Raw genomic sequence first — 144,179 nt, 5'->3', positions numbered from 1 at the left:
AACATGTAGCAGAAACTATAGGCACAGGTCCCCAAACATTAGCAAAAACCAACTCAAAAGGATTTGATAATCGAGTAATAGAAGGTGGAAAAGAATTCTGATGAAGTTTGCCATATTGACAGGTTTCACAAAACTCTGTTTTATTTAATGTATTATCCTTTACATTAAATACTGAAGCAAGACATTTTAGAGTAGAACAGTGAGGATGACCAAGCCTCCTGTGCCAGAGATCACCAATGTAACTAGGCTGGCTTTTATTTTCAACTATACCAGATTTATTACAAGAAACTAATTCACTTGCTGAACAACTAGGGGTAGTCACTAGATTGTGAGAGGATGCTAAAGAGGTGGTTGATGCTTGTGACAGATAAGATTGAGATGAATTAGATGACCTGGACACATCTTGCTGACTTACACCATTTCCAGTGGAAACATCAAGCTGGTATAAGCCATTATGCTCGAAGCCCTTAAGAAGAACCATCTGTGAAGCCTTGTCCTTAATAACACAAGTATCGGTAGAAAATTCAACCAAAACGTTGTTGTCCCTTGTTATTTTGGATATACTAACCAGATTTTTTGTCACATGTGGAACACAAAGAATATTTTTGAGATGTAAGGATCTGTTAACACAAAAAGAAGGGAGAGTAGTCAAACCTGATGAGAAATATTCAAACATTGGCCACTGCCAACTTGCAGAGATTCTGATCCAATGTATTGTTTTTTGAGAGAAAGATTTTAGAGATAGGAGTTATGTGATAAGTTGCTCCAGAGTCAATAAACCAGTTAGGATCTGCTACTGTGAGAGGTGGTGCTATTGGATTGGACTATTTTGCACTAGAGAATTGTGTCAGTTGACTTTCCCCTGAACTACTCGAGTGATGTTGCATGTTATTCTAAGATGGTGATTGGGCGTTTGGTACAACATTCTGAGGAGTCATTTGAGGGTACATAGCTATAGGTGAATTGTTGGAAGGTTGGTTGGAATAGTAATTGAAGTATCCAGGTTGAGTATTGGCAAGGTAGGCTTGAGTAGGACCTAAATTTTGAGTAGGTTGTGATGATGAATTATACTCATAACCAAAGAAGGCCTGTGATTTTGATTACTTTGAAAAGAGGTATCAAAGCGATGGTAGCATTGAGCGCCATATGGCCACTTTTCCCCCACAATTGGCAAAACAACCATGGTTTGTAAAAATTCCTTCCTCTTCCTCTACTTCGACCAAAATTCGGAGTATAAGTTTGAAAGTTTGGGGCAAGCTGATAGGAGTTCCTCGGCTCACTCTGGTTCTGATTCTGTAAGGAAGACTGTGTAAACTGATTTTGTTACTGCTCTGAGGTATTTGCAACTAACATGACTGGTTGAGGTTGTGAGTTAATAGATTGTTTATTTGCAATGAAGGCAGCAGCTTCATGAAATCCTATATAGGCTGAGTGTTGTTTCTCCAACCTCATTTCATGCTTATGCAACAGGAACTATGCTTCTTGTAGTGATACTTAATTACTTCTAGCAGTTAAGGTTGCCACCATGGCACCATACTCTGGTCTAAGTCCATCAAGCAAATATAACAGCAGTTCTTCATCAGTCACCGTCACACCACTTGTGGTTAAAGATCTAGCAATCTCTTTCATTTTTAACACATATTCGTTGATACTGGAATTTTCTTTTCTTGTGGTTTGTAATTGATTTCTTAAATGCAGAATCCTAGCCTTAGAATCTGTTAGAAAATGCATCTCTAGAGTGTGCCAGATTTCACATGTGGTTTCTCAATTAGCTACATGCCTAAACATTGTTTCAGAGATGGAGGACATCAACCAACTGAACACAAATTGATCAATTTTTTTTTTTCCATAAGATATATTTTGAATTTACTATCTTCGTTGGTTCATCAGTTTCAAAAGGGTAAAAGGAGGAGGACAAAGTTTTTCACCTAACACAAATCCTTCTAGTTCGAATGCTTTCAAGGCTGGAAGGACTTGTGATTTCCAATAGCCATAGTTTTTCTCGCCTAGTTTCACCGTGACAGTAGGTAAAGCATTGTTGAGTGCTGAGGATGAAAGTGAGTTCATTGTTTTTCCTTATGTGTTGAAGGCTAAAAATTGAGGAGTTTTTGGATCCGCCATTGACGTCTGTCAAAAAAGCTCTGATACCATACCAAACAACTCAAGAACAAAGTAAGAAAGAGAAAATAACAAACAGAAAAAACAGAGTAAGCTGAAACTTTTCTGGAGTTAAAAATGAGAAACTATTTTATTATTTGTTATTTAGAAAACAAAACTCTTTACACTTTATAGGAAAGTTTGTTACAATCCTTGTCAACTTTAAATCTCAATCGTTCATTAGAATAGCAAACAAACACAAAACTTTCTATTTGAACCCTTCGATTCAGTAGGAACTTTTTTCTGTTACAGCTCACACTTCTTGAGTTGACAAAGATAAGCTCACATGAAACTGTTACAGCTCACACTTCTTGAGTTGACGAAGAGGAGGCTCAAGTGAAACATGTTTTCTGTTACAACTCATCTTTATTGATCAGGATTAGCAAATAAAGTATCCTCAATAGAACAAAACTTGAAGACTTTAAGTAAGGGAGTAGCAATAGGTTTGGCACCAGAAAGGCCTGTATCTGTAAGAATATCCAAAACTTACTTCCTCTGATATATGTTAGTACCATATGAGGACCGAGCAATCTCAAGACCAAGGAAATACTTGGCATATCCATTATCTTTAATGGTAAATTGATCATGAAGGAACTTCTTAACAACAAGAATGTCAGTTTCAGAAGAACTAGTAATAATGACATCGAACAACAACCTTATTTGGAAAATTCCTTCAAGCACTCAACTACAGAGCTTTGATGCCTCTTCTTTTATTGGCAATGAACTTTGTGGACCTCTATTTTATAATTTTACTGTTAATGTTCCAAAACCTTAGAAATAAAATAGAGATGGTAGTGAGCATGAAGTGGACTGGTTCTATGTGAGCATGTCATTCGGATTTGTGGTGCGATTTTGGAGTTTCATAGGTCCTCTGCTTTTCAACAAAAGATGGAGGTTTATATATTGTCGTTTTTTGGGTTGCCTTGGGGAAAAATTTGGTAGTGTTATAAGGATATGTTGCTAGATCTTTTTTACGTTTGGTGATATGTCGTCTAGTGTACTTTTATTACCTCATGAAATTATTATAAGAAGTGGACTTTGTTTTTTGTATGCATTTTGAAGATAAAAATTGTTGTGAAAGTGCTGCAAATACAGGTTGTTGAACATTTAATAATTATGGTGTCTCTAGCAAAAGTAAAATCTAATAATTAGCAGATTTTATAAATGTGAAAGCCTTTGGTTGCAACTTCTGTGTAGGCTCATAGCAGATTTTTATTGATAAAGTGGGCTTGGGTAGAACTTACTCCCAAAAGCTAACGTAAGGGAGGAGGAAGCCCAATCATTTATATACACCATAACAGCCCTAATATATACACCATAACAGCCCACTATTTAGACGATGCGGGACAAATTTTACTTCTAAAACCCTGACACTTGAGGTGCAACACACCTGTCCTATCATACCATGACAAAGTGGGGGGACTTTGGTAAAACTCACTCCCAAAAGCTAGCTCAAGCGAGGAAGGAGCCCAACCACTTATATATATCATAATAGTTTACTGTTGGGGCAATGTAGGGCAAATTCAACTTCTAACATTAATAAAACATTAATGAAATCGCTTTTTATATAGTTGGCCCTTAGCCTTTTAACAAGATTGACACAAGCCTTAGGGTGAGGCAGGAAATCTCTGTTAGTGCCCTGTCTCTCCATTTTTATCATTTATTTCCTATTTGCATTAATTAATGAAAGATATATTTGTTCATCTTTCAAGCCAATTTTCATAGCAAAAAAGATCCATACTATCTTCTTAAATAAACTACGATAAATACACTTGAAATGAAAAAAGAAACGGACTTTATTTTTACTTTAAAATGTTAGGTAAATTACAAGTAAATATTTTTGTCTTTCTAGAACTTTGATGATTAGTCTAAATTATTGCAGATTTTTTTGCTTTTTGTTCATGCTATTTGTCGAATTTGAATCAGATAAAATGGTAGAACCAATAAGGTCAAATGGTCCTATCTTGATTCAGTTAAAAAGGAAGAAACTGGTTTTGCCATCATATCTAACTCAACATTGTGATAACTAGGTGAACAAATTGGTTGCTTCATCGACATATTTTCATGCGAGAGATTAGCCTTTCTTACCTATAAACTATCTTCAATTGGTCTTAGCTTTTACTTGCAACTCACAGAACTTAATGACTTGTTCCAAGACACTGCCATAGATAAGTTGCTTTCGTTGCTTGGGGTAATTTTTTATGCGGGGCTTTTGCATTGAAGGAATCAGCCTCCTTTTCGACATTTTCTTCACGCTGGTGAAAAGCCTAACAGAGACAAATTTTGTGGGGGCAAATTCTCGGAGTATTTGCTTTTCCCATTTTTCTCAGTGTTTTCAGTCAACAAATTCCCTCGTCCCATAGGAGAATAGCTTCTTATATCAGTTTTGAGCTACAATTTCCTAAGAGAGCTGAAAATAATTTATCAGAGTTTGAAATTTTGAAGACAAGGACTCCAGAAAAGAAAAAGTGAAACACCAAGAATATCATACATATTAATAACTCTGAGTAAACTGTTTTGGTTTTTCTGCAATAATCAGAGCTTATGAAACCAATAATCTCATCAGTTCCATAGATATTCTTGAATATCATGAATCGTAAGGGCCATTCAAGTAGATGCATGTGAAGTTATAGGTCATTAATATTCTGAATTCAATACTTATTCTTGATCATAATTTTTCAAATTATTTGAACAACAAACCTCTCGATTTTAGCTTCTAAATGATGAACTTAATTTATGGGGGTAGATTTTTTTTCTTTCTTTCCATTTTTCCTATATGATAAAAACAACGAAGATGGAAATTAAAAGCTTTAATCTTGTTCTCTTTAGCTGACTTGCTTATTGGGATTATAAGAGTGTTCTCTATTAGTAGACCGAGATCCATTACGACCCAAAAAACTGCGAAAAAGAAATAAGATCCGAACTCTTTTACAAAGTCATTTTGTCATTCTCACAAGATTGTTGGTTTTTAATGCAAATAATAACTTACTAATATTTAAAGTCAGTCTTGGTTGGAAACCACCTTTTGAACTTGAAAGTTTAAGGAACTGTTTGGTAGATTAATTAAAAAATGTTATTCTGAAAACCTATTTTAAGTTGGGTTGAGTTGAATTGAGTTGGATTAAGTCAAATTGGATCAGATTCTGAAAATGTGTTTAGTAAATTATCAAAAAAGTATATTCAAAGTTTGATAAAATGTTTAATAGTTGTTGGATATATTTTTGGAAAAATATTTTAGATTTTTTTTAACCCCCTACATTTTTTTAATTTAGCTGAATACTCTCACAATTAAAGTTTAAAAATTAACTAAAGCAACCCAGCCACCCAAGAGGATAGCCAACCGTTGGCCACACCGTCAGACGGCAACCGGCAATTTCTGGAATGGTGCATGATCGGTTGGATTTGGCCATCGTTAACAGCCAAAATTTGGCCGTCATCAACAGCTAAATTTGGCTAGAATCTGGCCATAGATCCAGTCGTTTCCAGCCAGATCGGCTCACAATCGCCACATTTGGTCGGTCGTGTGTCATTTTGGCCATGACGACTCGTGGTGGCTGCTGACGGCAGCAGCGATGGTGGTCTTGGGTGGATTAATTTTCAGATCGAAAAGGTGATTATGTTTAGTTGAGTAGAGTTGGATAAAATAGGATAATCTGAAAACAAGTCCCATCCACTTTTTATTTTTAGACTTGGATTAATTTTTTCAATGCATTGACTCAATAAGTAAACAAATACATATTTTGTTTTTTTAACTAAACAGGACAACAGAATAATAATCTAGAATAGTGTAACAAATGGGGGCTAACACGCTGGTCTTGTTATCTAGGACCTCAATATCCATTACGCTGAATTCACAAAAGTTGGGAATTCATGTTTGGCTTAATTTTGATATTACGGTTCTTAATTGACTTTGGGAAAAATTACAATTTAGGGTTGATAATCCAAATTCTAAAGTTTTGGAATTAAATTTTAAATTGTCGAATTGAACCCAACAATTTCCCGTCCAAATCCACACGAGCTACCAATCAATCGCAAAAAACTCATTATCTCCCTTGCATAAGCCGAGAAGTGTCCATGGTTTTTCTAAACTTTTCTTTGGCATTCTAGATTCCTTGAAGTTCATTGATGATTATGTTGCTTGAATGTGTTGTGTGTTGATTGATTTGTTGTTGTTGGGCCATTAGAAGACCTTTTCCGGCCATTAGAGATGAGGAATAGCTGATTTTTGGCTACTGGTGTCGCAAAAACATGATCTAGAATTTCCAGATTGAAGGGGTGTAATTGTCATATTTCAAACATTTAGGGGCTAAAAAAAAGTTTATGGGGCCATTGGAATTATTGCCAAAACAGGTCAAAATTGGGTCAAACCGCATAAAATGGTCAAAACAGGTCAAACCGACCCAATATCAGTACAAGTCAAGTCAATTGGATCAATAGGGTCAACCGATTCAAACATGGTCAAACCAAGCAAAACTAGGTCAAATAGACCTAGACCCGGGTCAGCTAACCCGTAGACATGACTGGATGCTCCAATTGGACCCCACGCACACGTGGTGGCACGTGAGGAGCCTGTAGGGCTGTTTTTTGAGCTATAAATTTTTCAGGATTTTTCTAATATTAACTTAGAATTATTGGAGCAATTTCATAATTTTTGGATTATGGAAAAATATTAAATATGTTATTTATATGCAATGGTTGGTTTTTTTTTAATATTTTTAATGATGAATATTGCTAGGAAAATTCTGGAAAATTTGTAAAAATTATTTCACCATTAAATACGTTATTACACTATTGGTTGAATATTGCGGCATGTTACACTCTCCTTGTACTATGTTTTATATCTTATACTCTCAACATTGTCATGTGGTTAACTATGTACATAGTTGGAGTATAAACCTTAGGGAAAAAAGTTATTGTTCACTAGATTAAAATGTAACAGGATTAAATTAAGATTGTCCCAGATAATTGGGTATTATATCATGTGAAATCTTAATTATGACAACTAAAATGTAACAGTTATTGAATTAAGTTTGTCAGAAATAATTAAGTGTGTATCTCATGAAATCTTAATATTTATGACAATATTATTTAGTATCATTAGAACAAATTTAGTGAATTGTCAGAATGTTTAATTGCCAAAGTGATGCGTTCATTGAAGCTTGCAAAATTATTCATTTGGTAAATGATACATTCTTCAGTTTTGATGCATATAATTTCTTGCCCAAAGGTGGTTATTATTTGTGCTAAAAATTAATGGTTGCATAAGGTTAATTTTTGGAAATATACTGGTCTTGAAAAATTCAGTACACTTAAAAGTGATTGATTTTTCATTGACATTTATTCTCCTATTAAGTGGAGGATAAACAGTGGCCTAAAAAGTTTTATCTACCCAAAAGGGGGATAGTCTTTTGAATGTCATATGTTCTCATTAGTTATTTTCATAACCTTATGCATAAAGGGCCCTGATAGCATGTCATTTTTTCTGCTAAAGTGGAGTTAATGATGATGCACCAGGAATCCCTATAATTAGTATGAAATTATTAAACTTCTTTATATAATGACATTGGATTAACATTTAATCATAATTAACAATTTAACTTTCATTTGTTCATAATTACAAATATAACCCTATGAATCTAATTCAATGATAACAATATAAATGTCTTTATTATCCTTGTTAGGTGCTAGCCAACCTTGGATAATCAATTCTCTTTGCCTATTTTTCCATTCTCCTTAGTTTTTTATGTGTGGCCTCTTATGCTCACTGTGGCTTAGCCGTGGGCCCAATACCGTAGTCTATTTTGATATGTTTCGTTACAACTCTTTGTGATCGAAACTCCCACTGACTATGGTAGGCATTTAGCAATGCTCCATAACCCCTAAGTCACAATGAAGTATACTCCAAGGAACCATTTTATAATTATATGCGCCGTGTAGTTAAGTCATTCCGTTGTCTAATCCCAATTAAGAATAGATTCACAGTATGTCAAAATCCTAATCTTAATCTTATATCAAATTGACAATTAATACATTTCGAACGTGTCATCGTGAAATAACTTTTCAATTAATATTTTATATACCCTGATCGGAGATTTCCATTTCGTAAATTGACATCGGTCTAGGAAGTTGATATCAAACTATATCAACTCAACAAATCTCGTCTTGACTATCACCTGTCTCCACACACAAATAACACATGGCTAGATCGGCTTCTTACCCATGACATGACTAGTCTCATGTTTATACACCATATGAATCACATGTATCTATGTAGAATTCAACCTTGACATCTCAGGTCTAAGGATCAATGATACACTAATATGATCTTAAGATGTATCATTGATTACATTCTAAATGTCCATGTGATTCATCGTGAATGGTCATATTCGATAAACAGTCTATAACCGTTTATCCATACTAATGCCTTAATGACATAATTCTTATAATCACCTACACTAATACCATCACATGATATTCAATTGAGACATTTAGCATACCTACAATGCAATGTTATTGCCCAATTAACATTACTTACATAGGGAATGCTTCGATGATTTGGTCTTCTAAAGATATGTATCATCCGGACATTTCACATGCATTATAAATAATATAAATGAAGTAGTACACATACATCTGAAATCGTAATTTTTTCTTCCGTTCTTAAAATAATATTTACAAGATATAATGCTTTGAAACCGACAACATGATTGTTTCTTAGGAGATATATTAACATATTCCAATAATAAAGTATCCTTGTAGAAAGGTAACATCAACTATCATCGCCACTCTAAAAGTGATCAGAAGCACATTCTTCTTGGTAAAACTGAATTGCATTGATTACTGTGTTATGAATAATGCGCATATTTTGCATATGATAAGCTCCTAGAATAGAAGCGAATGGACTGGGCATTAATGCTACACAGAAAAATCCTTCATCAAATTCAATGTGCACAAACCTGCTTTGTACTACGTAGTCTGCTCCTTGGAAATGATAGGTCAATGGTAGAAAATCTCTAAAATCTTGTCTGTGCATATAACAAAGATTGAACTTTATACTGCTAGTGGGAGGTACTACTACTCTCACAAGATTATAAGAATCATAGTGTAGACTAAATGCTGTTGTCACCAATTCAAAAACATTGAGCCCACTCGTGGCACTTGTGGTGAGTGTGGTAAATGGATTTCCTGAATCTATGAAAAAACCGTAACTAAGTGTAGCGTCGAAGGAACCTGGCGGTAAATATAAGCGATACCTTCCAACACTTATATCTATAAGATCAAGATAATAAAAACTTCTGCCTACTAAACTTTGAAAGGGCGTTGTTGGAATGTTTCCTTCAGGTAATTGAACATCATCCCCAAACCTGAGTATATGAGGATGAACATCGAATGGATAATTTTGATCATAAGGAACAATACAATAAGAGAAAACACCACCAATTGTTTCATGCAATTGGCTCACTAGTGAGGTAGGATGTAAGTCTAATCCCAAGATCCCGGAAATCCTATTAGATGGTTTATTACCGAATTTGAAATTTACATTGTCATTCGAGCAGCCAAAGAGAACAATAAATTCTTCGTCATCAAAGTCTCTATTTATAAAATGAAATGATTCCGAGGAGAGATAACCTTTTGTTGGCCCAGAAGAAGTTAGAGCATCACCATATGTTTGACTATAGACGCAATCGCCATTAACACATCGGAAAATGCTGGATGGTTCATTGTAGTTACAAAGAGGGTGATCACAATTAACTCTATGGTAAGAAGAGGAAGCTTGTGAATTGTATCTGGGATAATTTTGTAGGAAACAATTTATGCAAGGTTCACATTGTGTCCAAGTTAAGTGACTGCCAGTGTCCACCATTAAATACACAGGATGCACTGGGTTTCCAATCATCATATACGCAATATATATTGCTTGACGGTCTAGAGCAGTCAAAAGCTTGTCATCACTGAATGTTGCATTTTGAGTAAAACGTAATTTCGTTAGTTTAGCTTTGGCCAGGGTGATATTAACCCTTCTTTCAACTCTTTCGTGGTGAGTAAGGTTAGGTTGATATAAAGGGGACGCACTAGAGTCGATTGGGATGAGCTTAATGCTGAATCCTGAAGATTTTGAAGCTGCAAAACTAAATCTAGAAAATATAACTAGACTAGGAAATACTAAAGCTATTCGTAAGTACTGAGTTGCTTCCATTCTGGATGTTTAAGGAATTAATAGTCCTACCCAAGTATTTATAGTATTGGTCACAACCACCTTATAACTAACTTAAATTAAAAAAAAAAAAAAAAAAAAAACCAATTCCATCTAATTAGTATAAAACAGAAATTAACTGATAAATAATTGATGTTAAACATTGATACAACCCATGTTAACAAATGATGTCTAACAATGTTACGTTGCTAACAATGCCTACTTTAAAGATAAAGGGCATGAAACTTTAATCAAATTGATTAAATTTAACAGCTTAAAATCAAGTGATAGATAAAATAACTACTTATAACAATTCATTTACAACTATTGGATTGAAATAGATCACTATATATAGATATATAAATTCTCGTTGGGGAAGCATTTAACACATTTCATTTTCTTACATTTTGGTAACCATTAAGATTAAGAGTTTTATTTGATACATTTTATTCATCTATTTAATTTGAGGATTCTAATTATATTTTTATAATATTTTGGCTAAATAAGAGAAGTGAGAAGACCCTTAGAGGATTTTAATACTACCTTGGGTTAAGTTTAAAGTTTTGAATGGAAAATCCCTAAATATTTTTAGAAAATATACTTTCTTTTCCAAGCATGTTTGATTTAAAGCTTTTTCATTCCATTGAAGTTTTATTAAAGACCTTGCTGAGCTAAATTTTATTTTACTGGCTCGAACACCTTCCAATATCAATGAATCTTTATTTGTTTCATATTGATATGATTTAAAAATTTAGTATTTTATTCGAATAAACGTCAATAAGTTAAAGTGAGTAAGATTAATTCTATTAATAGCCACTAAAGGTTAATAATAATATTAATGAAGTCAGTTTGTGAAATTTTAATTGACTTGGGAATAACGTTGTTATAGAAATGTTAGAAGTTTTATACTTAAAAGATTATTTTCCCATAATCAATATATTTTTAAGAATAATGAATCCAATATATTTTCCCTTGGACCACGTTAAAGCCTGCCAGCACTTAAGATTGTTAAAAATTCAAGCACTTTCTAAGTTGATTTTTCCTTGGGACAATTGAAGAATTACGAAAAAAATAAAGAAAATTGAAAGAATTTTGAGAGAGAAAAAAAACTAGAGCCACGTTAACAGGTCTGAGCGGGATTGCAAATACTGTAGGGTAAAACACATCATTTTACATAAGTAAAGTAAGGTCCAACATCTTCTGAAACTTAATACATTGGTCCTTTACAATTACAAGAAAGTCCAATAGCTTCTGAAACTTAACACATTGATCATTCATCAAATTATGTGCACTGATTTTCTAGAAGATTCATCAACTGCACACACCTCCAACTACTATAAACCTCCAACTGTTATTAAACTTTCAACCAAAAAAAAAAAAAAAATCACTGCCTATTTCCATAAAATAGTTAAGCGGGGAAAAATAATGTAACTTTCAACTTGTCTCCTAACATCTTAAACATGTTTCCAGGCAGTGCTTTGGTCAAACCATCTACTATTTGATATTCAATCGCTCCATACTGAACACTCAACTTTTTTTCTACAGCCATCCCTGACATAATGCACATCAATATCAATATGCTTAGTCCTGGCATGAAAAACAAGATTTGAGGAGAATGCTTCTGCACTCATATTGTCACACCACAAAACATAAGTATTATTAACTTCAATCCCAAGTTCTTTAAACAAATGCTGAATCCACACAATCTCAGTTGCAACTTGACTGTGAGATCTATATTTTGCTTCTATGGAAGATAAAGACACTAGTTTTTGCTTCTTTGAACTCCATTGAACCAGATTCTCACCAAGAAAACATTGTGGCCACTAGTAGATTTCCTATCACTTATATCACTAGCCCAACTTGCCTTAGCATAACCTTCAATGATAAAATGCTAACTTCTTTTAGACAGAAGACCATGTTGTAAGGTGCCCTTAACATACTTTAAAATTCTTTTGCAAGCAATCCAATTAGCTACAGTAGGAGCTTGAAGAAATTGACATTGCAAAAGCCAAAACAGGCCTAGATAAAGTGAGATATTGTAGACCTCCAATAATGCTTTTGTATAATGTTGGTTGATCAAAATCTCACTGTACACTACTCCAAGATTAGTACCAATTGCCATAGGTGTAATGCAAGGTTTAGACTCTACCATTTTGACCTTTTATAGCAACTCTTGTGCATATTTATTTATTCAAGTCTTTTATTTGGATAATGGAAGTGAAGAAAATGTAGTTTTTGGAGATGGAAGGGAAAATTCACTCATCAAGCTCCCTAAGTTGAAAGTACTAAGACTAGATGGACTTGTAAGCATCATTAGTTTCCGCCCAGAAAATTTCCATTCAAGTTGGCCAGCTTTGGAAGATTTCACAATAGATAAGTTCTTGAATTTGAGTATATCTTTCTTTACTGAAGTTGTATCTAAAATACAAGATCTATGAGGTACTTTTTTTTTTTTTAATGTTTTAGCAAGATTTTCTTGAAGCCGTTTATAGATGATGAAAATCTATAGTTACGGGATGGACTTATCCTATGAGATTGAGGTCACTGACAATCTGTTGAACTTGCACACACAAAGAAACAGGCACGAAGCTTACATAGAACACCGGTATGGTGTCTACCATAGGTATTCTGACGTTTAAGTCAACAAGGCTGAAAGAGGCTTTTTAGTGAGGGCTAAGGGGAAGAAAGGTTATCAGAATCCAATCGGAGATTAGAATACAGTGAAGGTGCTAGTTCTTAGGAGCAAGAGCTTTAGAAGCTAGTAAATGGTATTAAATAATGCATCCTTAATCAGAGGTCAGGCCTATGCTTATATATTGAACGTATGATCTTTGAATCCTAGTAAAACTCTAGGTTCATAATGACAGAGTTTAAGTAAATAAGAAAGTCTGGATTTACTTGCCTTTGTAAGAGTAAGAGTCCTAAATCGTATAAGATTCAGGATCTTAGAGGAATTAGGATGTAGATGAAATAGGAAGTAGATGAATTAGGATACCAATAGAGCTCTAGACCCATTGATCTTGGGTTGATGGGTCTGGGCCTAAATGGAATACTGGTGAGGCCTAATTTGGATGATCCAACCTATGAGAAGTTTTAGTTAGTGCAATGGGTAGGCCCATGGCATGGATCTTAGAGTAGGCCTAATTGGAATTGGGTCGTGGTGTTGGGCCACGTAGTAGATGTTTTGTGTTTGGATCTCTTAAGGCCCAATACGATTTTTGGCTCGCATAGTTTGTCTCGCATTCTCTAAGTTAAGGAGTACTTAGCTTGGAGAGTATTTCAGACTAAGTGAGGGTAGATTAGGCCGAATGACAGTGTCCCAAGTCGAGAGAGAATACTTTAGCCAAGTAAAGGTGTACTAAGCCGAAAGAGGGTGCAAGATGTATCTTATGTGCTCACTTGGTTAACCGAGTCGAGTGGGAACTTGATATACCCCATACAGTTTATATACCCCAGTCGGAGATTTCCTTTTCGTATATTGACATTTGTCTGGGAACTTGATATTAACCTATATCAACTCAACGGATCCCGTCTTGACTATCACTTGGCTTCACACATAAATAAACCATGGCTAGATCGGCTTTTAACACATGACATGACTAGTCTCATGTTTATACATCATATGAATCACATGCATCTATGTGAAATTCAACTTCGACATCTTAGGTCTAAGGATCAATGATACACTAATACGATCCTATGATTTATCATTGACCACATTCTAAATGTCCATGTGATTTATCGTAAATTGTCATATTTGATAAAAGTCTACTAACTATTTATCCTTGCTAATGCACTAGTTACATAACTCTTATAATCACCCACACAATACTATCACATGATATTCAATAGAGACATTTAGCATGCCTATTATGCAATGTTATTGCCCAATTAACATTACTTACGTAGGGAATGCTTCGATGATTTGATCTTCTAAAGATCTGTATCATCTAGACATCTCTCATGCATTATAAATAATATAAATGAAGCAGTAAACATACATCTGAAATCAAAACTCTTTCTTTCATTCTTAAAATAATATTTACAAGATATAATGTTTTGAAACCAACAACACGATTGATTCATAGGACATACATTAACATATTCCCATATATAGAGTATCAATATAGAAAGGTAACAGCAACCATCATCGCCACTCTAAAAGTGATCAAAAGCACATTCTTCTTGGTAAAACTGAATTGCATTGATTACTTTGTTATGAATAATGCTCATATTTTGCATATGATAAGCTCCTAGAATAGAAGCGAATGGATCAGACATTAATGCTACACAGAAAAATCCTCCATTACATTGAATGTGCACAAACTTGCTATGTTCTACGTAGTTTGCCCTTCGGAAATGATAAGTCAATGGTAGAAAATCTCTAAAATCTTGTCTGTGCATATAACAAAGTTTGAATGGTATACTTCTTATGCGAGGCACTCTCACGAGATTATAAGAATCATAGTGTAGACTAAATGCTGTTGTCACTAGTTCAAAAATACTAAGCCCCCTCATAGCACTTATGGTGAGTGTGGTAAATGGATTTCCTAAATCTATGATGAAACCGTCACCAAGTGTGGCGTCGAAGGAACTTGGTGGTAAATAAAAACGATAATTTCCAACGCTTATATCTATAAATCAAGATAATAAAGACTTCTGCCTACAAAACTTACAAAAGGCATTGTTGGAATGTTTCCTTCAGGTAATTGAACATCATCCCCAAACCTGAGTATATAAGGATGAACATCGAATGGATAATTTTGATCATAAGGAACAATACAATAAGAGAAAACACCACCAATGGTTTCATGCAATGGGCTCACAAGTGAGGTAGGATCTAAGTCTAATCCCAAGATCCCGGAAATCCTATTGGATGGTTGATTACCGAAGTAGAAATTTATGTTGTCATTCGAGCAGCTGAAGAGAAGAGTAAATTCTTCGACTTCAAAGTTGCTATTTATAAAATGGAATGATTCCGAGGAGAGATAACCTTTTGTTGGCCCAAATGGACTTGGAGCATCACCATATGTTTGACTGTAGATGCAATCACCATTAACACATCGAAAAACGCTGGATGGTTCATTGTAGTTACAAAGGGGGTGATCACAATTAATTCTATGGTAAGAAGAGGAAGCTTGTGAATTGTATATGGCATAATTTTGTTGGAAACAATATATGCAAGGTTTACATTGTGTCCAACTTAAGCCACTACTAGTGTCCACCACTAAATACATAGAATACACTGGGTGTCCAATCATCATATACGCAATATAGAATATATATTGACGGTCTAGTGCAGTCAAAAGCTTGTCATCACCGAATGTTGCATTTTGAGTAAAATGCAATTTTGTTAGTTTAGCTTTGGCCAGGGTGATATTAACCCTTCTTTCAACTCTTTCGTGGTGAGTAAGGTTAGGTTGATATAAAGGGGACTCACGAGAGTCTATTGGGATGAGCATAATGTTGACTCCTTTTGATTTTGAAGCTCCAAAACTAAGTCTAGAAAATATAATTAGACTGAGAGTGCTACAGCTATTCGTAAGTACCGAGTTGCTTCCATTTCGGATGCTTAAGGAATTAATAGTCCCACCCAAGTACTTACAGTATTGGTCACAACAACCTTATAACTAACTTAAAAAAAGAAAAAAAATCTTTCTAATTAATTCCATCTAATTAGTATAAAACATAAATTAACTAATAGATGATATAGAATAAGCTAATATTAGAATTTTGCTAAAAAGGAAAAAAAGATTTAATAATTGATGTTAAACATTGATACAACCCATGTTAACAAATGATGTCTAAAAATGTTACGATGCTAACAATGTCTACTTTAAAGATAAAGGGCATGAATCTTTAATCAAATTGATTAAATTTAATAGCTTAAAATCAAGTGATAAAGTGATACATAAAATAACTACTTATAACAATTCATTTACAAATGTTAGATTGAAATAAATTATATAGGATATCCTAACTCGGCCAAATTGATTGAGCCGAGTGGAGATAGTTTATTGGGAAGTATCCTAACTTGGCCAACTTGAGGGAGCCAAGTGGGGTCTCAGGAAACTTATGGAAGTGTAACTGTGTTTGTTTAGGCATAGCCGAGTGAGTATTTCACCTCAACTGGAGACGTAGGCCGAGCCAAGAAAGAATGGACGGAAGGGATGAGTATGAGCACACCAGGACTTACATCTTGATGCCTGATGGAGAGTCTTTAGGGCCTCAAGGAGTTAATATAGCCCAACATGTTGGCTAGGAGGTGCAAGGTTGAGCAGAGTCAAGTGGAGCTACGTCTAGTAAGAGTGGGGATGGACCAAGTGATAACTTGAATGAAGAGCCTTCAACTGGTAGAGGTTAGGGGGATGAACCAAGCTGGTCAGGTGGAGGCATTTCTACAGCCGATTATCGGTCTAGACTCATGCCGAACGACAAATGGAGATTGAGGTATGAATACAAGATACTAGAGTCGGCTCGCATTTGGATACCGAAGGTTCATGAGAGGATCCACTAGGATGTTCCTGGCTAGGTGGGTATGTATAAGCAACCCTTCTTTGAAGGGTTGAGGTTGTCGATTCCTTAGTTGGTCCTAGAAGTTTTGCATCATTTTATAATAGCACCCTCCCAACTGATGTTGAATGGATGGAGATTGCTTATGGCCTTAGAGATTCTGAGTACGAGGCACCATGTGGAGTATGGGCTGCATGACCTCCTTTACTCATATCCCATGAAAGAGCATGATAAGGAGAAAGAACGGTACCAAATTACCTTGACACATGACCAAATACATTTGGTTACAAACCTTATGTGACAAAAAGTGGAAAGATGCCTTTTTCTTCCTTAAAGGTGAAGATGTACTTGGGCCGAGTGGACCGGGGGACATTCCATTCTACTGGAAGGCCATGAGTGAGTGTTTTATCTTCTTGTCCTTAATACTTTGTTGACTGAATCTCATCTATTTGTCTCGTGCAAATGTCACTTACAATCGAGCCGGATAGAGCAGCGACCATCTTGACGACAATACCATAAAGATCCTAGCCATCCCCAAGAACAAGCACGATTGGAAAGTGTTGCTTAATGAGCTGAGTCTGAGAGTGAGTCATTTGTGGGCGAACGTGAAGGAGATCAGGCAAGGTAGCCCATTGATAAGCATATTTTACACTATGATTTTGCATTGAATTTTGATAGAATTTAGGATACTTTTCATACAATTTGGGCCATAATTGATACCTAATTCTATTAATTTGTCTTTGTAGGCCTAAACGATGATTTTTAGCATAAATGACAGTTTTGAGCGTAAATTGTGTAACTTGAGCTTGAAAACTCTGAATTACCTGAATTTAGAAGCTTTGGAAAGCTAAGAAGAAGAGCTACAATGTTCATGTTTTGGGTTTTTCCTAATTCTGACTGGACAAAGGTGAAAACTTGGCTTGAAGTCGTGAAAAGTACGCTGGGAACTGAAGAAAAATGTCTTTGGACGTGCTTCAGTATTTCGACCATAACTTGAGCTGTAGACCTCAGATTGTTCTGATTCTTGAACTAACAGAAATATAATTGAAAGGGCTACAATTAATATGTTTAACACGTTTCCATATTCGAACTCTATCATGCTCAAATTGGGCCTGGACATTCTCACCGCGGCAAGGAAAAAGCTTCGCCGCGGCGACAACTGCAGCAGCTGTAAAAAATAAAACGACGCGTTTTGGCTTGCTAGGGCTTTGTCCTTAAGTGAGAGTTTTATAAATTAGATTGAAAATGAAAGAAAAAGAGGCTTGGTTCGTGATTTGGGAGGCAGCTCATGGAAGGAGAAGATTATTGAAGATTTGGGCTTCAAATTAGAGAAGATTTCTCCATCTTTTGCTTGCTTTTCAATGATGAATCTTGATTCAGTTTGTTTTTGTTGTTTTATTTCGTTTTTGAGTATGAACTGAGTTGTTTAGCTAGGGTTTGATGTAATCTTGATACAATGATTCAAATTTATATGGATTGAATTACTTTGAGTTTTAATTTCATGATTGAGTGTTTATCTCTTTGCTTAATGTCTTTTGGATGCTTGATCACCATTCAAATGTGTGTTGTTCACAATGAGACTGAGAAGTGATTTGTGATTGTGCCTCTTGGGATAAATACCATAGATTAGCAAACGCTAGAGATAGGTTTAGCGATCTATGAAATCTAGATAGAATTCCACAAAGCTTAAAATCCTTTGAACTATTAATCTTCATTTTGTTGGGTGCGGAAGCTTAATAGGGATAAGTAGGGAAATGTAGCATGAGAATGTATGTTTTACAACTTAGGGAATTCGATTTTCAATCAAGGAATTAGAACTTGGGTAATAGATTCTATGATTTGGGTTAGCGTATTTAGGTGAATTCAACACCCTAGCATTTGTTTTAGCATTGTTTAATTATTTAAGTTGTTGGATTTTGCATGTGTATTTAGTTGTTAATCTTTCATCAATCCAATTTATTGTTGCTTCAATTAGGACTTAAACTAGAAAAATCGGTAATTAGTAACACTATCCTCGTGGGAACGATACTCACTCATCACTTTATTACTTTTTGCGACTAGTATACTTGCTATTTTTGCATGTTGTAAGAAACACGCATCACCCATTCCCTCAACTAAAGCGAATGTGGCATGTGTTGCTGACTCGATACTCCAACCATTTGTTGTATACTGAGTTACATCTACGTCCTCTAACACCCAGAGAATTGTCACTTGTAGAGAGGTTAATGAAAAGTGGTTTCAAGCTTTCGAGTTTGAGTGAGGCCATCGCAAAGCGCCAGGCAAAGAGGAAGAGACTGGTCATTGAGGAGCTTGTTATTCCAGAACTGACTCGAGTGGAGGAAGAGGCTGCTGTTACTCCACCGACTCGATTGATCTCGAGTGAAGCAAGGTAGTCTCAGTCAGTCCAAATTGATGAGGAGACCAAGACGTTGACCATCACCCTCCCCGCATAAGCCTCTATCTATTCTAATGCCGCCTTGATGAGGAGCACACAACTACAGGGTTTTCCTCTTCCTTGTTTTATGGAACATGATCTTTGTGGGCCTTCACTTTCTCCAAATTGTACTACCATTGTTCCAATACTTGATTATGAAAATGGTGATGGTAATGAGCATGAAATGAACTGGTCCTATGTAAGCATGGCACTTGGATTTGTGGTAGACTTCTGGAGTTTATAGGTCCTTTCCTTATCAACAGAAAATGGAGGTATGCTTATTTTAAATTCTTGGATCGCTTTAGGGACAAATGTAATAGTGTTGTAAAAAAATGTTGCCAGAGGTTTATTTTATTTTTATTTTAAGAGCTGTGTTGCCATGTGTACTTAAACAAAGTAACGCAAGCTTTATAGAGTAAAGCTATTTTGGTAAAGTAGATTCTTATTATTGAGTAAAGTAAAATGTTGCTGTATATATGCAAAGAACTGTAGCTACGTACTTGATAACTAAACAAAACTAATCTAACCAACTAACTGCTTTACAACCTAGCAACTAATTAGTGTAACCAGCTGAGGTGAATAAAACAATAAAATAATTTATTTGTATTTTATTTTGTACATCCCCCCCTCAAGTTGGAACTTGATGGAAATCCAGCAAGCCTAGCTTGGAAGTAAATTGATGAAACAAAAGACCATATTAGGATTTGGTGAAAATGTTGGCAACTTGCAGCTTAGAAGAAATATGTTGAGGATGAACAAAACCAGCCTTAAATTGATTGCGAACCAAATGAAAGTCAATTTTGAGATGTTATGCTCATGAAAGACAAGGTTGGCAATGATATGGAGAGTAGCCTGATTGTCACACTAGAGAGGAATAGGAAGGTGAAGAGGAACATGAAAGTCCTGAAGAACGTAGGAAATCCATTGCAATTCACAACTAGTAGAGGCAAGATTGCAATACTCAGCTTCAATGGAGGATCTAGAGATAGTAGTCTGTTTCTTGGTTTTCCAAGAGATTAGAGAAGAGCCAAATAGACATAATAGCCAGTTAACGACTTCTTGGTAGTTGGACAAGAAGCCCAATCTGCATGACAAAATGCTTCCAAAAGAAAAGAGCTATGGGCAGGGAAAAACAAGCCTTTGGAAGGACAACCCTTCAAGTAATGTAGAACATGAATATCAGCTTCCCAATGATGAGTACAGGGACGTTGAACATATTTACTAAGTAGCTGAACTGCATAAGCAAGATCAAGTCAAATGAAATCAAGATAAAAAAGTCTATCAACCAATCTGCGATATTGATCAAGATTAGCAAATAAAGTATCCTTAATAGAATAAAACTTGAAGCCTTTAGGTAAAGGAGTAGTAGCAGGTTTGGTACTAGAAAGGCCTGCATCTGTAAGAATATCCAAAACGTACTTCCTCTGATATATGGAAGTACCTTGTGAGGACCGAGCAATCTCAAGACCAAGGAAATACTTGGCATATCCAAGATCTTTAATGCTAAATTGATCATAAAGGAACATCTTAACAGCAAGAATGTCAGTTTTAGAAGAACCAGTAATGATGACATCGAACAACAACCTGATTGGGAAAATTCCTTCAAGCACTCAACTATAGAGCTTTGATGCCTCTTCTTTTATTGGCAATGAACTTTGTGGACCTCCACTTCAGAATTATACTGTGAATATTCCAAAACCTGAGAAAAAAATAGAGATGGTAGTGAGCATGAAGTGGACTGGTTCTATGTGAGCATGGTACTCGGATTTGTGGTGGGATTTTGCAGTTTCATAGGTTCTCTGCTTTTCAACAAAAGATGGAGGTGTATATATTGTCGTTTTTTGGGTTGCCTTAGGGAAAAATTTGGTAGTGTTATAAGGATATGTTGCTAGATCTTTTTTATGTTTGGGGATATGTCGTCTAGTGTACTTTAATCACCACATAAAAGTATTATAAGAAGTGGACTTTGTTTTTTGTATGCATTTTGAAGATAAAATTTGTTGTGAAAGTGCTGCAAATACAGGTTGTTGAACACTTAATAATTATGGTGTCTCTAGCAAAAGTAAAATCTAATAATTGGCAGATTTTATAAACGTGAAAGCCTTTGGTTGCAACTTCTGTGTAGGCTCATAGCAGATTTTTATTGATAAAGTGGGCTTGGGTAGAACTTACTCCCAAAAGCTAACTTAAGGGAGGAGGAAGCCCAACCATTTATATACACCATAACAGCCCTAATATATACACCATAATAACCCACTATTTGGATGATGTGGGACACATTTTACTTCTAACACCCTGACACTTGAGGTGCAATACGCCTGTCCTATCATACCATGACAAAGTGGGGGGACTTGGGTAAAACTCACTCCCAAAAGGTAACTCAAGCGAGGAAGGAGCCCAGCCACTTATATACATCATAATAGTCTACTATTAGGGCGATGTGGGACAAATTCAACTTCTAACATTAATAAAACATTAATGAAATCACTTTTTATGTAGTTGGCCCTTAGCCCTTTACCAAGATTGACACAAGCCTCAGGGTGATGCAGGAAATCTCTGTTAGTGCCCTGTCTCTCCATTTTTATCATTTATTTCTTATTTGCATTAATTAATGAAAGATATATTTGTTCATCTTTCAAGCCAATTTTCACAACAAAAAAGATCCATACTATCTTCTTAAATAAACTACAGTAAATACACTTGAAATGAAAAAAGAAACGGACTTTATTTTTACTTTAAAATGTTAGGTAAATTACAAGTAAATATTTTTGTCTTTCCAAAACTTTGATGATGAGTCTAAATTAAAGCAGATTTGTTTTGCTTTTTGTTCATGCAATCTGTCGAATTTGAGTCAGATAAAATGGTAGAACCAGTAAGGTCAAATTGTCCTATCTTGAGTCAGGTAAAAAGGAAGAAATTGGTTGTTCCATCATATCTAAGTCAACATTTGGTAACCAGGTGAACAATTTGGTTGCTTCATCGACATATTTTCATGCGAGAGATTAGCCTTTCTTACCTATAAACTATCTTCAATTAGTCTTAGCTTTTACTTGCAACTAACAGAACTTAATGACTTGTTCCAAGACTCTGCCATAGGTAAGTTGCTTTTGTTGCTTCGTATCAAATGACTCAAGAACAGAGTAAGAAAGAGAAAATAACAAACAGGAAAAACAGAGTAAGCTAGAACTTTTCTGGAGTTAAAAATGAGAAAATATTTTATTATTCGTTATTCAAAAAACACAACTCTTTACACTTTACAGGAAAGTTTGTTACAATCTTTGTCAACTTTAAATCTTAATCGTTCATTAAAATAACAAACAAACACAAAACTTTCTATTTGAACCCTTTGATTCAGAAGGAACTTTTTTCTGTTATAGCTGACACTTCCTGAGTTGACAAAGATAGGCTCACATGAAACTGTTATAGCTCACACTTCCTGAGTTGACGAAGAGGAGGCTCACATGAAACATGTTTTCGGTTATAGCTCATCTTTCTTGAGTTGATGAAGAAGAAGCTAACGTGCACTTCCTGAGTTGATGAAGAAAAAGCTCACGTGAAAGAAAGCTCACGTGAGACATGTTGCTGAGATGAAAAACAAGTGAAAATGACACAGAAGAATGTCGTTTCTTGCTTGATTCTTTTGAGGCTTGCATGCATGTCAACATCATCCCTCAAGCCAAAGAAAGAACTCAAGAGAAATTTTTTTTTCCAATAAATAAAAAAAACCGACGATATTACAGACTTCACAATTGGTGACTTCATGTCAGCTCAAACTCATTAGCAAGATTTTCGTCCCTCAGCAAGATTTTCGTCCCTCATGAGAAAAATTGTTTGTGACAGCTCAACCTTATCAGCAAGATTTCATCCCTCAGATACAAAAAAAGTTTCAGTTTCAGTTTCATTTCTTCCACTATTTATTTCATCTTTAGTGCTTCTTGTAATTTTTTATTCGAACTTGGGATTTGATGCTTGTTCTTGAGACACAAATCGTTCCTCAAGTAGAGATTCAGAGGGAGAAGCAAAAATATAGAGTTGATCACGTAGAAACTAAAAACGAGAGCTAGACAACGGTTTGGTGAGAATATCAGCAACTTGAAAGGAAGAGGCCACAAATTGGATAACCAGGTGCTTGGACTAAACCATCACCCGAACAAAATGCACATCAATTTCGATCTGTTTTGTGCAGGCATGGAAACTAGGGTTGGAAGCAAGGGCACCGACACTGGTATTATCGCACCAGAGAATTAGAATACCTGGGATAAATATGTGAAACTCCTAAAATAAGTTCTGGAGCCAAGCAATCTTGGTGGAGGCTTGAGCCAAGGTGCGGTATTCAACTTCAGTAGATGATAAGGTGACAACCAGTTGTTTTTTGGAGCTCCATTGAACCAGATTAAAGCCAAGAAAAATGCAATAGCCACTTGTGGACTTGCGATCAGAGAGGCTACTGGCCCAATCAGAATCTGCATAACCTTCAAGTTGCAGAGTAGAACCTTGGCGAAAGGTGAGGCCATGATGTAGAGTGCCTTGTATATAATGTAGTACATGCTTACTTGCTTGCCAATGGTTGATGGTGGGAGCTTTAAGAAACTAGCTCAGTTTATTTACAACAAAAGATAGATCAGGACGAGTCATAGTGAGATATTGTAGTGCACCGATGAGGCTCTGATAGGTGGTGGGTTGTTGAAAAGATAGACTATCATAAAACCGTAATTTGGATCCAAGAACCATGGGCGCTGAACAGGGATTACAGTGTTGCATACCAAACTTGAGAAGAATCTCCTGAGCATACTTGCTCTGGTTTAGTTGTAATCCATGAGCAATTTGATTCACGAAAATTCCTAAGAAGTAATGAACAGACCCAAGAATTTTAAGACCAAAAGTGGCGTCCAGATCAGCAACAACTTGTTGAATGAAAGATTTGTCATTTCCAGTGAGTAAGATATCGTCAACATACAGTAGAATGTAGACAATAATTGAGTCCTAAGAGTAGTAGAAGAGGCTGGAATCAGAGGAGGAGTTCTTGAAATGTTTCTGTAACAGGGCAAATTTAAGTCTGTCAAACCAAGCCCGTGGTGCCTGCTTTAAACCGTAGAGGGCCTTGTGAAGCTTGCAGACATGATGAGGTTTGGATGTGTCAAGAAAACCTTTCGGTTGAGGCATGAAGACAGACTCAGAAAGCTCACCATTTAAAAACGCGTTATTCACGTCGATCTGCTGTATATCCCAGGTGTGGGGTACTGCCAATGAAAGAACTACTCGGATTGTAGAAGCCTTGATCACAGGAGAGAAAGTTTCCAAATAATCGAGACCAGGTGTCTGATGAAACCCCTTAGTGACGAGTCTGGCCTTGTATCGTTGAAGGCTACCATCGACATTTAATTTAACCTTAAAAACCCACTTGTTATCCACAAAAGTCATATCATTTGTGTAGGGAACTAAGGACCAGGTTTGATTACATTGAAGGGCCTCGTATTCCTCTGTCATGGATTTCAACCATAAGGGATTATTTAACGCTGATGTAACAGATGCAGGTTCTGTGTGCAAAGAAGGAGCGGCAGAACTGAGGAAAGCAGTTTTTTGAGTAGCTGTCTTGCTTTTAGTGAGCATGGAGTGACAATTTTGTGTCAAGGAAGAAGGTGGCAGTGCACGAGAGGAAAAAGCATGAGTTTGGTAGGACTGAAGATCAACTTCTAGCCTAATGGAGGGATATACTGATAAGTGAAATGTATTAGAGGGATCAACAGAGGGGGATAAGTTGATAGGAAGTCGCCAAGGATGTGTCAAAAAAAGTTCACTAGTTGCTTCAGATCCTAAATTAGAAGCATCAAGAAAATTAGTAGAAAAAGGAAAAACTGCCTCATTGAATTTAACACTCTGTACAGTATACACCTGCTACTAGAATTGAGACTAAATACCCCTTATGATGTGAACTGTAGCCTAGAAAAATACATTGTTCAGTGTGAAATGCAAATTTGTGCTTCTAATACGATCTGATAAAGGGAAAACACTAGCAGCCAAGTTCGAAGGTTGTTATAAGCTGGTGTCTTTTGAAATAAAAGATAATAGGGAACTGATTTTATATCACAGAGGAAGGTAGGCGATTAATCAAGTATATTGCTGTGTGAAATGCAAACCACCAGAAGCGAAGAGGAAGAGAAGCTTGTGCTAGCAAAGTCAGTCCCTTTTCTGTTACATGGCGATGTTTACGTTCAATCTTGCCATTTGTTGATGTGTGTGGCGGACAAGGGTGACGAAATGGATACCTTGTTGAACAAAAAACTGAGCCAAAGGTCTGAACTCGCCTCCCCATCAGATTGAAACACCTTTTTTTACTATTAAAATTGTTCGACACAAGCGATTAAATTGCTGAACAATAGTGGTAACTTCAGATTTTAGTTTAGAGGATATATCCATGAGTATCTAGTGTAGTCATCAACAAACAAGAGATAGTACGGAAACCTATAGAGAAACTATAGGCGCAGGTCCCCAAACATTAGCAAAAACCAACTCAAAAGGATTGATGATCGAGTAATAGAAGGTGGAAAAGGATTCTGATGAAGTTTTCCATATTGACAGGCTTCACAAAACTCTGTTTTATTTACTTCAATACTGGAACAACATTTTAGAGCAGAAAAGTGAGGATGACCAAGCCTCTATGCCAGAGATCACCTAACTAGCTGACTTTTATTTTCAACTATACCAGATTTATTACAGGAAACTAATTCACTTGCTGAACAACCAGGGTAGCCACCGATTGTGAGAGGATGCTGAAGAGGTGTTGATGCTGTTAGATAGGATTGAGATGAATTAGATGACCTGGACACATCTTGCTGACTTACACATTTCCAATGGGAACATCAAGCTGGTATAAGCCATTATGCTCGAAGCCCTTAAGAAGAACCACCTATGAAGCCTTGTCCTTAATAACACAAGTATTGGCAGAAATTCCAACAAACATTGTTGTCCCTTGTTATTTTGATATACTAACCAGATTTTTGTCACATGTGGAACACAAAGAATATTTTGAGATGTAAGGATCTGTCAACACAAAAAGAAAGGAGAGTAGTAAATCTAATGAGAAATATTCAACATTGGCCACTGCCAACTTGCAGAGATTCGATCCAGTGCACTGATTTTTGAGAGAAAGATTTTGGAGATCAGGAGTTATGTGATGAGTTACTCGGAGTCAATAAACCAGTTAGGATCTGCTACTGTGAGAGGTGTTGCTATTGATTGGACTGTTTTGCTCTAAGAATTGTGTCAATTGACTTTCCCTGAACTACCAGAGTGATGTTTCATGTTATTCTGAGATGGTGATTGGTGTTTGGTACAACATTCTGAGGAGTCATTGAGGGTACATAGCTTAGGTGAATTGGTGAATTGGTGAAAGGTTGGTTGGAGTAGTAATTGAAGTATCCCGTTGACTATTGGCAAGGGCGCTTGAGCAGGCCTTAATTTTGAGTAAGTTGTGATGATAATTATACTCATAACCAAAGGAAGGCCTGTGATTTTGATTACCTTGAAAGAGGTATCAAAGCGATGGTAGCATTGAAGCGCCATATGGCCACTTTTCCCCACAATTGGTAAACAACCGTGGTTTGTAAAATTTCCTTCGTTTTCCTACTTGACCAAAATTTGGAGTATAAGTTTGAAAGTTTGGGGCAAGCTGAAAGGAGTTCCTCGGCTCACTCTGGTTCTGATTCTGTAGGAAACTGTGTAAACTGATTTTGTTACTACTCTGAGTATTTGCAACTGACATGACTTGTTGAGGTTTTGAGTTAACAGATTGTTTATTTGCAATGAAGGCAGCGCTTCATGAAATCCTATATGCTAAGTGTTGTTTCTCCAACCTCATTTCATGCTTATCAATAGGAACTGTGCTTCTATAGTGATACTTCATTACTTCTAGCAGTTAAGGTTGCTACCATGGCATCATACTTCGGTCCAAGTCCATCAAGCAAATTAACAGTAGTTCTTCATCAGTCACCATCACATCACTTGTGGTTAAAGATCCGCAATCTCTTTCATTTTTAACAACATATTCGTTGATACTGGAATTTCTTTTCTTGTGGTTTGTAATTGATTTCTTAATGCAGAATCCTAGCCTTAGAATCTGTTAGAAAATGCATCTCTAGAGTGTGCCAGATTTCACATGTGGTTTCATAATTAGCTACATGCCTAAACATTGTTTCAGAGATAGAAGACATCAACCAACTGAACATAAATTGATCAATTTTTTTCCATAAGATATATTCTGAATTTACTATCTTCGTTGGTTCATCAGTTTCGAAAGGGTAAAAGGAGGAGGACAAGTTTTTCACCTCACACAAATCCTTCTAGTTCGAATGCTTTCAAGGTTGGAAGGACTTGTGATTTCCAATAGCCATAGTTTTTTCGCCTAGTTTCACTGTGACAGTAGGTAAAGCATTGTTGAGTGCCAAGATGAAAGTGAGTTCATTATTTTTCCTTCTGTGTTGAAGGCTGAAAATTGAGGAGTTTTTGATCCGCCATTGACGTCCGTCAAAAAAGCTCTGATACCATATTAAACAACTCAAGAACAAAGAAAGAGAAATAACAAATAGAAAAACAGAGTAAGTTGAAACTTTTCTGGAGTTAAAAATGAAACTATTTTATTATTTTACCGATTACACTTTATAGGAAAGTTTGTTACAATCCTTGTCAACTTTAAATCTCAATCGTTCATTAGAATACAAACAAAACACAAACTTTCTATTTGACCCTTCGATTCAGCAGGAACTTTTTCTGTTACAACTCACACTTCTGAGTTGACAAAGATAAGCTCACATGAAATATATAGCTCAACTTCCTGATTAACAAAGAGGAGGCTCAAATGAAACATGTTTTCTGTTACAACTCATCTTTTTGATCAGGATTAGCAAATAAAGTATCCTCAATAGAACAAAACTTGAAGCCTTTACGTAAGGAGTAGTAGCAGGTTTGGCACCAAAAGGCCTGTATCTGTAAGTATATCCAAAACGTACTTCCCTGGCATATCCAAGATCTTTAATGGTAAATTGATCATGAAGGAACTTCTAACAGCAGAATGTCGTTTCAGAAGAACCAGTAATGATGACATCGACAACAACCTGATTGGGAAAATTCCTTCAAGCACTCAACTACAGAGCTTTGATGCCTCTTCTTTTATTGGCAATGAACTTTGTGGACCTCCACTTCAGAATTATACTGTGATGTTCCAAAACCTGAGAAAAAAAATAGAGATGGTGTGAGCATGAAGTGGACTGTTTCTATGTGAGCATGGCACTCGGATTGGTGGTGCGATTTGGAGTTTCATAGGTCCTCTGCTTTTCACAAAAGATGGAGGTGTATATATTGTCGTTTTTTGGGTTGCCTTTGGAAAAATTTGGTAGTGTTATAAGGATATGTTGCTAGATCTTTTTTACGTTTGGGATAGTCGTCTAGTGTACTTTAATCACCACATGAAAGTATTATAAGAAGTGGACTTTTTTTTTGTATGCATTTTGAAGATAAAAATGTTTGTGAAAGTGCTGCAAATACAGTTGTTGAACATTTAATAATTATGGTGTCTCTAGCAAAGTAAAATCTAATAATTGGCAGATTTTATAAACGTGAAGGCCTTTGGTTGCAACTTCTTGTAGGCTCATAGCAGATTTTATTGAGAAGTGGGCTTGGGTAGAACTTACTCTCAAAAGCTAACTTAGGGAGGAGGAAGCCCAACCAGTTATATACACCATAACAGCCCTATATATACACCATAACAACCCACTATTTGGACGATGGGACAAATTTACTTCTAACACCCTGACACTTAGGTGCAATACTGCTGCCTATCATACCATGACAAGTGGGGGGACTTGGGTAAAACTCACTCCCAAAAGGTAGCTCAAGCGAGGAAGGAGCCCAGCCACTTATATACATTATAATAGTCTACTATTGGGCGATGTGGGACAAATTCAACTTCTATTAATAAACATTAATGAAATCGCTTTTTATATAGTTGGCCCTTAGCCCTGCCCTTTACCAAGATTGACACAAGCCTCAGGTGAGGCAGGAAATCTCTGTAGTGCCCTGTCTCTCCATTTTTATCATTTATTTCTATTTGCATTAATTAAATGAAAGATTATTTTGTTCATCTTTCAAGCCAATTTTCACAACAAAAAGATCCATACTATCTTCTTAAATAAACTACGATAAATACCACTTGAAATGAAGAATTCCAAGCGACGGCTGACGCGGAAAGCCTCAAAATCCAAACTGGCGGTTGCATGGTGGATGAATACAATGCTCTCCTAATAAATGGTACCTGGCCCTTGTACTTCTTCCGTACCTAAGTCCGAGGTCTACTCGCTCATACCTCTTAGATTCGTGAGCCTTCCTTCTAGCACTCTTATGCTCTTCTGTCCTGATTTCATACTTGTAACAACTAGACCCCGATAGGACTACCATTTCTAGCTGTGAAATATAAACCAATTATATGCCAGTTTACTTATCTAAAACAGCTTTTGAAACTTAAGGCATGGGAGTGCATTGAATCTAGCTTTCGATTAAAGTCAATTTTACTATGGCAGTCAAACCAACTCTCATGCGAGCTCCCGGCGGTTTCATTCATCTGACCGTAGACTAGAGCCCTTTTGATTCCGCAATATTTGTTCATTAATTACGCCAGATTTTTCATTCCATGTAAAGATCATTCCTTCACGAGTACGTTCCCGACTCCCGCCAAATACGGATACACCCCCATGAGCTTTGCAATGTTGTTGATCAATTCCATAATGAGTACTGTTTTACCCACCCCAGCTCTCCCAAACAGTCCGAAGTAGCCGCAAAATATAAGTAATTAGGAGGGGGAAGGTGGGGTTTAGGGAACAATTAGGAGAGCATGATCCTAAGTCGGTAGTAATCTTCTTTTGCATTCAATCAAACCAATTTTTCCAAAGAGGATGAGGCCCCAGCGTGGGGGAAGAAGAGAGGGAATGCGGGCTTCTTTCACTCACTTGAGTTTTGTTTTGGAGAGAGCATTGTGGACAGCAAAAGGCATAAGGGGAGTCGGAATGGAATGAATAAAGTAGTCTCCCCCCCTTTCTCCGATTGATAAAGGGTATGGGGCAACAATGGTATAAAAAGAGGCAGGCTTTGAGCACCCATATTTCGACTTTCTACCCCGAGTTGTGATTCTAGGGATTCCATACTTTAAAGGAGAGGATATCTACGCCACTTGAAAGGACATATCGGATGGAGGGCAAGGTAGGAATGAGATAATGCCAGATGAGGAATCTATGAAAGGGATTGAAATACCCGATGAAGATTCCCCGATTAACCCAGAGATGGCGCCTAGGATCTACTTCTCTCATCTGCTTGAAGCCTCTCACTCCTTATAGGTACCGACCTTAAGATTAAGATTGAATCTTGGAGAGCACTGCTCTGCCTTCCTAACTTTAATCGAATCCGCGGATATTGATCGGTGCCTAGAGAGGACCTTATTAGGTTCACTCTCTGGATCGAGGAGGGGTGAAAGGCATGGAATAAGGGAATTCAAGTCAATGATCAGCTACTTTCCCCGAGGTTATCCCACCCAGGCGGTAGCATTGAACTACATCCAAGGACCCCTATATGTCGATGTCGAAATAAGGCTTCATCGAAGCATAACCGTACATTTTGTACCAGCCAAGTCCCGGATGAAAATAAGTAGAGTCGAAATGCCCGCCCGCCCCAGGTGATTAACAGATATCCATCTTCAGTCGAATCAAGGGACAGAGAATCTCTTATTATGAGAGATAGGTCGCCAAGGGAGCACAAAGAAATATCTATCCGGAGGGGACTTTATTTTTACTTTAAAATGTTAGGTAAATTACAAGTAAATATTTTTGTCTTTCCAAACTTTGATGATGAGTATAAATTAACGCAGATTTTTTTGCTTTTTGTTCATCTATTTGTCGAATTTGAGTCAGATAAAGGTGTAACCCAGTAGGTCAAATGGTCCTATCTTGATTCAGGTAAAAAGAAGGAAATTGTTTTGCCATCATATCTAACTCAACATTGTGATAACCAGGTGAACAAATTGTTGCTTTCAGCACATATTTTCATGCGAGAGATTAGCCTTTCTTACCTATAAACTATCTTCAATGGTCTTAGCTTTTACTTGCAACTAACAGAACTTAATGACTGTTAGAGTCATGAAAGTGACTCTATTTTGGTGATAAAATACCCCATTTGTGATTAAATTGAAGTATATTGAGACAATTAAGAATTTATGATTTATTCACGAAAATCGCTTCTAATATTTTTTCTTATGAATCTAATGTTTTGGAATGATTTTGGAAAAATGAGGTTGATATTAGGTTGTGGTTTATGGATCCAGGGTGATTTTGTCTCATTTATGCTGTTTGAGGGGTAAAATGTCTGTTTTAGGGGCTGATTTGTCACTTTTCAATGTACAGGGACTAAACTGAAATTTTGCAATATGCACTATAAAAGAAAGTGCAGATCGCGTGAACAGGAGGCGGCCATCCATAGCGTTTTCCGGCGACCCTTCGTCTTCCCCCGCGGCACCCTTCGTCTTCCACCTCCGCGACTCTTCGGCTTCCTCGACCACAGATCACCATCATCGCTTCTACCCACCGTGAGCCACCCCCACGCCGCGACGCTCATCTTCCACCGCGTCATTTCGTCTTCCCGGTGAGATTTCGCCGTTTTCCGGCGACGGTTCAGCTCCCCAAGGGTAGATCTCCCTCCCATAGCCGATCTATCATTTCCAAGCTTCAGCCACCGCGAAAACCGCCGAATCGCGCGGTTTTGCCGTCGCGCCTCTTCATCTTCCAGGCCAGATCTTGCTCATTTTCGGCGCTTCTCACCTCCCCAGGACTTGATCTGAACTCCCCATCACCAGAGCTTTCCATTGGTACCTTCGGATCCCATTTCCGCCACCGTTTTCCGGAGACCCTCGGAAAATTAACGTTTTCCAGTGAACCGCGGCTGTTCGTATTCGGGCTGTCCGTTGGTCGTTTTCCGCCCCTTTTTCGCACCATATCGCTGTCGGTTACCTCCTCTCCGCCATGGTCAGCTCCGTTTCCACCGTTTCGGCCTCCGCATCACCACCATGAGCGGCTAAGCTCCCGGTTGTCTGTACGCATAGGCGAGATCGGGATTGACTCTACGACTCTCCTCATCAGCTCTCGACTAGTTGGATGAGCCCGATTATGGACATTGGTGTGATTGTGCTTCGGATTATATTTGTTTTCGTTTCATGATTGATTTCGATACTTTAATATGATTTGGCTAACTTGTGATGTATTGTTGTCCATTGTGATTTAATGTTTTCATAGAACTTGCTGATGAAACGTTGGTTTGGAATAATTAAATGATGAATATTGCTTACATTACTTCGCATCGATTGTAATTGAGTTGGTTTGGATTTAATTTAATTTCTACTATTGTTGCGTTTATTGTGAAGTTGGTTGATTGGATATTACGTGTTGACAGATTGTATTTGTTGATCGCGTACCAACTAGTGGTATTGCCTTGTACCGTTTATCGACTTCAGATGTAGTCTTTAGCCAATCGAACTTGAGTGATCGGGTGAGACACGGATAGATTATACCTAGAGTGTCGGGAAACCATTTCATTGATTTACCTTGCCTGTAGGTTTAGGGATCGTAGAGGGTGGAGGAGAATTGTGAGTCGGTCTCTTGTCGAACCAAAACCGTAACGCAACTTTATTATAAAGTTTTTATTAGTTTTAATTGCACTATTTCATTATTTGCATTTAGTCATTTAGTTTCATTAATCCATTGCCATTTCATTTCCGCTACTTAAATACATTAGTTGTTAGTCTTGCTCCCTGTGGATTCGATCCTGCTTACCGCTACTACGGTTTTAGGTTTAATTTTTAGACTGTGACGATCGGTCTAACAAAATTTTGGCGCCGTTGCCGGGGAGCAACGTGCTTTTGACTTTGTGTGTTTGGGTAGTTATTAGTTTTTATTCTAGGTTTATTTTAGTTTTTGTTGTTTTTGTTTTTTGTTTGTGTTATTTTCTTTCTTGTGATTATTGTTTGGTGAATTGTTTATATTTTGTCCCGTTTAGTTTGTCTCTTTGCTTTTAGCCAATATTTTCTTTTTAGGTTGTTTGCGTAATTTCATTTTTACTTTGTTTTATTTTATTTTCATTGGAATAGTTTCATTTGGTTTGTTTTGTTTTGTAGGAAAATGCAATTGGAAAAACGCTTCAGCGTGTCGTGAGCATTGAAGATCCTGCACGTGCCGATTGTGAAATTCTCTTAACTTTTGATTTTCTTTTATTCCTAGATTTAATTTTTTGTCCTTATTATAATTTTTTTAGTGCATTGATAAATTTAGTTTTGATTAAACATTTTGTTGTGGGAAATTTCATTGAGTATAGTTCGTTAGATTTTAGATTTGTTTTAGTTTGTTTCGTGTGCTTAGTAATTTTTTTCTTAGGTTTTGCATTTAGTTAATTTTCTTTGACATTGTTGCTGCGTTGCTTGTTGACCTTTTGTGTGTTTGGTTGGTGAATGCAAACTAGAAGGTCTTTGTAACGAAGAGTTATTACCTTTGAATCTTGAAATTGAACGCACTTGTAAGAAGAATAGAAAACAGCACGTAGGATGGCTGACCAGGATGAACCCGCATATGTGCCCCTTAGCCAACATTTTGCACCCACCACCTACACTTCAGCCTCATGTATCCATATCCCCATGTTCCGACACAGCACTATGAGATCAAAACTAGTGTCATCCAATTGTTGCCAAATTATTATGGGAATTTAAATGAGACCATACAAACACTTAGATGAATTTTTAGAGTTTGCTCCACAGTTAGACTTCAACATGTGAATGAAGATGTCGTGCGCTTAATTTTGTTCCCATTTCTCACTTAAGGATCGAGCCAAACAGTGGCTCAATTCTTTGGCAGCAGTCCATTACCTCTTGGACCCAAATGCAACAAGGATTCCTAAAAAAGTATTATCCATTGGTAAAACCAACAGCATACGACAGCCATTACTAGTTTCGCTCAACTTGATGGCGAGGATTTTATGAAGTCGGGAACGTTTGAAGGAAATGCTTAGGAAGTGTCCCCATCTGCGTCCCTAGGTGGCAATTAGTTCGTAGTTTCTATGACGGACTAACCGAGGCATAGGAATATAGTAGACGCCTCTTGTGGAGGAACATTTATGCACAAGGACGAAATGAGTTTGGAAACTCTTCGAGACCTAAGTGAAAATCAATGCACCACATTTCTGCGTCTAGAATGCTATCTCAGAGCAGCCATCCAGAAGGGTGGCGTATATGAGGTGTCACGTAGATGACATTAGTTCTAGTTAGAGGTGTGGCCCCACGATTTGCCCAGTTTGTATCTATACAAGGGCAACCCTCTACACAATCATCTCAGAAGCGAATCAGGATGTTTTTGCCATGCACTCCACTCTTGACCATCCGGTTGAGGAACCTGCCCCTGACCCTTTTGAGAGCAGTGCAAGTTGCACAAGGCTTCAGAGACGGAGCGATCCGTACTCGAACACATACAATCCTGGGTGGCGACCACCCTAATTTTTCATGGAAGCCACAACCACCTCAAATGTCCTAATAACATGCCATACAGGAACAATCTTTCCAATCAGCAAGGCAATATAGGGAGCAACCTTCAATCCAACCACCATCACCACCTAGGTTCTCACCTCCCGTTCAACACCTACTCCAGTGTCTAGTTCACTAGAATCAATGATGGCTCAAATGCTCCAAACATGCAGGAACAAAAGCCGACTAATGCTAGGTTCCAGGATTTAGAGCAGATACCCAACTTCTACATTCCCATTCCCAATCCATTAGTAAGCTAGAGACCCAGATTGGTCAAATAGCCAAGCAGTCAATAGAGGACAAGGCCAATTGCCTAGTCAAGTCATAGGTAACCCTAGTGGTTCTTCTCAGCAGAGAGGTTTTCCGAACAGCTAAGGCCGTGATGACTCTTCGACGGCCGAGAGCTAATTAGGCCTGAGAGGGAAGTAAAAGTCCAGGGTAGAAAAGAGGAAAGTCTAGGTAAGACCAAGCCAAAGAGAGTGAGAGTGAGCCTCTTGTTGAGTTAAGTGTTCAGAGACCGGGTAAGGAAAAAGTTGGGGAGAATGAACCATCCCCTGCTCGTACATACCGAGAGCACCCTTCCTCATTGCTTAAGCCCCCAATGTCCCACTACTAGGAAAAGCGCTAGGATGGATGAAATATTGAGTTGTTTAAGCAGGTGCAGATTAACATTCCCTCTTAGATGCAATTAGCAAGTAACTGCTTATGCCAAATTCCTCAAAGACTTGTGCACGCAAAAGAGGAAAATGAAATCTCACACACACCTAAGACTGTACATTTACCGGAAAATGTAAGTGCGGTTGTCTCAAACCGCATTCCCCCGAAGTTAAAGGATCTTGGAGCTCCTATTATTTCTTGTGTGATAGGTAATGTCACGATTGATAGAGCACTCTTAGACTTAGGGGCGAGCGTGAATTTATACCTACTCCGTGTATGAACAGTTTAACTTAGGTGAGCTCAAGTCGACTGAAGTCATACTACGTTAGCTGACCGATCGGTCAAAATGCCTAGGCTAATTGAGGACGTGTTAGTTAGGTTGAGAACTATATTTTCCGGTGATTTTCTTGTCTTAGACATGGAGTATACGAGCAGTGAAGTATCCACCGATTATTTTAGGGAGACCTTTTCTAGCACGCAAATGCTTGCATTAACTGTAGATCTGAGAGATGGAAGTGTCTTTGGGAATAGGAAATTGAGACTTAATGTGTTTAATGCTGGTTAGGACCAATGCGTAGGACGATAACGAGTGTTTCATGGTTGATGCTATTGACAGTCTAGTGGAGGCTCACGCCCACAGATGTTATGTGATGTGCAATTTACACTCTTATGAATCCATTTGTTGAGGAGATATCTGAGTGTAGTGTCTGAGATTCAGAGGTTAGTGCGTATATAGCTAGGTCCCCCACTCTAGAGCGTCGACCTGGACATCAAGTATAAACCTTACCACCTTTGTCTAAGACGACACACACCGAGGTCCATGGAGTCTCCACCAGTCTTAGAGTTGAAAGCCTTGCCTGATACTCTAAGTTGTTTTCCTAGGACCCAACAAGACCTTACCCTGATCATTGCCGCCAACTTAGATAGTGAGCAAGAAAGAGATTATGGCGGTCTTGATAGCACATAAGAAGCAATCGGTTGGTCGGTACCCGATTTGCGAGGGATTAGCCCTTCTTGTGTGCAGCATCGCATATTTTGTGAGGAGAATGCTAAACCGGTGCATGAAGCTCAAAGAAGGTTAACCTGAACATGAGAGAGGTATTGAAGAAAGAGGTGATCAAATGGCTTGATGCGGGTATCATTTACCCTATATCCGACAGCCAATGGGTAGTCCACCCATGTTGTACCTAAGAAGAGTGGCCTCACTGTTTTGAAATGAAAAAGGTGAGCGAATTCCTACCCGTACTCCCACAGGATGGAGTTTGCATTGACTATAGAAGCTCAACCTAGCCACTAGGAAAGATCATTTCCCGCTTCCATTTATTGACCAAATCCTGAAAAACCACAGGGCAAGCTTTCTATTGTTTCTGGATGGCTATTCCGGATATAACCAATACCAGTTGCCCCCGAACCCAGGAAAAGACCACGTTCACTGTCCTTTTGGCACGTTTGCCTTTCGTCGCATGCCCTTCGGTTGTGCATGCACCGGCAACGTTTCAGGGTGCATGTTATCGATATTTCTGACATGGTGGGTCAATTCCTTGAAGTCTTCAGGGATGATTTTTCTGTGTTTGGTACATCTTTTGATGATTGTCTCGAAAAACTTGAGTTGGTGTTAAAACGTTGCAAAGACAAATCTTGTTCTTAGTTGGGAAAAGAGCCATTTCATGGTTCAAGAGGGAATTGTCTTAGTCATGTATTTCCAAGGAGGGGATATCAGTGGATAGCAAGGTAGAGTGATTTCTCAACTACCCCCCCGCTTCGTCGGTCAAACAAATAGTTCTTTCCTAGCCATGCAGGATTTTATAGGCGTTTCATCCAGAATTTTAGCAAGATCTCCAAGCCTTTGTGTGATTTGCTTGCTAAAGTGTGCCATTTGTTTTTGATGACTCTTGTATGATGTGCCTTTACCATTTTGAAGGAAGCATTGACCACAGCCCCCATTATGCAATCCCTGATTGAACCTACCTTTTGAAGTGATGTGTGACGCGTCGGACTATGCCTTTGTGCAGTCCGGGCCAACGGGGAATAAAAAGCCCGTTGTGATCTCTATGCAAGCAAGACCCTCTCCGATGCTCAATGTAATTACACACCACGAGAAGAGATTGCTTGCGGTAGTGTTTTCCCTTGATAAGTTCCGGTCTATCTTCTTCGGTCTAGGATAGTTTTCTTTACAGACCACGTTGCAGTTAGTATTTGTTAGCCAGAAAGACACTAAGCCTAGACTAATTCATGGATTTTGTTGTTGCAAGGTTTGATCTAGAAATCAAGATAAAAAGGGTATATAATGTGGTCGCCGACCACTTGTCTAGACTCTTTACAGAGTTTGTCCCGGTCAATGTTTGAATGAATCTTTCCCGGATGAGCAATTGTTTGCGATATCCCAATCCAAAGCACCTTGGTATGCTCATATAGTCAATTACTTGGTCGTAGGACAATTACCATTAGGGTGCCAAAACTCAGAAAGATCATTTCTTTGCAACCATCAAGCATTATTTTTGGGAAGACCCGGACCTTTTCAGGGTTCAGACCAGATAGTTAGAGATGTGTTCCCGACCATGAGTTTAGTAGTGTACTTGCATTTTGTCATTCTTATGCTTTGGTGGTCATATAGTGGCAAGAGGACCGCTTTAAAGGTCCTCCAGTGTGGTTTCTATTGCCCTCTCTTTTTCGTGATGCATTCATTTATTGTCTGCTTGTACTTCATGTCAAAAGTAGGGAATATTGGTAGACGAGATATGATGCCCCTGAATCCTATTTTGATTGTGGAAGTGTTTGATGTGTGGGGTATTGATTTCATGGGTCCATTTCCCTCATCTTTTGGCTTTGAATATATCTTGCTTGCAGTTGATTATGTGTCTAAATGGGTAGAAGCCATTGCCACTAGGACCAATGATCATAAGGTGGTCTTTAACTTTGTTCAATCGCACATCTTTAGCCATTTCGGTCATCCCGCGCATCATCAGTGATGTGGCTCACATTTCACAATAGGCACTTTGCTCATTATTGAAAAAGTACTCATCACCCTCGAGTTGCCACACTTATCACCCTCAAACTAGTGGACAAGTGGAACGTGCTAATAGGGAAATTAAGACTATCCTAGAGAAAATGGTACGGCCCGATCGTAAGGATTGGTCAATGCGTCTGAATGATGCACTTTGGACCTATCGAACCGCATATCGTACCCCTATTGGCATGTCGCCTTATCGTTTAGTTTTTGGGAAGCATGCCTTTACCTTAGAACTTGAACATAGAGCATATTGGGCCACAAGGAAATTCAATTTTGATATGACCACGGCCGGTGACCATAGGAACACCCAACTTTCGGAGTTAGATGAGCTAGACAACAAGCTTATGAGAACTCTCGCATCTCTAAAGAGAAACTAAAGCTTTTCACGATAAACACATTGTTGAAGTCATTCTCTCCTAATCAAAAAGTGTGCTCTTTAACTCTAAGCTTCGTCTCTTTCCGGGGAAGCTTCGGTCACGATGGGATGGCCCTTTTATTGTTCTTAATGTTTTCCCTCACGGAGCTGTTGAAATCCGAAACCCAAAAACAGGACAAGTTTTTAAGGTGAATGGCCAAAGACTTAAACCTTATGTCGATGGCATTAATGATGGAGAGTGTATTGAGGAGTGTTCTTTATTAGAACCACATTAGCCATGTCCGTGCACTAAGTCTGGCTGAAGACTTTAAACTTAGCGCTTGTGGAGGCAACCCACCTTTGTAAATATGTTTTTATTGCTTTTATGTTTTGTTTGTTTTTGTCTTCGCAGGATTGTCATGTTGGAAACTCATTAACTAGTCCAAGGCTACGCCTATGCATGCTCCACAAACTCTGTTGATGACAGCCCCACCATTGTTCCTCAGGTTGTATCTCTCCACCTTACATGCTATTATGTTTAGATTTCTTGTTTCTCAATATGTTGGAGGATTTAATGTCATTGATCATATTGCCATTTGAGATCTTTTGAGTGCTAAGTTGGGGAGGATATTTGTAGTTTGGGTCATTGAGGACAATGACATTTGAGTTGGGGAGTGTTGATTTGATTTTATTTTTTGTGAAGTGTTTTTGATAAGACTTTTGTGGAGATGGTGATTTTTGTGAAGTGTTTGATGATGCTTTTGTGGGAGTGTGCTTGATTTTATATTTTGTGAAGTGTTTTGATGAGACTTTTGTGGAGATGGTGATATTTTGTGAAGTGTTATTGATAATGCTTTTGTGGAGGTGTGCTTAAATTTTTGTGGCATGATATGTTTTTGTTGAAAATATGTTGATCTTATTCTTGTAATCCAAAAGTGGTTAAAGTGAACTAAAGTGAGTTATTTTTTAATTTTTTCATGAATTCATGCTAATTACCATTTTAGAAGCAATTAAAGTGTTAGTTGAAAGGTTTTGTGAGGTGTTTGAAAATTTTTTGTGCAACATGGTTTTAAACATTGAACTATTGGTTCTGTTTTGTGCAGGTTTGTCCATAATTGTGGTTAGACACTGTTTTGGTAAATGTCATGTGTTTTAGTGTTTATGCAAGTCTCCCACATACTTTACATGCCCATGGAGCAAATTTTCATTTATTATCTTGCGTGTGTTAAAAGTGCTTAAATGTTGCTTGATGATTTGGTTTTGATCTGTAGCCTAGTTGACTCGAGTGAGTACGCCCAGGGGGTTCTGCACCTAATCCCCTAAAGCTATCTAGCTTGGGAGCTTTGGCCTAAAGCTCGTTACATGGGTCCTCTAAAAGCTTAATAAGTCATTATATAATTATGAGCTTTATAAGAAATAAAGAAATAGTCTTGACTTGTAGCCTAGTTGGTTCGGGTGAGTAATTTCGAGGAGTATTCTACACTTAGTGCCCTATAGCCATCTGGTTTGGGAGTCATTGACCTAAAGCCCGTTACACACCTTCTAGAAGCTTAAGAAGTTAGACGGAAAAAAAAAAAAAAAAAAAAAAAAAAAAAAAAAAAAAAAAAAAGGTGATGAATGAAAAAGAATTATATGTCAAAATCTTGTGTGGAAAATGACTTATGTTGCGTGTACATAAGTTGGAGTTTTGCATGACATTTTAACATGGTGATATGAATATGAAATGTGTGTTTGAGAAGCTTGAATGGAGATAGGCAAATCTGACAGAAACTTTAGTTCTTTATTTAGGATTGTGTTATTTACTTGTTATGCTCAAATTCTTCACTTTACCTTTTGATGAATGTCTTGGTTGTTGATGAATAGGTTGTGCATGGTTTTGTGAGAATGTTGAAAAGTTCCTTTAACTTTACTCGAGGACGAGCAAGCGTAAGTTGGGAGTGTGTTAGAGTCATGAAGTGACTCTATTTTGGTGATAAAAATACCCCATTTGTGATTAAATTGAAGTACATTGAGACAATTAAAGAATTTATGATTTATTCACAAAAATCGCTTCCTAATATTTTTTCTTATGAATCTAATGTGTTTGGAATGATTTTGGAAATATATGATTTGATATAGGTTGTGGTTTATGGATCCAGGGTGATTTTGTCTCTTTTATGCTGTTTAGGGGGTAAAATGTCATGTTTTAAGGGGCTGATTTTGTCACTTTTCAATTGTCCAGGGACTAAACTGAATTTTTGCAATATCACTATAAAAGAAAAGTGCAGATCGCGTGAACAGAGGCGGCCATCCAACGTTTTCCGGCGACCTTCGTCTTCCACCTCCGGCGACCCTTCGTCTTCCACCTCCGGCGACTCTTCGGCTTCCTCGACCACAGATCACCATCATCGCTTCATCACCAACCGTGGCCAACCACCACGCCGCGACGCTTCGTCTTCCACCGCGTCGTTTCGTCTTCCCGACGAGATTTCACCGTTTTCCGGCGACGGTTCAGCTCCCCAAGGGTAGATCTCCTTCCCCATAGCCGGATCTATCATTTCCAAGTTTCCCACCGCGAAAACCCGGAATCCGCGGTTTTGCCGTCGCGCCTCTTCATCTTCCACCAGTTCTTGCCATTTCCGGCGACTTCTCACCCCCCAGGACCTGATCTGAACTCCCCATCACCAGAGCTTTCCATTGGTACCTTCGGATCCCATTCCCGCCACCGTTTTCCGGAGACCCACCGGAAAATTAACGTTTTCCGGTGAACCGCGGCTGTTCTTGATTGGGCTGTCCGTTGGTCGTTTTCGCCCCTTTTTCGCACCATATCGCTGTCTGTTACCTCCTCTCCCGCCATGGTCACTCCGTTTCCACCGTTTCGTGCCTCCGTCATCACCACCATGAGCGGCTAAGCTCCCGGTTGTCTGTTACGCATAGGCGAGATCGGGATTGACTCCACGACTCTCCTCATCAGCTCTCGACTAGTTGGATGAGCCCGATTATAGGACATTTGGTAGTATTGTGCTTCGGATATATTGTTTTCGTTTCATGATTGTTTCGATACTTTAATATGATTTGGGCATAACTTGTGATGATATGTTTGTCCATTTGATTTAATGTTTCATAGAACTTGCTGAATGATAAACGTTGGTTTGGAATAATTAATGTGAATATTGCTTACATTACTTCGCTCGTTGTAATTGAGTTGTGTTTGATTTATTTAATTTCTACTATTGTTGCGTTTATTGTGAAGTTGGTTGATTGGATATTACGTGTTGACAGATTGTATTTGTTGATCGCGTACCAACTAGTGGTTTTGCCTTGTGTTTATCGACGTTCAATGATAGTCTTAGCCAATCGAACTTGAGTGATCGGGTGAGACAGGATAGATTATACCTAGAGTGTCGGGAAACCATTTCATTGATTTACCTTGCCTTTGTAGTTTAGGGATCGTAGAGGGTGGAGGAGAATTGTGTGAGTCGTCTCTTGTCGAACCAAAACCGTAACGGCAACATTTTTTATAAAGTTTTTATTAGTTTTAATTGCACTATTTCATTATTTGCATTTAGTCTATTTAGTTTCATTAATCCATTGCCAATTTCATTTCACGCTACTTAAAATACATTAGGTTGTTAGTCTTGCTCCCTGTGGATTCGATCCTGCTTACCGCTACTACGGTATTTAGGTTTAATTTTTAGACTGTGACGATCGGTCTAACAATGACTTGTTGCAAGACTCCGCCATAGATAAGTTGCTTTCATTGCTTGGGGTAATTTTTTATGCGGGGCTTTTGCATTGAAGGAATCAACCTCCTTGTCGACGTTTTCTTCAAGCCGGTGAAAAGCCTAACAGAGACAAATTTTATGGGGCCAAATTCTCGGAATATTTGCTTTTCCCATCTTTCTCAGTGCTTTCAGTCAACAGATTCCCTCGTCCCAAAGGAGAATAGCTTCTTATATCAGTTTTGAGCTACAATTTCCTAAGAGAGCTGAAAATAATTTATCAGAGTTAGAAATTTTGAAGACAAGGACTCCAGAAAAGAAAAAGCGAAACACCAAGAATATCATACATATTAATAACTCTGAGTAAACTGTTTTGGTTTTTCTGCAATAATCAGAGCTTATGAAACCAATAATCTCATCAGTTCCATAGATATTCATGAATATCATGAATCGTAAGGGCCATTCAAGTAGATGCATGTGAAGTTATAGGTCATTAATATTCTGAATTCAATACTTATTCTTGATCATCATTTTTCAAATTATTTGAACAACAAACCTCTAGATTTTAGCTTCTAAATGATGAACTTAATTTATGGGGGTAGAATTTTTTTCTTTCTTTCCATTTTTCCTGGATGATAAAAACAACGAAGATGGAAATTAAAAGCTTTAATCTTGTTCTCTTTAGCTGACTTGCTTATTGGGATTATAAGAGTGTTCTCTATTAGTAGACCGAGATCCATTACAACCCAAAAAACTGAGAAAAAGAAATAAGATCCGAACTCTTTAACAAAGTCATTTTGTCATTCTCACAAGATTGTTGGTTTTTAATGCAAATAATAACTTACTAATATTGAAAGTCAGTCTTGGTTGGAAACCACCTTTTGAACTTGAAATCTTAAGGAACTGTTTGGTAGATTAATTAAAAAATGTTATTCTGAAAACCTATTTTAAGTTGACTTGAGTTGGATTAAGTCGAATTGGATCAGATTCTAAAAATGTGTTTGGTAAAATATCAAAAAAGTATATTCAAAGTTTGATAAAATGTTTAATAGTTGTTGGATATATTTTCTGAAAAATATTTTAAATTTTTTTTAACCCTCTACATTTTTTAATTTAGCTGAAACACTCCCACAATAAAAGTTTAAAAATTAACTAAAGCAACCCAGCCACCCAAGAGGACAGCCAACCGTCGGCCACCACCGTCGGGCGGCAATCGACAATTTCCGGAATGGCACATGATCGGTTGGATTTGGCCATCGTTAACAGCTAGAATTTGGCCGTCATCAACAGCTAAATTTGGCTAGAATCTAGCCATAGGTCTAGTCGTTTCCAGCTAGATCGACACACAATCACCACATTTGGTCGGTTGTGTGTCGTTTTGGCCATGATGACTTGTGGTGGCTATTGACGGCAGCAGCGATGGTGGTCTTGGGTGGATTAATTTTCAGATCGGAAAGGTGATTATGTTTAGTTGAGTAGAGTTGGAAAAATGTTTTGAGTTGAATAAAATAGGATAATCTGAAAACAAGTCCCATCCACTTTTTATTTTTAGACAAAAAATCCTATTTGAGTTGGATTAATTTTTTGAATGAATTGACCCAATAAGTAAACAAATACATATTTTGTTTTTTTAACTAAACAGGATGACAGAATAATGATCCAGAATATTAAAACAACCAGGGCTAACACACTGGTGTTGTTATCTAAGACCTCAATATCCATTATGTATGCATTCACAAAAGCTGGGATTGAAATTCGGGTTTGGCTTAATTTTGATATTAGGGTTCTTAATTAAATTTGGGAAAAATTACAATTTAGGGTTGATAATCCAAATTCTAAAGTTTTAGGATTAAATTTTAAATTTTCGAATTGAACCCAACAATTTCCCATCCAAATCCACACGAGCTACCAATCATTCACAAAAAATTCATTATCTCCCTTGCATAAGCCGAGAAGTGTCCATGGGTTTTCTAAACTTTTCTTTGGCAGTCTAGATTCCTTGAAGTTCACTGATGATTATATTGCTTGAATGTGTTGTGTGTTGATTGATTTGTTGTTTTTGAGCCATTAGAAGACCTTTTTCAGCCACTAGAGATGAGGAAGAGCTAATTTTTGGCTACTAGTGTCACAGAAACACGATCTGGAATTTCCAGATTGAATGGGTGTAATTGTTGTATTTCAAATGTTTAGGGGCTAAAAAATAAAAAAGTTTATGGGGCCATTGGAATTATTGCCAAAACAGGTCAAAATTGGGTCAAACCGCATAAAATGGGTCAAACCGACCCAATATCAGTGCAAGTCAAGTCAATTGGATCAATAGAGTCAATCGATTCAAACATGGTCAAACGGGCCAAACCAAGTCAAAACCAGGTCAAATTGACCCAGACCCGGGTCAACTAACCCGTAGACCTGACTGGATGCTCCAACTGTACACCACGCACACGTGGTGGCGCGTGAGGAGCCTATAGGGCTTTTTTTTTAGCTATAAATTTTTCAGGATTTTTCTAATATTAACTTAGAATTATTGGAGCAATTTCATAATTTTTGGATTATGGAAAAATATTAAATACGTTATTTATATGTAATGGTTGGTTTTTTTTTAATATTTTTAATGATGAATATTGCAAGGAAAATTCTGGAAAATTTGTGAAAATTATTTCACTATTAAATACGTTATTACACTATTGGTTGAATATTGCGGCATGTTACACTCTCCTTGTACTATGTTTTATATCTTATACTCTCAACATTGTCATATGTGGTTAACTATGTATATAGTTGGAGTATAAACCTTAGGGAAAAAAGTTATTGTTCACTAGATTAAAATGTAACAGGATTAAATTAAGATTGTCCCAGATAATTGGGTATTATATCACATGAAATCTTAATTATGACAATTAAAATGTAACAGTTATTGAATTAAGTTTGTCAGAGATAATTAAGTGTGTATCTCATGAAATCTTAATATTTATGACAATATTATTTAGTATCATTAGAACAAATTTAGTGAATTGTCAGAATGTTTAATTGCCAAAGCGATGCGTTCATTGAAGCTTGCAAATTTTTTCATTCGATAAATGATACATTATTTTAGTTTTTTACAATATTATTTAGTATTACCCGAATGTTTAATTGCCAAAGCGGTGCATTCATTGAAGCTTGCAAAATTATTCATTTGGTAAATGATACATTCTAAAAAAATCAGATTTGATGCATATAATTTCTTGCCCAAAGGTGGTTATTATTTGTGCTAAAAATTAATGGTTGCATAAGGTTAATTTTTTGAAATACACTGGTCTTCAAAAATTCATTACACTTAAAAGTGATTGATTTTTCATTGACATGTATTTTCCTATTAAGTGGAGGATAAACAGTGGCCTAAAAAGTTTTATCTACCCAAAAGGGGGATAATCTTTTGAATGTCATATGTTCTCATTAGTTATTTTCATAACCTTATGCGTGCAGGGCCCTGATAGCATGTCATTTTTTCTGCTAAAGTGGAGTTAATGATGATGCATCAGGAATCCCTATAAGGTTTAGCTTATCAGGTTTTAAAGCAACTTTGATTGTTTATTGCCTATAATGTTGTGGTTGGGACCCTAATAGCATGTTATTTTCTCTACCCATAGGAGAGTTAATGGTGATGCACCCAATGTCCCTATGTGAAATAGCTTATGAGGATTAAAGCTATTTAATTTTTATTGCCCGTGATACTAATATGTTGCATTGATTTGTTTCAAACAGTTTCAGTGAACAATAATAATGTATGCAGTTTATTCTTATTTATAATTATTCTAAGTTGGGACTACATTTTTTTTATAACTACATAGAGATTATTCTGTAGCTTGGAATGCATGGAGAACTAAGCATTTGATGCATGTAATACTATAAAAATATATATTTGGATTTTGCAAAGAAAAATTTCAATCAAATTGAAAACAAGTAAGGTATAGATTGTTACCTTAAGTCCTTAGAAACCTTTGAGACTTTTAATTTCAAGAGAAATTAAACAAGAGAGTATCTATACTAAGGAAAACGAAAAATTAGGCCAAGAGAGATATATTAGGGTTCTTAGAAAATTTTGATCTCTATTCTAAAATTAATATATCATTTTCTTTATACATGTAGCATTGTAAACAATTCAATAATTGTTTTGGACTTCTTTAAACAATTCTATAATTGTTTTAGTGTTATAAATAATTTCATAATTAGTATGAAATTATTAAACTTCTTTATATAATGACATTGGATTAATATTTAATCATAATTAACAATTTAACTTTTAAATTGTTCATAATTACAAATATAACCCTATGAATCTAATTCAATGATAATAATATAAATGTCTTTATTATCCTTGTTAGGTGCTAGCCAACCTTGGATAATCAATTCTCTTTGCCTATTTTTCTATTCTCCTTAGTTTTTTATGTGTGGCCTCCTATGCTCACTATGGTTTAGCCGTGGGCCCAATATCGTAGTCTATTTCGATATGTTTCGTTATAACTCTTTATGACTGAAACTCCCACTAACTATGGTAGGCATTTAGCAATACTCCATAACCCCTAAGTCACAATGAAGATATACTCCAAGGAACCATTTTATAATTATATGCGCCGTGTAGTTAAGTCCTTCTGTTGTCTAATCCCAATTAAGAATAGATTCATAGTATGTCAAAATCATTATCTTAATCTTATATCAAATTGACAATTAATACATTTCGAACGTGTCATCATGAAACAATTTTTCAGTTAACATTTTATATACCCCGACCGGAGATTTCCATTTCGTATATTGACATTGGTCTGGGAACTTGATATCAAACTATATCAACTCAACGGATCTCGTCTTGACTATCACCTGTCTTCACACACAAATAACGCATGGCTAGATCGGCTTCTTACACATGACATGACTAGTCCCATGTTATACACCATATGAATCACATGTATCTATGTAGAATTCAACCTTGACATCTTAGGTCTAAGGATCAATGATACACTAATACGATCTTACGATGTATCATTGACTACATTCTAAATGTCCATGTGATTCATCGTGAATGGTCATATTCGATAAATAGTCTATAACCATTTATCCATACTAATGCCCTAGTGACATAACTCTTATAATCACCTACACTAATGCCATCACATGATATTCAATTGAGACATTTAGCATGTCTACTATGCAATGTTATTGCCCAATTAACATTATTTACGTAGGGAATGCTTCGATGATTTGATATTCTAAAGATATGTATCATCCGGACATTTCACATGTATTATAAATAATATAAATGAAGTAGTACACATACATCTGAAATCATAACTTTTTCTTCCATTCTTAAAATAATATTTATAAGATATAATGCTTTAAAACCGACAACACGATTGTTTCTTAGGAGATATACTAACATATTCCGATAATAAAGTACCACTGTAGAAAGGCAACATCAACTATCATCGCCACTCTAAAAGTGATCAGAAGCACATTCTTCCTCGTAAAACTGAATTGCATTTATTACTGTGTTATGAATAATGCGCATATTTTGCATATGATAAGCTCCTAGAATAGAAGCGAATGGACTGGGCATTAATGCTACACAGAAAAATCCTTCATTAAATTCCATGTGCACAAACCTGCTATGTACTACGTAGTCTGCTCCTTGGAAATGATAGGTCAATGGTAGATAATCTGTAAAACCTTCTCTGAGGACATAACAAATACTGAACTTTATATTGCTAGTGGGATGTAGTACTACTCTCACAAGATTATAAGAATCGTAGTGTAGACTAAATGCTGTTGTCACCAATTCAAAAACATTGAGCCCACTCGTGGAACTTGTGGTGAGTGTGGTAAATGGATTTCCTGAATCTACGAAAAAACCGGGACCGAGTGTAGCGTCGAAGGAACCTGGTGGTAAATATAAGCGATACCTTCCAACACTTATATCTATAAGATCAAGATAATAAAAATTTCTGCCTACAAAACTTATAAAGGGCGTTGTTGGAATGTTTCCTTCAGGTAATTGAACATCATCCCCAAACCTGAGTATATGAGGATGAACATCGAATGGATAATTTTGATCATAAGGAACAATACAATAAGAGAAAACACCACCAATTGTTTCATGCAATTGGCTCACTAGTGAGGTAGGATCTAAGTCTAATCCCAAGATCCCAGAAATCCTATTAGATGGTTGATTACCGAAGTAGAAATTTACGTTGTCATTCGAGCAGCCGAAGAGAACAGTAAATTCTTCGTCACCATAGTTTCTATTTATAAAATGAAATGATTCCGAGGAGAGATAACCTTTTGTTGGCCCAGAAGAAGTTGGACCAGCACCATATGTTTGACTGTAGACGCAATCGCCATTAACACATCGGAAAACGCTGGATGGTTCATTGTAGTTACAAAGAGGGTGATCACAATTAACTCTATGGTAAGAAGAGGAAGCTTGTGAATTGTATCTGGGATAACTTTGTTGGAAACAATTTATGCAAGGTTCACATTGTGTCCAACTTAAGCTACTACCGGTGTCCACCATTATATACACAGGATGCACTGGGTTTCCAATCATCATATACGCAATATAGAATATAAATTGACGGTCTAGAGCAGTCATAAGCTTGTCATCACTGAATGTTGCATTTTGAGTAAAACGTAAGTTCGTTAGTTTAGCTTTGGCCAGGGTGATATTAACCCTTCTTTCAACTCTTTCGTGGTGAGTAAGGTTAGGTTGATATAAAGGGGACTCACTAGAGTCTATTGGGATGAGCTTAATGCTGAATCCTGAAGATTTTGAAGCTCCAAAACTAAATCTAGAAAATATAACTAGACTAAGAAATACTAAAGCTATTCGTAAGTACTGAGTTGCTTCCATTCTGGATGTTTAAGGAATTAATAGTCCTACCCAAGTATTTATAGTATTGATCACAACAACCTTGTAACTAACTTAAATTAAAAAAGAAAAATCCTTCTAATTAATTCCATCTAATTAGTATAAAACAGAAATTAACTAACAAATGATATAGAATAAGCTAATATTAGAATTTTGCTAAAAAAGAAAATAAGAGTTAATAATTGATGCTAAACATTGATACAACCCATGTTAACAAATGATGTCTAAAAATGTTACGATGCTAACAATGTCTACTTTAAAGATAAAGGGCATGAAACTCTAATCAAATTGATTAAATTTAACAGCTTGAAATCAAGTGATACATAAAATAACTAATTATAACTATTCATTGACAACTGTTGGATTGAAATAAATTAATCACCGTGTGTGTGTGTGTGTGTATATATATATATATACACACACACACACGGTGATTAATTTATTTCAATCCAACAGTTGTCAATGAATAGTTATAAGTAGTTATTTTATGTATCATTGTATCACTTAATTTTAAGCTGTTAAATTGATATTGATGAATGATTATTAATAAATATTCAAATTAATTTAAAAATTGAAATTCCTATAATCCAACCCCTCTATATATAGATATATAAATTCTCGTTGGGGAAGCATTTAACACATTTCATTTTCTTACATTTTGGTAACCATTAAGATTAAGAGTTTTATTTGATACATTTTATTCATCTATTTAATTTGAGGATTCTAATTATATTTTTATAGTGTTTTGGCTAAATAAGATCAGAAGAAGTGAGAAGACCGTTAGAGGATTTTAATACTACCTTGGGTTAAGTTTAAAGTTTTGAATGGAAAATCCCTAAATATTTTTAGAAAATATACTTTCTTTTCCAAGCATGTTTGATTTAAAGCATAATCATTCCATTGAAATTTTATTAAAGACCTTGCTGAGCCAAATTTTATTTTACTAGCTCGAACACCTTCCAATATCAATGAATCTTTATTTTTTTCACATTGATATGATTTAAAAATTTAGTATTTTATTCGAATAAACGTCAATAAATTAAAGTGAGTAAGATTAATTCTATTAATAGCCACTAAAGGTTAATAATAATATTAATGAAGTCAGTTTGTGAAATTTTAATTGACTTGGGAATAACGTTGTTATAGAAATGTTAGAAGTTTTAGACTTAAAAGATTATTTTCCCATAATCAATATATTTTTAAGAATGATGAAGCCAATATATTTTCCCTTGGACCACGTTAAAGCCAGCAAGCACTTAAGATTGTTAAAAATTCAAGCACTTTCTAACTTGATTTTGCCTTGGGATAATTGAAGAATTACGAAAAAAATAAAGAAAATTGAAAAGAATTTTGAGAGAAAAAAATCTAGAGCCACGTTAACAGGTCTGAGCGGGATTACAAATACTGTAGGGTAAAACATATAATTTTACAGAATTACAAGAAAGTCCAACATCTTCTGAAACTTAATACATTGGTCCTTTGCAATTACAATAAATTCCAATAGCTTCTGAAACTTAACACATTGATCATCCATCAAATTATGTGCACTGATTTTCTAGAAGATTCATCAACTGCACACACCTCCAATTGTTATTAAATTTTCTTTAAAAAAAAAAAAAAATCACTGCCTATTTCCACAAAATAGTTAAGCAGGGAAAAATAATGTAACTTTCAACTTGTCTCCTAACATCTTAAACATGTTTCCAGGCAGTGCTTTGGTCAAACCATCTACTATTTTATATTCAGTAGCTCCATACTCAACACTCAACTTTTTTTCTACAACCATCCCTGACATAGTGCACATCAATATCAATATGCTTAGTCCTAGCATGAAAAACAAGATTTGAGGAGAATGCTTTTGCACTCATATTGTCACACCACAAAACATAAGTATTATTAACTTCAATCCCAAGTTCTTTAAACAAATGTTGAATCCACACAATCTCTGTTGCAACTTGACAGTGAGATTTGTATTTTGCTTCTCTGGAAGATAAAGACACCAATTTTTGCTTACTTGAACTCCATTGAACTAGATTCCCACCAAGAAAACACTGTAGCCACTAGTAGATTTCCTATCAATTATATCACTAGCCCAATCTGCATTAGCATGACCTTCAATGATAAAATGCTAACTTCTTTTGGACAGAAGACCATGTTGTAAGGTGCCCTTAACATACTTTAAAAATCTTTTGCAAGCAATCCAATTAGCTATAGTAGGAGCTTGAAGAAATTGACATTGCAAAAGCCAAAACAGGCCTGGATAAAGTGAGATATTGCAAACGACCAATAATGCTTCTGTATAATGTTGGTTGATGAAAATCTCAATGTACTCTTCTCCAAGTTTAGTACCAATTGCCATAGGTGTAGTGCAAGGTTTAGACTCTGCCATTTCGACCTTTCGTAGCAACTCTTGTGCATATTTATTTATTCAAGTCTTTTATTTGGATAATGGAAGTGAAGAAAATGTAGTTATTGAAGATGGAAAGGAAAATTCACTCATCAAACTTCCTAAGTTGAAAGTACTAAGACTATATGGACTTGCAATCATCATTAGTTTCTGCCCAGAAAATTTCTACATTCCCATTCCCAATCCATTAGTAAGCTAGAGACCCAGATTGGTCAAATAGCCGAAGCAGTCAATAGGAGGGAACAAGGCCAATTGCCTATTCAAGTCATATGTAACCCTAGTGATTCTTCTCAGCAGAGAGGGTTTTCCGAACAAGCTAAGGCTATGACGACTCTTCGGAGCGGCCGAGAGCTAATTAGGCCTGAGAGGGAAGTAAAAGTCCAGGGTAGAGAAAAGGAAAGTCTAGGTAGGGACCAAGCCAAAGAGAGTGAGCGCGAGTCTCTTGTAGAGTCAAGTGTTCAGAGATCGGGTAAGGAGAAAGTTGGGGAGAATGAACCATCCCCTGCATCGTACATACCGAAAGCACCCTTTCCTCAATGCTTAGAGCCCCCAAATGTCCCCACTACTAGGAAAAACGCTAGGATGGATGAAATGATTGAGTTGTTTAAGCAAGTGCAGATTAACATTCCACTCTTAGATGCCATTAAGCAAGTACCTGCTTATGCCAAATTCCTCAAAGACTTGTGCACGCAAAAGAGGAAAATGAAATCTCACACACCTAAGACTGTACATTTACCGAAAAATGTAAGTGTGGTTGTCTCAAACCGCATTCCCCCTAAGTTAAAGGATCCTGGAGCTCCTATTATTTCTTGTGTGATAGGTAATGTCACGATTGATAGAGCACTCTTAGACTTAGGGGCGAGCGTGAACTTATTACCCACTTCCGTGTATGAACAGTTTAACTTAGGTGAGCTCAAGTCGACTGAAGTCATACTACAGTTAGCTGACCGATCGGTCAAAATGCCTAGGGGCTTAATTGAGGACGTGTTAGTTAAGGTTGAGGAACTATATTTTCCGGTGGATTTTCTTGTCTTAGACATGGAGTATACGAGCAGTGGAAGTATGCCACCGATTATTTTAGGGAGACCTTTTCTAGCAACGGCAAATGCTTGCATTAACTGTAGATCTGGAGAGATGGAAGTGTCTTTTGGGAATAGGAAATTGAGACTTAATGTGTTTAATGCTGGGTTAGGACCAATGCGTGAGGACGATAACGAGTGTTTCATGGTTGATGCTATTGACAGTCTAGTGGAGGCTCACGCCCCACAGATGTTATGTGATGATGCAATTTACACTCTTATGAATCCATTTGTTGAGGAGATATCTAGCTTGAGTGTCGTGTCTGAGATTCAGGAGGTTAGTGCGTATATAGCTAGGTCGCCCACTCTAGAGCGTCGACCTTGGAACATCAAGTATGAAACCTTACCACCTTTGTCTAAGACGACACAACCGAGGTCCATTGAGTCTCCACCAGTCTTAGAGTTGAAAGCCTTGCCTGATACTCTAAAGTATGTTTTCCTAGGACCCAACAAGACCTTACCCGTGATCATTGCCGCCAACTTAGATAGTGAGCAAGAGGAGAGATTAGTGGCGGTCTTGATAGCACATAAGGAAGCAATCGGTTGGTCGGTAGCCGATTTGCGAGGGATTAGCCCTTCTTTGTGCATGCATCGCATATTTTGTGAGGAGAATGCTAAACCGGTGCATGAAGCTCAAAGAAGGTTAAACCCGAACATGAAGGAGGTAGTGAAGAAAGAGGTGATCAAATGGCTTGATGCGGGTATCATTTACCCTATATCCGACAGCCAATGGGTGAGTCCAACCCATGTTGTACCTAAGAAGAGTGGCCTCACTGTTGTTGAAAATGAAAAAGGTGAGCGAATTCCTACCCGTACTCCCACAGGATGGAGAGTTTGCATTGACTATAGGAAGCTCAACCTAGCCACTAGGAAAGATCATTTCCCGCTCCCATTTATTGACCAAATCCTAGAAAAACTCGCAGGGCAAGCTTTCTATTGTTTTCTGGATGGCTATTCCGGATATAACCAAGTACCAGTTGCCCCCGAAGACCAGGAAAAGACCACGTTTACATGTCCTTTTGGCACGTTTGCCTTTCGTCGCATGCCCTTCGGGTTGTGCAATGCACCGGCAACGTTTCAAAGGTGCATGTTATCGATATTTTCTGACATGGTGGGTCAATTCCTTGAAGTCTTCATGGATGATTTTTCTGTGTTTGGTACATCTTTTGATGATTGTCTCGAAAAACTTGAGTTGGTGTTAAAACGTTGCAAAGAGACAAATCTTGTTCTTAGTTGGGAAAAGAGCCATTTCATGGTTCAAGAGGGAATTGTCTTAGGTCATGTAGTTTCCAAGGAGGGGATATCAGTGGATAAGGCAAAGGTAGAGTTGATTTCTCAACTACCACCGCCTTCGTCTGTCAAACAAATTAGATCTTTCTTAGGCTATGTAGGATTTTATAGGCGTTTCATCCAGAATTTTAGCAAGATCTCCAAGCCTTTGTGTGATTTGCTTGCTAAAGATGTGCCATTTGTTTTTGATGACTCTTGTATGATTGCCTTTACCATTTTGAAGGAAGCGTTGACCACAGCACCCATCATGCAACCTCCTGATTGGAGCCTACCTTTTGAAGTGATGTGTGACGTGTCGAACTATGCCATTAGTGTAGTCCTTGGCCAACGGGGGAATAAAAAGCCCATTGTGATCTACTATGTCTGATGCTCAATGTAATTACACCACTACGGAGAAAGAGTTGCTTGCAGTAGTGTTTTCCCTTGATAAGTTCCAGTCTTATCTTCTTGGGTCTAGGATAGTTGTCTTTACAGACCACGTTGCAGTTAGGTATTTGTTAGCCAAGAAAGACATTAAGCCTAGACTAATTCGATGGATTTTGCTGTTGCAAGAGATTGATATAGAAATCAAAGATAAAAAGGGTAGTGATAATGTGGTCGTCGACCACTTGTCTAGACTCTTTACAGAGTATGTCCCTGGTCAATATTTGAATGAATCTTTCCCAGATGAGCAACTGTTTGCGATATCCCAATGCAATGCACCTTAGTATGCCCATATAGTCAATTACTTGGCCGTAGGACAATTACCATTAGGGTGGACCAAAACTCAAAAAGATAATTTCTTTGCAACCATCAAGCATTATTTTTGGGAAGACCCAGACCTTTTCAGGGTGTGTACAGACCAGATAGTTAGGAGATGTGTTCCCGACCATGAGTTTAGTAGTATACTTGCATTTTGTCATTCTTATGCTTATGGTGGTCATTATAGTGGCAAGAGGACCGCTTTAAAGGTCCTCCAGTGTGGTTTCTATTGGCCCTCTCTTTTTCGTGATGCATTCTTTTATTGTCGTGCTTGTACTTCATGTCAAAAAGTAGGGCATATTGGTAGACGAGATATGATGCCCTTGAATCCTATTTTGATTGCAGAAGTGTTTGATGTGTGGGGTATTGATTTCATGGGTCCATTTCCTTCATCTTTTGGCTTTGAATATATCTTGCTTGCAGTAGATTATGTGTCTAAATGGGTAGAAGCCCTTGCCACTAGCACCAATGATCATAAGGTGGTCATCAACTTTGTTCAATCGTACATCTTTAGCCATTTCGGTCATCCGCGCGCCATCATCAGTGATGATGGCTCACATTTCACCAATAGGCACTTTGGCTCACTATTGAAAAAGTACTCAATCACCTATCGAGTTGTCACACCTTATCACCCTCAAACTAGTGGACAAGTGGAACACGCTAATAGAGAAATTAAGACTATCTTAGAGAAAATGGTACGGCCCGATCGTAAGGATTGATCAATGCATCTGAATGATGCACTTTGGGCCTATCGAATCGCATATCATACCCCTATTGGTATGTCCCCTTATCGGTTAGTTTTTGGGAAAGCATGCCATTTATCTGTAGAACTTGAACATAGAGCATATTGGGCCACAAAGAAATTCAATTTTGATATGACCACGGCCGATGACCATAGGAAACTCCAACTTTCGGAGTTAGATGAGCTAAGACACGAAGCTTATGAGAACTCTTGCATCTCTAAAGAGAAAACTAAAGCTTTTCACGATAAACACATTGTTAGGAAGTCATTCTCTCCTAATCAAAAAGTGTGGCTCTTTAACTTTAAGCTTCGCCTCTTTCCGGGGAAGCTTCGGTCACGATGGGATGACCCTTTTATTGTTCTTAATGTTTTCCCTCACAGAGCTGTTGAAATCCAAAACCCAAAAAGGGGACAAGTTTTTAAGGTGAATGGCCAAAGACTTAAACCTTATGTCGATAGCATTAATGATGGAGAGGTGATTGAGGAGTGTTCTTTATTATAACCACATTAGCCATGTCAATGCACTGAGTCTAGCTGAAGACTTAAAACTTAGTGCTAGTGGGAGGCAACCCACCTTTTTAAATATGTTTTTATCGCTTTTATGTTTTTGTTGTTTTTGTCTTTGTAGGAATTGTCATGTTTGGAAACTCATTAACTAGTCCAAGGCAATGCTTACACATGCCCCATAAAGTCCGTTGGTGACAACCCCACCATTGTTCCTCAAGTTGTATCTCTCCACCTTATATGCTGTTATTGTTAGATTTCTTGTTTCTCATATATGTTGTATTATTTTTATGTTATTGATCATATTGCCATTTGAGATCATTTGATGCTAAGTTGGGGAGGATGTTTGTAGTTGTGGGTCATTGAGGATAATGACATTTTAAGTTGGGGAGTGTTGATTGATTTTTATTTTGTGGAGTATGTTGTTGATCATATTTTTGTGAAGTGTTGTTCATGATGTTTTTTTGTAGAGATTGTGATATTTTTGTGAAGTATTGTTGATGATGCTTTTGTGGAGATTGTGCTTAAATTTTTGTGGCATGATGATGTTTTTGTGAAAATATGTTGAATCTTATTCTTGTAAGTTCAAAAGTGGTTAAAGTGAACTAAAGTGAGTTATTTTTAAAAATTTTCATGAATTCATGCATAATCATCATTTTAGAAGCAATTGAGATGCTAGTTGAAAGGTTTTGTGAGGTTTTTGAAAAAAATTTGTGCAACATGGTTTTAAACATTGAACTATTGGCTTTGTTTTGTGCTAGGTTTGTCCATAATTGTGGTTAGACACTGCTTTGTGTAAATGTCATGTTTTAGTATTTATGCAAGTCTTCCACATACTTTACATGCCCATGGAGCAAAGTTTCATTTATTATCTTGCGTGTGTTAAAAGTGCTTAAATGTTGCTTGATGATTTGGTTTTGATTTGTAGCTTAGTTGACTCGAGTGAGTACGCCCGAGGGGTGTTTTACACCTAATCCCCTAAAGCTATCTAGCTTGGGAGCGGTTGGTCTAAAGCTCGTTACATGGGTCCTCTAGAAAGCTTAAGAAGTCATTACATAGATCATGAGTTAAAAAAAAAAAAATAAAAATAAAAAATAAAGTCTTGACTTGTAGCCTAGTTGGTTCGGGTGAGTAAGTTCGAGGAGTATTCTACACTTAGTGCCCTATAACCATCTGGTTTGGGAGTCATTGACCTAAAGCCCGTTACATGGACCTTCTAGAAAGCTTAAGAAGTTAAGATAAGAAAAAAAAAGTGATGAATGAAAAAGAAATTATATGTCAAAATCTTGTGTGGAAAATGAGCAGTATGTTGCATGTACATAAGTTGGGGAGTTTCGCATGACATTTTAACATTGTGATATGAATATGAAATGTGTGTTTGAGAAGCTTGAATGGAGATAGGCAAATCTTGATAGAAACTTTAGTTCTTTATTTAGGATTGTGTTATTTACTTGTTATGTTCAAATTCTTCACTTTACCTTTTGATGAATGTCTTGGTTGTTGATGAATATGGTTGTGTATGGTTTTGTGAGAATGTTGAAAGAGTTTTTTTAACTTTACTCGAGGACGAGCAAAGAGTAAGTTGGGGAGTGTGTTAGAGTCATGAAAGTGACTCTATTTTGGTGATAAAAATACCCCATGTGTGATTAAATTGAAGTATATTGAGACAATTAAACAATTTATGAATTTATTCACGAAAATCGCTTCCTAATATTTTTCTTATGAATTTAACGTGTTTGGAATGATTTTAGAAAGTATATGAGTTGATATTAGGTTGTGGCTTATGGATTAAGGGTGATTTTGTCTCATTTATGCTGTTTAGGGGGTAAAATGTCATATTTTAAGGGGCTGATTTTGTCACTTTTCAATTGTGTAGGGACCAAAGTGATATTTTATAATTTGTTCTATAAAAGAAAACAAAAGTTCGCGCGAAAAGGGAGGCGCTGTTCATCCATCTTTTCCGGCGATGCTTCATCTTCCATTCTGGAGACCTCCGGCAACTCTTTGGCTTCCTCGTGCACAGATCGTCGTCATCCCCATCGTCCCGAACCACCACCGCAAATCACGGAATGCAACCGCGACGCTTCGTCTTCCACCACCGTGACGTTTCATCTTCCAGAGCAATTTTGGCCATTTTTCAGCGACTTTTCAGCTCCCCAAGAGTCGATCTTCCTTCCCCACGGCCAGATCTACACTTCCCTAGCTTCAGCCGCCGTAAAAAACACCGAAATCCACCAAATAGCTGTCGCGTCTCTTCATCTTCTAGCCCAGATCTTGCTCATTTCTGGCGACTTCTCACCACCCTAGGACCTGATCTGAACTCCCCATCACCAGAGCTTTCTATCACTACCTTCGGATCCCATTTCCGCCACCGTTTTTCGAAAGACCCGCCGAAAAATTAACGTTTTCCGGCGAGTGTGGCTGTTCGTATTCTGAGCTGTCCATTGGTCTTTTTCGCCCCTTCTTCGTATCATATCGCTGTCGGTTACCTCCTCTCCGCCATGATCAGCTCCATTTCCACTGTTTCAGTCTCCGTCGTCACCACCATGAGCGGCTAATCTCCCGGTTGTCTGTTACGGCATAGGCGAGATCGAGATTGACTCCACGACTCTCCTCATCAACTCTCGACTAGTTGGATGAGCCCGATTGTAGGAGATTTGGTAGTATTGTGTTTTGAATTATATTTGTTTTCATTTCATGTTTGATTTTGATACTTTAATATGATTTGAGCATAATTTGTGATGAATATTGTTGTCCATTGTGATTTAATGTTTTCATAGAACTTGCTGAATGATAAACGTTGGTTTGAAATAATTGAATGACGAATATTACTTTTCATTACTTCGCATCGATTGTAATTGAGTTGTGTTCGGATTTAATTTCATTTCTACTGTTGTTGCGTTTATTGTGAAGTTGGTTGATTGGAAGATACAAGTTGATAGGTTGTACTTATTAACATTGTACCAACTAGTGGTATTGTCGTGTAGCATTTATCGGCATTCAATGATAGTCTTTAACCAATCGAACTTGAGTGATCGGGTGAGACAGGATAGATTATACCTAGAGTGTCGAGAAGCTATTTCATTGATTTACCTTGCCTTGTAGGTTTAAGGGATCGTAGAGGGTGGAGGAGAATTGTGTGAGTCAGTCTCGTGTCGAACCAAAACCGTAACGACAACATTTTTATTATAAAGTCTTTATTAGTTTTAATTTCACTTTTTCATTATTTGCATTTAGTTTCATTAATCAATTGCCAATTTCATTTCCGCTACTCAAAATACATTAGGTCGTTAGTCTTGCTCTCTGTGGATTCGACCCTGCTTACCGCTAACTACGGTATTTAGGTTTAATTTTGTGACTGTGACGACTGGTCCAATAGTGTCCCAGGTCGAGAGAGAGTACTTCAGCCAAGTAAAGGTGTACTAAGCCGAAAGAGGGTGCAAGGTGTATCCTATGTGCTCACTTGGTTAATCGAGTCGAGTGGGAACTTGATATACCCCGTACAGTTTATATACCTCGGTTGGAGATTTCCTTTTTGTATATTGACATTTGTCTGGGAACTTGTTATTAAACTATATCAACTCAACGGATCTCGTCTTGGCTATCACCTGTCTTCACACATAAATAAACCATGGCTAGATTGGCTTTTTACACATAACATGACTAGTCTCATGTTTATACATCATATGAATCACATACATCTATGCGGAATTCAACCTTGACATCTCAGGTCTAAGGATCAATGATACACTAATACGATCCTACGATTTATCATTAACTACATTCTAAATGTCCATGTGATTCATCGTAAATTGTCATATTCGATAAAAATCTCCTAATTGTTTATCTATGCTAATGCCTTAGTGACATAACTCTTATAATCACCCACATAATACGATCACATGATATTCAATAGAGACATTGAACATGTCTACTATGCAATGTTATTGCCCAATTAACATTACTTACATAGGAAATGCTTCGATAATTTGATCTTCTAAATATCTGTATCATCTAGAAATTTCACATGCATTATAAATAATATAAATGAAGCAGCAAACATAAAATAATATTTATAAGATATAATGTTTGAAACCAACAATACGATTGATTCTTAGGAGATACACTAACATATTCCTATATATAGAGTATCACTATATAAAGGTAACAGCAACCATCATCACGACTCTAAAAGTGATCAAAAGCACATTCTTCTTGGTAAAACTGAATTGCATTGATTACTCTGTTATGAATAATGTGCATATTTTGCATATGATAGGCTCCTAGAATAGAAGCGAATGGATCGGGCATTAATGCTACACAGAAAAATTCTCCATTATATTGAATGCACAAACCTGCTATGTACTACACAGTTTGCCCCTCGGAAATGATAGGTCAATGGTAGAAAATCTCTAAAATCTTGTCTGTGCATATAACAAAGTTTTAACGGTATACTTCTTATGCGAGGCACTCTCACGAGATTATAAGAATCATAGTATAGACTAAATGCTGTTGTCACCAGTTCAAAAATATTGAGCCCCTGCATGGCACTTGTGGTGAGTGTGGTAAATGGATTTCCTGAATCTATGATGAAACCGTGACCAAGTGTAGCGTCGAAGGAACCTGGTGGTAAATATAAGCGATAATTTCCAACACTTATATCTATAAGATCAAGATAATAAACACTACTTCTGCCTACAAAACTTACAAAGGGCATTGTTGGAATGTTTCCTTCAGGTAATTGAACATCATCCCCAAACCTGAGTATATGAGGATGAACATCGAATGGATAATTTTGATCATAAGGAACAATACAATAAGAGAAAACACCACCAATGGTTTCATGCAATTGGCTCGCTAGTGAGGTAGGATCTAAGTCTAATCCCAAGATCCCGGAAATCCTATTGGATGGTTGATTACCGAAGTAGAAATTTACGTTGTCATTCGAGCAGCCGAAGAGAACAATAAATTCTTCAACTTCAAAGTTTCTATTTATAAAATGAAATGATTCTAAGGAGAGATAACCTTTTGTTGGCCCAGAAGGACTTGGAGCATCACCATATGTTTGACTATAGACGCAATCGCCATTAACACATCGAAAAGCGCTGGATGGTTCATTGTAGTTACAAAGAGGGTGATCACAATTAACTCTATGGTAAGAAGAGGAAGCTTGTGAATTGTATATGGCATAATTTTTTTGGAAACAATTTATGCAAGGTTCACATTGTCTCCAACTTAAGCCACTACCAGTGTCCACCACTAAATACACAGAATGCACTGGGTGTCCAATCATCATATACGCAGTATAGAATATATATTGACGGTCTAGAGCAGCCAAAAGCTTGTCATCACCGAATGTTGCATTTTGAGTAAAACGCAATTTCGTTATTTAGCTTTGGCCAGGGTGATATTAACCCTATTTTTGACACTTTCGTGGTGAGCAACGTTAGGTTGATATAAAGGGGACTCACGAGAGTCTATTGGGATGAGCTTAATGCTGACTCCTTTTGATTTTGAAGCTCCAAAACTAAGTGTAGAAAATATAATTAGACTAAGAAGTATTAAGTCGCTTCCATTTCGGATGCTCCAGGAATTAATAGTCCCACCCAAGGACTTATAGTATTGGTCACAACAACCTTATAACTAACTTGAAAAAAAGAAAAAAAATATTTCTAATTAATTCCATCTAATTAGTATAAAACAGAAATTAACTAATAATTGATATAGAATAAGATAATATTAGAATTTTGCTAAAAAGGAAAAAAAGAGTTAATAATTGATGTTAAACATTGATACAACCCATGTTAACAAATGATGTCTAAAAATGTTACGATGCTAACAATGTCTACTTTAAAGACAAAGGGCATGAAGCTTTAATCAAATTGATTAAATTTAATAGCTTAAAATCAAGTGATAAAGTGATACATAAAATAACTACTTATAACAATTCATTTACAACTGTTAGATTGAAATAAATAATATAGGATATCCTAACTCGGCCAAATTGATTGAGCCGAGTGGAGAAAGTTTGTGGGGAGGTATCCTGACTCGACCAACTTGAGGGAGCCAGTGGGGTCTTACGAAACTTGTGGAAGTGTAACTATGTTGTTTGGGCATAGCCCAGTGAGTATTTCACCTCAACTGAAGACGTAGGCCGAGCCAAGAAAGAATGGACGGTGGGGATGAGTATGAGCGCGCCAGGACTTACATCTTGATGCCTGATGGAGAGTCTTGAAGGCACTGTACGAAGCAGTTTGGACCCTGTTGAAGAATACGCAGTGATAGCGATTGCACATGAGTGACCTCTATTATTGATAGCGATATGCTTTTACTTCTAAATCATGGTTATCATGGTCATTCAGTTTAACTCTCCATTAGATTCATCTCCTGTCGTAAGCGCTAAGAGGGCATAGAAGGAAACACCATCCTTTCTTGGGTAAGTCATGACTAATATGATTCTCCATCAAAGTTGCTAGAAAACAAGTCATCATCTTTTGCCCAGCTTGTAGCAGAATACACTGTGAGATCAAATTCTAGTTTTGAGAAGTAAACCGGAATAAACTGGAAGTTGAAGGCCGAACCTTAATAAAACACATAGTTCTGCAGAGTTTCTTGATTATGATGAAAAAAAATCGTGTTAAATTTGATTATACTGTAATTACAAAAAAAAAAAAAAAAAAAAAAAAAAAAAAAAAAAAAAAAAAAAAAAAAAAAAAAAAAAAAAAAAAAAAAAAAAGTATTGTGAGATCTTGGAGATCAAGTTAGAATTTGTGAATATACTGTCAGGGATGTTTTATTACAGATTTTGATATTATAATCTACTTGAATATATAGCTGAGTATTTTACATTTTAGTTTCTGTTAAGTGTGTCAGATTGTATGGTGGCGGTGTTTATAGCTGTAGTTTCTGGTAGATGCAATATCAGTTTAGGCAGTCTTGACCTTGAACATAATGTTCCTATCAAAACAGCCGGTATTGGTTAAAGGTGAAAGACCGCTGAATTTTGAACTTCTGCGTTGAAAAGTCCATGACAAGAACCTGAACCATTTAACAATGAAGTTCTATATCTTTTTAAGTTTTTTCAAATCCTCTTTGTCAGATGAAACATAATGTTACTACCAAATCAGCCAGTATTAGAGGACTATTTGGAAAGCCAACAAAAGTGAAGCTCAAAACATATAGGTTAGAGATATGTAGCTTCCAGTGTTTCTGAAGCAAAAAAATGAATTTTTTAACCAACCTCGATTACTTCATTTTCAACAAAGAATAAATATCAAGTTTTTTTCTCAAGTGTTTGTTTTTCTCTTCATTTTTGTCTATAGTACCTATCACTTAGCACATAATATTAAATACTAACAGTGACATTATGACAACCAAGTTTGAATTCAATATTCTGGTAAATGGCTTCTATAATTAAGAAAAGAGAAAGAAACCGTATATTCTTATGAACAAAATATAATAGATATACAAATTGACGTTGTTTACAATCATTGATGTTATTTTGATTTCACAAGAAGAGATGGGTTGGTTCGTCTGGTCTTCTCAACTTTTCTGTCTACTGTTATTGCTAATTCATTCTCCGAGTTATGCAAATCTGTGCTCTCATGACCAAAGTTCTGCACTTCTCAAGTTTAAGCAACTCTTTTCGTTTGATGAAAATTCTTCCGATTGTGATGAAATGATGAAATATCCGAAAATGATGTTTTGGAAAAAAAAATAGTGATTGTTGCTCATGGGACGGGGTCACATGTTATACTGTAACAGGTAATGTGATTGGCCTCAACCTTAATTGTAGCTGGCTTTGGGGTGAAATCCCTTCCAAGAGTAGCCTCTTTCTTCTTGCTCACTTGCAGAGCTTTAACCTTGCTAACAATGACTTCAAAGGTTCTCTGATTCCTTCTGGCTTTAGTCGACTCCCAAGTTTGGTACTCCTTAACCTCTCTTACTCCTACTTTTCAGGTCAAATTCCATTGGAAATCTCTCACTTGTCTAAATTAGTTTCACTTGACCTCTCTCTCAATTATAAGCTGAGATTTGAAACACTTGTTTTGGAAGGGCTAGTTCAATATTTGACAGAGTTAAAAGAGCTTGTTCTTGATCAAGTAAATATGTCAAGCATAGCAGCAGTTTCCTTGACAAGTCTATCCTCTTCTTTGATATCTCTAAGTCTCAGTGGTTGCAAACTGCAAGGAAAGTTTCCGGAAAAACTCTTCCGCTTACCAAATCTAGAGACACTTGTTTTAGAGGATAACCCCTCTTTGAGAATTGTTTTTCCGAAGGTTAATTGGAGCAGTCCCCTCAAGGTTTTGATGGTTGATTCCACGATGTCAGAAGGAGAATTACCTGATTCAATTGGCGATTTGAAATCCTTGATGTTTCTGGGTCTTGCAAAATGCATTTTTATAGGACCAATTCCTGAAGTACTTGGTAAGCTTACCCAACTTACTATGTTTTGCTTCTCAAATAACAATTTCATTGGTCATTGATGATATAGGTGATGACCTGCTAGAAATGGGACAACTTCCTGTTGGATATTCAAACCAGTTTTTGGAGACAAAGTTTCAGCTTCTGTTTTTGTTATGATAGCAATGGTTATGGAGCAGATATCAGGCCACTCATGTGAAGACTTTATGTAATGTTTTGTTGAGACTTGACTTGGGTTTGTGCATATTTTTTGCTAAAAGTGTATTTGTAATATTTTATTTTTACTGCAGTAGGTAAAACAATGACTAAGTTTGTATATACATTGCTCTGTTCAATGAAAGAAATGCAAAAAGAAAAATCCCTAAAATCTTGCCGTCTCCTTCATTTTCAATCTCTCATTTTTACCCTGAAATTTTCTTCCTTGAACCAACAGATGGTATCAGAGCAATATTGATCTTAAGGGCCTGATAACCTCATCTCTTCTTCTCCATTTTCTCAACCCCTGTTACGTAGAAATCAACTTCAAGTATCACACGAACTGACTAAATGGCACAACCCTCAACCTCTCTTTCTCCTCCAACCTTCAATGGGGAGCAATATCACGTTTGGGCTGTCAAAATGAAAACGTTCTTGAGAGGACAAGGATTATGGCAGTATGTTGAAGAGAATAGACAACCACCCGTACTAGGGCCAAACCCCACCTTGAACCAGATTAGATTACACGATGAAGAAGCTGTTAGACCGGTCGTCACGGTCACAAAATTAAACCTAACTACCGTAGTTAGCGGTAAGCAGGGTCGAATCCACAGAGAGCAAGACTAATGACCTAATGTATATTTGAGTTAACGAAAAAGAAATTGGCAAAATGATTGATTAAAACTAAGGAAACTAATTACTTGCAGGAAATTAAAAGCATTAAATAAATTGCTAACTAAAACACAATATTAAAAGCGTTGTCGCTACGGGTTCGGTTTGACTCAAGACCAACTCTCACAATTCCTCTCCTCGCTCTTCAATTTCCTAATCCTACAAGGCTAGGCAAATCAATAGAAATATCTCCCGGCAATCTAGGCATAATCTATCCTGTCTCCCCGTCGTCTTAGTTACAGATCGATTGGTTAAAGACTATCATTGACTAACCGAAAAATGCTAAACCCTTAAACACCACTAGTTGGTACAATGTTAACAAGTACAACCTATCAACCTGTATCATCCAATCAACTAATTACACAATAAATGCATTCCTAGTAGAGATGACATTAAACGCTACTACAACTTGATTGCAATCAGTACCGAAGCAATTTAAAGTCATAATCAACATTCAATAATCTCAAACCGACATTCAATTATGCGAAAAGTTATATATCAATAAACGTTCTCAATGGACATTATCAATTCAACACGTCGAGTATCAGAATAATATTAAAGTATCGCAAACAAACTGAAACGAAAACAAATATAATCTGAATACAAGAAACTTAACCAAATATCCAACATTCGGGCTCATCCAACTAGTCGAGAGCTGATGAGGAGATCAGTGGAGTCAATCTCGATCTCGCCTACACCGTAACGGACAACCGAGAACTCAGCCGCTCATGGTGGTGATGACGGAGGCTGAAACAGTGGAAACGGAGCTGATCATGGAGAAGAGGAGGTAACCGACAGCGATATGATGCGAAGAAGGGCCGAAAATGACCAACGGACAGCCCGGAATACGAACAGCCGCGGTTCGCCGGAAAACGTTAATTTTCTGGCGGGTCTCCGGAAAACGGTGGCGGAAATGGGATCCGAAGGTACCGATGGAAAGCGCTGGTGATGGGGAGTTCAGATCAGGTCCTGGGGAGGTGAGAAGTCGCCGAAAATGAGCAGGATCTGGCCTGGAAGATGAAGAGTCGCGGCGACTAAATCGCAGATTCTGGCGGTTTTCGCGGCGGCTGAAGCTAGGGAAGTGTAGATCCGGCTGTAGGGAAGGGAGATCTACCCTTGGGGAGCTAGAACGTCACTGAAAAACGGCCAAAACTGGTCGAGAAGACGAAGAGTCGCGGTGGTGGAAGATGAAACGTCGCGGTTGCTTCCGTGATTCGCGGTGGTGGTGCGTGATTTGCGGTGCTGACGGTGGCTGGTGAATGGCGGTGCACCGGGAAGATGAATCGTCGTTGGAGCTCGCCGGAAAATTGGGTGAACAGCTCCCCTGGACGCGATCTGCATTTTTTCTTTTATAGAACATATTGCAAAATTTTAGTTTAGTCCCTATACAATTAAAAAGTGACAAAATCAGCCCCTTAAAACATGACATTTTACCCCCTAAATAGCATAAATGAGACAAAATCACCCTTAATCCATAAACTACAACCTAATATCAACTCATATACTTTCCAAAATCATTCCAAACACGTTAAATTCATAAGAAAAATATTAGGAAGCGATTTTCGTGAATAAATTCATAAATTCTTTAATTGTCTCAATATACTTCAATTTAATCACAAATGGGGTATTTTTATCACCAAAATAGAGTCACTTTTATGACTCTAACAGAAGCCACCAAATCACCTAGAGCCTTGTCCCATATCCATGCAGCAGTGACTGAGCAAGTGTTCACTAGAATCATGGCATATGAGTCAGCCAAGGAAGCATGGGATAAACTCAAAGAAGAGTTCGGTGGCAGTGATACAACAAAGGGTATGCAGGTGCTAAACTTGATGAGGGAGTTTGAGATGCTGAAAATGCAGGAGTCTGAAACCGTAAAAAAGTATGTGGATAGGTTGATGAATGTGGTAAACAAAATCAGATTAATGGGATAGGAGATGACAGATAAAATGATAGTTGAAAAGGTTCTTGTTAGCCTACCCGAAAGGTTTGAATCTAAGATATCCTCACTTGAGGATTCTAAAGATTTGACACAAATCACGCTCACTGATTTGGTGTATGCCCTGTAAGCTCAAGAACAAAGGAGATTGTTGAGGCAAGAGGAATCTAGTGAGGGTGCAATGGTGGTTGGATTCAAAGGCAAACCAGGCTAGGGTGGAAGCAAGAGACCCGCGGGAGAAAAGAAAGGAAAGGAGAGAATGGGAAACCAGTGGAATAAACCAAGTAGAGGGAAAGAGTTTCCACCATGTGCTCACTGCAAGAAGAAGGGGCATAGTGAAAAGAGGTGCTGTTTTAGGCCTAATGTTCAGTGTAGATCATGCAAGCAATATGGTCACATTGAAAAGGTATGCAAAAGCAAACCATCTCAGTCAACATAGCAAGCACAAATTGTGGAGGACCAACAGCCAAACTCAGATCCAGAGCAGTTGTTTGCGGCCTCATGCAGTGTTGTTCAAGCTCAAAATGATGATTGGCTGATAGATAGTGGGTACACAAATCACATGATAGCAAACTTGGAAGACTTTGTGAATTTGGACAAGTCTTACCATTCCAAGGTTAAGGTTGGAAATGGGGAATTTGTGGCTGTGAAAGGGAAAGGAGATATTGTTGTGCAAACAAAATCAAGTATCAAACTCATTCCCAATGTCTGTATGTGCCTAGTTTAAGTCATAACCTTTTCAGTGTTGGACAAATGATGGAGAGGAAGTATGCCCTGCACTTCCAGGATCAGTTTTGCACAATCCTGGACAGTGAAGGGAATGAATTGATGAAGGTTAGGATGATGGGAAAAAGCTTTCCCATTAGGTTGAACAAACCAGATTTAGAAGCATATGTTGTGGAGGTAAATGAGACTGAATTGTGGCATAAGAGACTAGGCCACTTAAATTACCATAGTTTTAAGGAAACTCAAACCAAAGAGCTGGTCTATGACCTGCCCAAAGTTGCTAGAAACAAAACCATTTGTGCTACTTGTCAACTTGGCAAGATGAGCAGATTACCCTTCCCTGTAAACAAGGCCTGGAGAGCTAGTGAGAGGCTGCAACATATCCACACGGATGTGTATGGACCTATGCAAACACCATCCTAAATGGAAGCAAATACTTTATCCTCTTCATTGATGATTATTCCCGGTTGTGCTGGGTGTATTTTTTGAAATTAAAGAGTGAAGTTGCAGTGGTGTTTAAGAGGTTTAAGTGCAGGTTGAAAAACAATCAGGCCTATGTATAAAAACTGTTAGAAGTGATAATGGGAGTAAGTATACTTCCAACGAATTTGAAAAAATCTGCAGGGAGGCTAGAATTGTTCACCAGTTCAGTTGTCCCTATACTCCACAGCAAAATGGAGTTAGTGAGAGGAAGAATAGGACTGTAATGGAGATGGCAAGGTGCATGGTTGCTGAGAAGAGGCTGCCCAAATCATTTTGGGCAGAAGTTGTAAATACAGGGGTCTATTTACTTAATAGACTCCCTACTAAAGCCTTGACAAATCAAACACCCTATGAAGCTTGGTATGGAATGAAGCCCTCAGTGAGAAACCTGAAAATTTTTGGGAGTGTGTGTTATGCTCTCATTCCAGCAGCCAAAAGAAGTAAGCTAGATGAGAAGGCCTTGACAGGAATTTTTATAAGTTATAGTGAGCAGTCCAAGGCCTATAGAATCAATGATCCTGCAACCAAGAAGATACACATCACAAGGGATGCGAGGGTGGATGAAAAAGGGACCTGGAACTGGGTGAAAAATGAAGCTGAAGTGGACAAAATAGAGCAGATTGCAGATGTACCAGTGGACAGATTTGAGATCTAGAAGAGGCAAACTTGGATGATGATTTTCCAATCAGGGGAACAAGGTCTTTGGCTAAGGTTTATGAGAGATATAATGCAGCCATGCTTGAACCTACAAACTTCCAGGAGGCTGCTAAATCTGAAATCTGGAGGAATGCAATGCAGGAGGAGATAAACATGATTGAGAAGAATGGAACATGGGAGTTAGTTGACAGACCAACAACCAGGAGAGTGATCCAAGTAAAATGGATTTTTAAAAGGAAGCTAAAGCTTGATGGTTCAGTGTACAAACATAAAGCAAGACTAGTTGTTAAGGGTTTTGCTCAACAATATGGTGTGGATTTTTTGGATACCTTTGCACTAGTGGCTAGGCATGACACTATAAGGATTCTTCTTGGATTGGCAGCCCAATTTGAGTGGAGAATCTACCAATTAGATGTCAAGTCAGCATTTTTAAATAGTTGGCTCAATGAGGAAATTTTTGTGGAGCAACCGGAGGGATATGAAGTGGAAGGCATGAGCATAAGGTGTATTTGCTGAGAAAGGCCTTATATGGCTTGAAACAAGCTCCTAGAGCCTGGTACATCAAAATTAATGAGTATTTGATGAGTTTGGGTTATGCAAAAAGTGCTAATGAGCACACTCTATATGTTAGGAGGCTGGAAAATGAGTTTACCATAGTTTCACTATATGTTGATGACCTACTCATCATGGGGAGCAGCTCAACTCAACTTAATGATTTCAAATCAGCCATGCATAAAGAATTTTAGATGATTGATCTAGGGGAGATGTCCTACTTTCTTGGGATGGAAATCTACCAAAGTCACCATGGGATATTTGTCAATCAAAAGAGGTATGCAATTGAAATTCTGCATAAATTCAACATGGACAAATGCAAATCAGTGGATACTCCACTGGCTGTGAATTTAAAGCTGAGTAAGGATGATGGGGCTGAGAAGGTTGATGAAACAATGTATAGAAGCATCATAGGCTGCCTTCTGTACTTGACTGCTACCAGACCAGATTTAATGTTCGCAGCGAGTGTCCTCTCTCGGTTCATGTCCAATCCAAGTGAAATCCATCTCAAGGCAGCCAAGAGAGTGCTGAGGTATGTTAAAGGAAGTGTAAAGCTTGGAATATGGTTCCAAAAGGCTGAAAAATTGCAGCTTGTTGGCTATTCTGACAATGATTGGGCTGGATGCATTGCTGATATGAGGAGTACATCAGGTTATGTATTCTTCTTGAACTCAGAGGCCATATGTTGGCATTCCAAGAAGCAAGACATAATAGCTCAGTCCACAGTAGAAGTAGAATACATTTTTGCTGCTGCCGAAGTTAACCAAGCTATTTGGTTGAGAAAGGTCATGCTGGATTTAAGGCAGATTCAAGAAGAACCTACTGTGATTTTCTGTGATAATCAATCAACAGTGGCTATGGCAAAGAATCCAATCCTACATAGCAGGACAGAGCATATCAAGATCAAGTTCCATGCTGTGAGAGAAGCTGAAAGTAATGCTGAAGTAAAACTAATCCATTGCAGGGGTGAAGATCAACTTGCGGATATCATGACCAAGGGTCTACCTAAAACCAAGTTTGAGAGTTTGAGACTTAGACTTGGTGTTTCCAGCAAGCTTATCAAGGAGGAGTGATGATGTAGGTGATAACCTGCTGGAAATGGGACAACTTCCTATTGGATATTCAAACCAGTTTTTGGAGTCGAAGTTTTAGCTTCCGTTTTTGTTATGACAGCAGTGGTTATGGAGCAGATATCAGGCCACTCATGTGAAGATTTTATGTAATATTTTGTTGAGACTTGACTTGGGTTGGTGCATATTTTTTGCTAAAAGTGTATTTGTAATATTTTATTTTTACTACAGTAGGTAAAACAGTGACTAAGTTTGTATATACATTGCTCTGTTCAATGAAAGAAATGCAAACAGAAAAATCCCTAAAATCTTGCCGTCTCCTTCATTTTCAATCTCTCATTTTTACTCTGAAATTTTCTTCCTTGAACCAACAGTCATACCCCATCATCACTTTCCAATCTTAAGCAGCTTAGAAGGTTAGATCTTTCAGAGAACAAATTTTCTGGTGAAATTCTAGAAATTTTTGTCAATTTATCTACCCAACTTTTTTATCTAGATTTGTTTGGGAATCTACTAACTGGTTCATTTCCTTCTCATATAAGTGGACTCAGAAATTTAATCAGTGGGAAGTTAGAACATAACTTAATGGATCTCTGCCGTTCAGACTATTCACTCTACCATTATTAGAGTTCATTGACCTCGATTACAACCAATTTACTGCCCCTATTGATGGATTTCAGAATAGTTCATTGCAGGTGATCATTCTAGAACACAATAGGTTGCATGGCTCAATTCCAGATTCAGTCTTTGAACTTGTGAATTTGACTGACCTGTTACTTTCTTCCAATAATTTAAGTGGAATTCTAGAGTTTAACATGTTTACAAAGCTTAAAAGGCTTCGAAAGCTTGATCTTTCACATAACAATCTATTCATCATGAGCACCCAACCACAATTCAACTCTTCCTTTCTGAAATTTCTCGACTTACTTCTATCTTCTTGCAACATAAGTGAGTTCCCAGAGTTTTAAAGAACACAAGAGAACTTGTTCCAGCTGGAACTCTCTGGAAACAATATGCATGGCCAAATTCCACCCTAGTTCTGGGAGATGGCAAAGGATAATCTTACATTACTCAATCTCTCAAACAACTTCCTGACAAGCATGGAGCAGATTCCATGTACAAAATCTTCAGTCTCTAGATCTTCGTTCCAACTCGGTTCAGGGATCACTTCCTGTTCCACCACCTGGCTTGAGGTTCTATATGTTCTCAAACAACAAATTTATAGGAGATTTTCCTCATTTCATTTTCAATATTAGTAGCCTTGAAATTCTCGATCTTTCGAGTAACGAGTTGAGTGGCACTATTCCAGAATGCTTGGGATATTTTAGCGATAGCATCAGTGTGTTGGACTTGAAGAAGAATAAATTTTATGGCACCATTCCTGAAACATTTGTTACGGGCAATCTTCGGACCCTTAACTTAAACGGCAATGCATTCTAAGGGTCAGTTCCCTTATCTTTATTGAATTGTACAATGCTCGAAGTTTTGGGTAATGGAAACAACAACATAAACGATAGGTTTCCATACTGGTTGGGAGATCTTCTAGAGCAACGAGTTCTTGTTCTTCGCTCCAATAAATTTCATGGTTTTGTAGGGGGTACTTTTGAAGCCTAGCATTCATTCCAAAGTTGAGAATGTTCAATCTCTCAGACAACGATCATAATGGTTCCTTTCCTGCCAAGTATTTTGAAAGTCTTGATGCTATGATGAGTGTTGGTGAAGATGAAAATTAGTATTTGCAATATCTTGGTAACAAGTACTATCAAGATTTTGTCACTGTGATATTAAAAGGAAAAGTTACTGATATGGAAAAAAATTCTTACAATTTTTACCACTATTGATTTCTCAAATAATAGCTTCCATGCACAGAGAGATTCCTGAGGTATTATGAAAGCTTCATTCACTCCGACTCCTCAATCTTTCTCAAAACCATCTAAATGGCCATATACCATCAGCATTGGGAGATTTGGAAGTTCTGGAGTCCTTAGACCTCTCCTCAAATGAGTTGAAAGGAAGCATTCCACAGGAGTCGATGAAGTTATATTTTCTTCAAGTTTTGAACTTATCAGAAAATCAACTTGTTGGACGTATACCTCTAGAGAACCATTTTGATACCTTCTCAAATAATTCCTACATCGGCAACTCAGGATTGTGTGGATTTCCACTTTCAATTAATTGTGACACCACTGGGACACAAGCACCAACGTTGCATGAACTGCACAATCCTTGGACCCCGTTTGCTTGGGAAATTATTATGATGGGTTATGGATGTGGGCTGATAATTGGCTGGTCTATTGGATATATGGAATTCTCAACAAGAAAACCATGGTGGTTTGTGAGGATGTTCGAGAAACGACAGCCTTGAAAGGTCAGAAAACTGAATTAACGGAAGTCTAGACGGGTTGGCAAGATCAGAAAGTCAGTGATGATCTTAATCGGGTGAGTGTTACAATATTAAAAAATAATTTTTTTTTTTCCTATGATAACAAACACATAGGCTAGCTTCAATTCTTTTCCACTCTCAGCATGAGTCATTTATTTATTTTGTTTCTGCAAATATTAATGTACTCGATGGTCATAGATTGCTATGATATGGTAATTTTGTAGATCCCTATGGTTTGTTATATTATTAACGCATCCTCATGATTTTAAAAATTGCAGACAGGCCCTGTTTAGCTGGTTCAACTGTAGTTTGGAGTTATGATTACTTTACCTCTCCTCTTTCCAGATTTTAAAGCATTGAGAGAATGGAAAAGAAGCAGCTGGGATTATCTTTGAAGTAAATTTGATCTTCATTACACTGTCTACAAAGGAAGCAAATGATGTTCAACATGAAATATACAATTAATTCTTAGAATTAAATTGAACTTTTTAAGAGAAATGTAATAGAAGATCTATTGTTCATTGCCAAATTATGCTGCATATCTCAACTATGGTCAACATGATGTGTTGCACATTCTATAAATATATAGTTGAGCCATGCCTGGTTTTTGGACTTTACCATTGACACAGTGAAAAACTAAACCATTGTTGAATCATAGCTTAATGGTGCGTATTTGAGCACTAAAATTAAAGAATAGACAAGCTTAAAAGTTTTCTACATTGACTAAGGGTTACAGATTTGCTTTTGGATCAGAAACTTATTTTTCATCATTTGTCACTATCCTGCAATCAACTTTAATCTTTTATCTTATTCCCTTTTGTATTAAACACTACAATGCCTCATTTAGCAAAAATGGCTCATTTAACAAAATCCCACATGGGGTAGAAATAAAAATGGAGAAAGGTTTAAGGGCCTATAAAAATAGACCAAAGGTTAGTATGTCCCATTTTGCTTAAAAACAAAAGTGGGGTAAATTTTGGGGCTTATAATAAAGACCCAAGCCATTGTTATAAGCATCTCAAACTGTATTTTCATTACACTTATCTGGTTCTTTCGTTGAGGAATGACTCTTTAGTTAAAAAGTTTTGTTGTATCTCCCTTTTGTTTTGAATAATTATTTTTATGCCCATATAGTTTGGGTATTTGTAGTATTGCCCAAAAAGTTTTTAATATTCTTGGAGATAGTGGAGTTTTCTTTTGCAACACTCGAGAACATAAGTTATAATACCGAACCTTGTTAATTCCTAGTATTCTTTATTTTTTCATTTATTTTGGCCATTAATTTCTGTTTAGTACTTGTTTTTATTATATTTAAATAGCTAGCATTCACACCAATTTAATCTTATGCATTCACAATTATCGTTAACCCAATTAAGCTTATTCTAAAGACCAAACTCCCTAATATTCCGCTAACTTTCTCTCGAACAATTAACAAATTAACTCCTAATTACTAACCCGAATTATCTCTAATCAGCTTTAAGCAATTGGAGATCATTAAGTTCTATAGAATTTACCAGAGCCTCACAGATCGCGGTAACCTATCTCTAGCGTTCGCTCAATCTATGGTTTTATTACCTTAGACTAATTAGGTTTCATCTCTCGATCTCAATCTAACCCATATAATCATTCAACTCTAGGGCCCTTAAGAATTGAAAGCTTTAAGCGCAATAATAAAACTTAAAACAAAACTTAATAAAAATTAGCAACAAGTAATTCAATGCATATTCATAAAATTGGGCTACATCTTAGCCCTAGAAAATAAAACTAGTTCATACTTTCAGTAATAAAAGTCATTATATTCATAAACATGAGTATAAGAAAGAGTAGAAAAACTTCTCTAATTGATGACTCAAAATTGCAGGAATTTCCAATCTCCAATCAGCCGCCCAACTTCTCTCTCCTTTTTCCTCCCTAAAAATCAGCTAAAGACATCTATTTATACTCCTAGGGTTTTAGGGTTATGATTCCCACTATCCTAATCACATTAGAACTCTTAAAACAGGAAATACACGTCATAAATTTAATGTAAAAAAGTCCAGAATCGCAGTTGTGCCGCAGCATTATGCCTAGGCATAGTTGATTCTGCCCCAGAACTCGAAATCTTGACAAGACGGTGGTTTTTGTGCATGATAACGTTCGAATCTGGTCAAGTGGTAAACATATGAATTGTACCCCTTTAAATCAGATTTCCAACAGTTCAAGAATCATCTCAATCCAAGATCTACAGCTCAAGTTATTGTCGAATTACTGTCGCATGTTCAAAACTGGAGCGTTTTCCAGGATTTTCACTTTAACTTCAGTTCGCCCTAACTTCTTCGTTTCAGCTCCGAATCACGAACCATTTGATTCTTGTCGTCCCACATTCCATCGTCGATATAACCTTCATCCGAGTATCATCTTTAAGAACCTGAAAACACTCGAAACATCCCCGTGATCCCATAAAAGACATTTATGAAATAATTAAGTTAAATTTCACAAATTAAACACATTTTTCCACAAATAATCTAATTGAATCACTAACAAAATATGTGTTTTCAAGCTTTTATCAGTATTCTTTATTTTTGCATTTATTTTGGCCATTAATTTCTGTTTAGTACTTGTTTTTATTATATTTAAATAGCTAGCATTAAAGTTTATGTTTTCGTTGCATAACACAATCATCATTTTCCAGAAAAGATTTTGTATTGACTAATGAGTTTTGATTTTTATTCAGACATGCAAGAACTTGTTGAGCACACAACGCAAATTGCAGAGTACACTGTGAGATCCAATTCTAGTTTTCAGAAGTAAACTGGAATTTGAAGGCGAAACCTTAATAAAACATAGTTCTTCTGAGTTTCTTGATGATGATGAAAATAATGTTGTGTTAACTCTCTGTCAACTGAGTCTTGGTCGACAAGTTAACTCTCTTCCAATATGTCACTCACTCAGTCTCTTGTAGGCCTTTTTCTTCTTCTTCTTCTTCTTTTTTTTTTTAAGTACATTATATATGTATATATATACCTACAAATTAAAAGAGTCCTCAAACTTGAGAAATGGAGTTTTTTGATTCAACAGAGCATGCTTAGTTAACTTTCTTTCTTTACACTGTTATATTCAATTATGTACTCAGGTGCTGAGTTTCTTCTCAAACTCATTTTCCTATGGGCATTTTCTGCTTGATTACACTTAGTTCTGTATTCTGTTACCAGTTTTGCTATTCTCGTGGGCCTGGAAGAAATGAGAGAGAGTGTTTGTCATAGTGTTGAAGAGTAAAAGGAGGATTAAGAAAACCCGGTTTTTGTGGTATAAGCAGACTTTGGTCTGTTGTTTAGGTGTTTCAATGTGTCTTGTAGCAGAGTACACTGGGACATCAAATTCCATTTTAATATTTATTTTAGTAGTGAGCCCACTCACTCACCATGACAACTCAAAAACTATAAAAAAACTACTTTCCACGTTTATGGTAAAGTGCAAAAATATATAAAATAAAGAAAAGAAATATAGAAACAAAGAAAGAAGAAACGCAGATATAATCTTTTAAGGTTTCCTGCATAATGGATGTTTAAACTTTAAAAATTAGCTAAAGGTTGAAGTAGTGTTCGTTAGCTTGTACTAGAATAATAATGTTAGTTGGGTAGTTTGGTAGATCTTGTGAAGAAGATGGACCTTGGACAGATGGCAACAATCCATGGAGACAACACTGGTGACATGTGTCTCCATCCGCCAGGTCTCTAACAAATCTGCCAGGTCTCTAACAAACTAATATTCCTGTGGTCCTCCATTGCTTTGTTGTCACTCTCTCACTACTATGCTTGCCCATCACGTTTTGTAAATAGATCGGGAAGCTTCCTGAATTAGTTATGTAAATGTGTATAAATCACGTGAGTTGTAATATGACAATAATCTTCCAATATACAAGATTAATATTCTTGCGTCTCTCTCTGGGTACTCCTTTCTCTTCTCTCACTCTGCTTTCTCTTTTTTCTCACTTGGTATCAGAGCAGGTAAGAAGAAGATGGCAGACTCCACTCCCGGTAATTCCAACACCTCTACTCCACAAACTATAAATACCACCAACACCACACCTTCAAACACGTTCCAAACTTCCAACTTCAACTTCACTGTACCCAGTAAGCTTGATCTCAAAAACTATCTTTCATGGAAGACTCAGGTAATACCTCCGATCAGAGCCAATGATCTTGAGGGCCGGATTGATGGAACTAAACCAAAACCAGCTCCCTTCCTCACACCAAGTTCAGGGACCACAGAAACTGTCAACTTACTAAACCCAGATTATCTAATCTGGAAAAGGCAAGACCAGACCCTCCTCGGCTAGTTGCTTTCCACCATCTCAGATGGTATTTTGAGAAAAATCAACAAGTGCAACACCTCTCGAGAAGTCTGGGATAGCCTCAAAAAATTCTATGAAGATCAGTCACAAGCTAGAGTCCTTCACCTGAAACTCCAGCTTCAAAACACCAAGAAAGGGCAACTGAAAGTAACTGAATTTTTTGACAAAATGAAGGATATTGCAGATGAGCTGAATCTGGCTAGCCACACTATCCCGGAAGAGGAACTCATCTTACAAATATTAGGTGGATTGGGGATTGAGTTCAAAACTGTGGTTTCAATTGCCACCACTCTCAAAACTCTTCCCTCATTGCAAGAGACTTACACCTTGCTTCTCCTCAACCACGAATCCAGATTGGAAAGGATGCATACCAACTCAACATTTGAGGTGCAACAAAATCCTTCTACTCAATTTGCCAAAAACAACAACCTAAGATAGTTTTCATCTCAACAAAGTCCTAATTACTACAATAGGAACCAAGCCAACAGAGGAAGAGGCATGGGAAAATCCAAAAATTCTAGAAATAGGAATAACTCTAGGACCAGACCAACCTGCCAGCTGTGTCTAAAATATGGCCATTCAGATGAAGTTTGCTATCACCGATATGATAGAAACTTTGCTCCTCCAAATCTAGCAAACCAAAACTAAGGAGCACCAAATCAAGTTTATGCTGCAACTTCCAACCAACCATTTCCACCATCTGAATAATCAAGTGAAGGGGGATGGTACATGGACAATGGAGCATCAACACACATCACCAACGACTTAAACAGCTTAAGCCTAAAAAGTGAATACACAGGACCAGAGAAGGTAACAGTGGGAAATGGCCAAGCTCTCGACATGACCTATTATGGTAAGGGCTTCCTAAACTCTTTTTGCTCTACTCCTATACTACTAAAGAACATTCTAGTTGTCCCTAAAATCACCAAAAATCTCTTGAGTGTATCTCAACTCACCACTGATAATAATCTTTGTGTACTGTTTCATGGGAAATATTGTTTCATCAAGGACAAGGAGGGGACAACTCTACTGGAAGGAGTGGCTGACGGAGGACTCTACAAGCTGAACCATCACACTGGAACTAGACTGCAAAACTCTAAGGAAAAGAGGTCCAGTGCTATCTCACTTTTAGCTTTCCAAGAAGTTGATTTTCAACACAATTCCTTCCTAGTTATTGAAAAAGAAACAAATCTTGTCTCTGCTCATTGTAAACCTGGAAAGGATCACATTAATGAAATTTTGCCTGATTCAAATCCTTTTGTCAATGACAAAGTCACACTTGACCTACTGCATAGACGTTTTGGACATCCAAATCTTAATACTCTAAACCATATCCTAAAGTCATGCTCTATCAAAATTCACAACTCCGAGAAGACCTCTCATCTAAATTTCTGCCAAGCGTGTAGGCTAGGGCAAATGCATGAAATTCACTACCCGAATTCTCAGAAAAAATCAAGTCATCCTCTAGAACTAATTCATGCTGACCTATGGGGTCCAGCACCCATATATGCAACCAATGGAACTAGGTACTACCTTAGTATCCTAGATGATTACTCAAGATACACATGGCTTTATCCTATCACTCTAAAATCCCAAAGCTTAGACGTTTTTAAACAATTCAAAACCATGGCAGAAAAACAATTCAACAAGCCTATCAAAACCATTCAAACAGATATGGGAGGAGAGTTCATTGCCCTTTCCCATTTTCTCAAAGAAAATGGAATCGTCCATAGATTCTCCTGCCCACATACTCACTATCAAAATGGCAAAATAGAAAGGAAGCATAGGCACCTTGTAGAAACGGGTCTAACACTCTTAGCCAAAGCTAGCATGCCTTTGGATTATTGGTGGGAAGCTTTCCTCACCTCTGCATGCCTCATAAACAGAATGCCTTTTCCAGTCATTGACAATCTATCACCCTATGAAAAACTTACTCAAAATAGACCCGATTACAGCTTCCTTAGGTGCTTCGAATGTGCTTGCTATCCATACTTGAGAGCTTACAATAGACACAAGTTTGATTTCCACACCAGCAAGTGTATCTTTATTGGCTACAGCCCAAACCACAAAGGCTTCATGTGCTTGCATGAAACTGGTAGAGTTTACATTTCTAGAGATGTGGTTTTTGATGAGAATGACTTTCCCTTCAACAAAATCATGAACAAGCTGCCACAAAGTCTGAACAACATTTCAAACACAACCCTTACCACCCAATTCCTAACAATCTATAATAGCATGAATCTCCACCAGTGTGATGGTTCAACAGTGAGTAGTCCACCAATGGCAACTCCTCAAGTAAGTTCACCATCTTCTCTGTCTCAAAATTGTGATAATCCATCCAATCAAGCTCAATCCAATCCTCCAAACAATGATCAAACTCCTGTAATCAATGATGAACCAGTAGAATGTGATGAAACCACTCAAGGAGCAGCTCGCGAAAACACACAGCCCATGGTGACAAGAGCCAAGGCTGGAATTTATAAGCCTAAGGTTTTCCAAGTGACTTCTGACACTATCCTAACTCTATCATGCACTCAAGATGCTCTAAATCATCTGAAATGGAAAGAAGCCATGAAATATGAATTCACTACACTATGTAAAAACCAAACCTGGACCTTGGTACCCAGAAACTCAAACACCAAGACTGTGGGGTGCAAGTGGATTTACAAAATAAAACACAATGCAGATGGAAGTGTGTCAAGATACAAGGCAAGACTGGTGGCCAAGGGATTTCTACAGACTGCAGGGGTAGATTACTTTGAGACTTTCAGCCCTGTGGTGAAATGTAACACAATCAGATCAATGTTAAGTTTAGCCACAACACTAAACTGGGAAACAAGACAAGTAGACATCAACAATGCCTTCCTCAATGGAGAACACACCAAGGATGTTTTCATGGATCAACCAGAAGGTTTTGAGGATCCAAGACATCCAGACTTCATATGCAAACTCAACAAGGCACTTTACGGACTCAAACAAGCCCCTAGAGCCTAGTTCCTCAAACTCACAGAAGCTCTTAAAAGCTGGGACTTCAAGGGATCAAAAACTGACTCATCTCTCTTTTACCTACATCGAGGGAAAGACTTGACAATCCTTTTAGTGTATGTGGACGACATCATCATCACTGGAAGTTCAAGCCATCTGATAAATCAAGTTATTCAAGAACTGAAAAACAAGTTTGCTTTAAAGGACATGGGAGAGCTATCCTACTTCTTAGGAATTGAAGTAAACAGACAAGGGTCCCTAATGCACCTGTCTCAATGCAAATATATCCAAGACCTTCTTATTAAATCCCATATGGAGCTGAGTAAATCATGTCCTACACCAATGATCATTGGACACAAATTCACAAGTAACAAAGGAAAGTCTCTGCAAAATCCTTCCTTATGTAGGAGCGTAATAGGGTCTCTGCAGTATGCAACAATTACAAGACCTGACATTGCATATTGTGTGAACAAGCTGAGTCAATTTATGCAACATCCTTCTGAAGATCATTGGTAGGTAGTTAAAAGGGTCCTGGGTATTTAAAGGGAACTTCAGAGTATGGCCTTCTCTACAACCCAAGGGGAAAATGTGAAATCCAAGCCTACTCTGATGCAGATTGGGCTTATGACACTAAGGACAGAAAGTCTACAGGAGGCTACTACATTATGCTAAATGGAAATCCAATAGCATGAGCTCAAGAAAACAGAGAGGGGTGTCCAAATCAAGCACTGAAAGTGAGTACAGAGCTCTTGCTCAAGCTGGAGCCGAAATAGCCTGGCTAACTTCTCTGCTGTCAGAACTAAGAAGATGGATTCCTTCAACACCAAGAAGCTGGTGTGATAATGTTAGTGTCGCAGCCCTCACTTTGAATCCTATCTTACACGGGAAAACCAAACACATTGAGGTGGACATTCATTTTATAAGAGAAATGGTGAGTAATGGAGACGTTGAAGTCAACTACATTCCATCAAAAGAACAGGTAGCACACATATTCACAAAGCCAAGTCCTAAAAACCACTTCGAATGGATGAGAAACCAACTCAAGGTCCTACACAGAGACCTTAGTTTGAGGGGGAATGTGAAGAAGATGGACCTTGGACAAATGGCAACAATCCATGGAGACAACACTGGTGACATGTGTCTCCATCTGCCAGATCTCTAACAAATCTGCCAGGTCTCTAACAAACTAATATTCCTGTGGTCCTCTGTTGTTGTGTTGTCATTCTCTCACTACTGTGCTTGCCCATCACGTTTTGTAAATAGATCAGGAAGCTTCCTGAATTAGTTATGTAAATGTGTATAAATCACGTGAGTTGTAATATGACAATAATCTTCCAATAGACAAGCTTAATATTCTTGCGTCTCTCTTTGGGTACTCCTTTCTCTGCTCTCACTCTGCTTTCTCTTTTTTCTCACTGAGCTTACATAATGGCTTGCTTTGCACCATGATGAAGCCTATGACGATGTCCAAGAGCCGCCAAACGCGTGGGTCAACTTCTTTCTTCCTCTAACCGACTTACTGAAAAGGCGCCAAATTTTGCCTCACTTCCCCTGTAGTGCTTCTCTCTCTCTCTCTCTCTCTCTCTCTCTCTCTCTCTTTCTCAACTGAGTCTTGGTCGACAAGTTAACCCTCTTCCAACAACTAATCTTTTGCCACTCACTTAATACATTATGTATTTATATCCATATATAGAAACCAAAAGAGTCTTCGAACTTGAGAAATGGAGCTTTATTATTCAACAGAGCATGTTTCGTTAACTCTCTTTACACACTTATATTCAATTATGTATTCAGGTACTGAGTTTCTTCTGAAACCAATTTTCTCACGGGGGTTTTCTGATTCATTACACTTAGTTCTGTTACTAGTTTTGTTATTCTTGTGGGTTTGGAGGAAACTGAGAGAGAGTGTTCATCATAAAACTGAAAAGTCAAAGGAGAGGTTTAATAGAAGTCTCTCGTGGGTTTTGTGGTATAATAAAACTTTGGTGGGTTGTTTAAGTCCTTCAGTTCTTAATCTTGTGTTTGTTGAGTTACTTCTATTAGAATAGAAATGGTTGCTCGGATGATAAAGTGGTGACCCTTTTGGATTTAGTGGTGAAAACGCTTGGTTGGGGTGCAATTTGTGTTTATTTGCATACCTAGTTTTTTTATTTAGGACAAAAGTTCCCATTTTTATTGAGAGTTTGGTGGGGCTCTTTCATGTTAATCTCTTGTTATTGACATTGTTCTTTACAAAAACCATTTGTCGTTATCAATTCAGTCATTACAACATTACGCATTTCTAGTCATGGCGTTCATTATAGCTAAAAGTATAAATTTGTGTAACTAAATGGTTTAACTACAAATGCAATGTTTTGTAACTTATCGTAACTAGAAGTGATGCAGTTCCTGAAGTACTTGGTAAACTTACCCAACCTACTAGGTTTAGCTTCTAAAATAACAATTTCAGTGGCCGTATAGCATCATCACTGATGAAATATGGAATGCTGAGGATATCAATGCTGGAATCAAGCAGTCATTGATTTGCTGATTTTTTGATTGATTATTGTAATATTTATAATTAAGAGATTATTGTATTTCCTTTATTGTATTCAAAACCACTGTATAAATTGTCTGATGTACATGTTACAAAATACACAATACACAATACACAAATTCAATTCTCTCTATTTGCTTGATATTCTTTGGTCCTCTTTTCTACCCTTTTATCAAGCTTTCTTGTAGGCATTCTTTGGCAGTCTTCTACCTCTTTTGCCACCTTCAATTTCAAACTCTGACAATCACTTTCCAATCTTAAGCAGCTTAGAAGGTTAGATTTTTCAGACAACAAATTTTTTGGTGAAATTCCAGAAATTTTTGTCAATTTAGCACAACATTTTTATCTAGGTTTGTCTGGGAATCTACAAACTAATTCATTTCCTTCTCATATAAGTGGACTGAGAAATTTAATCATGAAGTTACAACATAACTTAATATGGGAGGTAGGTTGATTTAATTTGATTGTAGTATGAAGGTTTTCCTTGTTACCTTTTCTACTAAATCTGACATTCAGGAATTTCAGACTTTGTTCTTGAAGATGATTTGCAAACATTTATTTAAATTGTTTTAGGCATTGGATAAACGCCAACTTGGAGATGAAGTAAGAAGGAAGGAAGGGAAGCAAGATTCCAAAGGTCTGCCTGATCTTCTTCCTCTTCTGTGATTTCTAAATTTTTTGAAACTAATTAAGGCACATAAATGTGAATATTATTAACAAAGAAGTTGAAGAAAAAGAAAGTTCAAATGTGATGAGGTTTCCTGCATTATAATATGATAATTTAAATATTAGCTAAAGGATAAAGTGGTAATCCTCAGCTTGCAAAATAATAGTTATTGGGTAGTCAATAAACTTACATAATGGTTTGTTTAAGACTATGGTGAAACCATGATGCTGTCCAAGAGTTTGACACGTGGCCAACTTCTCTCTTCCTTCTCCTTCTCGCGACTTACCTTGAAAGGCGCCAAATTTTGTCTCACTTCAGCTTTGGTGCTTAGTTGTCTCTCTCTATGTGTCAACTTTGTCTTGGTCACAAGTTAACCCTCTTCCAAGTTCCAACAACCCGTCTTTTATCACTCAGTTAATACATGAGGGAGTTTATTAAAAAGACATTTGAAGTTTACATTTAATTAAAAGGCTATCAAGTTTTAAAGTGTTAACTAAATAGCCATATTATTGATTAAGGGTAANATAAAGTTTTTGCTAATGTCAGTTAGAATTCTCTTTAGCACTGAGGGACTATCATATTTGTTAAATTCTGATAGTTAGCTGGAAATGTAGCAGTTTGTCAACTTGTTTTGAATCTATTCTGGCGCCAAAGTGTATTGCAATCTGCCGTCTGTCAGTTTTGTGAGGCAGCCTTGTTTGATTCATTTTGTAATGGTTTAGATTTGTACTGCCAGGTTATATGGGATGTGTCTATAATGTTTGTTGTAAGTTGGTAGTAATGTATGGCTTTAGATTAATGTTGGATAGAATATGTCAACTTTTGCTTCATTAGTTATGATGTAAAACTCAGTTGGTAATGTAGAAAAGATTACTCTTCATTTTTTCAGTTGCTCTCTTTCTTTTCTTTGGATTCTCCGGCATTAGCAACAACAATATTCCTTCAACTGAAGGTTTTGATTTGGGAATTGTACTGTGAAATTAAGTGGTAGTCTATGCAATACCGGGGTGGAGAGAGAACACATATTTCTCTGTATCTGAACAAAATATTGGCTCAGAAGAAGAAATGGAAGTCAATTCATCTCAAAAACAACTAAAAATTGAAGAAATTTTATGAACTTAATTTATATCAATCTATCAGTTTATCTTTGTACAATGTTCTGAACTATTTACAAAAATCCAACTATGGTTGGCTTTAGAAGCTGCAGAGTAGTGATTGTTGGTTACTTTGCTCTTGGTGGAGATTTGAAGTTGGCAAACAGCGACCAGTAGCCAAGGACATGAGCCGTGCCTTCTCTAAATCTTTTGCCACGTGCCTTTGGATCAAAGAGACTACATACTCCATGAAAACTGCATCGCAAGGCAATGTGATAGGTCTGCCACTTGGAGGTCCAAACTCATCTTCTGCCACTGTAAAGAGCTCTCTGATGATGTTGTTTTTAAGCCATTTTAAGGGAATCACAAGGTGCCTTTGATCAGCAGTGTTTACAACAAAATGACCCTTCTCAGCCATTGAAGATGTGCTGCAACTCTCTGCTTCAACAACCCCAGTGGTTCTCAGCAACGAGATTCTTTTTCGCTTGCTTGCAGCCAGTTTCTGCCACTTCTTTGCTAATTTGATTAGCTTCTTTAGACTAATCATGTTGTTTCTTGATAACTAGAGAAGCAGATCTTATGTTGTGTGAGAGAATTGTAGTGGATCTAAAGAACACTGAAATACTGTGTTTGCTATGGATTGAAGGCTACTGAACTGGTTTTTTTTATATAGTCACAAGNGCTATAGGTTCCAAGCATGTTCCAAACCGGGTACCCATTTCAAGTTCTTTTTCCAGGTTCCGGTTCCGGTTCCTTCACACATTAGAACTAGAATCGGAATCGCACAATGTCGGTTCCAATAAAATGGAACTGGAACCTACTTGTATAGTGCTGGTTCCAGGTAGGTTCCGATTTCGGTTCTGGTTCTACTTGCAGGTTTCGATTTTATCCTCTACTCGTGCTCACCCTTAGCACAATGTAAAAACCAAACTTGGACCTTGGTACTAAGAAATTCAAACACCAAGATTGTGGGGTGCAAGTGGATTTACAAAATAAAACACAATGCAGATGGAAGTGTGTCAAGGTACAAGGCAAGACTGATGGCCAAGGGATTTCTACAAACTACAGGGGTAGATTACTTTGAGACTTTTAGCCTTGTGGTGAAATATAACACAATCAGATCAGTGTTAAGCTTAGCCACAACACTAAACTGGGAAACAAGACAAATGGACATCAACACTGCCTTTCTCAATGGAGAACTCACCGAGGATGTCTTCATCGACCAACCAAAAGGTTTTGAGGATCCAAGATGTCCAGATTTCATATGCAAACTCAACAAGGCACTCTACGGACTAAAACAGGCCCCAAGAGCCTGGTTCCACAAACTCACAGAAGCTCTTAAAAGCTGGGACTTCAAAGGATCAAAAATTGACTCATCTCTCTTCTACCTACACCGAGGGAATGACTTAATAATCCTTGTGGTGTATATGGACAACATCATCATCATTAGAAGTTCAAGCCATCTGATAAATCAAGTTGTTCAATAATTGAAAGACAAGTTTGTCTTATAGGACATGGGAGAGCTATCCTACTTCTTAGGAATTGAAGTAAATAGACAAGGGTCTTCAATGCATCTGCCTCAATGCAAATATATCCAAGACCTTCTCATTAAATCACATATGGAGCTAAGTAAATCATGTCCTACACCAATGATCACTGGGCACAAATTTACAAGTAACGAAGGAAAATCTCTACCAAATCCTTCCTTATATAGGAGTGTGATTAGGTCTCTGCAATATGCAATAATTACAAGACTTGACATTGCATACTGTGTGAACAAATTGAGTCAATTTATGCAACATCCTTCTGAAGATCATTGGCAGGGAGTTAAAAGGGTCCTAAGGTATTTAAAGGGAACTTCGAAGAATGGCCTTCTCCACAACCCGGGGGAAAGTATGAAATCCAAGCCTACTCTGATGCAGATTGGGCTTGTGACACTAAGGATAGGAAGTCTACAGGAGGCTACTATTTTATGTTAAATGGAAATCTAGTAGCATGGAGCTCAAGGAAACAAAAAGAGGAGTCTAGATCAAGCATTGAAAGTGGGTATAAAGCTCTTGCTCAAACTGAAGCCAAAATAGCTTGGCTAACTTCTCTACTCTCAAAACTGAAAATATGGATTTCTTCAACACCAAGAATCTAGTGTGATAATGTTAGTGCCGCAGCCCTCACTTTGAATCCTATCTTACACATGAAAACCAAACACATTGACGTGGACATTCATTTCATAAGAAAAGTGGTGAGTAATGGAGACGTTGAAGTCAACTACAGTCCATCAAAAGAATAGGTAGCAGACATATTCACAAAGCCAAGTCCTAAGAACCACTTCGAATGGATGAGAAACAAACTTAAGGTCCTACACAGAGACCTTAGTTTGAGGGGGAATGTGAAGAAGATGGACAGTAGACAAATCGCAACACATTAGGGAGACAACACTAGCGACAGGTGTCTTCATCCGCTAGCTCTCTAACAAACTAAGATTCTTGTGGTCCTATATTGATGTGTTGTCACTCTCTCACTACTGTTCTTGCCCACCAAGTTTTGTAAATTGATCAGGAATCTTCCTGAATTAGTTATGTAAATGTGTATAAATTAATTGGTGTGTAATAGGAACATCAATCTTCCATTTCAAGCTTAATACTCTTACATCTCTCTCTCTGGGTACTCCTTTCTCTTTTCTCACTCTCCTTTGTCTTTTCTCACTGGAATTCTTTTTGTTAATAAAATAATTAAAAATTCAGTTTCATACTTGACATTAAAGAAATCCTTAAGACTGATCATGTTGTTTTTTGTGTGGTAGAGAAACAAAATAAAAATTGTGATGGATTGAAGGCATGGAAGAGGGTTGGTTGAATTTTAATCACAAAGGTAAAGACAAGGTTTATAAATGCCCTTCTAGTTTATAGAGGCCCAGGGGAAACAAATCCATGTGCAATAGCAATTGTGGTGGTTGGCATGTTTTAGATATATGCTTGGCATCTACTTACCAAGCTAGAGCAATAATAGGTACCCTTTCTTTTCTCTACCAAGTTTTTCAGCAACTTATGATATGCTAAATCCGAAACTGATGAGGCATGAGAAGCATTTTGAACCACAGGCTTGAAGATAGTATTGTTGAATATCTATTGCAGTTAATGCTTTTGTTAAACAAAATTTGTTTTATGAACAGAAGATGCCCATGATCTGCTTAACAAGTAGAAAATGCAAATAAACCCTTTTTTTTTTGTTTTGGGGGGGTGGTAGGGTGGGCGCATGAATTCATTTGATGTACTGTTAGAAATCACAATAGGTATTTGTATAGGGCAGGGCAAGTTACATTAGATAATATTTGTTCATAAAAAAATAAAATGAAATTCAGTAAATATCAGGAATAAATTAAAGTAGAGGAACTTTTTATCAACTTTATATTAATGTGTCAACTATCCTGCTATAGTGTGTTGTAAACTGTTTACAAATATCCAACTATAGTTGGCTTTAGAAGCTGCAAATTAGTGATGGTTGGTTACTTTGCTCTTGATGGAGATGAGAAGATGGTAAACAGTGACCAGTAGCTAAAGACATGAGCAATGCCTTCTCAACATATTTTGTCGCATGCCTTTGGATCAAAGAGACTTCATACTCCATGAAAATTGCATCACAAGGCAATGTTATAGGTCTGCCGCTTGGCAGCCCAAACTCATCTTCTGCCATTGTAAAGAGCTTTCTAGTAATGTCATTTTAAAGATATTTTAAGGGTATCACAAAGCGCCTCTGGTTAGCCTTTTTGGCAATGAGATTCTTTTCCACTTACTAGCAGCCACTTTCTGCCACTTCTTTGTCATTTTGATTAGCTTCTTTGGACTAATAATGTTGTTTCTTGTTATTAGAAAAAAGGATTTTGAAATGAATGTGAGAATGAATATAGGATACTGAAACACTAAAATGTTGTGATTGCTGGAAGGAAGTCTATCGAAATGGGGTTGTTTATATCATTGCGAGTCTAGAGACAGTCCCATTAATATTGGTACCCTAGTGAAGGGACTTATGTGATACAAAATTGTTGTAAAAGGAGTCTACCAAATCAAACCTTAATACTAACAAACAACCACAAATCAAAGCAAGAATAACAACACACGATCTTTTTATAATGGTTCACTAGTTCAAGATTGAACAAGCTACGTCCACATTGAGCTCCAGAATATGGATGCTCACTACACTGTTATTACCACAGAGTCACAAAGTACAAACTCAATCACACGCACCCAATCACTCACTCTCAAACACCTCAATCTTTCTACCCTTATCACCATAAATCTACAACCTTTTAAAGAAACCTATTCTTAGTTCTCTACGTACCCTTGAAAGAATCACAACTTTCAATCAGATTTAGAACCAGATTTACACAAGAGATCAGAAAAATTAAGAACCCTAGCAGAGAGAATGTAATTGCAAAAATACAAAGATCGAATTGTGCAAATTTGGGCGAAACTGTTGCTTTTACACCATTGATCGGCATGAGTGATTTCAGCTATTGGATTAGTTGCAGATCAAGGGCCAGGATTGCAAAGATGATAACTCAAAATGGCAGCGTGTTATAAAGCTCAAAACGACACCGTTTTGGGCTTCATATATTAATAATCTCCACCTTGAAGCCTACATCACTCCAGGCAGCATACCATCATTGCAGCAAGCTTCTTACATATTCCTTCTTAGCTCTATTGGATCAACTTATGTGCAGCAAGTTTAAGCAATGATTGAACTTTACAGGGGTCACTACTTTAGTTCCCATGTCGGCTGGATTCTCTTTAGTTGGAACTTTCATCAGATTTAGTGTCTTTTTTGAGATTAGGTCTCGGATAAAGCGATACTTCACATCCACATGCTTCATCCTCTCATGGCACCAATTTCCCATCTCAAGTGTGTGCATAAGCAACACACCCAAGCACCCTTAAGTGGCTAAGAGTTGGTCTTTTCTCAGACCATCTCTCTTCCAGACACATAAACCCTATAGAGCTTGAGGGACTCCTATTGATAAGATAGGTAGCAGTTGTGAGGACTACCCCCCAAAAGATTTTTGTCAGCCCAGCAGTGAATAAGAGGCATCTCACCCTCTCTAAAAGTATTCTATTCATTCTCTTTGTAACCCCATTTTGCTGTGGGTTCCCTAAACTATCCTATGCCTTAAGATCTCTTCATTGCTACAGTGTGTGTCAAACTCAAAGTTATACTCCAATCCATTATCAATCCTAAAAGCCCTAACCTTTTTATTTACTTGGTTTTCCACCAAAGTTTTCCAGCCTTTAAACTTGGTTAAGGCTTCATCCTTAGTCTTAAGAAGGTATACTCATACCTTCCTACTATAATCATCCACAGTAGAGAGGAAGTAACTATTCCCTCCATGTGACCTACCCCTCTCAGGACCCCAAAGGTCCGCATACAAATAATCCAAACAATTAGCAGCTAGGTCAAGTGTCATTTCTCTACAGCAGACATGTTAGTGAATAAGAGTGCAATATTAAAAACATCAAAGTAATATTGACCACATAAAATATACAAGCCATTATTTTTAACACCTTTCAGTATAATATTACCATTTTTACACTTCTATACACCCATTAGAGATTTTATAGCAACAACCAGCTTCATCTAATGTTCCTAATGAGATCAAGTTTCGTTTAAATTCAAGTATATACCTAACCCTAGTTAACAATACCATCTTACCATTATTTAGTCTAATAGTTATATCACCTATGCCCTAGACCTCATAGGAATGGTTATTTCCCATGAACACTGTTTCTTGTTCACCAATTTTAAGTCTTTGGAACTAGTTTTTGTTTGGACTCATGTGGAAAGTACATCTAGAATCTAACACCCACTCTTTAACACAAGCAATATTAGAGACAGTAAGGGTTGCAAAAATTTCTATGTTACTGTTAGTGCAGGCTAGGTTACTCTCAGTACTGACCTGTTTCTGCTTTTTAATCCATTCATAACAATTCCTTTTAAGGTGTCCTGGTTTGTTACAAAAGAAGCACTTCCTAGTTTCTTCCTTAGGTCTCCCATTTCCCTTACCTTTCTTCTGGTTTTAGAGCCTAGATTGCTTTGAGAACTTTTTCCAGCTTCCTTACCAAACTAACCAAAATCTATCCTACGTTTTCGAACAAATTATTACCATTCCTTTTCCAATTTCAATTCTAGTTCCTAGATTTTAACCAGAAACACTACAAGGCCATACTAGGGATAGTCCCACTATATATAACACATTCTTTACTATAAATACTCCTCAGGTAAAGAATTTAACAGAATCATAGCAAGACTAGAGTCTCCTAGTCCTGGTCAGAACTTTCAGTGTTAGGGTCATCTTTAGAAACTCATCTAAGTTTTCATCTAAAGACTTAGTTAAATCCATTTTATATGAAAACAGGCACCTTTTAAAAAAGCCAATTAGAGCTAACTGAAGAGTATATAAATATTCGTTTACCCCAGAAAGCGATTGGAGATTCCAAACCATTACCTTTCACAGTACGTTGTCAGATAAGTTCATGAACGATCAAATTAAAGCTTTTTCGTCTACCTCTGCCTTCTCTCAGCTTTTTCTTTGGACCATTTAGTGTGTCCTTCTCCATAGCAATATCCACCTATTGTGGACAGAAGAGGTCTACATCTTCTTTTCCAGGTGTTGTAGTCAATCTTCCCGATTGTACTAGGAGATTCCTTGCACGTCGTGCTCATGATTTGGGCTCAGTAGCAAACCTGAAAAATAAAGATTGAATTTTGGACTCGACCCTTAGAGATCAAATTGATCTCTGACTTCCAGAATTTTTGAATTCTTGTTGATGTAGAAACCCTAAAACTCTAGAAACTATCGAATTAAAAAACCCCTAATTTAACAAACCCTAGAAAATTCCCAAATCAAGAAACCCTAAAGAAAATCCAGAAACCCTAAAAACTCACTTGATACCACTGTTGTAAATCGAGTCTACCAAATCAAACCTTAATATAACAACAACCACAAATCAAAGCAAGAATAACAACACCGATATTTTTACTGTGGTTCACTTGTTCAAGATTGAACAAGCTACGTCCACGTTGAGCTCCAGAATATGGAGGCTCGTTGCACTATTTACCAAAGAATCACAAAGTACAAACTCAATCCACAACCCAATTGCTCCTCTCAAACACCTCAATCTTTTCTACCTTATCACTATAAATCTAAACTTTTACAGAAACTATTCCTAGTTCTCTACCCTTGAAAGAGTCACAACTTTCAATTGGATTTACAACCAGATTTACACACAGCGATCAGAAAAAAAGAACCCTAGCAGAGAGATGTAATCGCAAAAATACAAAGATTTAACTGTGCAATTTGGGCGAACAACTGCTTTTATACCATGACCGTCAGGGGTGATTTCAACCGTTGGATTAGTAGCAGATCAAGGGCCAGGATTGCAAAGATGATAACTCAAGATGGCAGCATGTTCTAAAGCTAAAAAACGACACCGTGTGGGCTTCATATATTAACAAAAACCATGTGATGCAATGAAGAACAAATATTTAGGTGGTCGGCATAATTGATAATGCTTAAAAATATGGTGTCCACTGCAGGGCACCATATTGGTTCTTGCAAGTGGTTGTACTTTGGGACAGCTAAAATCATCAAAAGCATGATTATGATCAGATATAGAAGATAAATTTCCTTGAAGTAATCACTTTTGATCTGCAATCATACGCGACAGGTAAACCTACATGTTCGGTCAAGATGCTAATAATCGGCCTAATAGATTTTCTTGACTCAGATTTCCATTGGAGAATCAAATTTTCTACAACAAAGTAATGATGTTCCTACTATGTTAAATCTTCTACCAGAAGTTTCTGCGATAGGTGTAGTTAATGCAGCAGCATGTTGGACTATGCTGTTTTTATCTAAGGCAGCGAAATAAGTGTGAGAATAATTATACTTTATAAATTACAGTGCGATCAAACTTCAAGTGTCGCCGATCATGGAGTACACAAAACGCTGTCTACACGAGACTTTTATACATACAATTGTATAAAGTTTTACAAAGATGCTGATTTTACTCAATAACCCCAAACAATGCTTGCTGATTTGTATGCCCCTGGTGGAAAGAGATGGTGATATGCAGCAAGCAGTAACAAAAGACATCAGCAAGTGATTCTAGATCTTTCTCTGCACCACGTTCGATACATACCTATGTACTCCATAAAGGAGGCATCACATGGCACTATGATAGGCCCATCAATCTGCAATCCAAACTCTCTTGAGAAAGTTTTAATAGTTCTCTGAAATCTTGTATTAAGATATTCCAAGGGAATCAACAAAGCGTTTCTGATCAGAAGGGTAGACAACAAAATGGCCCTTATGAGTAGGCGAAGATGCGGTACAACCATCACAGACTTCAATTCTAGGCAGAGAAATTCGCTTCCTTGTGATGGCAGCAAAATTTTGCCCACTTCCTTTCCTCTTGGAGAGCTTCTTGGAACAAATCATGCTAGACATAATTTAGAGGGAGCCATGGAAACAGGATTTTTTCGCGAGGGTGGAGTGAAAACGGTTGAGGCATTGTAGTTTATACACAGAGTGCTGAAGACGTTCCACTTGTTTGAGCTTTTTACAAGAAAACTTCAACTGTATTATCTGGTGAAAACAACTGTAATTTTGTCCTGCTATCGCTTGGAAATCTTGAACAAAGTTGAATGGCAGCCCATAGAAATTTTTCCTCACCAGTTTGGCCTAATGACATTCCAAAGACCAGGTTCTTAGCAATTCACCAAGTGCAAAATTGTACTGACACATGAACCAAAGAAACAAACCAAGTCAATAACAGAATCACTAAGTCACTCTATAAACAAAGTACCCATTTCCTTTAAAAAGACAAAACCCCTCAAATATAACTACCTCGGGACTAAAATATTACAAATTAGAGCATTGTACGGTCCAGTGTATTATTCCTGTGTTTTGCTTGCAAACAAACAGAAAGGCAAGCCTCCAAGAATCTAATTAACATTTTCAAAGACTTGGCAGCTTAGCAATCCCCCAGGCGCAAATGTACTGAACACGAAGGAACAAAGAAAGTCAATAACAGAACCACTAAGTTACAACATAAATCAAAGTACCCATGTTTGTCCTTTAAAAAGACAAAACACCTCAAATATAACTACGAGGACAAGTATACTACAATTTAGAGGATTGAACCTAAGAGTAAGGTTTATGATATTTTTCTCCCTTGCCGGTAACTAACTGAAAGTTCAGTCTCCAAAGATACTTTAATTAACTTTTAGACAATAGGATTGAACGAACGACGGATATGAATCTTAATTTTATTCCCTTGTTTGGTTCATAGGAGCTGCATAAGAAATAAGAATCTTATTCCTTAAAAAAGGGTGGATTGTTTAGGAGGAATGCCATCCATTACTAGTAATGGATGGCTAAAATGTCTAATTTACCTAGATCTTTAAATTGTGATTTTCCATTTTAAAATAAATCAATTTATTTAAATTTAAATTATTTTATAAAATTCAATAATTATTTTATTACAATATTAATGATTAAATATTTCAATATTTTCAAAAACAATTCAAAATTTGCAAAAATTTTAAACCAGTCAACACTAATCAAATTCGCCAAATGGTGAATTTATGTCTCGCTGCTAGCATCATTGCAAGCACTTGAGCAATCACCAAATTTGCCTATCTAGGGATATTTCAGCCGTCGAAATCTGGCACCGTGATGAAAGGCCACCATGCGTGATGTCACACCACCGATTTTTGACAGCCAAAATTTGCCCAAATAGGCAGATCAATGGCTTTTGGTTCTCCACGCACCGATGATGATGTTTGAAGCGGAGGGCAAATTTGTCAGCCCGCGAGTTTGCCTGACTAGTTCGAAAACTTTTTGAAATCTTTTTAATTTTAAAATATTCTTAATTTTTTTATTAAAGAAATAAAAAATTATATTTATTAAAAAAAATTAAGGGAATTTTAGTCCAAAAGCAACAAATTGTTTTCCATTCCATCAATATTCTTTATTACAAGCAAACAAAGTAATGTCATTCTATTCATTTATAATACTTTCATTTTATTGATTTTCATTTATGATACTTTCATTCCATCAATTTCTAATCCACAAACCAAACATGGCCTAAGTTTAATGTAATAACTCCATTCTACTCATATTCTTTTAAAATATATATAGTAAAAATACATGTAAGATAGCATAAAAAGTTGGGCCCAAATTTTTTCTTTTATTAAACATATACATTCTTTATACAAAATTCTTATCATGTACAAAACTATCAAAAACAAGGTGGACAGTGTAGCCATTTCCCAGTCGCTTGCCGACGCCTATCCGACTGTATCCTCACCTAAATCCTGCAAAAATATAGGAAACAACGGGGTGAGCACAACTGATGCTCAGTAAGTAAATTCTCTACTCATCTATCCCCTTAACTCTCTCTCTAATTCTTTCCTTACAATTCTTATTTACTCTCTCTTTTATACCTCTCTCTATTTTCTCTTTCTCTGAATTCTTTTCTACTAACTCTNTCATTTTAATATAATATAAACGTGAAATAAACTATTTTTATTTCAAAAAAATATGTTTAAAACGAAAAATATATCAAGAGAAAATTATGATATGTATAATTGATCGTGCACTATGGCTTGTCGCGCGATCGCAACAATAGTGGAGATGGCAGACTGGTGAGATGGGGTCAGCAATAGGTGGACGATATGGTGTGGATGAGTCATGGCGACGTGGATGATTGATGGCAATGTGGACTGCTAAAGGTTGTGCGGCGCGAAGAAGAAATCGGGATCTAGAAAGGCAAAGGCGATGAAATCAAGCCAAAAAGGCGTGAATCGACGTTTGGGCAATGTTTCCATGATTCTTGGTGCAAATATGTCGAAAAACAGCAAAAATGGCCGATAGAGTTGATTGGTTCTCTGACCTAATGGTGGAATCGACGATCGGCATTTTTTTTGACGATTTAACCTTGGGTCAAATCCGGCAGAATTGCTATAACCAAGTTTAGGATGTACTCGGACCGAATAAGAGTTCAATTCCCAGTCGCATGGGCCGGTCTGAGTTTTAAAACAATGGGTGGAACCTGCGGAACCCATCCCATTTGCATATGTTATTATCACAGGGCCTAAATTCCCATCTAGGCTTTGTGCAGCACAAGCACATCAATTGCTTGTAAGCCTTCCTAAACGTGTGTATCCCTGTTACAATTTATAGCAACAATAGTGAAGAGAGGCTACCAAAGTATAAAGACAAGAATCTGCAGGAAAAACTCCCAACCTATATTGATTATACATAATACAAGGATTACATGAATGCCCACACACAGAGTGTTTCCCCACTATTATAATCTGATTCCCAAACTCACAGATTACAACACTCAAGTTTATAACTTTGACATACATACACACATAACACTCGTCTCTCACTGAATAGACAACTTGCTTGCCTTAGATTAATATTGGCAAGGAAGTTATATAAACAGTTACAAACTTCAATGGTTACCAAGCACTTGGGTATAACTACAACAAAAATGGCCTACGGTAACATGCAAAAAGTGTTACTGTGGGTAATTCGTAGCATTTATAAGGATGCTATGACAATCTATGTTACTAAAAATCGGACATTGGTAACACTTTTTGCATGTTACTAATCATTTCAGTAACTATCATAAAATGCTGTTGTTAAGTATATTGTAGCACTTATTCGTAGTTACGAATGATTTTTTGTAACACTGCATAAATGCTATAAATAAGTTTTCTGTAATATTTTTAACCTATTACAGTTTAGTTTTCTGTAACATTCTCAAAATGCTATAAATAAGTTTTTTGTTCTGTAACATTCTTAACCTGTTACAGTTTAGTTTATTGTAACATTCTCAAAATGCTATAAATAAATTTTCTGTAACTTTCTTAACATGTTACAATTTAGTTTTCTGTAACATTCTCAAAATGCTATAAATAAGTTTTCTGTAACTTTCTTAACCTGTTACAGTTTAGTTTTCTGTAATATCTCAAAATGTTATAAGTAAGTTTTTTATAACATTTTTAACCTGTTACAGTTTTCTGTAACATTGTTAAAATGCTATAGAAGAGTTTTTAATAACATATTAAAAGTGCTACCAAAGTATCATGCATTGCATTTAGTAAATGTTACAAAATTATTTTTCATAACATTTTGAAAGTGTTATCAATGTGTCTGTAATAGCATATATAAAATTGTTATAGTTGTTATTTAAATAATACAAATTATAAACAATGATACACTAATTTTCCAAAAAAACATTTCATCGATGGTGAACCTTCATATACAAAAAGTTTGCATATATGCCTAATAAATAGGCACCCAACATCCCTTACATCCATAAAATCTAATATGCTTCACATATCATATCACATTTTGTAACATATAAACCTTCATATACAAAAAGTTTTATATATGCCTAACAAATATGCACCTATCATTTTTACATTATAATACCTAGATGATTGGAAAATTAACTATGAGCAATAGTTAATACCTTCCAATCATTCAAAAAATTCTAACAACAAAAACCATCATGCATACCATCTTCCATTCCAAATTGTGCTTTACCTAAAAAGTACTCTTGTATTTTCACAACCTACAAAACCATTAAAACAAAAAGAAATCTTCAATTCCCATGTATATTCTCAAAGATGACAACACATATATATTGTAAATTCAAGAAAAGATTAAGACAAAAACACCCCAAATATTTAATGCAAAAGAAAGAGGAGAAGAACATGTTTAAATCTTCAACTTCACGATCACTAGTTCTAAAAAACGGCACTATGTAAGTTTAAAAGAACATGTTTAAATATTCAACTTCACAATCACTAGTGCAAAAATGTCAACTGTAATTTTACAGTTTGCAAACTGCAGTCTGTAAAATTGCAGAATGCAGTTTGCAAAATACAGATTGTAGTTTGCAAAAATGCCGACTGCAAAATTGCAAACTAGAGTCTACAATTTTGCAAACTGCAGATTGAATATTGCAGTTTGCACACCATCAAGAATCTTTCTTCACTCAATTAAATAACAAAGAACACATTATTATGTTATAATGCAAAACCTTTAAAGTTTTACAACGATAGTAGAGTGACCTACTTAGATATATTTTATGTCATGCTACACAATTTAAATAAAAATTAAAAAACAAAATATATGCTCACTATACATTAATGTCACAATTCAGCTACGGATACTATAAAATATAATATATAGGTCATATACACATGATCAGGTATATCTTAGTATATTTACGAAATTGCATCAAGCAAAGCTCTAAAAAACAGAAGACGCAACAGACCAAAAAATCCAAGATCTTTATCTGCAATTAAACATGTAACATTTAAGCTTAACACTACATAATCAAGTGACAGATAATAGACTTATGAGTAGCATTGCAATCATGACTATTCAATTATTTATAACTCCAATGCCTTAAATATTAGTAGAACACCATACCTGATCTAGTGAAAGGTGAAACACTTTACCACCAATGGTGAATGACACATTGGGCATGGAAGATAGACTGCTACACTCAACAGCCGATTCTCCATTTTGACTGGACAGTCAGTCACAAAGCTGCAATATAATCTATGGCATGAGCTTGAAGCAAGGCCACTTTTCCCCTGAATGTGAATAAGAAGGCTAATAAACCTGATTCACATAATCCAAGATTTGTTCTTCTGTCGTATTTCTCTTGAGCTGGTTTTGCATCCACACTACTGCCATCTCACAGTAGTACACATAGTGTCATGCACACCATCAGATGACTTGTCTGTGCTCTTATCTACCACGCTCTCAATGCCCATACTGTAATACATAGTTGAATCTAATGTACATTAATAACATATGTAACATAGTAGGTTCCAGAAATAGAACAATCATCACAAACAAGGGTAAAATTATATCATAACTATATTAAAATAGGGGTGAGACTGACCTAACACCTCGAGTGCCATCAAAAGTGCAAAGGCCCATTCAACTCATCAAAAAAATTTAAATAAAAAGTGTGGCAGATAACAAAACTGGACGTAGCATGCAATCTAAGCTAAAATTTCTCCTAAATGGAAGATTGGAAATGTGTTAAAAAGGTTGCAAAAGGATAATGAAACCAAAAATCAAATTTACTTAAGCTATTAGCATTTCCAATATGGTTTTTCCATATTGATCAATCATTGTCTTGCATTCTTGACTTATAACACCAGAAGCTCCAATGGCATGATTAATTTGTGTAATGACAGTCTAAAAATTCAAAGTCACATAACGATATCAATCTTCTCAGGCAGAAGGAATTCAATTTTATGAAAAATACACAAAGGTTTTTAAATTCTCAACAGCCTAATACTTTTTACATAGGTGACAAATGTATCAGACACTGACTTCAAAACCTAACACATTCTATTTAATAGGACAAAATTCCAGTAGGATTTAATTCATAGCTAATTCAAACATGACTAGAAAAAAGAACTGATGTATTTATCTAAGAAGGAAAAACTTCTAAATCATAGCTAATTCAAAACTCTGAGAGATATGTGTATGTTTGTTGACAATTAAATATGATATTGAAGTGATTGCTCACCTATTTGTCTGCTGAGCAAGAACTACCGTGATTAACATACTGCTCCTCTGCTTTTCACTACACTATATATGCTAAAAAACAATCGGCTTTTGTTTTGTTTGATGTTTCATTCGACTATTTCACAACATTTTAGGCACATTATATAGCTTTATAGCTTATAGTGGTTGATAGATGATATTGTATGCAATAATCTTTTCACCTCAGGTTCATGAAATTGCAATGGTGTCAGCAATTTAAGAAGCTCAGAAGGATAACCTTAGAAGTTTCAATGATTACATGATGAAAGTTTTGGAGGTTGGTGTAACATGATAGGCTTTTAGATTATCATTATAACTTTGTTTGTAGTTCTCTCTTCACACACACTGATACAACTATTATTTCCTATAATTGGAAAATGTTACTTTTCGTATATATTTGCTTAGAAACTAATGAAATTAGAATAATGACCAATAAAAACAAACACTTTGTTTACTATGCCAATTGTAGTTTCTTGCCTCTCTGTTTATGGAGCAACATTTAGTTGCATTCGCTCAATCAATTGTTTACTTAATATTTGCTGCCATTGCTGTGTGTATATACATGTTCACGTCGATTAATTGATAGTTGCATTCCCTCAATCAATTCTCAATGCATATTATGTAATTTGTAAACAACCAAGAAAAAAGTTTGAATCAGTCACCTTCTATAGAATTCTTTCATTTTTTCATTTAACATTCCCTCAAATCCAATAGCCAAAACACCCATCCTAACTGGAAGGTTCTCGAAAAACTCCAACAACAAAATCTTGTCATCTTCTAGCAACTCAACTTTCGTGGGCTCGAACTCCTGTTTAAAAATCCATTCAGTCATTAAAATATCAACATCTAAATATTCGTTTGTCAAAACATCACATTTAAAAAAAAAAAAAAAAAAAATATTCGTTTATCAAAACATCACATTTAAAAAAAAAAAAAAAAAAAAAAAAAAAAAAAAAAAAACAGAAATTTCAATATCTCATGTTAAAGTTGAGTTTGATAGCTGAAAAACCCTAGACAAAACAACCTGCAAATCAAAGAAATTTTGAGAAAGAAAAAAGTACAACACTGCTGCACATGAACATGTCGATGAAGTGTCTGATTTCATCTCAAATCTGCCCGAAGAGTGCTTAGCTTGCATTTTCCAGTCTCTTAGCTCCGGTGATTGCAAAAGATGCTCTCTAGTATGTTGTTGTTGGCTCAGAATCAAGGGACAGAGTTGTCACCATCTCTCCCTCAATGCCAAATCAAATCTCAAACGTGACCGTATGAAAGTTTCAAAGGATGCAGAAAGAAAAAGTAAAAGAAAACTTTGTAAAAATCTGCAAATCTGATCAGCAACCAATTGCAAAACAATTTCTGTACAGCAAAGAATTCTGGATAGCAGTAAACCACCAACTCTTCTTGGATTAAACTAACTCAGCTCTTCCAAGCAAATTTTGCAATTCTGCAAACAATTCTGCATTTCAACAGCAACCAATTCTGCACTTTGTGCAGAAAATTTTGCATTTCAACAACAAATAATTTTGCAATTTGTGTAGACAATTCTGCATTTCAACAACAGCAATCCTGCAATTCTACAATTCTACACAGCAACCAATTTTGCACTTTGTGCAGATAATTCATCATTTCAACAACAAATAATTTTGCAATTTATGCAGACAATTCTGCATTTCAACAGCAGCAATCCTGCAATTTTGCAAACAAACAATTCTACAATTCTGCACAGCAAAAAATTTCTGCAATTCTGCAGTGCAACAGCAAAAAATTCTACATTCAATTATCAATCAACCCTTCACCAACAAACAAACAATTCTGCAAATGCAATCAGCAAACAATTCTGCATTCAACAATCAATTAACTCTGAACAAAACACTTCTGAACTGCCAACTCTGAAACCTATCATACTGCAGTTAATTCTTTCTTCTGATCCGTCGGCATCGGGGACGTTGCACTTGTTTTAATATATCTCAAGTGCCGAAATCTCAGGCGCTTGAAGCTCCAAGCTTGCCGAGAGCTGACCGATGCTGGAATGTCAGTGTTTGCTAATCACAAGAAAAAGAAGATAGATTGATTAAACCCTAAAACCTTTTGCCCTAATAGCAACGAGAAGAAGATTGAGAAGAAAAGAGCAATTAGAAGATTGATTGAGAAGATTTGAGGAGAAGATTGATCGAGAAGATTTGAGAAGAAGCGCAAAATGGGTTTTCAGCAGCAGGGTTTTATCACAAAATGGGTGGGAAATCCTTTTTCTAGGGAAACAAGCAAGGGTTAAGAAAAGAAAAGGCAAACTCTGTAACTCAAATTAAAGAATTGCCTTTGATGTGAATTAGTTATGAGGGTATTAGCTAGGAAATTTTGAAATTTTGAGTTGGCACTTGGCAGTACTAAGTGTTATTTTGCCGGTTAATATTTGGGTGTATGTAAAATCCCTATTGGATCCCTACATGAATGAAAAGTGACAAAATAAGCCCAAAATAGATAGACTTGACCCCTAAACAATAAAAATGAGACAAAATCACCCTCATTTCATGTTGGTGGGAATGATATTTTTTTTCCCGGTAAATAATTGGGTTTACGGTAACACTTATAAAATGTTACTGTATTTTGATTATATGGTAACATTATAAAAAAGCTACTATATTATTAGGTCTATTGTAACACTTTAAAAATGCTATTGTAGTTTCTATATTAGTAACATTTTACAAAAAAGAGTTATCATTGATATAAAATGTGTTACAAAAAGTTGAAGTGTTACATATGAAAATTGTTATTGTAACATTTTAACATCAAGTGTTACCATAGATAGTTTACAGTAACACTTTAAGGAAAAGTGTTACTGTCCAGTGTTACCATAGGTCATTTTTGTTGTAGTTGCATAAATATACATGTTTCATCTAAACATATATAGTTGTCCCTCAGTCTTGTTTAAGCAGCTATCCAACTTTGCCTCAGCATTCCATCAGCTTGGCATATTTCCTCATGCACACCCATACACTTTGTTGCTTGCCTCATGTGTTTACTCAACTGCTTATTACTCATATTACCCTCTTGTGCATGTCCTAGCTCATGCACTGCTTGATCTACTCATGGATGCCTCAACACCTATGCCGACACATGTATATGGTTGCAAGTGCTCCCTCTCGCAAGTCTATCTGTCTATGTGCTTGTCATCCTCCATCAGTGTGTGTTTGGCACCCCAATGCCCAAACACCTCAAAATTGGCAGCTCACTTACTGCTGCCTCGTGTCCTTGCTTAGGGCACACCACCCATCCTCGTATTGCATGCTCCCATGCACTATCTAGGCAAAGGTACATCCAAGGATGAAAGCTGCCTACCAGCCCATGCCTACGACACTCTTTAAAGGTCTAACATACCACCCCCACCAAAAGAACCAGATGTCCTCGTCAAAATGGTGGAAATATACTCTGTCACAACCTCCTCAAACTACCACAAATCAATGTCTCTCTCCCATGAAATTTCAGTTTTATCACCCTTCTTCCATTTCACCAAATACTCCATTTGATCATTCTTCTTATGATGTCCCATCCTCTGGTGATTTACGATTTTCTCAATCTCATCATCAAATTGTTTCCTAATCGTAAGAGGAGCTCTCTTAGCATGGGTCTGTGAAGAATCATCTTTATCTTCACGGAAGGATTTCAAGAAACTAACATGGAATGTGGGATGCACCTTGATTCGTTCAAGCAGTTTCAATCTATAAGCAACAACACCCACTTTGCTTAAGATCTCAAATGGTGCATCATATTTCAGCGCCAATCCCTTGTGCACTAGCTTGCTATTAATTTTCTTCCAGATTTGAGGAATGGGTTTGAGTAGCACTTGGTCACCTTCACCAAGTTCTAAAGGTCTCCTTTTAGCATTAGCATATTTCTTAATTCTTGCTTGCTAAACGCAAACTGTCTTGGGCTTGATCTATAAGCTCCTATCTATCCCTAGCCACCTTAAAAGCAGCATGAAATTTTCCCCATGCTGGCTATTTTGCAATTTCCACGAGTGTCAAAGGTTGTTGTCCCAACACCAACTTGAAGGGACTTAAATCTGTTGAAGATGATTTATGAAGATTATAGCAAAACTGTGTAGTGTCTAACAAGTCTAGCCAATTATGTTGGTTAGTTGTCACATAATGTCGAAGATATTCTTTCAATAATGTGTTTACCCACTCAATTTGACCATCCGTCAGTGGATGGTTGGCTATAAAAAAATTCAGTTCAGTTCCCATCATATTGAAAAGAGCAATCCAAAACCATTCAGTGAACCTTACCCCAAAGTACTTCACCAAATTTTTATAAAATAAAAAAGTAGCAATTGTATTAATTATATAAGCATCTGGGGCTACCATAAAAACTGCATACTTAGAAAACCTGTTTACCACAATAAGCATAGAGGACATTCCTTCTACCTTCTGAAACCCATTGATGAAATCAAAAGAGGCTGACACTGAAGACCGCTCAGGAATGGGTAGAGGCTACAACAACCCTGTCGTCTTCCCCCATTTCTGTCTTGTCTTGTTGACATACAAGACAAGTCTTTACATAGGATTTAATATCAACTTCCATCTTAGGCCAATAGTAATCCCTTGCCAACAAAGCCAAAGTTCTTTCTCTGTTGGGATGACCTGCCCATGTTGCATCATGAACTTCTTTCAACAACAATCGTCTCATTCCACCCTTGTTCGGGACATATAGTCTATCCTCTTTGGCATACAACAACTAGTCCTCCAACCAATATCGCCTTATAGTCCCCTTTCAAACATGTGTCAACAAGTCTTTGTATTCGACATCTTGTTGGGACCACTTGTAGTCTATACAACATATTGGATTCCACATGGGTTATTGCATATAGGGTAACAATCACCTCTTTTTGACTCAAGTTATTGGAAACTGGGTTACGCCTCTTGAGTTTATGTTGCCATTTGAATTCATACTCAGCTAGAAAATCTTGCCACAGGGTCTGTTTTAGGGACAACTTCTTCTGTGTTTTAAAGAAAGTGTTGGCCACATTGTCTGTTATTACAACAAATTTTGTTCCTAACAAATACACCCACCAAACTTGTAAACTATGCATAACAGCCACCATTTCCTTCTCATGAGCAGAATATTGTTGCTCTGCTGCTCTGCCTCATTCAATTTTTGGCTTTCAAAAGCAACTGGAGCCTTTCTTATACCAACACCTGACTAATAGCTTTCTTTGAAGCTTTCATATGAATTTCAAATGGTAACTCAAAATTACGCAACCTTAATACCGGTTTCGAGGCAATGACTTCCTTTAATTTATTGAAAGCCATGTCACACATGTTTCTGTCCACTCTCACTGTTACCGTTTTCTCAACAAATCTGTCAATGGTTTTGCCTTCTTAGAGTAACCTGCAATAAACTTGCGGTAATAATTTGTCAAACCCAAGAAAGATCTCAATTCAGTTATCTGTATAGGAGCTAACCATTCCACTATTGCCTGCACCCTCTTCAGATCCATTCTTACTTGGCTCTTACTCACAAAGCGCCTAAGAACATGATCTCTCGATTAGAAAATTCGCATTTCTCCGTCTTAACATATAATCAATGCTGCCTCAACCGCATCAGTACCTTTCTCAAATGAACCAAAAGTTCTTCTAAATCTTGACTATAGACGACTATATTATCCAGATATACGACCACAAAATCATACAAAAATTCATACAACATTTCATTCATTAAATTGCATAATGTAGCTGGTATATTTATCAAGCCAAACGACATGACTAAAAATTCATACAAATCATACCTTGTAACACGTGTGTTAGGAAGCGATCCATTTACGCAGCGGAAAACAAAAACTTTTAACAATACGGATCGTTCCATAGAACCAAGATCAGGGCACAAATTTACAGTTTATATGAAAATAAGAATCTGCAGAAAATTAGTTTAGAGTTTAAGAAATCATATGCACGTTTGGAGGCTCCTCTAAGTTGTCTCTGAACGTATTTTGCTACCGACCCAAGTGTAGGATCGAACCAACGTAGTCCACACGAAGATAATTGCAAGGGACTAAAGAGGGATTTGCTAGATCTTTTTTAGTCTTAAGAACAAAGAAGAAAAATCAAAGAAAAACTTTGATTCTTTGCAAAAGCAAAACTTGGCGTGAGAGTGAGAGAAAGGGGCTGTGTGTTTTCTCTCAAATGAAATATTGAAGAATGAAAATCTCTCTTACCTTTTACAATTAACCTTTTTCTTTTATAGTGAAGTTTAATTGCCCTATTCCCATATGGAATAAGCTTGGGCTTCAACCCAAACACCCCTTGTTTCCAAACACTCCCAATTAGATGTTTATTTTATTTCATCATTATTTCAATTAAAATCAATTAATATATATTTAATAGATATATTAACATTTAACAATAATGATAATTTATTTAAATATGTGCGAACACATATTTAAACGTAATTTCACTTATTTAATTTCTCTAACAAATTAAATAAAGGCTACGACTTCAGCAAATTTAATTGCACTGTGAAATTACCAAAATACCATTTTCGCCTAAAAAGATGAAAACGCCCTTCTAACTTCCTCGCTCTTAAATTATCTTCTATGTGTGTGACCCATAGGCTCCCTATCATATCGGCAGTGTGTAGTATCGTGATTAACACCAATTAATCGTCTCACTACACACATACCAAGATTGGCCTCTAGCAAGGCATCATGGCCACCCGATAGATTCAGATTCAGCAAAGTAGCTACTTGTCAACGATATGGTTACCGTACAATTTGATCCTTTCATCATCCATTATCTCGACGAGACTGGGGCATAGAAATAGTGTCAACCTACGGTTACTCTCGATATTGTGTATTCAGTTACTGGACCAATGACCTGTATTATAAACTGGATAGAACAACAACTCAATCCCACTATGGCCACAGTTTTAGTGTCATTGCCATTTACTGAATTGCGGCGTGAGATAACTTCTCCCGTACCCGGAAGCGATGAATCCTCTGTCTATCCACCATATTCTTGATACACTCCTTGATGTAGCCAATCACCACCGTATTGACAGCTCTGAATAGAATCGCATTAGGCTAGTGTCAAACTGCACCAATCGGCGTACAAGGCGCTCCGGTGATCTCAAGTCTAAGGATCACATGCACCACCATTCGTTAGAGGATTTATTCCATAGACATTGGGGTTACCATCCATATGGAATCCTTTAGTGGGTCAGTCCAGTGAACCTGCTGCGGTGTATTCGCCTATAGCAAGCACCCATGTGTTGCATTAAGTTGTCACCAAACAACCTTGACAAGTGAGATCAGTCACTGCCTTTCGACTAGGTCATTCAACACTATGATAGCCTTACCGTATTATCTGTGCCCTTGCTTTAGAATAATACTAGGGCTACGGATGTTTCTAGAATGACCACCATATGTGCTTATAGTGTTCTCACTATCAAGGTTTAAAACACTTGATATCTTCGTCACGGTTCTACCATTCTAAGGACATATATCAATATATATTGCAATAATAATGATTTATGCGATATAGAATAAAATGCCTTTTTATCATTAATTAATGAACATTATTACAAAGAGTCAATTCTATAATAATTGATTGGCTCTAGGACATCTATTCTAACAATGTGGTCATAGGTTCATCTCCCACAATAATCCTGACGTGCCAATACCTTGACCATAAGTCCAATTTAGTGAAAATAGCAGCTTCCCTTAACCTGTCTAGGTCTTTAACAAGGGGAACATGATACTTGTTCCTAATGGTAATCTTGTTAGAGCCTTATAGTCACACACATATGAAAGGTTCCATCCTATTTCTTTTGAAACAAAGCAGGAGCACCAAAGGGAGCCTTGGAAGGTCTTATTACACATGCTTCAAGCAATTCATTGAGCTATTTCCAAAGTTCTTTTAGCTCATAGGAGACATCCTATATGGTGGGCAAGCATGTGGGAATGTCTTAGGTTCTAGCTCGATTCTATGATCGATAATCCACCTTGGAGGAAGTTCTTTGGGCAACTCACGTGACATTACATCTTCAAACTCATGTAATAGTTTTGCCACTGTATCCAGGACTTCAACCTTTTTATTAGGTTTTATTTCTATTAATGTTGCTAGATAGGTTTCATGTCCTTTCTTCCATCCATGTTTTACGGTTGTGGCTAAAATAGTAGTAAGCCTCAAGTGGCCTGGTTTACTACTATTTCCCAATGAGCAGCACAACATAGAACAAGAACCAAATTCGTAATTGATCATCATTCTATTCAAGTAGGGCATTGCAAACACATTTGCTTATTTAAAGAAGTCTACTCCTAAGATGATATCAAAGTCAGCTAAAGGAACAACTGTCAAATTAATCTTTCTTATCCAACAACCCATATACACAAACACATTGTAGGTTATTCCCATCACCCCTCATGCATTAGCGTTAATAATCTTCACTGTTGTGGGACTTTTAGAGAGTGCTAGTCCTAATATTGCAACAACTCTATTGCCATAAAATTAAGGGTTGCCTCCGTGTCTAATAAGGCTTTAACTTGTCCATCCTTCACTTTAATATCAACGAACATTAAAGCATTACAAGCAACACCCTGGCTCATAACTCCAAGGTAAGTAGCATCATTTCCTATCTTCGAAACAATCAATGCCCCCACAATTTTAACAATTGCATAGGATTTATTTAAGTCTGCTCCCAACTAGGCTCTCCCTCTTTGCCAATTAAAGTGTTCAACTTTTCTCTCTTTAGGCAATCCCTTGCCCGATGTAGTCCCCCACAAATAAAAAAACTAGACATTGCTTTGTCCTCTTTGTTATGTTTAGAAAAATTACTCCCACCACTTGCCTTCCCCTTATCATTGGTAGGATTTTTCTTCTGAGGCCGGAATTCTTTCTTCTGAGGCCGGAATTCTTTCTTCTTACTTCCTTTTATCTCCCGATCATCCTTCTTCTTTGATTTTATAACAGTAATAGGCTTTTTCTCCTTAGTGGTCTTAAAGTCCAGTAACCCATTAGCAGTAGCAATTACATTAGGCAAATCCCTTACGTTTTGCTTTCTCAATTCAACTTGTGCCCAACCTTGCTAGCCTACATAAAGTTAAACAGTTTGTCCTCCTCAGACATATTTTGGATGTCTAACATCAAAGAGCTAAATTCCTTCACATATTCCCTCATAGTACCCCTGTGATGGTGCTTTTTAATTGATCGAGCCATCCAAGATGTATTCCCTGATAAGAACTGATCATTGAGTTCCTTCTTCGGTCTATACCAAGTATCAACCTTGGGTCTACTTATACTCACATCGTCTACCAACCTGGTATGCCACCACAACTTAACATCTTTAGCCAAATACATATTGGTTCTAGACACTTCCTTGGCATCAAGGATTTTTGAGGCTTCAAAGTATTACTTCATGTCCTATAAAAAGTTCTCCAATTCATTGGCGTTTCTAGCACCCTGAACAGCCTTGGGTTCAGGTACTCTGATTTTATTGTGCTTTCCCTATCAAAGCCTTGGTGCACAATATGTTTCAACAAGACATTATCATCCTCCAGGGCATCAAGTCTTTTGTTTAACAAATCTACCAATTCCATAAATTGCTTATGAAGCATTTCAAAACTATGATAAAAATGATTCAATCTTTCGTTGATGGTCATAGCCTGGCCATCTTAAGCATCACCAATCATTTCTTCCAATCGAGTCAATCTCTCCCTCAATACTTCCATCTCAGCTCGTCTTGACATGAAAAAGCAACAAGGAAAGTTTTAACACAAACTTGGTTTAATTGGGCTCTGATACCAATGTCACAAGGTCTAAATTCCCGCCTAGGCACTATGTGGCACAAGCACATCAATTGCTTGTAAGCCTTCCCAAACGTGTGTATCCCTATTATAATTTACAACAATAATAGTGAAGAAAGGCTACCAAAGTATAAAGACAACAATATATAGGAAAAACTCCCAACCTTATATTAATTATACAAAATACAAGGATTACATGAATGCCCACACAATATTTCCCCACTGTTACAATCTAATTCTCAAACTCACAAATTACAAAACTCAATTTACGAAAATGGCACACACACACATAACACCCTCTTTCACTGAATAAATAACTTTCTTGCCTTAGATTAATATTGGCAAGGCAGTTACTTAAATAGTTACAAGAAGCAGGTACAAACTTTAGCAGTTACCAAGCACCTGCGTAACTGTACATGTTTCATCTAAACATGTATAACTGTCCCTCAATCTTGTATACGCAACCATCCAACTTTGCCTTAACATTCCAATCAGCTTGGCATATTTCCTCATGCACACCCACGCACTTTGTTGCCTTGTGTGTGTACTCAATTGCTTACTCTGCACATTATGTGCTTGTGCTGTTGTTGTAATGACTTCTTTCTACTAGTATACTTTATAACATATACAATGAAAACATACATAATTAACATATGAAGATAGTTGGGCCCAAATTTTTCTTTACTTATAAAATATAATTCTTTACATATACTAAAACAACAAGTACAAAAACTTAGTAACGGTGGACAGTAATGCCAATTCTCTCCGCTTGACGACTCCCTTCTGACCGCTGCTCACCTATTTCCTGCAAAAACATGGAAAAACAACGGGGTGAGCATAAAAATGCTCAGTAAGTAAATCCCTTAACTCTTCTCCTTTTTTGGTTCTTTCCTTACTTAATTATCTTCTTCTTTCTTNCCTGCAAATGAGAGGGGAAGACTCTATTTATAGTGGGATCAACCAAGGTAATGATTACTAAATCTGCAAGTGTGTAGGTACCGTGCAAATCCTTCTCTACGTCCCATTGCTCACCTGCCCAAGTGATTTCCTCGACTCTCGTAGGGATTAGACACGTGGATGATTTCCAACCATCCGCTAACCTGGCAGTCACCCATGGCACTAACAGTGGCATGCCACTTGCGTCATTATGCAACGTGGCCGCGTCTAAACGATCGTAGAACCTTCCCAAGTTCTAACCACCCTATGCTGACAAGACTCCACATCAGCCCTACTTTTTCAGGCATAATAGAAGTCCCCTAGTTTTTAAGGTTTGAGAATCGAACCTTGAGAACTTCACAATTATGTCTTGATCTGATATGTCCCGAATGACACCTGGTCGATCTGACCTGGCTACAAGGAGGTCGTAACATATTTTCGTAAGAGCGACCTAATATGGTCTCCTTCCACAAGATCGGCAACTTGGATTAGACCATATTCAGTGTCGTATCGATGTGCCTCTTATCTTAACCGAGGTTCGCGACCTGGTTATACTTAGCATATTTCTGCCGAAGGCAAGCAATCATATCGCTCTGCAACTGACATGCGACAAAGAGTGTTCTTTTCCAATGACCTCTTCAGATGTTATCCGTTGTGCTTTGCAGCTAATCCATTAATGAAGTACCCTTTATTCTGACAAACATGTCCTGTGTGCAATAAGTGTCATCCATGCGCATTAAATGTAAGCCATGCTAAAATGACATTCTTTATCAAGGCAATAAATATGAATGAGAGTCCATTAAATGTGGAGGAGGGAAACGAACCGTCGCTCGATTATTTCAATGGAGTGAAGCAACGATTGAATTTCTCGAAGCGGGGCGATTACTCCTTCTCGCTGATTGACGACACGTGGTCGTGATCAACAGCGAGAGATGATTTCCGCCCACATGTCGCTTGGCCTCAGGAAGGCCAATCGCCACTTTCTCCACTATAAAATCCCAGGCTTGCCTTAAGCAATGTCACCACACTCATTCTTTTAGAAAAAGCAAGAAGCTTTCGCGAGACCAGATTATCCATCCTTCGAGTTGGTGCGCATTTGACGTTCATAACAGAAAGTTCAATCCCCACACCCAAGAGGTAAGGAAGATCCTTCCATTACTTTTCTTTTTCTGTTTTGTAGATAACTATGCGATAACAATAGGTGTTTATGGGCGGTCGAACGAAGAATGAGCTTTTTTCATGAATCTTTGGAGGTGGTCCCCAAGGATTCTTAGGTTTTTTCTAGGGTTTAAGGAAGACACATTGTGTTTTTCTGTTCTTCCACGTCATCGTATGAAACTTTGTACGAAGACTGAGTAATCCTTACATGTCGCTCTTTTTCAGACCGTAGAAGAGATGGACCCTTCAGCGACCAAGATAGACAAGGGGACAAGCTCACCAGTGTAGGATGCCCCAGCGGGTCCCTTGCAAGAAATTATGTCAGTGGCCACAGGAGAGGAAATACAAAAAGCAGTTGACCAATACGCACTTAGCGTAGACGTCTACCAATACAAGACGCATACAGCTCGGAATCCGCCAAAGGAAATGGTTGCGATCTCCGAGAATATCTTCAAATATGGAGAACTGATTCCCTTCCATCCCTTTATAAGGTCGATCCTCGATCACTTTGAGGTCGCAACTTTACAACTGACGCCCAACACGTATATGATAGTCGTGGCTATGTATATCACGTGTGGCGAGAATCGTCTCAGTGAGTTGACTGTGCTAGAGCTCGCTTGCTCATATTATCTGAAAAAGAGCAAGGACAAGGACTTTTATTACCTCTCGAAGCGATCTACGATTGAGGGAGGCATATTCAATTACCCCAGCAATGTTGAGGCATATGAGACGAAGTTTTTCTTTTTTTAATTACGATGGCATTTGCCAATTTAGGGAGCCGAGTAGGTCTTCCCTTCTTTTGCTTGATGAATTTTTCTTTTCTTTAAATCTTTGCTAACGAACTCTTTCGTTTCTTTGCAGTAAACAAGACAACCAGGTTGACGGCTCTCACTGACTTTAACAGAATAACAGCTTTTGGTCTTCTAGTTGATCAGAGTCGCGATGCAAAACTGCTCCTGACAACCTCTAACTTGAGGAAGTATGGCTTTTTTTAATTCCGAAGCAACCTTGGAATCCTTGCCGAGTAAGTGTCTGTAGCCTTAGCCAATCTTATTTTTTGCATGTAGCGAATTGTTTTGCTAACGATATTCACATGCAGTGATCATGCCACCCAAAGTGCCCAAGTTGTTGAGAGCCAGGGGATTCACCTTTCCTCAGGTCGGTGCCACAAGACCAGCTGTGGTGAGCCCCGGCGACACCTTTATCGGAGGAACGTTGGCGGGAGCACCAACTCCCGTCGAATAGCCAGCGAACGCTCCTTCGCCTACAGCTACTTGTCCTAAGCAGAAGATTATGGCCTAGAAATCCAAGAAATAGAAGCAGTTGCAAGTTGAGGAATCAAAGTCCGAGCCAGAGGGCTTGGGCATTTAGCCTGGGAGGTCGCAGTCTTACTAGGCCTTTTGCTCAAGAGGGCAACCCAGGCACGTAACCAGCATTACACTTGCCCCTGAGGGTTCACGCAGGGGGCAAAGGGAGACCACGGCTCCTGAGAAGAGAGCGGGAAAAGAGACGGTGGGCAAGACGCCACCTGTTGCGGGAGCTGGCACACTTGTGTTGGACTCCAAGGGGCAATTCCCGGAGCACTTGTAGTCGGTGATGTTCACCCTCCTAAAGTGTCAGCTCGCCGAGGCTTTTGAACAGTTCGTGGCCTCCAACCCTATGGACCTAATGACCATTGTGTTTCAGCTGCAAAGCCAGGTAAGAGGGTTCGTCCTCATTGAGGACTTTCTTATACTTGTTTTTTCTATGAAATGGAACTTACCCCCTTGTTCCCTTTGCTATGCAGTCTTTGCTCGCTATGCACTTGGCCCAGCAGAAGACTCAACTGGGAGCCGCTAAGGGGCTCGTCGAGCTGAAAGAAGAGAACTTGCAGCTGAAACGAGACTTAGAGGCTGCGCAGACGAAATTTAACCTATCCATTATTCAGGTGAACTAGTACCCATTAGAGAGGAATGCTATGCTCTGTACGATGGACTTCCAAAAGGCCGAGCTGGAGAAAAGAGGAGAGGAGATCAAAAAGCTCCGAAGGACAGTGTCCAGGCTCACCAAGGAGGCTGGTGAGAAAGAGCTGAAGCTACGAGTGAACGCTGAGCAGGCCTTGCTAGCAGAAGAAGACAGGTCGAGATTATGGGAGACAACCGAGAAGCAGAGATGGGCACTTGAAGCAGAATCGGAATTATCCTAGGGGCGTGTTGCTTCGTTAACCGAAGAGATGAAGCAACAAGAGCTGGAAATTGAGAGGAGAGCTACTGACTGGTTGATCTAGTCCATTTATGCCCTACGACCAAAGAATCTGAACATGGACCTCACCTATCTCCCGGATGACTACCAGAGGATCCTCGCTTCCATGGCATATGCCGATGACGAGGAGGAAGGTCAAGGGCCTTATCAGAAAGACGAGCATCCAAAAAAGTATGTTCTGGAGGAACCAGTAACTAACCAGGTGGTTGGTGACCAACTTGGGGATACCAAGGTCGCTTCTTCAGGGCCTAGGAACATAGGCCAGTGATTGTTTCTGCTTTTCTTTTCTGCAACTGTACCTATGCTCATACATCTGTATCTGTTTTTAACTATAATAAATAAAGAGACTATTTCTTCAATCATTCATGAGTACTTATAATTTTTTGTGCCTCACAAACATTACACGTGTGGACATAAGGTCGTTTTCTAACTATTTGTGATAGTACTTGTACAAATATTACATATGTGAACAGAAAGGCACACATGCGAGAAACAATATTACATAAGAGTTATCTAATTTACAGAGCTGAAAAGAGTAAATCTTTACAAGAAAATTAGAAAACGAGTTCGGAATTACTGATAATAGGGGCAAAGATGTTCCAAGCTCGCAGTACTTTGGAACCATTGAGCCTTTTAAGGTGATAAGTCTTAGGTCTTATCACTTTAGCGACGCGGTATAAGCCTTCCCAATTTGGCCCCAATACTCCCGCACTTGGTTCTCTTGTACCTAGGAGGACTTCTTTTAAAACCAGGTCACCGACCTGGAAGTCTCTTCTCCTGACTTTAGAGTCGAATAATCTTTTTGTGCACTGCTGGTAGGCTGTTACCCTCAGTTGAGCCTTGCCGCGATGTTCTTCAACTAAATCCATACTTGCACGCATTGTCTGTTTCGTTGAACAGGTCTCTCCAAAGTGAACCAGTCCTTACTTCCACTAGGATCATTGCCACGCAGCCATATGCTAGCGAGAAAGGTGTTTCTGAAGTAGAAGTTCTTGGAGTTGTGTTGTGTGCCCATAAGACTTCTGGGAGGTCGTCGACCTAATTACCCTTGGCAGCACCAGGCTTAGCTTTCAAAGTATGTTTGATGGTCTTGTTGACAGCTTTAACCTGGCCATTTGCTTGTGGTCTTGCAACTGAGGCAAACTTTTTATGGATCCCCAGCTCATCACAAAACTGCTTGAATTTCTCGTTATCGAACTACTTCCCATTATCAGAGATAAGGGTATGAGGAATTCCGTAGTGGTACACTATGTTTTTGAAGATGAAGTCCTTGAGCTTTTTGGTAGTGATCGCGGCTAAGAGTTTGGCCTCGGCCCACTTGGTGAAGTAATCCACCGCGACCATCGCATACTTGACCCCTCCCTTTCCAGTTGGCATGGGTCCAATAAGATCAATTTCCCATATGTAGAATGGCCAGGGGCTGGTCATGGTTATCAGCTGGTAGGAAGAAGCTCACAGTATGTTTGCGAACCGCTGGCATTTGTCACACTTTTTTACAAGTTGAAGGTATCCTCTTGGAGTAGGGGCCACTAGTATCCTTGACGAACAACTTTGTTAGTGAGGGATCGCGCGATGGTGTGGTTACCGCAAATCCCTTCATGTATCTCCCTCATGATATAGTCTGCTTCCTCATCAGTTACACATTGAAAGAGAGAGCCGCTAAACCCTCACTTGTATAATTGATCTCCTATAAGTATGTAAAAAGTAGCTCTAGTCCGCATGGTTCTTGCCTCGATCTTGTCATTGGGCAAGGTCTCATCTCGGAGATATTGAATAATTGGGGTCATCCAGGACACTAATTTTGTCACATTCAAGGTCTGTTCGGGCAAGCTGATGCTAGGGATCTCTATGAACCGAATAGGAATACTCTCTGGTTCATCTGAGTCCAGCGACAAAGCTATTTTTGCCAAGGTATCTATGACAGAATTACTGTCTCTAGGAATCTGCATGATCGTGAAGTGCTTGAATGGCTCGAGCGCAACCTTAACTTTCTTCAGATAACTAACCATGTTTTCTTCCTTAGCCTAATATTCCCTCAAGATTTGGTTAACAACCAGCATGGAGTCGCTGTGAATACTGATCGCGGTCGACCCCATTTCTTTGGCCAACCATAAACCAGCGAGCAATGTTTCGTACTCAGCTTCGTTGTTGGTTGCTTTGAACCCAAATCGAAGAATACTGTGGATGCAAGTCTTTTCGGGACTAAGAAGGAGAAGGCCCACCCCGGCCCTTTTCCTGTTTGAGGATCCATCGACATAGGGGCTCCAGGTCGATAGATTCTGAATGGTTTCCTGGGTGAATTTGCTAGCCTGTTGCTCGGATTTTTTAACCAATTGGTGTGAGAACTCCGAAATGAAATTGGCAACAACCTGCCCTTTAATGGTTGCTTTCAGTATGTACTGTAGATCAAACTAACTTAGTTCCATCGCCCACTTGAGCAACTTACCTGAAGCCTCTGGTTTCTAGAGGACTTACTTGAGCAGATAGTTGGTCAATACATGGATTGTGTGGGCGTGGAAATAAATTTGCAACTTCTTGGAGGAGATTAGCAGGGCATAAGCTAAACGCTCCATTTCTGGATACCGCATTTGGGCATCTAGCAGACATCTGCTTGTATAATATACCAGCCATTGGACCCTGTCTTTTTCCTGAATTAGAGCTGCATTGACCACATGCTGAGAGACGGACAAATACAGAAGAAGAATTTCTTGAGGGAGAGCCTTAGACAGAAGAGGTGGCTTTCCGAGGTACTCTTTAAAGCTCTAGAAAGCCTGTTCGCATTCGGGAGTCCATTCGAACTTCTTGTTGGCCCTAAGTATATTAAAAAAATGGTAAGCAGCGATATGTTGCCTTTGATATGAAGCGACTGAGAGCCGCTATTCGACCATTGAGACTCTGAACCTATTTTTGATTGGTCAGGCTTCTCATATCAAGGAGAGCTTGGACCTTTTCGAGGTTGATTTCTATTCCCCTCTGGTTAACCATATGCCCTAGGAATTTTTCTGAGGATACTCCAAACAAACATTTGAGAGGATTGAGCTTCATTCTGTACCTCCAAAGTATACCAAACATCTCGGCGAGATGTGTTATGTGATCTGAAGCAACATATGATTTGACCAGCATGTCATCAATATAGACTTTCATTGATTTTTTTATCTGCTTGGAAAACATTCGGTTCACCAGTCGTTGATAAGTCGCCCCAACGTTCTTTAGTCTGAAGGGCATAACCTTATAGCATTACAACCCCCGATCTATAACAAAGGAGGCATGCTTTTCGTCCGACGTGTACATCAGAATCTAATTATATCCCGAGTAGATGTCCATAAAACTCAACAGCTCGTGCCCGAAGGTCTAGTCAATTCTTGGCAAGGGAAAGTTGTCCTTCGGACAAGCTTTGTTGAGGTCGGCGAAGTCAATGTAGGTCCTCCATTTTCCGTTAGGCTTCTTTACCAAGACTAGGTTGGTAACCCAACTTAGGTAGAGTGCCTTTCGGATGGATCCGTTTAAGAGGAGATCATCTACCTCAACTTTCAAGGTAGTATATTGCTCGGGATCCATTACTGTTCTCTTCTGGCGCACTGACCTGACCTCACCATCAATATTCAGGGCATGGCATATAATATTCGGGCTAATCCCGACCATGTCAGCATGAGTCCATGCAAATACATTGGTATTTTCCTTGAAGAAGCTAGCAGTTCATTGGCGAGCTAGGGGTTAAGATTACTTCTGATTCTCAACACTCGGCTCGGTTCGGCTCGCTTTGATCGACCGATACCTCAGATAGGTCCTCGACTAGCCCACTGTAAGGGTATTCCTGGATACAAGAATCCATGTTATCCTCAATTGGGCTAGGCTGTGACTCGATCCTACCGATCACCATTGTCTACTCAAGGATGCCGATTGGAGTTCCTCTTCCCCTGCACACCATCTATACTGCCCTTACATAGCAATCACGACATGTGTGTTAAGATCCATTTACTTCCCCTATCCCTGTCAGGGTGGGGAACTTTATCATCAGATGATAGATTGAAGTGACTGCTTTGAAGCTTCGTAGTAGAGGTCATCCTAAGATGCCATTGAAAGCGGATGGATAGTCAACTACTAAGAACTCAGTCATTTTGGTCATCTCATTGGTCTCTCCTAACGTGACCTGAAGCAAGATCGTCCTTTTGGGAATCAAATGATCCCTAGTGAAAGCATACAGAGGGATATAGGAAGGTTTAGATCTACCTCGTCCAGTTTCATCTTCTCAAAGACTCGCTAGAACAAGATGTTCACAGTGCTTCCATTGTCCACTAGCATTATGTGGACCTTGCACTGACCTATTTTAAGCACAATGACGAGCGCGTCATCATAGGGATGATGCAATTGCACCGCGTCTTTCTTAAAGAAGATGATTTCCTCCTCTCTGTGAACCTTGGCGGGTCGCGACATCATGCTCATCACACTTATGGGGTCATGATGGGCTGCACAAGCATACCTTTCTTAAGCACCTCGAGAGTTCTGTGTGAGGTGCGGCCCTCCAAAGATGATCCCTACTCAATAAAGACCTTTGCGACCATGACACTTCTTTCTTGGTTCCTCTTGATTTTTCTCCCAAACGGGAGCAGAGTCATCGACATACTCTTTGTAGTGCCCTTCCTTAATGAAGTCCTCAATTGCTTGCTTGAGGGTCTCATACTCATCGGTGTGGTGCCCATTATCCTGATGATAATGGTAGTGCTTTTTACTGTTTCTGGCCGATGTGGGATTCTTCATAGGCTTGGGCTCTCCAAGCAAACCGGCCTCCTCTGATTTATCCAGAATAGTCGATATTGAGGCATTCAGAGGAGTGTATTGACTTTTGTCGCTATCTTGACGAGGAATTGGGGCATAGGATTTCTTGGGCTAGTACCACTGCTTCTTTCCTTTTTGCTGATTGTCGTTAGCCCATCTGCAATCAACCCTCTTGTTCCCCCCCCCCCCCACTCCCCGGGTTGGGAGCACTACCCAAAGGACCGAGGTCATAGCGGTTGAGCACAGCCATGGAGTTTTCAATCCAAAGGTACTTTTCAGTAAGGTTATAGAAGCGAGTGAGCGAAACATCATCCTCAGATTGTAGCTCCTTCCACAAGTCTGTTTGTGGTTGATAATGAGAGTCCAAACGGACTCTTAGAGAGTGTGAGCCACTTTCTGGAGCTCCTTATGGAACCTATCTATATAAAATTAGAGGGATTCATCCCTCTCTTGTCATATGTTGCTCAGGTAGCTCAGCGACATTGAGAACTTCCTGTTCGCCTGGAAGTGCCTCAGGAATGTCGAGCTCATTTGAGGCCACGAGCTGACTGATCTTATTGGGAGCAACCTAAACCATTGCTTGGTATGGGAAATAAGGGTTACTACCAAGCAACATCATTTTGCCAAGTCAAAGACTTGGTAGAGTTCCATACGGTTGTTGAACTCATAGAAATGATCCTGCAGATCGGAATTCCCATCGAATGCTCGCATGTTAGGTATTTTGAATCTTGACAAGAGAGGGGTAGCTAATACTATCGGAGAAAAGGGAGACAGCTCTGCGACCTGCCCTTGCTCATTTTGTTGAGTCTTAAGTTGATTCAGAGCTCATTGTAGCTCCTCAATCTGAGGCAGTGGAGCTATCTGGGGACCACTTTCCGTAATGTGGGTTCGATCCTCATGATTACGGTTGAGGAGAGACTACAAATCGTACTCCTCCTCACCTTAGTCGGGAGCTCCGGCCAATCTCGACACACACTGGCTAGAGCCGTGTGACGGCATTGAGTGGTTCGAGGAATCTTCCTGACCTCTATGGTGGTACGAACCGACCTGCGGATGATGGGAATCCCCTGCACAATGACGATCAAAGTCGTCACTTTAGCGATAATGGGAATCTCCCCACCTTGCACTTTTGTGGGAGTGCCCATGTGAGTGCGCGGGACGGCTCATGCCGCAACATGTCATCGAGTCGCAACGCCATGAGTATTCTACCCTAGGTGTAATCGGTGTTCGTTAGTCCCTCGGAGCCTTTGGGTCAGTTGGCCGCCACTTGCTTTCTGTTTCTCTAACGCGTTGCAGTGCACACGGCATGAGTTTTTGCACTCTTCTGAATTTTCACGTGACCCGCAGGCGTCTTTGGTGGTGGCACCACCTCATTGGATTCGGGTGGCACGACCTGATCCAATAGGTCTAGCCTTTGGCTGACCGTTTGGAGAGTATTATTGAACCTCTCCAGGTAACTCATGATGGTCAGATCAAGCCGCGAGCTTGAAGGGATATCCCCCATGATATTCTGCTAGACTGGAAGCACTTTGGGAGAAGTGTCCTCCTGTAGCTAGGGGATCTCTTCATTGCCATAGTTGGTTTGCTCAAATTCAAAACTACGAGGCATTTGCTGTGGTGGGACCGATTAGTCGGAGATTTTTTTGATAAAAAGCAGGTACTAAATCAAGCCCTCCTTCTAGTGCCAAACTGTTGATGCTTGATTTTGACACTAACTATTTGCACGTGAGAAATGCTAAGCTGTAACAACTACTGTAAACTAGTACAATGCATGCATAATAACAATAGAAAATAGGCCCAAAACTTTCTTTTCATTATAAGTCATACGTCTTTTATACACAAAGAACGTCATTTACAAAAATGCCATTTTAAAAAGACAAAACAGGGGAAACAGTGTAGCTATTGCTCCTCGCTTGCCGACGCCCCTCCGACTGCATCAACACCTAGATCCTGCATCCACAAAGGAAAATAACGGGGTGAGTACAAAATTATGCTCAGTAAGTAAAACCCTCTATCTGTCTATCCCTGTATGTATTACTCTTAATTCTTTCCTCACACTTTCTGTTGTTTCTTATTAAACGTCATGGCCTTATCTTACCGGAGGTACGACCGGATGGCGTTCACACAGCACCATCTCACTCTTCATGACTATCGGGTAGAATTCACATAGCACCAACCCGTTCTTAGTGACTACCGAGTGGGGATCACGAAGCACCTACCCAGTTTTCGTAACTATTGGGTGGAGACAACATAGCACCTACCCGTTCCTCATTACTTTCGGGTAACGATCACCAAGCATTAACTCGTTCCTAATCACTGTCGGGTGATGATCACAAAGCATCAACCGACTTCTCATAAATATCGGGTGATGATCACAAAGCATCAACCCCTTTTCTAATAACTAACCGGGTGATGGTCACAAAGCATCCACCCGCTTCTAATACCCATCGGGTGATGATCACAAAGTATCAACCCATTTCTAATGGCTATTTGGGTGGTGATCACAAAGCATCAACCCGATTCTCATAACTGTCAGGTGATGATCACAAAGCATCCACCCATCTCTAATACTCTTCTCATTCACTCTATTCTAGCACTTCTCATTCTCTCTACCTTTGGAGTAGTTGCATCCACAAAGGTCTCTACTCATAGGGCAAGTGCATACACAAAGTTTCCTACTCTTTCTTAGGTCACTTCTCAATGCACATTTAATGCCTATGGATGGTTCATCTCCACTAATGCACTTATGAAATGCCAACATGCAATGTTGCAAGAATTAAGGTTCACTACTCATACTCAAACCTCTATTAGGTATTTCATCAAACAACTCAAGTGCATAATAAAACTCTACTATAACAATAATTCTAAGTCTTTCTCTAACCATCCAAAATGGGGAGAAACCCCCTCACATAGCCACAAATCCTGCCAAAGAAAGACACTTCCAAAAAGGATTTCTCAATATCCTTCAATTCCATCTCAAACTACCTTTCCAACCCACATCTCACTTCTTATATTTGAAATGTATAAACAATCACAAAGCACTAGAAATCTCCATTTAAGACTCAATAACATGGCATATAACATGTATACAACATACATACATAATTGCTATCAAAACCCTAATCAAGAAAATTCTCAAATCTCAACTTGGGTTGGGATTTACTTACCTTGTTATGGAGAGATTTCACTAGCTCTTCCTTTCACTTGGTTTGCTTGACTTTTTCTCTACTCTTAAACAAAAGAACAAAAACCCTCAATATTCAATATATACTAAAACTCACAAAGCTTCACAACCAAAGCAAGAATCCTTACCTTAGGATGCCTTAGGTTGATTTTCTACCCCAAATCACTCCAAAAGCCCTTTAAAACTCCTTGATCAAAAGAAAGAGAAATTGAGAGGAAGCAAGAGAGGAGAGTGGCGTTGGAGAAGAAGAATGAAGGGTTTGCAATGACTTAATTCCTTTTAATGAAATTTATACACAAGCATTCCCATTTTGCCCTTACTCTTCTTTGGGAATTCTATCTATATCCTTTGATTCATTACAAACACACCCCCATAGCAACATATTCTCCATGAAAATTCCTTACATTTTACTCCCCACTTTTCCTGCTAATTAGGGGTAGAATGGTCAAATTGCCCTTAGGGAAGAAAATATCTAAAGCTTAACAAACATTTTCGTCGGCTTGTCGCCGCGGCGAGGAAGCTTCTGTCGCCGCGGCGAAACTGTCCAGCAGCTTCCCGTGGCTTCAACACCTCTTCGCCGCGGCGAAGATTCTTCTTCGCCCCGGCAAAGCTTGGAACACTGAACTTCTTCTATTTTCAACCAATTTCAGGGCAAGTATTCAACATAACACTCAATCAAAGGTCAACCAAACAATGATACCAAGAAACCAACTCAAATAAGAGCAAAAGAAGAAACAATAACTACGTACCTCAAGTGGGGCGTTACATAAGCAGACTTAAAAGTCACACGCAATACGAGAATATTTAGTTAGATAAAGAGTGAAAGGCAATGTTTAAAGTGGTTCAGATGCTCAAAAGCAAATCCTACATCCACTGATATTATATTAATGAAAGTAAGGTCAAGTTGCATTCAACAAGCTGAATTACAGTTTAAGGAATACAAGAGAGAAATAGAGAGAGAGAGTAAGCTATTCTAGAGTGAAATTAGCTAATCCCGCAAATGAGAGGGGAGGCTTGTATTTATAGTGGGATAAACCAAGGTAATGATTACTAAATCTGCAAGTGGGCAGGTACCGTGCAAATCCTTCTCTGCATCCTATTGCTTATCTGCCTAAGTGATTTCCTCGACTCTCGCAGGGATTGGACACGTGGACAATTTCCAACCATCCGCTAACTTGGCACTCACCCACTGCACTGGTAGAATGCCACTTGTGTCATTATACGACGTGGCTGTGTCTGAACGGTCACAGAACCTTCCCAAGTTCTGACCACCCCATGCTGACAAGACTCCGCGGTAGCCCTACTTTTTCAGGCATAACAAAATGCTAACAAATTTTCATCCTTTCTCAATGTTAAATATGTGTATATGCTTAGACACATTTTAGTTAAAGATAATTCTTTTCTAGATACATATTAGGTTACATGAAATTTGTCTCTGAGCACATTGAAAAGCAAATTTCAGGCATTCAGTTGACCACAAAAATGATGGAAGAAGTTTCCATTTGATATTCACAAAATTGGATAAAGTATTGTACATCAAATCTATAAGCTAATGTACCATTATCTCTTCAGCAGCTACAAATAAGCGTTTGTTGATGGCTTTGTCCTAGAGCAAATGAAGTTGACGTTGAGTAATAATATGTTTCTAGGTGAGTAAGCAGAGCTTTCTCAAGATCCTTAGGAATGCATCTTTTGAGCAATGACATGACATACTCCAGGAAGGCACTTTCACAAGGCAATGTGATAGGTCCATCAGTTGGAAGTCCAAACTATTGATCAAGATGATATTATGCTGGAAACTCATGAAGGTGGTTACATTTTTGGAATCTAGAGTTGCATACTTTGGTGGCAAAATTTGAAGTTCTGTTGTTGTTTTTGTTCTGCTATAACATAATGGAACTGAATTTCTTTAATTAATATAATGTACACCTTAGGTAAATTCAGCTATAAATCTATTATTGATTAGGTGTTTATGTAATGTGATGTGTTTGTAGTTGTTAGCAAAGTATGGCTAATGATTTTTTATTGTAAAACCTACTGCAGAGTAAGTGCAACAGTATTGAAAACCATGTATATTTTTGCCTTGCTGCTTAATGAATTCAAACCATTAACGAATTATGTTGTTGTGAGTTAACTTTACTGTAGTTTTCCTTAGAATTCTCTAGCTAAAAACCCTCATTTGGTATCAGAGCCACCATGAGCCTCAAGACCAAAACATAACTCAATGCAACTCCTTAAAGATCTTCTTCATGGCAACAAGTCCAACACCTCTTTCTCCACCTATCTTCAATGTTCTTTAAATCTTTCAACGAACTCTTTCGTTTCTTGCCTAAACAAAGACAACCGTGACGGCTCTCACTGACTTTAACAGAATAACAGCTTTTGGTCTTCTAGTGTATCAGAGTCGATGCAAACTGCTCCTGACGACCTCTAACTTGAGGAAGTATGGCTTTTTTTAATTCCGGCACCTTGAATCCTTGCCGAGTAAGTGCTGTCCTTAGCGCCAATCTTATTTTTTGCATGAGATTGTTTGCTAACGATATTCACATGCAGTGACATGCCACCCAAAGTGCCCAAGTTGTTGAAGCCAGGGGATTCACCTTTCCTCAGTCGGTGCCACAAGACCACGTGTGAGCCCCGCGCACCTTTATCGGAGGAACGTTGGCGGAGCACCAACTCCCTCGAATAGCCAGCGAACGCTCCTTCGCCTAGCTACTGTCCTAAGAGAAGATTATGGCCTAGAAATCCAAAATAGATGCAGTTGCAAGTTGAGGAATCAAAGTCCAGCCAGAGGGCTTGGCATTTAGCCTGGGAGGTCGCAGTCTTACTAGGCCTTTTGCTCAAGAGGAGCCCAGGCACTAACAGCATTACCCTTGCCCCTAGGGTTCACGAGGGGCAAGGGGAGACCACGGCTCCTGAGAAGAGAGCGAGAAAAGAGACTGTGGGCAGACGCCACCTTTGGAGCTGCCACTTGTGTTGGACTCCGAGGGCATTCCGGACACTTGTAGTCGGTGATGTTCACCCTCCTAAAGTGTCAGCTCGCCGAGGCTTTTAACAGTTTGTGGCCTCCAACCCTTTGGACCTAATGACCATTGTGTTCAGCTGCAAAGCCAGGTAAGAGGGTTTTCCTCATTGAGGACTTTCTTATACTTGTTTTTTCTATGAAATGAACTTACCCCCTTGTTCCCTTTGCTATGCAGTCTTGCTGCTAGCACTTGGCCCAGCAGAAGACTCACGAAGCTAGGGGCTCTCGAGCTGAAAGAAGAGAACTTGAGTGAAACGAGACTTAGAGGCTGCCAGAGAAATTAACCTATCCATTATTCAGGTGATAGTACCATTGAGAGGAATGTATGCTCTGTACGTGGACTCCAAAGGCCGGACAGAAAGTAGGAGAGGAGAGATCAAAGAGCTCCAAGATATGCCAGGCTCACCAAGGAAGCTGGAAAGAGCGAAGCTACGAGGAACGCGACAGGCCTTGCGAGCAGAAAAGACAGGTCGAGATTATGGGAACAACCGAGAACAGAGATGGGCACTTGACAGAACGGATTATCCTAGGGCTGTTGCTTCGTTAACCAAAGATGAAGCAACAAGAGCTGAAATTGAGAGAAGAGCTGTACTGGTTGATCTAGTCCATTTATGCCCTGCGACCAAAGAATCTAACATGACCTCACCTATCTCCCGGATGACTACCAAGGATCCTCGCTCTCATGGCATATGCCGACACGGAGAAGTCAAGGGCCTTATCCGAAAAGGACACTCCAAAAGTATGTTCGGAGGAACTCAGTAACTAACCAGGTGGTTGGTGACCACTCTGGGATACCAAGGTCGCTCTCAGCAGCCAGGAACATAGGCCTGAGTTTCTTCGCTTCTTTCGCAACTTCCTATGCTCATACATCTGTACTGTTTTTAACTATAATAAATAAAGAACTATTTCTCAATCATTCTGAGTACTTATAAGTTTTTGGCCTCACAAACATTACACATGGACATAGGTCGTTTCTAACTATTTGTGATAGTACTTGTACAAATATTACATATGTGAACAAAAGGCACACATGCGAGAAACAATATTAAAAGAGTTACTAATTTACAGAGCTGAAAAGAGAATCACAAGAAAAGGAAAAGAGTTCGATTACTGAAATAGGGGCAAAGAGGTTCCAAGCCGCAGTACTTGGAACCGTTGAGCCTTTAAGGTGATAAGTCTTAGGTCTTACACTTGTCGAGCGTATAAGCCTCCAATTTGCCCCATACCCCGACTTGGTTTCTTTATACCTGGAGGACTTCTTTTAAACCGTCACCGACGGAGTCTCTCTCCGACTTTAGAGTCGAAAAATCTGTGGGCACGGTGTAGGCGGTAGCCCAGTTGAGCCTTGCCGCGAGGTTCTCAACTAACCACACGGGGCACCATTGTCGGTTCATGAACGGTCTCCCAAAGTGAACAGCCACTTCCACTAGGATCATTGCCACGCAACCATGCGCGGGAGAAGGTGTCTGAGAGAGTTCTTGAGTTGTGTGGTGCCCATACTTTCGGAGGTCGTCGCCATACCCTGGCAGCACCAGCAGCTCAAAGTAGAGGGCTTTGACAGCTTTAACTGGCTATTGCTGTGGCTGCAACTGAGGCAAACTTTTGGATCCCCAGCTCATCAAACTGCTTGAATTTCTCGTTATCGAACTACTCCCATTACAGAGATAAGGTATGAGGAATTCCGTAGTGGTACCCTATGTTTTGAAGATGAAGTCCTTAGCTTTTTGGTTGATCGCGGCTGGCTAAGAGTTTGGCCTCGGCCCATTGGTGAAGTAATCCACCGCGACCATCGATACTGAACCCTCCCTTTCCAGTTGGCATGGGTCCAATAAGATCAATTTCCCATATAGAATGGCCAGGGGCTGGCATGTTATCAGCTGGTAGGAAAGAGCTCACAATATTTCGAACCTGGCATTTGTCACACTTTTTTACAAGTTGAAGGTATCCCTTGGAGTAGGGCCACTAGTATCCTTGACGAACAACTTTGTTAGGAGGATCGCGCATGGTGTGGTTACCGCAAATCCTTCATGTATCTCCTCATGTATAGTCTGCTTCCTCATCAGTTACACATTGAAAGAGAGAGCCGCTAAACCCTACTTGTTAATTGATCTCCTATAAGTATGTAAAAAGAGCTCTAGTCCGCATGGTTCTTGCCTCGATCTTGTCTTGGGCAAGGTCCATCTCAGAGATATGAATAATTGGGGTCATCCAGGACACAATTTTGTCACATTCAAGCTGTTCGGGCAAGCTATGCTAGGGATCTCTATACCCGAATAGGAATACTCTCTGGTTCATCTGAGTCCAGTGATGAAGCTATTTTTGCCAAGGTATCTACGAAGAATTACTGTCTCTAGGAATCTGCATGATTAAGGTCTTGAATGGCTCGAGCGCAACCTTACTTTCTTCAGATAACTGACCATGTTTCTTCCTTGCCTTAATATTCCCTCAAGATTTGGTTAACAACACAGCATGGAGTCCGCTGTGAATACTATCGCAATCGACCCATTCTTTGGCCAACCTAACATCGTATTGTTTGGTTGCTTTGAACCCAATCGAAGAATACCGTGGATGCAAGTCTTTTCGGGACTAGAGAGGAAGGCCCACCCGGCCCTTTTCCTGTTTGAGGATCCATCGACATAGGGGCTCCATGTCGATAGATTCTGAATGGTTTCCTGGGTGAATTTTAGCCTGTGCTCGGATTTTTTAACCAATTGGTGTGAGAACTCCGAAATGAAATTGGCACAACCTGCCCTTTAATGGTTGCTTTCAGTATGTATGAGTCAAACTAACTTAGTTCCATCCCCACTTGAGCAACTACCTGAAGCCTTGGTTCTGAGACTTACTTGAGCGGAATTTGGTCAATACATGGATTTGTGGGCGGAAAATAATTTCAACTCTTGGAGGAGATCAGCAGCATAAGCTAATACGCTCCATTTCTGGATACCGCATTTTGGCATCAGCAAGACATCTCTTATAATATACCGCCATTGACCCTGTCTTTTTCCTGAATTAGAGCTCATTGACCACATGCTGAAGACACAAACAAAGAAGAATTTCTTGAGGGAGAGCCTTGACAAAGAGGTGGCTTTCCGAGGTACTCTTTAAGAGCTCTAGAAAGCCTGTTCGCATTCGGGAGTCCATTCGAACTTCTTGTTGGCCCTAATATATTAAAAAAATGGTAAGCACGATTTGCCTTTGATATGAACGACTGAGAGCCCTATTGACCATTGAGACTCTGAACCTTGTTTGATTGGTCAGGCTTCTCATATCAGGAGAGCTTGGACCTTTTCGAGGTTGATTTCTATTCCCCTCTGGTTAACCATATGCCCAGGAATTTTCTGAGTACTCAAAACAAACATTTGAGAGGATTGAGCTATTCTGTACCTCCGAAATAACAAACATCTCGGCGAGATGTGTTATGTATCTGAAGCAACATTGATTTGACCAGCATGTCATCAATATAGACTTCCATTGATTTTTTGATCGTGCTTGGAAACATTTGGTTCACCAGTCGTTGATAAGTCGCCCCAACGTTCTTTAGTCAAGCATAACCTTATAGCATATACAACCCCCGATCTATACAAAGGAGGCATCTTTCGTCCGACTGTACATCAGAATCTAATTATATCCCGAGTAGATGTCCATAAAACTCAGCACCTCGTGCCCGGAGGTCATCAGATACAATCTTGGCAAGGAAAGTGTCCTTCGGACAGGCTTTGTTGAGTCGGCGAAGTCAATGTAGTCCTCCATTTTCCGTTAGGCTTCTTACCAAGACTAGGTTGTAACCACACTTAGTTAAGTGCCTTTCGGATGGATCCGTTTAGAGGAGATCATCTACCTCAACTTTCAGGTAGATATTGCTCGGGATCCATTACTTTCTCTTCTGCGCACGACCCGACCTCACCATCAATATTCAGGCATGGTATAATATTCGGGCTAATCCCGACCATGTCAGCATGAGTCCATGCAAATAATGGTATTTTCCTTGAGAAGCTAGCAGTTCATTGGCGAGCTGGGTTAAATTACTTCTGATTCTCAACACTCGGCTCGGCTCTCGGCTCGCTTTGATGACCGATACCTCAATAGGTCCTCGACTAGCCCACTGTAAGGGTATTCCTGGATGCAAGAATCCATGTTATCCTCAATGGGGCTAGGCTGTGACTCGATCCTACCGATCACCATTGCCTACTCAGGATGCCGATTGGAGTTCTCTTCCCCTGCACCCATCTATACTGCCCTTACATAGCAATCACGACATTGTGTTAAGATCCAACTTCCCCTACCCTTGTCAGGTGGGAACTTCATCATCAGATGATAGATTGAAGTGACTGCTTTGAAGCTTCGTATTAGAGGTCATCCTAAGATGCCATTGAAAGCGAGAGAGTCAACTACTAAGAACTCATTCATTGGTCATCTCATTGGTCTCTCCTAACGTGACCTGAAGCAAGATCGTCCTTTTGGAATCAAATGATCCCTAGTGAAACATACAGAGGGATATAGGAAGTTTCATCTCCTCGTCCAGTTTCTCTTCTCAAAGACTCGCTGAACAAGATGTTCACATGCTCCATTTCCATCAGCATTATGTGGACCTTGCCCTGACCTATTTTAAGCACAATGACGGCGTCATCTAGGAGGATGCAATTGCACCCGTCTTTCTTAAAGAAGTGATTTCCTCCTCCTGTGAACCTTGGCGGGTCGCACTCATGCTCATCACACTAGGGGTCATGATGGGCTGCACAGCATACCTTTCTTGCACATCCTAGAGTTCTGTGTGATCGCCCTCCAAAGATGATCCCTACTCAATAAGACCTTTGCGACCAGACCTTCTTCTTTTGGTCCTCTTGATTTTTCTCCCAACGGACAGAGTCATCGACATACTCTTTGTAGTGCCCCCTTAATGAAGTCCTCAATTGCTTGCTTGAGGGCCACTCATCGGTGTGGTCCCATTATCCTGATGATAATGGTAGTGCTTTTTACTGTTTCTGGCCGAGTGGGATTCTTCATGGCTGGGCTCTCCAAGCAAACGGCCTCCTCTGATTTATCCAGAATAGTCGATATGTGCAGTCATAGAGTGTATTGACTTTGTCGCTACTTGACGAGAATGGGGCATAGGATTCTGGCAGTACCACTGCTTTTCTTTTGTGATTGTCTTAGCCTCTGCAATCAACCTTGTTCCCCCCCCCCCCACTCCCCGTTGGGAGCACTCCAAAGGACCGGGTCATGCGGTTGAGCGACAGCCATGGAGTTTCAATCAAGGTACTTTCAGTAAGGTTATAGAACGCGAGTGAGGGAAACATCATCCTCAGATTGTAGCTCCTTCCACAGTCGTTTGTGGTGGTGAATGAGAGTCCAAACGGACTCTTAGAGAGTGTGAGCCACTTTCTGAGCTCCTTGTGGAACCTATCTATATAAAATAGAGGGATTCATCCCTCTCTTGTCATATGTTGCCTCAGGTAGCTCAGCGACATGAGAACTTCCTGTTCCTGGAGTGCATTAGGATGTCGGTCATTGAGGCACGAGCTACCGATCTTTGAGCACCTAAACCATTGCTTGGCATGGGCGGTAAGGGTTACTACAAGCAACGGCATTTTGCCAAGTCAAGACTTGGTAGAGTTCCTAGGTTGTTGAACTCATAGAAATGATCCTCAGAGGAATTCCATCGAATGCTCGCATGTAGGTATTTTGAATCTTGACAAGGGGGGAGCTAATACTATCGGAGGAAAAGGGAGACAGCTCTGCGACTGCCCTTGCCATTTTGTTGAGCTTAAGCTTATTCGAGCTCATTGTAGCTCCTCAATCTGAGGCGTGAGCTATCTGGGGACCACTTTCCGATGTGGGTTCGATCCTCATGGTTGCGGTTGAGGAGAGACTACAAATCGTATCCTCCTCACCGTAGGGGGAGCTCCGGCCAATCTCGCACACACGCTAGAGCCGTGTGAGGCATTGAGTGGTTCGAGGAATCTCCTGACTCTATGGTGGTACGAACCAACCGCGGATGATGGGAACCCCTGCACAATGACGATCAAAGTCGTCACTTTCGATAATGGGAATCTCCCCACCTTGCACTTTTGTGGGAGTCCCTGTGAGTGCGCGGGGACGGCTCCTGCACAATGTCATCGAGTCACTCAACGCGCATGATTATTACTAGGTGTAATCGGTGTTCGTTAGTTCCTCGGAAGCCTTTGGGTCATTGGCCGTCCACTTGCTATCTTCTCTACACGCTGCATACACACGGCATGTTTTTGCACTCTTCTATTTTCACTGACCCTAGGCGTCTTTGGTGGCACCACATCATTGGATTCGGGTGGCACGACCGATCCAATCGGTCTAGCCTTTGGCTGACCGTTGGAGAGTATTATTGAACTCTCCACGGTAACTCATGATGGCTCAGATCAAGCCGCGAGCTTGAAGGGATATCCCCTGATATCTGCTGCTAGACTGGAGGAACTTGGAGAAGTGTCCTCCTGTAGCTAGGGGATCTCTTCATTGCCATAGTGGTTTGCTCAGATCGAAACTACGAGGCATTTGCTGTGGTGGGACCGATTAGTCAGAGATTTTTTGATAAAAAGCAGGTACTAAATCAAGCCCTCCTTCAGTGCCAAACTGTTGATGCTTGATTTTGACACTAACTATTTGCACGTGAGAAATGCTAAGCTTAACCACTACTGTAAACATTACAATGCGTGCTAATAACACTTGAAAATAGGCCCAAATTTCTTTTCATTATAAGTCACCGTCTTTTATACACAAAGAACGTCATTTACAAAAATGCCATTTTAAAAAGACCCAAACAAGGGGAACAGTGTAACTATTGCTGTCTCCTTGCCGACGCCCCCCTACTTGCATCACACCTAGATCTGCATTCCACAAGGAAATAACGGGTGATAACACAATTATGCTCATAGTAACCCTCTATCTGTCTACCCTGGATGTATTACTCTTAATTCTTTTCCCTCACACTTTCGGTTGTTTCTTATTAAACTCATGCCTTATCGTACCGGATGTACACCGATGGCGTCACACAAACAGCCATTCCCTGTCATGACTACGGTAAATTCACATAGCAGCACTCAACCCTTTCTTAGTGACTACCCGATTGTGGGATCGACGAAGCACCTACCCAGTGTTTCGTAACTATTGGGGTGAGACAACATAGCCCCTACCCGTTCCTCATACTTTCGGGTAACGATCACCAAGCATTTAACTCGTTCCTAATCACTGTCGGGTGATGATCCAAAGCATCAACCGACTTCTCATAAATATCGGGTGGATCAAACAAAAAACAAAGCATCAACCCCTTTTCTAATAACTACCGGGTGATGTCACAAAGCTCCACCCCTCTAATACCCATCTGGGTGATGATCCAAAGTATCAGACCCATTTCTAATTGCTATTTGGGTGCTGATCCACAAAGCATCACCGGAAATTCTCAAACTTTCAGGTGATGAGCACAAAGGCATCCCCCCATCTCTAATTACCTATTCTCATTCACTCTATTCTAACGCACTTCTCATTCTCTCTACATACCTTTTGGAGATGTTGCATCCACAAAGGTCTCTCTACTCATAGGGCAAGTGCCTACACAAAGTTTCCTACTCTTTTCTTAGGTCCCTTCTCAATGCCCCTTTATGCCTATGGGATGGTTCACTCCCTATATTCACTTAAATGCCAACAGCCATGTTGCAAGAATTAAGGTTCACTACTCTACTCAAACCCTCTATGAGGTATTTCTCAAACAACTCCAAGTGCATCATAAAACTCTACTATAAAATAATCTATCTTTTCTCTAACCATCCAAAATGGGGAGAAACCGACCCCCTCACATAGCCACTAACCTGCCAAAGAAGACACTTCCAAAAGGATTTCCAATATCCCTTAATTCATCGCAAACTACCTTTCCAACCCGACATGTCCACTCTCTTATATTTGCAATGTATAAACCACCACAAAGCACTAGAAAATCTCTATTTAGCCTCAAATAACTGGCTTTATAACATGTATATAACATAACATACATAAGTGCTATCAAAACCCTATCAAGAAATTCCCAAACTCAACTTGGGTTGGGGTTGACTTACCTTGTTAGAGAAGATGTCACTGTAACACTTCCTCCTCTTTATACTAATATTATGTAAATTATAGCTATACTTACGTCGCATGGAAACAGTGGGCTCAAATTTTTCTTTACTCTAAAAATAATTCATTACAAATCAAAACTAGTATTTAAAAACTTTCTAATAATACAAAATCTAAGCTGGTTACAGTGGTGCCAATACTATTCGCGCCTCAAGCTCCATTGCCGACCGCTGCTCTTATTTCCTGCACAAAACAGAGAAAACAACGGGGTGAGCGACAACAAGCTCAGTAAGTAATCCTCTACTACCTGTCCCTCACACTCACTCTTTGGTTTCTGTCCTACTCAAACATTTTCTTTCCTATTTCCACTATCTCTTTCCTTTCTAATACGTTTCTCCTTTAACTCTGATATGCCTCTTTTTCTGTTCTTTCTCTGCTTTTTTTTCTCTTATTCTTACTCCATGGGCATCGTCTCATCCATAACTTTGGGAAAACCATGGTTCTATCTTTCTCTTCTCGTTTACTAACATAACCATGGAAGAAACTCATGTGCATGCATTAGTGAATGTACATCAACTAAGTATAAAGAACTGCATGTTTCTTTCTCTACCTTAATTCTTACTAGTACCAACTTCTCTCATTCTTCTCATACTTTCTCTTCGGTTTCTATCTCATTCTCTTCCTCATCAAGCTTTCTCATTCTTTACATTCTTTTCGATTACTCAGTCTCATTTGCTTTCTCTTCTCATAATTCTTTCTGTTAAACTCTCTTTTAGAGTCACGCTCATCTTAACCGGAGGCACAGCCGGGACTCGCCTCCCACTCTACGTGACTCTCCTCATTTAGCACGTCGATCTGTTATGGGATGGATTCGGAACCCTGGCCACTGTGTAGGGATATCTCCCTCTCTGGTACTCGGGTATACCTCATCCCATGTCTCGTCACGGCTTACACCACTTCTCTATCTCATATCATGCCGTCTCTCATGCGGCGTACATAGCGGGATAAACTCTACCCTTACTCACGCAGTTCCCCATCACATAACCTACTCTATGCTCTATCTCTCTTATCTTCTCGATGTTACTCATTCTTTCTCACTAGTAATCATAATAGCATATTACTCTTATAGCTTACTTTAAGCTTTGTCTCTCATCTTCTTCTTCTCATTCTTAATCTTGAATGTCACGACCTCTTACCGAGAGGCAACGTGCTGGCGACCTACCGACTCTCGTGAACTTCCGCTCATTCTCGCACCGATCGGATTTAGTCATGCATGGATTCGGACCTTTGGCCATGTGAGTGTAACTTCCTCTCTCTCTCTGAAGTACGGACACTTCGAGCCGCGAACTCTGTTCCAACTCGGTAGGTCACGGCTCCGTGAGCACGATGGGCACAAAGACCCACTCTCGTACTAACTCGTCACTCACGAGGTTCCCCATCGCACACTTCCTATTCTCTTCTGAGCACTTTTCTCATCTATTGATCTCGTCTAGTGATCTCTCCTTCTCTCTTTTACTATCAGAGGTTCTCATTCTCTTACCCTTAACGAGTTGCTATTCTACACTTCTTATCCTTTCTCACTCAAACTATTAATCAAATGTATATATACAAATGTATACAAGCTTATACTCAAAGGTTAGCTCTACTCAGTAGCTTACTCAAACTACTCTAGTGTCTAGCTAGATCATCTAACACAGTCTCTAAATTCTTCCTCAACACTACTTGTCAATGCAATTAATGCATATGGATGGTTCATACTCATTAATGCACCCTTTGAAATGCCAAATCAATGATTTCCTCAAAACGTCCATTCTACAGTCACACTAAAAAGGCATAACTTGCTTATAACACGCTGATCGCTACGGTTTTAGGTCTTGTTAAAGCTTAAGAAACGTACAACTTTATGTTTTGTCTCGCCACAGTTCAATCCGTAAAATGGCCTCAAAAATCTAAGAAAAGTCACGGCTAGTGACAGGCAGTTAGTTGTCACTTAGCATTTCATCAAGCAACTCAGTGTCATCAACTGCAACTAGCAACCCCAACCATCCAATTGATAACTTCTGGGCTAAACCTACAGCACAAACTCCAATATATCAATTGCTCTTGTACCTCCAACTTGGGCAACTCTCATGGCATGTCACATACGGATTAGAAGACACTTCCCATAAAGTTCGCAAATCTACTCATCTCACAACAAACAACTCCAAAAGACATAACAATCATAATACATCGTTCGCACTCAATCCTCAACATAGACAATCATCTCTATGGCAATTTCTCAACAACATCATATATACATGCATAAATATAATCTCTACTTAAGATTTCTTAAACTTTAGCTTGGATTGGATTTCTTACACTCATACTTGAGTAGTCTCCATAAGCTACTCTACTCTTGTTGGATCATAGCTTTCCCTTCGTCCTAGCATAACACTTCAGTAAGAACTTAACCCGTAGAAATAAACTCATCTCTAGAGTAGGATTCTTACCTCTTCGTGCTTAGGATCAACCGTTCGTCAAATTCCAACTCAAACGCTCAAAATCCCTTGGAAATGCTGGAGAAATGAGAGAAAATGGGAGATGACAGAGGCGGTGGAATGGGTAGAATGAGGTGGTTAGGAGAACTCACCCTTAGTTACTCATAATATACCTCTTTCCCATTTGCCCCTTACCCATTTCTTGAAATTGTCACCTTTACTCTTATTATTTACGAAACATCACCCCCATTTTACACTATTCTGCCATGAAATTTCATTGCATTTTACTCCTCCCCTTTTCCTGCTAATTAGTGGTAAATGTCATTTTACCCCTATGGAGATTCTCTAAGAAACCTCAAGGCAACTTTTCTAACCGTTCGTCGCCGGCGCAGAAGAATTTCCTGTCGTCCCCGGCGAAAGTCTACACCAACACCGCGACACAGAACCACGTCGCCGCGGCGAAGCTTCTTCCTCTCCCGGTATGTGTTGCGAAGACTGAAACTCCAAAATCTGCCAATTCTTGATCAATTCCATGGGTGACAACACTCAACTCAAACCAAAAATAAACTCCAACCAGGGCACAAACAACATGAACAAAGTACAAACTCATTTAGGGGCATTCAGACAATCTTTAGGCCATAACCATAAACATTGGCTACGTATTGTCAAGTGGGTGTTACATTCTACTAACTCTTTCCTTTCACTTGGTGTGCTTGAACTTCTCTTAATCTCTTCACAAAAACCAATTACCTTTAACAGATGAGATGCAATTTTTATTTTTATTTTTTGATGAATGCTAAGCAAACTTTATATTTGTTTGCTGACTCAATTGGAATTATCAGAAGAAATCTTGGACTAAATATTACTTGTCAAAGAAAATAACGATACTAAATTCTGTTCTGTTAGTAAATCTTCATGGTAAACCGAAGATGTAGTAGTTATCACAACTCTATGAGATTTTACATAGTGGCTCATATGTCAACAAATGTGTTAATGCTTGATTTTGACACCAACTATTCGCTCGTAAGAAATCCTAAGCGGATTTAAAAGTCACACATGATACGAGAATATTTAGTTAGATAAAGAGTGAAAGGCAATGTTTAAAAATATTGTATTAATGAAAGTAAGGTCGGGTCGCATTCAGTAAGCTGAATTACAGTTTAAAGAATACGAGAGAGAGAGAGAGAGAGAGAGAGAGAGAGAGAGAGAGAGAGAGAGAGAGAGTAAGCTATTCTATAGTGAAATTAGTTAATCCCGCAAATGAGAGGGGAAGACTCTATTTATAGTGGGATCAACCAAGGTAATGATTACTAAATCTGCAAGTGTGTAGGTACCGTGCAATTCCTTCTCTACGTCCCATTGTTCACCTGCCCGAGTGATTTCCTCGACTCTCGTAGGGATTGGACACATGGACGATTTCCAACCATCCGCTAACCTGGCAGTCACCCATGGCACTAACAGTGGCATGCCACTTGCGTCATTATGCAACGTGGCCGCGTCTAAACGATCGTAGAACCTTCCCAAGTTCTAACCACCCCATGCTGACAAGACTCCACGTCAGCCCTACTTTTTCAGGCATAATAGAAGTCCCCTAGTTTTTAAGATTTGAGAATCGAACCTTGAGAACTTCACAATTATGTCTTGATCTGATATGTCCCGAATGACACCTAGTCGATCTGACCTGGCTACAAGGAGGTCGTAACATATTTTCGTAAGAGCGACCTAATATGGTCTCCTTCCATAAGGTCGGCGACTTGGATTAGACCATATTCAGTGTCGTATCGATGTGCCTCTTATCTTAACCGAGGTCTGTGACCTGGTTATACTTAGCATATTTCTACCGAAGGCAAGCAATCACATCGCTCTACAACTGACATGCAACAAAGAGTGTTCTTTTCCAACGACCTCTTTAGATGTTATCCGTTGCGCTTTGCAGCTAATCCATTAATGAAGTACCCTTTATTCTGACAAACGTGTCCTGTGCGTAATAAGTGTCATCTATGCGCATTAAATGTAAGCCATGCTAAAATGACATTCTTTATCAAGGAAATAAATGTGAATGAGAGTGCATTAAATGTGGAGGAGGGAAACGAACCGTCGCTCGATTATTTCAATGGAGTGAAGCAACGATTGAATTTCTCAAAGCAGGGCGATTACTCCTTCTCGCTGATTGACGACACGTGGTCGCAATCAACAGCGAGAGATGATTTTCGCCCACATGTCGCTTGGCCTCAGGAAGGCCAATCGCCACTTTCTCCACTATAAAATCCCAGGCTTGCCTTAAGCAATGTCACCACACTCATTCTTTTAGAAAAAGCAAGAAGCTTTCGCGAGACCAGATTATCCATCCTTCGAGTTGGTGCGCATTTGACGTTCATAGCAAAAAGTTCAATCCCACACCCAAGAGGTAAGGAAGATCCTTCCATTACTTTCCTTTTTCTGTTTTGTAGATAACCATGCGATAACAATGGGTGTTTATGGGCGGTCGAACGAAGAATGAGCTTTTTTCATGAATCTTTGGAGGTGGTCTCCAAGGATTCTTAGGTTTTTTCTAGGGTTTAAGGAAGACACATTGTGTTTTTCTATTCTTCCACGTCATCGTATGAAACTTTGTACGAAGACTGAGTAATCCCTACATGTCACTCTTTTTCAGACCGTAGAAGAGATGGACCCTTCAGCGACCAAGATAGACAAGGGGACAAGCTCACCAGTGTAGGATTCCCCAGCGAGTCCCTTACAAGAAATTATTTCAGTGGCCACAGGAGAGGAAATACAAAAAGCAGTTGACCAATACGCACTTAGCGTAGACGTCTACCAATACAGGATGCATACAACTCGGAATCTGCCAGAGGAAATGGTTGCGATCTCCGAGAATATCTTCAAATATGGAGAACCGATTCGTTCCATCCCTTTTTAAGGTCGATCCTCGATCACTTTGGGGTCGCAACTTTACAACTAACGCCCAACACGTATATGATAGTCGTGGCTATGTATATCACGTGTGGCAAGAATCGTCTCGGTGAGTTGCCTGTGCTAGAGCTCGCTTGCTCATATTATCTGAAAAAGAGCAAGGACAAGGACATTTATTACCTCTCGAAGCAATCTACGATTGAGGGAGGCATATTCAATTACCCCAGCAATGTCGAGGCATATGAGACGAAGTTTTTCTTTTTTTAATTAGATGGCATTTGCCAATTTAGGGAGCCAAGTAGGTCTTTCCTTCTTTTGCTTGGTGAATTTTTCTTTTCTTTAAATCTTTGCTAACGAACTCTTTAGTTTCTTCGCAGTGAACAAGACAACCAGGTTGACGGCTCTCACTGACTTTAACAGAATAACAGCTTTTGGTCTTCTAGTTGATCAGAATCGCGATGCAAAACTGCTCCTGACGACCTCTAACTTGAGGAAGTATGGCTTTTTTTAATTCCGAAGCAACCTTGGAATCCTTGCCGAGTAAGTGTCTGTAACCTTAGCCAATCTTATTTTTTGCATGCAGTGAATTGTTTTGCTAACGATATTCACATGCAGTGATCATGCCACCCAAAGTGCCCAAGTTGTTGAAAGCCAGGGGATTCACCTTTCCTCAGGTCGGTGCCACAAGACCAGCCGTGGTGAGCCCCAACGGCACCTCTATCGGAGGAACGTTGGCGGGAGCACCAACTCCCATCGAATAGCCAGCGAACGCTCCTTCGCCTATAGCTACTCGTCCTAAGTAGAAGATTATGGCCTAGAAATCCAAGAAATAGATGCAGTTGCAAGTTGAGGAATCAAAGTCCAAGCCAGAGGGCTTGGGCATTTAGCCTGGGAGGTCGCAGTCTTACTAGGCCTTTTGCTCATGAGGGTAGCCCAGGCACGTAACTAGCATTACACTTGCCCCTAAGGGTTCACGTAGGGGGCAAGGGGAGACCACGGCTCCTGAGAAGAGAGCGAGAAAAGAGACGGTGGGCGAGACGCCACCTGTTGTGGGAGCTGGCACACTTGTGTTGGACTCCGAGGGGCAATTCTCGGAGCACTTGTAGTCGGTGATGTTCACCCTCCTAAAGTGTCAGCTCGCCGAGGCTTTTGAACAGTTTGTGGCCTCCAACCCTGTGGACCTAATGACCATTGCGTTCCAGCTGCAAAGCCAGGTAAGAGGGTTTGTCCTCATTGAGGACTTTCTTATACTTGTTTTTTCTATGAAATGAAACTTACCCCCTTGTTCCCTTTGCTATGCAGTCTCTGCTTGCTATGCACTTGGCCCAGCAGAAGACTCAACTGAGGGGCTCATCGAGCTGAAAGAAGAGAACTTGTAGTTGAAACGAGACTTAGAGGCTGCACAGATGAAATTGAACCTATCCATTATTCAGGTGAATTAGTACCCATTAGAGAGGAATGTTATGCTCTGTACGATGGACTTCCAGAAGGCCGAACTGGAGAAAAGAGGAGAGGAGATCAAAGAGCTCCAAAAGATAGTGGCCAGGCTCACCAAGGAAGCTGGCGAGAAACAGCTGAAGCTACAAGCGAATGCCGAACAGGCCTTGCGAGCAGAAAAAGACAGGTCGAGATTATGGGAGACAACCGAGAAGCAGAGATGGGCACTTGAGGCAGAACTGGAATTATCCTAGGGGCGTGTTGCTTCGTTAACCGAAGAGATGAAGCAACAAGAGCTGAAAATTGAGAGAAGAGCTGTTGACTGGTTGATCTAGTCCATTTATGCCCTGCGACCAAAGAATCTAAACATGTACCTCACCTATCTCCCGGATGACTACCAAGGGATCCTCGCTTCTATGGCATATGCCGACGACGAGGAGGAAGGTCAAGGGCCTTATCCGAAAGATGAGCATCCAAAGGAGTATGTTCCGGAGGAACTAGTAACTAACCAGGTGGTTGGTGACCAACTTCGGGATATCAAGGTCGCTCCTTCAGGGCCTAGGAACATAGGCCAGTGATTGTTTCTGCTTTTCTTTTCTGCAACCATACCTATGCTCATACATCTGTATCTGTTTTTAACTATAATAAATAAATAGACTATTTCTTCAATCATTCGTGAGTACTTATAAGTTTTTGTGCCTCACAAACATTACACATGTGGACATAAGGTCGTTTTCTAACTATTTGTGATAGTACTTGTACAAATATTACATATGTGAACAAAAAGGCACACATGCGAGAAACAATATTACATAAGAGTTATCTAATTTACAGAGCTGAAAAGAGTAAATCTTTACAAGAAAATTAGAAAATGAGTTCGAAATTACTGATAATAGGGGCAAAGATGTTCCAAGCTCGCAGTACTTTGGAACCGTTGAGCCTTTTAAGGTGATAAGTCTTAGGTCTTACCACTTTAGCGATGCAGTATAAGCCTTTCCAATTTGGCCCCAATACTCCCGTACTTGGTTCTCTTATACCTAGGAGGACTTCTTTTAAAACAGGTCACCGACTTGGAAGTCTCTTCTCCTGACTTTAGAGTCGAAGAATCTTTTTGTGCACTGTTGGTAGGCTGTTAGCCTCAGTTGAGCCTTGCCGCGATGTTCTTCAACTAAATCCATACTTGCACGCATAAGTGCTTCATTGTCTGTTTCATTGAACAGGTCTCTCCAAAGTGAACCAGTCCTTACTTCCACTAGGATCATTGCCACGCAACCATATGCTAGCGAGAAAGGTGTTTCTGAAGTAGAAGTTCTTGAAGTTGTGTTGTGTGCCCATAGGACTTCTAGGAGGTCGTCGACCTAATTACCCTTGGCAGCACCAAGCTTAGCTTTCAAAGTATGTTTGATGGTCTTATTGACAGCTTTAACATGGCTATTTGCTTGTGGCCTTGCAACTGAGGCAAACTTTTTATGGATCCCCAGCTCATCATAAAACTGCTTGAATTTCTCGTTATCGAACTACTTCTCATTATCAGAGATAAGGGTATGAGGAATTCCGTAGTGGTACACTATGTTTTTGAAGATGAAGTTCTTAAGCTTTTTGGTAGTGATCGCGGCTAAGAGTTTGGCCTCGGCCCATTTGGTGAAGTAATCCACCGCGACCATCGTATACTTGACCCCTCCCTTTCTAGTTGGCATGGGTCCAATAAGATCAATTTCCCATATGGAGAATGGCCAGGGGCTGGTCATGTTTATCAGCTGGTAGGAAGGAGCTCACAAAATATTTACGAACCGTTGGCATTTGTCACACTTTTTTACAAGTTGAAGGTATCCTCTTGGAGTAGGGGCCACTAGTATCCTTGACGAACAACTTTGTTAGCGAGGGATCGTGCGATGGTGTGGTTACCGCAAATACCTTCATGTATCTCCCTCATGATACAGTCTGCTTCCTCATCAGTTACACATTGAAAGAGAGAGCCGCTAAACCCTTACTTGTATAATTGATCTTCTATAAGTATGTAAAAAGCAGCTCTAGTCCGCATGGTTCTTGCCTCGATCTTGTCATTGGGCAAGGTCCCATCTCAGAGATATTGAATAATTGGGGTCATCCAGGACACTAATTTTGTCACATTCAAGGCCTGTTCGGGCAAGCTAATGCTAGGGATCTCTATAAACCGAATAGGAATACTCTCTGGTTCATCTGAGTCCAGTGATGAAGCTATTTTTGCCAAGGTATCTACGATAGAATTACTGTCTCTAGGAATCTGCATGATAGTGAAGTGCTTGAATGGCTCGAGCGCAACCTTAGCTTTCTTCAGATAACTGACCATGTTTTCTTCCTTGGCCTAATATTTCCTCAAGATTTGGTTAACAACCAGCATGGAGTCGCTGTGAATACTAATCGCAATCGACCCCATTTCTTTGGCCAACCGTAAACCATTGTTGGTTGCTTTGAACCCAAATCGAAGAATACCGTGGATGCAAGTCCTTTCAGGACTAAAGAGGAGAAGGCCCACCTCGGCCCTTTTCCTGTTTGAGGATCCATCGACATAGGGGCTCCAGGTCGATAGATTCTGAATGGTTTCCTGGGTGAATTTGTTAGCCTGTTGCTCGGATTTTTTAACCAATTGGTGTGAGAACTCCGAAATGAAATTGGCAACAACCTGCCCTTTAATGGTTGCTTTCAGTATGTATTGCAGATCAAACTAACTTAGTTCCATCACCCACTTGAGCAACTTACCTGAAGCCTTTGGTTTCTGGAGGACTTACTTGAGCGGATAGTTGGTCAATACATGGATTGTGTGGGCATGGAAATAAATTTACAATTTCCTGGAGGAGATCAGCAGGGCATAAGCTAATCACTCCATTTCTAGATACCGCATTTTGGCATCCAGTAGACATCTACTTATATAATATACCGGCCATTGGACCCTGTCTTTTTCCTGAATTAGAGCTGCATTGACCACATGCTGAGAGACGGACAAATACAAAAGAAGAATTTCTTGAGGGAGAGCCTTGGACAAAAGAGGTGGCTTTCCGAGGTACTCTTTAAAGCTCTAGAAAGCCTGTTCGCATTCGGGAGTCCATTCGAACTTCTTGTTGGCCCTAACTATATTAAAAAAATGGTAAGCAGCGATATATTGCCTTTGATATGAAGCGACTGAGAGCCACTATTTGACCATTGAGACTCTGAACCTGTTTTCGATTGGTCAGGCTTCTCATATCAAGGAGAGCTTGGACCTTTTCGAGGTTGATTTCTATTCCCCTCTGGTTAACCATATGCCCCAGGAATTTTTCCGAGGATACTCAAAACAAACATTTGAGAGGATTGAGCTTTATTCTGTACCTCCGAAATATATCAAACATCTCGGCGAGATGTGTTATGTGATCTGAAGCAACATGTGATTTGACCAGCATGTCATCAATATAGACTTCCATTGATTTTTTGATCTGCTTGGAAAACATTTGGTTCACCAGTCAATGATAAGTCGCCCCAACGTTCTTTAGTCCAAAGGGCATAACCTTATAGCAATACAACCCCCGATCTATAACAAAGGAGGCATGCTCTTCGTCCGACATGTACATCAGAATCTAATTATATCCCGAGTAAGTGTCCATAAAACTCAGCAGCTCGTGCCCGGAGGTGGCATCAACGAGCTAGTCAATTCTTGGCAAAGGAAAGTTGTCCTTCGGACAGGCTTTGATGAGGTCGGCGAAGTCAATGTAGGTCCTCCATTTTCCGTTAGGCTTCTTTACCAAGACTAGGTTGGTAACTCAACTTAGGTAAAGTGCCTTTCGGATGGATCCGTTTAAGAGGAGATCATCTACCTCAACTTTCAAGGTAGCATATTGCTCGGGATCCATTACTCTTCTCTTCTGGCGGACCAACCTGACCTCACCATCAATATTCAGGGCATGGCATATAATATTCGGGCTAATCCCGACCATGTCAGCATGAGTCCATGCAAATATATTGGTATTTTCCTTGAGGAAGCTAGCAGTTCATTGGCGAGCTGGGGGTTAAGATTACTTCTGATTCTCAACACTCGGCTCGGCTCGGCTCGGCTCGCTTTGATTGATCGATACCTCAGATAGGTCCTCGACTAGCCCACTGTAAGGGTATTCCTGGATGCAAGAATCCATGTTATCCTCAATTGGGCTAGGCTGTGACTCGATCCTACCGATCACCATTGCCTACTCAGGGATGCCGATTGGAGTTCTTCTTCCCCTGCACGCCATCTATACTGCCCTTACATAGCAATCACGACATGTGTGTTAAGATCCACTAACTTCCCCTATCCTTGTCAGGGTGGGAAACTTCATCATCAGATGATAGATTGAAGTGACTGCTTTGAAGCTTCGTAGTAGAGGTCATCCTAAGATGCCATTGAAAGCGGATGGATAGTCAACTACTAAGAACTCAGTCATTTTGGTCATCTCATTGGTCTCTCCTAACGTGACCTGGAGCAAGATCGTCCCTTTGGGAATCAAATGATCCCTAGTGAAACCATACAGAGGGATATAGGA

General features: G+C 38.6%; 4 protein-coding genes and 1 long non-coding RNA gene across 9 annotated transcripts; 1 reads left to right on the top strand and 4 right to left on the bottom strand.

Moving 5' to 3' along the window:
• Positions 1-8,944: 8,944 nt before the first annotated feature.
• On the bottom strand, positions 8,945-10,354 carry LOC116138601 (aspartic proteinase CDR1-like). The gene has a single exon (XM_031424312.1). The coding sequence runs from the start codon at positions 10,352-10,354 to the stop codon at positions 8,945-8,947; it is 1,410 nt and encodes a 469-aa protein (XP_031280172.1).
• A 37,732-nt stretch (positions 10,355-48,086) lies between these two features.
• Positions 48,087-49,499, bottom strand: LOC116138599 (aspartic proteinase CDR1-like). The gene has a single exon (XM_031424311.1). It carries the CDS (start codon positions 49,497-49,499, stop codon positions 48,087-48,089), a length of 1,413 nt encoding a protein of 470 aa, XP_031280171.1.
• A 2,749-nt stretch (positions 49,500-52,248) lies between these two features.
• On the top strand, positions 52,249-64,863 carry LOC116138598. The gene is given in 8 exon segments (XM_031424310.1): positions 52,249-52,536; positions 52,621-54,198; positions 54,301-54,653; positions 54,655-55,170; positions 55,306-55,729; positions 63,380-63,462; positions 64,076-64,707; positions 64,775-64,863. Coding segments are annotated over 8 exon segments (3,963 nt in total).
• Positions 64,864-85,096: 20,233 nt separating this feature from the next.
• On the bottom strand, positions 85,097-85,543 carry LOC116138551 (auxin-responsive protein SAUR67-like). The gene has a single exon (XM_031424261.1). It carries the CDS (start codon positions 85,541-85,543, stop codon positions 85,097-85,099), a length of 447 nt encoding a protein of 148 aa, XP_031280121.1.
• Positions 85,544-97,457: 11,914 nt separating this feature from the next.
• LOC116138576 lies at positions 97,458-101,976 on the bottom strand. Of its 5 annotated transcripts, none has more exons than XR_004129314.1 (4): positions 100,665-101,976; positions 100,303-100,448; positions 98,504-98,854; positions 97,458-97,637 (listed from the first exon to the last, which is right to left on the bottom strand). It is a non-coding gene; the product is annotated as an uncharacterized LOC116138576 (long non-coding RNA). The 5 variants fall into 5 exon arrangements; XR_004129315.1 differs by having other exon boundaries at positions 100,707-101,976; XR_004129316.1 differs by lacking the exons at positions 100,303-100,448; positions 100,665-101,976 and adding an exon at positions 98,985-100,282 and having other exon boundaries at positions 98,504-98,623; positions 98,699-98,854.
• Between the last annotated feature and the right edge of the window lie 42,203 nt (positions 101,977-144,179).

Source organism: Pistacia vera, unplaced genomic scaffold (assembly GCF_008641045.1).
Source record: "Pistacia vera cultivar Batoury unplaced genomic scaffold, PisVer_v2 Contig342, whole genome shotgun sequence".
Classification (NCBI taxonomy): domain Eukaryota; kingdom Viridiplantae; phylum Streptophyta; class Magnoliopsida; order Sapindales; family Anacardiaceae; genus Pistacia; species Pistacia vera.
This window is presented reverse-complemented; position numbering and strand designations above follow the sequence as displayed.

Coding starts and splice junctions, on each gene's coding strand:
- LOC116138599 (XM_031424311.1), bottom strand. CDS start 49,499: ATGGAAGCAACTCAGTACTTACGAATAGCTTTAGTATTTCTTAGTCTA.
- LOC116138551 (XM_031424261.1), bottom strand. CDS start 85,543: ATGATTAGTCTAAAGAAGCTAATCAAATTAGCAAAGAAGTGGCAGAAA.
- LOC116138601 (XM_031424312.1), bottom strand. CDS start 10,354: ATGGAAGCAACTCAGTACTTACGAATAGCTTTAGTATTTCCTAGTCTA.